The sequence below is a fragment of the Poecilia mexicana genome, unplaced genomic scaffold, assembly GCF_051168715.1.
Source record: "Poecilia mexicana isolate PSO_F unplaced genomic scaffold, ASM5116871v1 scaffold_12, whole genome shotgun sequence".
In the NCBI taxonomy this organism is placed as follows: domain Eukaryota; kingdom Metazoa; phylum Chordata; class Actinopteri; order Cyprinodontiformes; family Poeciliidae; genus Poecilia; species Poecilia mexicana.
This window is the reverse complement of record NW_028263381.1, coordinates 6471702-6614090: the sequence shown is the minus strand read 5'-3', so window position 1 is coordinate 6614090 and position 142389 is coordinate 6471702. Positions and strand designations below refer to the sequence as shown.

General features: G+C 39.9%; 8 protein-coding genes across 22 annotated transcripts in view; 4 read left to right on the top strand and 4 right to left on the bottom strand.

The window, feature by feature from the left end:
• Positions 1–53902, bottom strand: part of fnbp1b (formin binding protein 1b) — a 64158-nt gene extending 10256 nt beyond the window's left edge. Inside the window, exons 1-13 of one of the 9 annotated variants that reach the window (XM_088010837.1) lie at positions 33572–33770; positions 32401–32516; positions 26378–26434; positions 25493–25640; positions 19065–19127; positions 16826–16930; positions 12579–12707; positions 12354–12500; positions 9500–9691; positions 6508–6696; positions 3559–3651; positions 1156–1170; positions 824–859 (exon numbers count right to left, since the gene is read on the bottom strand). In XM_088010837.1, the coding sequence (XP_087866963.1) occupies positions 824–859; positions 1156–1170; positions 3559–3651; positions 6508–6696; positions 9500–9691; positions 12354–12500; positions 12579–12707; positions 16826–16930; positions 19065–19127; positions 25493–25640; positions 26378–26434; positions 32401–32516; positions 33572–33613 (1332 nt within the window). In that variant the 5' untranslated portion in view covers positions 33614–33770. Of the gene's footprint in view, positions 1–823; positions 860–1155; positions 1171–3558; positions 3652–6507; positions 6697–9499; positions 9692–12353; positions 12501–12578; positions 12708–16825; positions 16931–19064; positions 19128–25492; positions 25641–26377; positions 26435–32400; positions 32517–33571; positions 33771–47797; positions 48036–53281 lie in introns of those variants that run through there. The other 8 variants (XM_088010832.1, XM_088010829.1, XM_088010833.1 and 5 more) reach the window with 8 other exon arrangements.
• A 2669-nt stretch (positions 53903–56571) lies between these two features.
• agpat2 (1-acylglycerol-3-phosphate O-acyltransferase 2 (lysophosphatidic acid acyltransferase, beta)) lies at positions 56572–76088 on the top strand. Its single transcript, XM_014968488.2, has 6 exons — positions 56572–57690; positions 64868–65001; positions 70565–70740; positions 70862–70957; positions 72234–72306; positions 72673–76088. The coding sequence occupies exons 1-6, from the start codon at positions 57515–57517 to the stop codon at positions 72828–72830; spliced, it is 813 nt and encodes a 270-aa protein (XP_014823974.2). The 5' UTR covers positions 56572–57514; the 3' UTR covers positions 72831–76088.
• Positions 76089–77346: 1258 nt separating this feature from the next.
• On the bottom strand, positions 77347–92141 carry egfl7 (EGF-like-domain, multiple 7). 4 transcript variants are annotated; one of them, XR_015764831.1, is made up of 10 exons: positions 91677–92140; positions 85319–85497; positions 84724–84846; positions 83781–83893; positions 82688–82783; positions 82365–82559; positions 78874–78950; positions 78455–78617; positions 77680–77771; positions 77347–77579 (listed from the first exon to the last, which is right to left on the bottom strand). XR_015764831.1 is itself a non-coding variant. In XM_088010827.1 (9 exons), exons 2-9 carry the CDS (start codon positions 85396–85398, stop codon positions 77752–77754), a joined length of 867 nt encoding a protein of 288 aa, XP_087866953.1. In that variant the 5' UTR covers positions 85399–85493; positions 91677–92141; the 3' UTR covers positions 77347–77751. The 4 variants fall into 4 exon arrangements, 3 of the variants coding, with proteins under 3 accessions (XP_087866953.1, XP_014823971.1, XP_014823972.1); XM_088010827.1 differs by having other exon boundaries at positions 77347–77771; positions 85319–85493; positions 91677–92141; XM_014968485.2 differs by having other exon boundaries at positions 77347–77771; positions 91677–92139.
• A 24854-nt stretch (positions 92142–116995) lies between these two features.
• Positions 116996–121735, top strand: LOC106926652 (torsin-1A-like). Of its 2 annotated transcripts, none has more exons than XM_015001701.2 (5): positions 116996–117331; positions 118378–118643; positions 118722–118897; positions 119174–119301; positions 119381–121735. In XM_015001701.2, the coding sequence occupies exons 1-5, from the start codon at positions 117133–117135 to the stop codon at positions 119623–119625; spliced, it is 1014 nt and encodes a 337-aa protein (XP_014857187.2). In that variant the 5' UTR covers positions 116996–117132; the 3' UTR covers positions 119626–121735. The 2 variants fall into 2 exon arrangements, with proteins under 2 accessions (XP_014857187.2, XP_014857186.2); XM_015001700.2 differs by lacking the exon at positions 116996–117331 and adding an exon at positions 117366–117761.
• Positions 121736–123139: 1404 nt separating this feature from the next.
• On the top strand, positions 123140–125938 carry LOC148155963 (torsin-1A-like). Its single transcript, XM_088010650.1, has 5 exons — positions 123140–123344; positions 123937–124202; positions 124670–124845; positions 125488–125615; positions 125694–125938. Exons 1-5 carry the CDS (start codon positions 123140–123142, stop codon positions 125936–125938), a joined length of 1020 nt encoding a protein of 339 aa, XP_087866776.1.
• Positions 125939–127065: 1127 nt separating this feature from the next.
• Positions 127066–129747, bottom strand: nsa2 (NSA2 ribosome biogenesis homolog (S. cerevisiae)). Its single transcript, XM_014974199.2, has 6 exons — positions 129599–129747; positions 128773–128960; positions 128551–128701; positions 128274–128453; positions 127478–127670; positions 127066–127310 (listed from the first exon to the last, which is right to left on the bottom strand). Exons 1-6 carry the CDS (start codon positions 129599–129601, stop codon positions 127243–127245), a joined length of 783 nt encoding a protein of 260 aa, XP_014829685.1. The 5' UTR covers positions 129602–129747; the 3' UTR covers positions 127066–127242.
• Positions 129748–129817: 70 nt separating this feature from the next.
• gfm2 (GTP dependent ribosome recycling factor mitochondrial 2) lies at positions 129818–136503 on the top strand. Of its 2 annotated transcripts, none has more exons than XM_014974193.2 (20): positions 129818–130210; positions 130281–130365; positions 131183–131228; positions 131317–131414; positions 131494–131619; positions 131707–131795; positions 131890–131978; positions 132068–132128; positions 132278–132463; positions 132549–132629; positions 132723–132871; positions 133578–133718; positions 133793–133892; positions 133964–134156; positions 134785–134861; positions 134950–135088; positions 135156–135329; positions 135722–135837; positions 135920–136102; positions 136185–136503. In XM_014974193.2, exons 1-20 carry the CDS (start codon positions 130169–130171, stop codon positions 136311–136313), a joined length of 2304 nt encoding a protein of 767 aa, XP_014829679.2. In that variant the 5' UTR covers positions 129818–130168; the 3' UTR covers positions 136314–136503. The 2 variants fall into 2 exon arrangements, with proteins under 2 accessions (XP_014829679.2, XP_087866951.1); XM_088010825.1 differs by having other exon boundaries at positions 133575–133718.
• hexb (hexosaminidase B (beta polypeptide)) overlaps positions 136504–142389 on the bottom strand; it is a 7645-nt gene continuing 1759 nt past the window's right edge. The window contains exons 3-14 of one of the 2 annotated variants that reach the window (XM_014974196.2): positions 141209–141274; positions 140948–140994; positions 140755–140865; positions 140569–140670; positions 140349–140481; positions 140094–140274; positions 139932–140018; positions 139784–139856; positions 138229–138409; positions 137219–137309; positions 136898–137002; positions 136504–136815 (exon numbers count right to left, since the gene is read on the bottom strand). In XM_014974196.2, the coding sequence (XP_014829682.1) occupies positions 136752–136815; positions 136898–137002; positions 137219–137309; positions 138229–138409; positions 139784–139856; positions 139932–140018; positions 140094–140274; positions 140349–140481; positions 140569–140670; positions 140755–140865; positions 140948–140994; positions 141209–141274 (1241 nt within the window). In that variant the 3' untranslated portion in view covers positions 136504–136751. Of the gene's footprint in view, positions 136816–136897; positions 137003–137218; positions 137310–138228; positions 138410–138836; positions 139012–139783; positions 139857–139931; positions 140019–140093; positions 140275–140348; positions 140482–140568; positions 140671–140754; positions 140866–140947; positions 140995–141208; positions 141275–142389 lie in introns of both variants that reach the window. The other variant, XM_014974198.2, reaches the window with a different exon arrangement.

Sequence of the window (142389 nt, the reverse complement as noted above, 5' to 3'; positions counted from 1 at the left end):
ATCAAACAACCCAAAGCATTCACAGAAACTGGAGTCCCTTTTGAAGTCAGCCTAAAGGAAGAGGTCATATTTTTGGGGGAAATACATTTTCTTTTCAATAGTCTTGTTGTACAAAACACTCACAACTCCCCAGTGTCACATTTTAGCATACAGGTGTCCTGAATTTGAATGGAAGTCATTACATTAAAATGATAGCTATGACATCGGGTATAGTTCAAGTTTGCATAGCCATTGATTGCTTCCGCTTTTTGTCTTGTTACAACTGCATTGAGACCCACACAAAGTATTTCATCACTGAGAAGCGATACTCAAATATTTATGCTAACAAAAATCTGAAAAGTGTGGTTTGTCTGTTCGTCTCATTTTCAAATGGGAAGCATTGTCCCGAAGACGTTAAAAGTGACACTAAGGACAGTAGACAAAGCGTCATGATGAACATAAGCTGGGAATAAGATGGCAAAAGACTCAATTTCCTGTATGCTAAATATATGGATAGAACTGATTTCTTTCCTTTTTTTATTTAGAAATGAAAAAGTATTTCCCAAAACTGTTTTATTAGAAAACAGTTTTGAATAGAAAATAGCATCTCATTCACAGAAATATTATAATCAAGTTGATTTTCTTCGTAAGCATGCCCACCAGACGAGGTTTCTTGTGTTAGAAACGAAATACTACAAAAGTACCGGCATGCAGTGTGAGAACATGAGACGACACCTAATTTCAGTCGGATTAGTACTTGTTACGGAGATCTAACAATTTGCTCCAGACAGTGAGGATTACAGGGGCAGACTAACGGGTAAAAACACAGAGTAAATGTGATCACCTCAATGAGACTCCGGACGTGGGAATTGAGTGTGATCTGCACCACAGACACATTTCGGGAGAGACAGGACGAGAACACAACCACAACGTAAACGAAACAAAAAAAGCACAAAAACGACAAAAAAATAAAATAAAATGGCACACAGATGACATAAATTTCAGGTTCACTGTTATGTCGCTGCAAATTAATTTCACAATTAACTCATATTCAAAGCAAAAACAAACGGAGCACAACAAAAAGTAAATTATTAAATTGTTACAGGGCGGGGGAGGTGACATGCGTGCTTCGGTCATGCCTCTAACGGGATGTGCAGTTTATACGGTCATGCTTACCAGCTTGAGAGAAAGCTTCATGGGAAGGGACAGGGGAGAGAAAAAAAATGGCGAGGAGCAGGAAGGGAGAAAGAGACAACAGATAAACGTCAGCACCAAGTGAAACATCACAGCCATTTGTTCTCCCAAAACAAAGAAGAAATAAAAACACTTTACCTTTATTTCATAATAATGCTGTATTGTGTCAGACTGCACCACATGAGGGAAAGAGAGCACTGAACGATTTGACTTTACTGAAAACACAGCTGTGGCATAAATAAGCCCTGTCAGAAATTATTTGACTTATAAAGCCTGTCCTCTCTTTTCCAAAGTGGTGAAGTTTAACATTGATGTATTAATGGAACATGAGAGGTACAACAGCAGGAGGGGGGAGAAAAAAAAAAAGCCCACCTACAGCATGAAGCATGCACAATGAGATCAATTTAAAGTGATGACAGATGAATGCAAACGCAGAGACGAAAAGTAAACAGAGGTGAAGGGATTCGTTTTGGGGTTTTTTTTTTTCTTTTACTTGTCTATCACGACTGACTGTTGATGTAGTGACACAGAGGGGACAGCAGAGGGCGCCAAAAAGCCAGTGTTCACATTTTGCAGGTCTGCATGTTGACATGGAGGCAGCAAATGAACACAGACAGGCTGGAGACTTGGTCAAATTCACAGTTGTTGGGAAGAAAAATTAAATTACACATGAGAATAATTATGAACTGAAATTAACAGAAAAAAAAAGAAAAGATTTAACTCAAAGTTGTTTTTCTTTTATATGTATATATGATTGGCTGAGTGATTTTTGGAGCAGGTACTGTTGGGGTAACAACCATTGGCTGGTAGAGCTGGAGCAGATGACTTGTAATCCTGTTACAGGCTCGCGTACTGACAAGCTCTCATTAGTCCTCTAATCAAGTCATCCAGCTGGAATGGCTTGTTATGATCCTCACTGCAAAGCCCTGGAAGACTCACCTCACCTTCACACGCATTAATTGCTCTCACATACTCCAAGAGATTTCCGGATGTGGGTAAATCTACGTCGCATATGTCATTTACAGTTTAAAAACACCTGCTGTATTGGTGAAATGTTTCAATGTGGTCACCACTGGCACAAATATATTACTTTAAGGCCTTTAAAGGCGCATTTGAATTGCAAATGAAAAGATTCAGACACAGACTACATTTAAAACATTTGCATGCTCAGATTCAAATTTGTTAAGTCAAAACTGGTTTCCTCTAGGATTTTTTTCAGTCATGGCAGTGGGCTGACTGGGGAATTGGGTGATTAATATTATAATCAGGGAGCCTTCACAATACATCAGAAACATTACGCATGATGGTCAAACTAAATTAATTAACTGTGTTGCTGTCGTTCAAATGTAACGCACATTACATTTAAATTCCTGATTTAAGCTGCAATTTATGCCCATGATGCGCATGAAACTTCTCAGCGGCAATTGCTGCAACAGTATGAACAACTAGGTAAATTATGGCTTCAGTGGAAATGTAAAAGGGAAGTTGTTGACAGGTAATTTAAAAGTTGGATGGATTACATGGACAAAAAGTTGTGACATTTAGCTTTCAGAGTGCATCTGCCTTGCTTCACGTGTTCAATGACAACCTATTACATCCTGAAGCTTTACGGTAACTGATTATGTAATAAGTGCTGCAAATATTAGCAATCAATGTGCAACCTAGCATACAGTTTAATGTTTACTTTAAACTCCAGACAGACACATATATACAAGTATATCATGGCTTTTGCAGACAGACAGCATCGCTGTAGTATGGGACACCAGCACACAGAAAGCCCTGGAGGGGTGAATTCTTGGCACTGCGGGCTGAAGCCTGACCCAAAGTGTGACTAACACCTTGTCCAAACATGCATCTCCACAGGACGTTTATTTAGCACACAGTTGGTGAATCCTGAGCGGGATGGCGGTAGCCACACATCCCCACATCCACAATCTCCGCACATCCTCAGGTGCTTGCGACACTTTGTGAATTGACCCCTTTTTACAGATACGGAGCAGGGGGGAAGCCCTCCACCTCCAAGACAGCTGCAGGACACTGCAACACCCCAAGCTGATAACATGTGATGAGGGATGAGATCATCATCTTCTCCGATCATTCGTCTCAATCCCAACATGTGACACAGCCATGTGATGAACACGGAGCCAGACGCAGACACTAGCCTCCTTTGTGAGGTTGTTTTGCCTCATTAATCGGGACCAATGGTCTCCTCACATCACTTAAGAAAAAAAAAAAAAAAAAGAGGCTACTGCCTGCTTTTCGTGTGGCCTTACTCATCACACACACGCTCGCTCTCGATACTCATTCGCTCTCTCCGCAGACATGTATAAACGTGGTGGGATACTCACTGTCTCCTAACGTAAAACTCAAAACACGCACACTTACAACATATTGCCTTGCTTCGAAAGCATATGTGGGTTGACCCAGAGTCCTCTTCATGAGCTCTTTGTGATAAATGAGCGAGCGCGGGGACTGCTGCTGTAGTGGCAGTCAGAGAGAGTAGAGCTTAAAGTCAGGAAAACAAGACCTTAATGAGTGCTTGCCTTATGAGATGGCTCCTAAAGCACAAACCTGCTCTTTCTACTTCCGTAACAACAAACATGCAGTGACAACGGATGGATTAGATAGCTTAATATGCAGCACACAGAGGGCTCTCCTGCAGGGGGTGCACATCTTTCCACTGTGCACAACTAGCCCACCTCCACAGGCGCTTTAATCTCCAGTGTAACACTGTGTTCTCCTTGCAGGAAGCGGGCAGAGAAACAAAATCGTTCCTATTGACTTTCATATAAACACTGAATAATACTAGAATTGGGTGTTGAAGCTAGATCTGTCTTTGATCAATTTCTCCACAAAGGTTTCTTTATTATAAAGATGTTTCTAATGGCATTAAAGGCAAGTAAAGCAATATTTCTTATTTCATATAAACATTTAAATAAATGCGACATATACAAGGTAGCAGCCCACAAAAGTGATGAATGGATTGACAAATGACAACTGGCATCAGTGTTTCACTACGTTTTTGCCTGGATCTACACCGTCCCATCACATATGAAAAGCTATTATGTTCATAAAATTGTATTAGAAACATATTGTGCTTCACAGGGCTACATTTTGTTATTCTTAAATGAAATAATTAACAAAGAGCTTGCTGAACTACCCTTATCCAGCACCTTATAAAAGTGTTTATACTCCTTTAACTTTATTCCCTCATTTTGTCACCTTATACCACATACCTGATTTTGTTTTACATTCAATTATATGGGAAAGTTCCAAAAATTATAAAGTTTTTGTGGTTTGTTAAAAAAATAAATAAATAAAAATAGTGATTTTCAAAATGGAAAAAACAAGCTTTGATTTAGTAACAAGAAGTGTGTTCGCACCTGTAGCTATAAAGAAATGTTAGAACAGATTCTGCCACTGAGATTTGTACGGTGTCCTCCAGGGTTAGTTTACAAATTTCCTTAATAGCTAATTTTCTCCCAAACAGAAGGTCTTTAAATTACAAAAAAAAAAAAAAGTCTAAATTCAACACGTAGCTACATATTGAACCTCGCCACTAGACGAGAAAGTCTGAAAACTTTATTTCCTTTAACACCACTCCAAGCCTCCCCAGGAACCTTCAGCTTTCTAATTCGATCACTTGAAGATCCGAAAACAATGCCTGCAATTTATCTCTGATCTTTTTTTCTTTTAAAGTCTCTCTTCTTGAAAGTTGTTGTGGCACTTCCGCTTTCGGAAGAACGTGCACTTCCTGCTACATGCGCCCAGAGTCAGAAAAACTACACACTTCCCTCTTCTATGCGCTCCCTACCGTCATTTCCTCCTCAGTGATATCCACAACCCAGCCTGTTGTCCCACGCTTGTTCTTTTCCAGGTCATGTTTGCATTTAGGTTTTTACTGTGGGTACAAGCTGTCCTTTTAAGTCACGAACACATACAAAGAAAAAAAAGAAAAAATATGACAATTGTTTGCCCGGAAGGAACATTAAAAACGGCCGCCTTGTTCCTGAGGTCAGGGAGAGCTGGCTATGGGAGGGAGTGGTCGCATGACAGGAAAGTAGCTGTGACCTTCCCTAGTGACCGTCACCCAGTATCTCCACTGCAACTCCAGCTAGGACTGTAGAACAGGAACTGGTGGTGACATAAACCAGGACACCGGGTTGGTGCTGATAAAAACCACCCACCTAACAGCCTTTCTAAACCTCCTCTCCTGGCCCTTTTCCATCACTCCACTCTTATCATAAACTCACGTTCTTTGTGTTCTGTCTTTCATATCTTCTGCATCAAAGCAAAACTAAAACAATCTGACTCCAACATAGACTGCAGAGTGAGTCGCACAGAGGAGGTGGGGGGGAACCACTGCAGTCTCCATGCTACCGCCAGGAACGGCTCAGGCGTTTTGCATATTTCTGTCAAAGGAGGAGGGGGAGCGGGAGAGGGAAGGAGAGAGGGTCTGTCGCTGTGAGCGCAGTTAATATGAAATGTGAAGGGGACAAGATGAAGAGACTGTCGGTGAGTCAGATGAGTAACGAGGACTCGTGACGATGCACCACAGAAGCACGCAAGTGAAGCGGAGAAGCTGAGCACTGCATGAGAGAAGCTAATTACACGATTTAAGTTCTTGTCAGATAATTTCAAAATTTGTTTTCAAATAATACACATTCAGATTGCATTGTTTTCAAATTGGCATAATAAAACTACTGTGCTTTGCAAACATATCCAAACCCTTGTAATTTTTTACGCATGAAAAAAATTTGATGTTGTAACTTAAGGTAGGGCTTAACTGAAACAGTGCATAACATGGGAAAATGTTTTGTTACAAGTGAAATAATCCAGTGGAACTAGTACTTTTTAAAATAAATATTAAGGAATTAATTACTTGAAACAAGCTCCTATATCTTGCTGAAATGATGCATGTAAGTTTGTTTTGTGCTAAGATAATTACAATAGAAACTAGGCCAAAAATACTTGGTAAGAATTCGTGTTTTTGCAGTTTACTAAGTAGGTGATTTCTGATTGCACTTAATTTTATTTAGGGGTATTAGTATAAAAGAGGCTGAATACAAATTAAAAGCAGATTTAATTTCATGAGAAAAAAATTAGTGAAATCTTTGGAGCATTTTACATCAGAAATATCTATAACTTTTTTTTTTAAGTCTACTACAAAAAAAAAAGCTGTAATGCAACAAAATGGGGAAAAATTCATCGGGTTTGAAAAAGGTTTGCGTCGCTTCGCTCAAACAGTGCAGCAGGTGCAGAGCTCAGGTACAGGTGTGGACACACACGCACTCATATAAACACATGCACAAAGCTCGCTGGACACACACTTACCCCTCGCCTCAGGCTCCGGAGGCAGTGCATTTTGGGTTTGGAGGCCATGAAGTCGTTGAGGCGGTGGGAGAGGGGCTCCTTGTGCTGCTTGGGAGACTGGGGGTCGTTGGGAACAGCAGAGGGTGAGGGCAGGGATGAGGCTGGGGGGGCAGGTGGGGGCTGACGGGGGGACGTTAACAGGGACATAAGCTACCAGTGTGAGAGGGAGCCGTTTCGAAAAGGAGAAGGAAGAAAAACATGGAAGAAGAAGAAGAAGGGGGCGAGAATCCAACGAAAAAAAGACAAAGAAGGAAAAGGAGGGAACACAAAACGAAATAAATAAGCCTCCTACAAATATTAAAAAATAAACACACAACAAAAAAAAGCCAAACAGAACGTAAAAGACAACCAAAGGAATGCCAAACCCAGTGTATGAGTGCTTATGTTGTGGGAACAAAGTAACAGTTAAAACATATAAAACCAAGCAAAAGATAAACTGTTAAAAAGAACAAAACGATCAGCGTGAGTTCAGGGTGCAAAGCAAGCAGCTGCGACAAAGCAAAGAGTTTGAATCGAAGCGCATGCTGGATTCCATTTTAGAGATCCTTTATCTGCGTTTTTCTTTTTTTTTTTCTCTCTCTCTTCAATCAAAACGGAGCAAATTACTACATCCCAGAGGAAATTCATCACTGAATCTCAGGTCATCAAGAGACAGAGCTAATTGTGCCTTTTTCTGTCCTCAAACCTCAGACCAACTGGTTCAGATGTGAGACGATGAAGCAGTGACAAGTTTCTAGACACGATAATGCACATGCAGAGACAGATTACGTAGACGGAGTGCTTTTGTTTCTTTTCAATTAGAAGAAATTACTTGCAGCTCTTTTTGTGTCTGTTATGCCTGCATGCAGATATTTGTGGTGTTTAAATCAGAGATGCACAGAGAAATTGGTTTGTGATCAGAAACTACTGATTTCTAGCTTTACTCAACTTGTCAAACTCCAAAAGTCTATATTTTTTCAGTTGGTGAACGTGCCATCGCTAAGAGCTAATAGGCTAAAAACAATCCTGTTACTGAGTGAAGAACAATCGGCGCATTTTCAGCATTGTGAAGATTGTAACAAGCCATTTAATGAAGAATATTGTTTTTTTAATTAAGGTTGTGCTGAGCATTCACTCACGAGAAAGCAGGACTGTCAGCAAATAACAGGAAGACTGAGCTTGTTCCATAAGTATTTATGTTTGGTCTTTTTAACTTTCGATCTCTCCATGTATCATACTGACTATTAGATTTAGAAATTATGGTGTCTTGAGAAATTTTGTAATTAAGGTAACAATGAACATTGTCTAAGGCAGTGCTTCTCAATTCCGGCCCTCAGGCCCCCTGCTCTGCATGTTTTAGATGTGCCTCTGTACCAGAACAGCTGATTCAAATGATTACATGACCATCAAGTACTGCAGAAGTCTGTTAATCACCCGCAGATTCAATCCAGGTGTGTGGCAGAAGGGAAACACTTAAAACATGCAGGGCAGGGGGGCCTGAGGACCAGAATTGAGAAACACTGGTCTAAGGAATATACACAGTTCAGAGATATTGATCCTGATCACAAATATTCTTGTAAATGCAACTAAACTGTTCATTACTTTTTCAGGCCAATGGTGAGAAATCATCTCCGTTTCTATAAACAGTCAGTGCCTCCAGAAGAGCAAATGTCACTTTTTGTTTCTTGCCAAGTCTCAGCCTTTCTTGTTGAGATCAAGAAAGGCTGAGGAAGCAGGGTGGTAGAAGAAATGCTGTCACCTGCAGGAGGGAGTTTGCAGGTTTCTTTTGTTTTGTATTTACTGTTTGTACTTTTTTGTGTTTATTGATAAATTTGTTGTAGTTAGGCCATGTTTTTAGCAAGAGAAATTATCCATTATCCAGGGACGACAGATGAAAAATATCATTTTGGCTAATTCTGGCACATTTACAGAAATGTTAATTAATGTTTTAGTGCAATGTTTCCCCAGGATAAATTGCATTTCTAAATTAGTACCAATGTCTTTGATCATTTCTGCACAAAATTTCCAAATAGACTCACAGCTATGTACCGGCATGAAAAAACTCAGGTATCTGTTGCTTTTATATGAATTTCCACGATTGTGCAGTCTTGAAAAACTGGAGGGACTGAATAGTTAATGACCACTTGTATAGCTATATAAGAATCATGTCTCCCAAGTCAAAATCACCTAAAATAAACATAAACGGGTAAAAGCTTTACAAAAACCAGACATTGGCCACAAAAACTCAGACTGGTGCATCTCTAGTTTAAATACCTTTCCATAAGGTTACAGAGTAGATCACACTAGTGTCTATGATTTTTTTATTTTGGCCAAACACACTCACACTCATACACACGATTACTCAATTACCTTCTTGACTACTTTAATTATTAACAGTGCTACCAGCCCATTAGACAGCCAAAGGTCAGATTTAGAGTTTATAAGCCAGAACCAGAGGAAAACTTCATGAAACTGATGACCAGTGGAAACGAAGAGGGTAAAAAGGAGAGTGTTACTTCAGATTGGACAGTGGGTTATCATCTGCCAGTTGAGTCCGCCCATTGAGCAAAGATAGAAATCCATTAGTGTGTGTTATAAAAAAAATAAAATAAAAAAAAAGGGGTGGCCCCAACATCGGTGAGGGTGATTGCGTGGGAGGAGGAGACGGGTGGCAAATAATAACAACCAAAAATGGCAATAGTAACAAAGAACTAGAAAAGAAAATTCACGAGCTTAACACAGTGAACAAATATCGAAAAGCACTAAAGGAAAAAATGCAAGAAAATGATACACTGCAATTAGTGTATAAAGTCTAACTTGTACTAATTAATTTTCAGGTAATGAGAAAAAAAAAAAATCTGAGATGCCTCCAGCTTTTTGTTCCACTGTACGCTCCAAAAAGAGCAGGCTGACCTCCCGGAGAGAACAATGCATCGAAACGAGTGAGGCTTTTGAGTGTAGCTCCGTGCTTTACCTTGTTCTTGTTCTTAATGAAAGGCCACAGTTTGGGCTTGCTCTTGCCAGCGGGCTTCTCTTTGCCCTCTTTGGCGTTGGACAGGCTGTTCTCGGACACCGTCCTCTTCATGGCCTGACCGTAGTCCTCGAACTCCACGTCGCTCGGTGGCTCAAAGCCAGACTTGTAGGACTCCACCACCTGCTGGGAGTCCTGGAGGGAGACAACGGCCGCACTGGTCAATGAAAGTTGTGTTTTTATTTATTTATTTTTTTCTTCAGAAATTTCAGACGTCGCCATAATAACTACATTTTAAATCAAATATGAGCATACTCATTGCATTTTCTCTCACCGTCTTTTTTTTTAAGTCAAGCTAAACTTTAACGAGAGACTATTTTTGGATATTTGCCATGCTTCCTTGGAAATCACATGTTTGGATACATTTCCTAACTATTTGGTAGAATTATATAAATTGTAGGGTTTGGGTCAAATGTTTGCGGTTTCCTTCCTGAAACGTCTCACAGTAGTTTGCTTGAATTCTGGCCCATTCCTCCTGACAGAACTAGCATAACTGAGTCAGGTTTGTAGGTGACTATGACACACATTTTCATTAGTTAAATCCTATTTTTTTGATAATATTGTTGGATTTAAGCCACTTGGTAGCTAATTTGGCACTATTTTTAGTGTCGTTGTCCACTTGAAAGACCCATTTGTGCCAAAGCTTCCACTTTCTAGCTGATGTCTATGGATACTGCTTCAATATTTCCATATATTGTTCTTTCCTCATGAAGCCATCTAGAACTTGTTTTCAGTGGTGGACTTGTGGAGATCCACAGTTTTCTTTCTGTCTTGTCAGATTTGTTTTGATGCTTTTTCCAGGATGTCAGATGAAGCGGTGTGTTTGAAGTGTTGCTTTACACTACACAAACAGGCATGTTTGTGTAAAATGTGAATTAAACTTGCAAAGTCATAGCATCACCATCTGGGCTTTCCCAAATTTTCATGGCATAGTAACCACAGTAGATTTAAACCTCTAAATTTAAAGGAAGTAAAGATATCTCTTAAAGATTCCAACTCAAAAATATCTGAATTAAACTGTATTTTTCTTGCTTAAAACACACACACACACACACACACACACACACATCCTGAAAATTCAGTTTGTTGGTGAAAAAAAAAAAAAAAAAGACGGAAAACCTCCAGGAACACCATCACTGCGAACCACAAACACAGGAAGAAGCTTGTGAATCAGTTGCAACAGACAATGAACTATTGGAGCTGATAAGACAGTCTGTCTGGAGTTCAACAGGATCAAGGTTTGAAAATCTGCTATCTCCTTATACAGTATGACAGAAGAATAATACCAGAGTGGAGGAGAGACAGAGGAGGAAGCATGTGATATGTCATCCTCGGCCATTGTTTACTTCAGCAGAACAGTTTCAGGCCGGAGTCGTCTCCCTGGAGCTCACTCACGATGGGATCTCTGGGAATAGTCACCTTTTTTTTTTCCCCGTCATACACCAAGCACCTAGTATATGATGTCCTGATTTATGACATTTATTTTTTTTCAATATTCAAGTTCTAGAGACCACAAATTAGTGACAGAACTTCAGCCAACAAATACGCTCTGGCCTTAAAGAGATATTAGAGCTGAGACACTTTCCAACACGATATGGTGACCAGAAGACAACGATGGCCTTGAATTTGACACAGAGCAGATTTTACAAACTCAGCTGTAACATAACATCCATCAACTACAGACTCTGTTAAAAAGTTCATAAATCTAAAACATTTAAAAAATGTCCCTTTAAAAGTGCCATCTACTGCAGCTCGATACCGACTACTATTTTCATAGAATCCAACTTTCAAAGATCCAATGAGATGGACTTCTAGAAATAAAGTTGCATTTTAAATACTTTGGCAAAAAACAGTAACCACCGCATCTGATTCGGCTTCCAAAATAATCTAGATAGTTTGGAGCAGATCTGTTCCATAACTAGAATTATTTCAAAAGCCGATCAAAAATTATGTGAAAGTTTCTTAGTCTTAGCTTTGTAGCATTTAGTTTCATAAGACATCAATCCCTCCTCTAAACAACTAATGTGAATTTAGGGCTTTGTTAAAAATTCCCAATCTAAAAGCCAAACCCAAGATAATCCTTCTGACATCATACAGTCTTTTTTTTCAGTTCTTGGAAAGCTCTCCCCCTAAAGGCACAGAGGATGTTCCCACACGTCTTCTGCTACGATGTGGATGTCTCCTAATCACAAGTTCAGTGAACTTTTTCTGCATAATAACATGTGACCTTTTAGCTGAGACCACTGAGTGTAATCTTCAACATAGAGAATCAGGCGCATTCTCCATGTGCACTGCCAAAACACAAAATCTTAACATGTAGTTTTAACCTAGTTTCTAGTGCAAATGTCTTAGAACATGACATAAAACAAAACTAACTTATTTTTCAGCAAAAAATAGGAGTTTGTTTTAAGTCAATAATTCCTTAATATTGATGAAGTTACTTGTAAGTTAGTTTTGTCTTATTTCAAGTGTGCCAAGATATTTTCATTAGAAACTGGACCGAAAATACTTTGTAAGATTTGTGCATAATCTATTAAAGTTGTTAGTTTTCTTTTCATAAAAAGAAGAGTGTTTGCTCATCCACAATAACGCCTTAAAAAGTTCCAAAATCACCTTGTAATTCACATTTTATCTCATTCTAAAGCACCACCCAGAGTTCAATTCCACTTGCACACTTCTTGTTTTAGTGCCACCCTAACAGACAGTGTGTGGGTTGTAACCGGCAGCCTGGTTGAGCGAGTAATATGGCCCACATGGGGGCGTCTGTGTGCACAGACAGATGACGCCGTACACTCACAGTCTTGGGCTCGATGGACTCGGCGGCTGTAGTCATGCCGTCTAAACATTTCCCCACGATGGGCAGCACTTGGCGGTCCACCTCTGCGAACGCCTTCATGCACGCTCCTATTCTCTCGATCCTTTTCTCCTCCATGTCTTGAAGTTTCTGCAATTCAACGCAGGTGTGAGGCGACTTGCGCTTGCACGCGGATGCTAGTTTATGCAGCTGTCATGTCGTATTTACCTGAAATATGTTGGGAATTATTGTGTGGTAATGATCGTTCTGCTCCTGGTTGAACTTTTGCAGGTAGGACGAGTAATCGCCCTTGCTGTCAGAAGCCATCTGGTGCCTCATCTGAGCTTGCTGTCGTGCCTGCAGGATGGAGAAAAAAAAAACATAACACTCAGACGTGAATAGTGTGAATATCTCTTTGCTAATCCTGTGTGTTGATATGGATGTATGGGTTAAACACAACAACAAAAAAACTACATTTCTATTTGTGAGGCTGGGTCACTGACAAACACATAAACAGGAAGCACATGGACCCACAGAGACAGGTGGAAATCCATGTCAGGAAGTGGCTGCGGCCTTAACCGTATGTAGGCCAGAACAAATATATATATTTATATAAAAAAGATGGCAGAATTGGAGGATTTGGATTTGACTGCCTGCCCTATCTGGCCATGATGTTGATTATTTTAGGCTAGTTTAGAGTAAGGGAAGCAGGCCGACAGTCAGAAACTCAGCAGGAGCAGGCTATTACTGACCAATAGGGAGCAGATGGAGATGAGATAATCTCTGCTAGACTGTGTGGTGTGTGTGTGTGTGTGTGTGTGTGTGTGTGTGCGCGCGTGTACATGCTGCTAAGTACTCATATCTGTTTCCTCTTTCCGTCAGCTCTGGAGCCCATCCACAAATAAATAGTAGCTGGTAGTCCACAAGAAGACTTACCTTAGCAGCCTGTGATTATGTCTTAACCTCTCACAATAAGCAATTAATCGCATGATTAATTGAAGTTAGCTTGATAATTTACATCTGATGATTAATATTTTGTTATGGTTTTGATTTCAAGTGGTCTTTATCTCCATTTTATTTATAATTTTTGGTTGTTGTGTCGTATTTTTGGATAGCTAAAATATACTCCAGTTCTGGTGTGAAGTGATCTTCACAATTAAAGTTTATTATCGTCCAGCAAAATTTGTTATTGCGAAATACAAACGTATATTTATGAAAAAATAAAAAAAATTAAAAAAAATGCATAGGACAGCTGAGGATACTGATAGAGATTAATCTTTTCCAGATATCTATGAGGAAAAACTAGACATAAAAAACTGAAAGGAAAGGTTTTTAATTAGTTTTACTTATTTAGTTTGAAGCTTAGCTCAACTTCAGATACTTTGTGAAATACAATTCAAGACACTCAAGAGAAAACCTTTAAGTTAATTCATTTAAACATTTAACATCTCAAATTTGTCGATAAGGTGTGTCATTTTTCAGACAGCAGGAGGTGAAAGTTACAGTTACATCCACTTCAGAGGGATATGAATACCTAATTTCATTTCGTGGCCCACCCTTCTACCACGTTGTGCTGTGTATGCTTCAATTTTCTTTGTGTGCGTCTTTGTAAATGAACATAAAAGCATTAAAAACAGGAGGGGAACATATAACACTTAAGTGAAATCTACAGAATAGGATATGTGATTTAAAAAAAAAAAGCTGAGCTGATGTAGGTGCATGCAAACAGTGCAGATTGTGCTTAGCAACGATGCTGTCATCCCGGTAACAAGGCAGGTAGCATAACTCTGAAACCGGCTGCTGCAGCCGCATCACATCCTGTTGTCATGTTCCGGAAATGGCTCGCTTTGCTCTCGTCTGTGTGCAAGTAATGGTTGAAGCCTCCATCCATCCCGACAGTGTTACCCTTCACTACTGATTCGCTGTGACTTCATTTCTGTTTTGCACATATAAAAAGGCTTGCACGGAAACACGTTCAGCAGAGGACAGCGTTCAAAGCCACTGACAGGACAGGACAGACCTGGCTCAAGCTGTGTGGGCCACAAAGTCGAGACAGTGTGTTTGCGTGTCCGCCACAAACAGAAGCTCTCCGCACGCCGGACCTACCTTGTTCAAGCCTCGCTTCAAGGCGTGGCATAGAATAAATACACAAACACAAACAGAAGGATCGTTAGCCGTCTCCAGCTAAAACAAGATGTTGCCATAGATGCGCGTTCTGAACCACAAAGCTTGCCATCACTTTAAAGAGGAAGTTGATGTGCAGTCATAGCAACCGCTCACAGTAAATACTGGCTTTATTAAACACAGATATGGGCTTTTGGGGGCTCTTACTCATATGTAACAAGAAGTATAACATGCTTCTTTTCTTTTTAGTTAATAATTTGGGGTACTATGTCAGTGTGTGAGAGGCCCAGAGGTGGGCGTGGGGGGTGTGTTCCTAACGGACATGAGACAACCTTTTAAATTGTCTGCGCTGGAAAAGCAAACCCCAAATCGAGACATTTGCTTCCCAGAGGTTGGAAGAAAACAGCAAGAGCCTCTTTCTCCAGCTCTGAACAAAACCTCAAAAACCTCAACTCAACAAACAGCAGCTCTTTTGCACAGAAGAACCACATCGGATTTCAGAAAAAAAAAAAAAAAAAGCTACTTCTTCTGGAACATTAACCATCCATCTGTTTCCTGAACCTGCTATATCCTGTCATTTACCACGGGAACTATATATGTGTGCAAAATTACACATATTTTCTAATGACAAAAGATTTAGCAAAAAACCTTAAGTTTATAACTTCCATATTGGATTTAAATTGTACTTGCAGGACGACACAAAAATATTCATGCCCCTTGACATGGTTTTGCAGGTTTTACCAACTCAAATTAAGGCTTGTAAAGACCTAAGCGGCAAATTAAATGTAAGACCAGCATAAATACGCTAAAGAAAATAAAAAATTTTATTAGTATTGCCAGCCTCTTTTGACGCATGAAGCATCTAACGGGTTGACAATGGAAGTGAGTTGGTGGCAAAGACGAAAATCAGCCAGCCAGATTTACTTTAGACGCTTTGCCTGCTTTGTTTATTAATGTTCTTTATTACTTCCTTCCCGTTTGACAATTACTTCCTGTTTGTTGATCTACCTTATCAAATCCTAGCACATTAAATTGAGGATTGGGGTTGTAACATGAAGAAAATTGTGGTAACGGATCAAAAGCGCTACAAATATTTTCCCAAAATTAAGCAAAAGATGCAATTTTTACATATTCTGCTGCATAATACTGTTTCCTTCTTTGCCTCCTTGAAACAAATAGCTGTTCTTTTAACCACAGACATGCTCAAACACAGACTTTTTGGCAAACATCCAAACACAAACTAGTCGCACATTTTGACATGTATTCCCCCCAATGACTAGTAGCTCTCTAAAAAAATGAAAAAAAAAAAAAAAGTCTTTCAGAAGACAACACACAGATACTCATGATCTGTTCTTAATCAGTGTTAATAACAGTTAAGCTACTTGGCTTTCAGACTCTGCAGTTCTTGGAAGTGACGTCGATATTGTTTCGCATGGATGCAAAACTGTTTCAGGATTTCTTTTGGGCTGGGCCGAACAGCACTGAGAAATGTAGCACATAATAAAGGTGTTAGGCTAGGGCGGTAAATGGCAATTAAATTAAATGAAAATGAAAACCATATAACTGCAATTCTCTTGGAATCCAAAGCTACCAGGGACAGTGAAGACCAGCTTCTCGATGTGCTGCGCTGCATCTCTCCAGAAGAGTTCAGACTTCCCCTGCGTGTCCCGAGTGCAGAAAGCCTCTTTCTGCCCAGATATATTTGCATAATAATCACGTCCGAACCGTGTCGGCTCAGAGCCCGAGCCCTGTCTCAGCAGCTGATGGAAGCAGCAGGAGCACGCGCCGCTGACCCATGATGCCTTGCGGGCGTGGGAGCTGAGTGGGTTACGGGCAGAGATTCTTGAGGGCTCTTTTAATTGGTCATGACAACAGGAAATGACATCAGCTACAAACCCACGGGGGCCAAGGGAAAGGGACGAATCTGTGAAAACTGGATAGTGACGTTTCATAATATATCTGATGCCATCGAGCTGCACGTCGATTCAGTGTGACGAAAAAGCAACTGCACGGGAGGAATCAACAATTTACCTCGGAACCAACACACACACATACACAAGCGTGGCGTTAACACAGTTGTCTTTGTGACTAAGGCTCATGCAGCGCTGCAGAGTGTTTGGTTGCTTCTCTGCAATGATAATGAGCGCTGAGTTGTGCTACCAGCTTTGTTCAGCAGCAAATATCTGTGCCGCTAAGACAATGCCAGCTTTGACACAGCATCCCTGGCATCAAACACACAGTCACTCAATCTTTTCATTTTTGTCCTTCAGGCACCGTGGTATGACAAATTAGGGTTGGGAGGTTAAAATTGGCCAAAAAAAAAAATGAAGGGATGACTTGATGACACATACCTTTTCCACATCAGCTTTAGTCACGTTAATGTCAGCGTCCATCTTCTCAAAGTATTGCTGTGCTCTGTCTGCCTCTTTGCAGTCCCTCTCAAACCTTCTTTTACACTGAAATGAGAAGAAATTCAATCGAGTCCTCGTTAACACCTGCTATATTGACCTTTAAATGGGCATAAAACGGGCGTCATAACTTCTACGCGTACGTCATGTATGTTTTATGTACAGCATTGTGCATCGCAAAGGCTAACGTCCGCAGGCTGAAGAATAAACAAATATTCATGGTGGTCATTTGTGGAGAGAGAGAAAAAAAAAACACAAGCATTCATCCAACCCTCTGACCGAACAATCACTGTTTGTAGGGCCAGTGTGCACTCTGAACTGTGCCTCTCCGCCTAACACACAATGGTATCATTGAGCGCAGAGACAAGTTTGAGGAGGGCAAGGCAAGTTATGCATTTCTCTCGCGCTGTTCGTCTCCCTCGTCAAAGGGGCCAGGCGGAGATAAGAAGTGGTTTTCTGGGATTTTTCTCTTGTAAGTCCTTCACTTAGGCTAGAAGGAATAAAAAAAACAATCTTGATTTGTTTTTTTTTCTCTTAGACATTTGTGTTTTAAGGAGAATCTAAAACTCTTGCTGAAATAGTTACTGCTACAGTCCTCTTTGGTGATTTGTCTCTTTCCTCACTTACTACATGTTATTGATTTAATACAGTAAATTTAATTTTTAAAGTAAAATCAGATTGAGATCTCACTATGATAGGAAAAATACTGACATCAAATTGCATATCAGATTTTCTTCTCACTTCTTCCTAACTATTTTTGTCGCAGGTCTAGATTAAGTGTGTGAGGTGACATGTGTCATTGTTTTTGATTAGGAATGTCTGATCTGATCCCAGATATATAAAAAAAATCTCTTTAAACAATCAGTATTGGAGTCCTTGAAAAAAATTCAACTCCCTATGCATGTTTTTTGTGATTTTTCTTCAGCTGTACCCACAGCAAGCAATCTGGCTGATATATAGATTTTGTGTCTTTTCGCTCTTTACAAAGATGCTTACAATGAAAAAGAGACTGTAATGGCTGGTGCAGCAACCAGCAGGATAATGTGTTTGGGCTCCACTCTGTGCCAAGTATCCTCAGTTGTCCCTGGAGAGCTGCAGCTAAACCGCTTGTTAGCAAAATTTGCGCCATTCAAAGCAGGAGAGCAACCTTTACTGTAAGTTATATCTGCATGAAATAAACAGGAACCAAACTAAGATAAGTATTTTACAAACACTGAACATATTAACGTTAGCCTCGCACATTGGCAAACTGTTCTGGTTGAAAACGAGCAAAATATTGATTTGAATGTGTTGCTCTTGATGTTTGATATACATTTAGAAACAAATGATAGAGTTACGCTCACTTTAGCTGATATTTGTCAAAAGATTATAGTAACTTTATTAGCCAAGCTAACTCTGGCCTGTAAAATCTCCTGTTGAGACTAAGAAAAATGGATAATGCAGATAACCTCTGGAAAACTATTCATCAAGAGGGACACAATATTAGGCCATGTAATAATGATGAATCATAGCAAGTTTAGTTTTTTGGAAGTTTTTTTAGGATTATACATGGCACAAATTTTACTAACTTTACGTCGGGAAATGCCTAACCCTAAATGACTCAGCTAAAAAATTTAAAAAATCCCAATCAAGATCTCAGTAAAAATGTTTTAGTCAGAACCGACTGTGGATGTTTTTAATGTTAATAATTATAGCATGTTTTAAGGGTTACTGATTGTATCCAGGACTGATGTTCTTAGGTTTGTATGGTGGCACAAAGCAGTAGGCTCTCTTTGTGCCACTGTGATGCCACTCTGGTTCGTATCAAACTCTGGCTATGGACAGGATTAAGGTTTGTTCATAAAAGTAAAACAGACTTGAATCAATAAGACATTCAGCATAAATTTCAAATGCATGTTTCATCGTTTTTTTATACGTGGACATGCAGAAAGTCCCATGGGTTCCCTCTCTGCTTGTGGACCTCGCTTGATGTTGCATCACATTAAGGAATATCTAGTTTAAAGGGTGTGAGCGCTGTGTAGCCTACAGGGGGGTGTTAATTTAATTTTTCTTTTATTATCACATCAAGACATTAAGAAACACAACTTTAAGAGTTCAAATGGGTTACTTAAACCAGATGTTTTGAAGCAGGCTTTACATTTCCTATTGGAGATTTGACTTCTGTGTTTAGTGAGCCACTTACCGATTCCAGCTGCTTCCACGAGCTTTCAATGTACTGCTGTGCTTTGCGTCCATCATGGAAATGCTGTGGGGGGAAGAATTTAAAGAAATGATTAATGACATCATTCTAATCAGGCACTTTAGGGACTTTCAAAAAGCAGGTGAGTCTGACCTTGACATACTAAAGACTAGAAATAGGAAACTGTACAATACTGCTTTGAATATTATTCATGACAAATTCAACATTCCTTTACAGACTCTATATGACAAATTTAGGTCAGTTTAAAGCAATTAATGTTCTTTTAAAGTAGAAAACAGTAACCATTTCGGAGCTGAAATAATGACAGCAGGGAACCAATAATTTTAGGAGGAAAGAGAAAAGTAGTCAGTGATAATTACATTTTTAAAGCTTCAAAGTCATATGTTTGTACAATGCCTGAAGCAAGGATTTTGCTGCTGAATTGTTGTCTCTTCTCCCTGCCAGGAGGCCATGCATACTTCAAATTCACAATGATTATTATAAACCCAGTGAAAGGCATGCACACACTTTTTTCCCTTTCTTTGTATGATCAAAAAATGTATCCATGAATACTTTTAAAGGAGTTCTGCAGCAGTGTCCCAAATGTTGCTGCTCACTGTCAGACAGGCTGGCTAAAAAATGCTTTCTGGTCACAAAACACATGACAGTTCAAGATGTGAAAGTAAACTGAATGCAGTCCTGTTGCCAGGGTACTGCTGCTTCAAAAATAAAAGCTGAGAAGCTAAAAGACTGTCTGGAAAGTTGCTTTAAATCAAACCAATTAGATCATTTTTTTCCCTTGTCTGACATTTTGTTATTAATATCATGACATCATGAATCTACGGTAGTTTTATTCAGAGTTGCCATTAAAAAAGGCAACTTTTTTAAGTTTCACTTCTCGACTCATGCAATTTGATAAAGTCACCCAACGTATTTGTTTAGATCACAGTGAGGTTGACGTGATCACAAATGTCGAACATCGGAAGAGAAACCAGCAACAGACGTTTAAGTTTCCCCGTCTGAATTTATTTGAATAACGCTGGTGATTCCCCCAGAATTTTGGTGGGGAGTTTATCTGACCAAAATCAAGCAGAACAAAAAACTATTTCATTTTTTTTTTAAAAATCCTCTGCCTCTGTGAAAGCAGATAAGAAAGAATAATTTAAATATGTTGGTGTATATTTTTAGTACAGGTTATTTACAACTACAGTAGTCTGAGTTTTGTGTTTAACTTGCTTACGGTGCGGTTTAAGCAATAGGACAGTAGTGCTTCTTTATGAGATGTCAGAATGCTGAATAAATGAAATCAATAGTGGAGGAACCGGGTGGAGTAATGGCGGTGGACTCATGGTGGATCTTGGCACTGCTGAGTGTTGCCACACAGAAGCAGCTGCTGGCTTAAACTCCCACAGAACATATGCTGTGTTTCTTCACAAAGCCTCATTTGGCTTATCTCAGCCCTCCTGTCCCAAAGGCAAACCACAACTATCTCCAGCTTTCTGTGTTGACCACACGACTTTAGAAAAAAAAAAATATGGAAACACAGACCATCCAGATCCAAATCTCAAAGTACTTGCTTTCGGATCAGTTTGTGATTACTACTAAAGCATATAAATGTTTCCTTCTTGTCTTAAGTTTGGCAAAGAATTCAAAAGCCTACACAGGCTCTAGGCTGTCAATGGCGTGTCCCTTGGTTACACACGCTGCGGTCGCTGAGCTCAGTAGCTGAGCTGAATGTCGATGTCTCTATTCAATAACTTACTCCAAGCTTGTGGTTGGGCTTCAGAAGGAAGTTGGTAAGAAACATGAAATCAACAGTGAGGTGGTGGGGCGGTAGGAGTTTGGGTTCTCACCTGATAAATACTGGACATGAGACAGGTTTGTGAGTTATGGTTTACCTCTACTAGTCATACTTCTCATTTCCCAAAGATTTTAGGGAAGTTTTACAAAAATGGGAAGTGCTCCTGTGTTTCAGAGGAAGTTTGTGAAGGTCTACCAGAAACGAGACTTTTAGGCGTGATTGAAGTCGTGAAGTCTCCGACCTTCACCTTGAAATACCTGTTAGATAACGGTGGTGCTCTCGGTGCTTCGAATTGATGTCTTACGAACCGATGAGTAGATAAAGAGACGACGCAAAGACATTGCTGTTAATGTGGAGCATTTGTTTTTACTAAATATTTGTCTCCATAACATTGTCTATAACCTTCCACCATCTTATTTTGCTAAACTATGTAGAAGGTCAAACTACGATGACAAACAGCAGCATCAGATTTAAAAATGTTCACCACATGATGAGCAAACCAAACCGTAGATGATTGAGCTCACTTTCAATCCCATAAAACAGACCATCAACCATCTGGGCTGCAGGTGTTTTTTTTGCGACGGAAACACTCACTTATCTTCCAGATGTTGGCTCCCTACATTCATAGACTCTTGAGATAAATTTGTCCTAACCTCTTGTGGTGAGTCTTTCACTCATCTTGGTCTGAAACAGCACAGGACTGCCATCAGCCCTGCTGCTTTGAGCTGCCCAAAGTAGCTAAGTATCTCAGTAGCTGGAAACTATTCGGCAGCTTTGATCATCACAAAACCCTCAATAATACTGTCCTTGTAGGTAACTGAGGAAATAACCATGTTGAGCAAAAACAAAAAAAGGAAAAAATCTGATTATTTACTTTTTTAATATGTGATATGCGGCTTACCACCCAGGTACAACATAAAACATAAAAAAGTTGTCAGCTGGAAGTTTTCTACTGCTGATCTGCATGTATATTTTCATATAGATTTGACATAAACACTGAAAATATTGTTGCTTGTGATGCTGATTAATAGTTTTCATTTTTATCAAAAATAACAGGATATTTTGGTTATTTTTAAGGAGTATGGACTGCATTTGATTAAATTTAGTACAAAACCATAAATGTTTTCACTGATAAGGTCTAAACTGAATGGTTTTACACAAAGAATCTTTTTAATTTTATGTATTAAATCACAAAATTTGCACTGTTTTGGCATTTGGATAACCATGGAGATATAAAAGCATAATATATAAATATTATTCTGTCAAAAAACTTTGACAGAACAATTCCAGGTTGGGCGTAAGCGACAGAGTTATAGGTTGTTTTTTTTGTTTGTTTTTACTCTGTGTATCTGGGTGTGTGAGGGGCTCCAGAAGGCGGTGCTCGCTGCACCTATAAACTGTGGAATGCACTTTGATCAAAACAAAAATGGATGAGTTCAGTGACTTGTTCTGCAATCTTATGCATCTGAAGGTAAGGAATGCTTTCCTGTTGCACCATTTCTGGGTTCGCTTCTGTCGAGAGGTGACCATGTTAGTCAGTCATTAACCTGACTTGGTTCATGAGAAGTCGAGAACATCGAGCTGCCTCCAGTCATGTGAATGCAGAAACTGAACAACTATGTTTTTATCAACCTCAGTCTAAATTAAGGAGTGAAAGCAGACTCTATGTTAAGTTTCAGAACGTTCTAGTCATTTCAAATTAACCAAATGCTGGAACAAAATATTAAGGAGGACTTAGAAAAACTCTAGTTGGAGCAAAATATCAATGCAACTGTTGGAACAAAATAGAGAGGAGAACTGTGAATCAGCACATTCCAAGTCTTAAATGATTCAGGTCAGTATTGAGGGGGCCAAAAATCTTGAATGGTCATCATAAAATATCAGAACTAATGAGAAGTGTCCGACTGTTCAATGGTCTTTATATGTCCCTCCCTATTAGAGAAGACAACTAAGCCCCGGCCAGGACAGCAACATGCTGACCAAACACCTTATTATGATTCCTCAGCACAACACAGTCCAGTGGGACTTATGTTCTTCATCCCATATTAACCTCTGCAATAGTATTCATTCATTTATTAGCCAATGCATTCCAAACTGTTGTTATTGTTTAAAGCTCTTAATTTGCACTGTAAACCTGGCAAGCAACAGGCCAAGCTATAAAGATCACAAAAATGTTTCTCCGTCTCACCTCCACCCTGAGATTAGCAAGAGGTTAACTTTGCGAAACAATCAAAAGGAAGCGGGAGCAGTTACACAACAACCCTGCATGGCAAATTAAGAAGGTACTTTTTCTCCTTGTTTGCTTGAGGTGTAGATTCCACCTGACCAATAAGCAGCCTGTAGAGGCAGCAGTGGGCAGGCCAGACCCCCTGACTGTCTGGGGTCTGGGCTGCACAGCTGTGTCTGACATGTACACAGATGAAAATACCAGTAGGTGCTTCATCACACTTGAACATCAGTGGGAGGAGAAAAAGGAAACCAGTGAAATGAAGGGAAGCTGGCGATACAAAGCATGACTGTTTTACAGCAACCATTCAGGGTATCATTACCACTTTCTCTACAGTAGCATGAATGCACTTACTGTAAAAGCCAATGTTTTCTTTATGACTTTTAATCAAGCAAAGCCTTTTACTAATAACATGAACTTCCTATTCTAATAGACGTTTCTACATGATACCGTTCATTGGTGGTCTTTAAAATGCCGGGGCCTCTGTAAGGACCTTGTTCTGAGTATGACTGAGAAATTATGTGCTTAATGTCTCCAGATGGAACAACTCTGTATTCAGGGAAACACCGGCTAGCAGAATGGATACAGCTGAGACGAGACACATGACACTATCAACAGTATCAGCTGCGAGAAAACATGGTGTTCGAATTTTTAGGAAAACAGGAAGTAGGACTGGTTTTGAAATGTTATAGTTTCAAAACTGCAAGAATCTTCCATCATGCTATTCCAATTGTTCTCCTGTGTAAGGTCATTTCAAACAGATTCCTGAGAAAGTGACCAAAGTTTTTTCTGGCTACATGCTGCATAGAGTAACTCTGCTAACTCTGTTCCCCGTTACTCATGTTGCTGAGCACTGCCAGTCAGTTGTTAATAAAAAAATTTAAAATTGTATTCTCTACTGCTCGTAAGGTGGAAACCCATTACTTTTAATATGCTAAGCTATATGCTAACCAACCAATTGCAAGTTACCTTAGTTTATTGCCGTGTCAAGCTAACGATAGCTTGTTTAGCTACCAAAGAACAAAAGGGCATAATATTTTGCGAGATAAGCACTTAAAAAGTTTATTGAGAGTTTATTTAAGATTTAATTTCAGTCTTTGTATCAAAATAATATTTAAATGTCGGTGATTTCATTATTATGCGATTATAGCTAACAATAACACTTACTGAGACTGCAAGCTATTAGCCCTTTAAGCTAACCGCAGGCTCAGTACCAGGCAAATAGCCGACTTAACCATAAAATATTCAGCTAATACAGGTTTTTAATCCTAGCAGGCACAACTATACATAAATTTTAAATATATCTACAAGAACTTGGAAAGTCCTTGGTATAGCTGGTGTTTATTAATTTAAGTGGGCATATTAAAGTAAAAAAAAAAAAAGAAACAAAATAGGATAACATTATGATAACATGTTTTGTTGACTTAGCGACCACTGTCTTCCTAGTTAAACAAAAGCAATACGATAATGTTAAACTGTACTTTTCTTATGTGGGACTCTGAAACTATAATTAATAAAGTTATCATTTCCAGAGAATATCATATAGGTCAATGCCTAGCTAGCTAGCTAGTAAGAAGAGAAGATCCCAAAAAAAGAGTAAAATAAGATAAAAGAGCAGGAGAATCATCAACAGAGATGAGGAGGAAAATGCCCAATAAAGTGACATCCTGCAGCATGAGAGCATCAAAGCTCTATCAAAGGATTGTCTGTGACATGATATGAATGTGAACACAGTATCAGATCATAGATGTGCCAGGCTAATCTAAGCCAGGAGGATTCCCCTCCAAATGGGCTGGAAATCCCCTTTTGCCTTTGCACCAGCTGCATCTAAAATTAATTTAACAAAAAAAAAGGGGGGGTCTTTGTCATTTTTCAAATGAAGAAAGACCAACTGCACCAGCCTTGATGCAAATTAGTGTGTATACTAAAAAGAAACGTCCACATCACCATGCCTTTGAGCAACATTCAGGTTTTCCACTCCAATTCCCTGAACTGGTCCTCAAAGATAAAGAGCTTATGACAGATTGTTTTTAGTACTGACTTTTTCCACACGGCTGCCTCCCTCTCTTACATAGTTCCACTATTAATCCTGCTGTTTTTAGTGTTGACTGACCACCAAGTGTCCAATGTATCCAATGGAGAATAAAAGAAGAAACGCTTCTGTAAAAGCTGATTTAAAAAAGTAAAATGTGGCTATATTGTTAGATAGAAGCCTGGTTCTATAAGAAGGACTGTATCAGTCACGTTTCATGCTTCTGGTAAGCCTTTTGGGTGCATCTATATTTACACAGCAATGACCTCTGCTCACAGAGAAGTAAGCATTGAGGGGGAAGGGCTGTTTAATTTCTCATCCCTACAATGTCAACCTTCACGTCAAGAGAAACTAACTGCAAAAATACTCACCGTTTTCCTCTCAGCCTTGAGCTCCTGCAGGTAGCGCGTAAGCTCGACGAAGATTTGGGAGGTCAAGTTCTCCGCTATGACCTCGTGCTGACCTGCGTAGTCGTTCAACTCATTAAGGGTCGTGAAGAAGGCTCGACAGAAGGAGTACCTGGTGAGAAATAAGAAAGGATGTCAGAGGCAAAATGGTGGTCGAACACAGGAAAGTGGAGTACGAGTTTGGATTTCATCAGAAAGACATTTCTGCTTTGAAAAAAGGAACAGTTTGATGTTAACGGAAATGAGTTTAACTTTCTAGATGAGAACTCTACAGAGTAGTGAAATCAGGACTACAGTAAGAGTTTCCAAGTCAGAATCACGCTTTCACCATTCTAAATATCGCTCAGGAAACGGATACATTATTCTTATCTTTTCTCTTCATTTTACTAAACAGTGTTAACCAGCTGAGTGCTTTCATATCTCACAAAGGTTTGAGTTGGCATGTTATTCACAGCGCCTTGAAAAAGTATTCAAGTCTCTCATAGTTTGTGGCAAAGTTGTAGAAGAACATAATTTTATAGTGGGGAGTTTTTAAGGGTCTGAGGTTTGTAATATCTTTTGGATCGCTCTCATCTTCCCACACCTAGATATTGATTTTGCTCTTTCTTTGAATTATCTATACCTGGATACAGAATGCTTGTGAACCTAAGTCTAAATTTATGTTGATGTGTAGTCATATTTTCCCTCTAAGCATATCGCTTTACACTTAGGTCAAAGACTTCACATTTTGGCCTCATTTGACCAGAAAACCCTCTTCCAAAGTATCCACGACATGCATTGAGTCGGCACCGAGGGTGTCAATACTTCTCCGAGGTACAATGCTTTTTGTTCCACAATTCTTTGACTCACTTGCTCTCTTCTTCTTCCCTTGAGTTCTTCTTGGGTTGATATTTCTTTGAAAGATTCCTGCAAAGACAAACAGATCAGGCTTGTCAGATGTTTGCAGTGTGCAGACACCATTCCCAACGTGTTTCCCCGACACCGCCCTTATGGACCCGCCAGAGCATCCAGCGGTTCACCATTAAACCCTTCTGAGTGCTCTCCACTCCTTCCTCCTCATTTCGTTTTCTCTCTTCGCGTCATAAATCGTCACAGCCAACAGGGTGGATGGAGAGCAAGTCACCAGAAAACTAGCAGCTTGCTTCTCTTAAGCAGCCACTGCCCCTGTTTTGACTGTGGCTGCACGTTTGTAAAATGAGATGGGAGCAAGGAGGACGTACAAAATGAAATGTAGAGTAAGCCAGCTTGGGTACGGATTAAAGAAATATGGCACTGTGCCATAGTTGGTGAAACAAAGCTATCTGGATTAGTCTGTTGTCGTGGTGACGACTTTCAGTACCCTTTTTTTAACCTCCACAACACGTTGAAATCTAGGCTACATCATATTGTCACCCGCCTGATCTATCAGCAAAGCATAATACTGTATACTGTGTTCTGACAGATGAGGATATGAAGTCAAAATAACCCCCTCAGTTAGAACGCTGCTATCAAATACAAAATGCACAGATCTAAACAATGTTGCACCCTCTACATTCATTGACTCTAAAAAATAGGAAAAAAAACTCCACATTTATCTTTGGGAAACATTCATTCAGGGAAGAAAAACTCCATTCATCAGTTTCCTATGCCTTCTAATTTTGTCAGTGTACTTAGGTAAGGCAAGGACTACACCCTGGACAGGTCACCAGTTCATCATAGGACTCCAGTTTTTGTACATATTACTTCTAAAAGACCCAAAGATGACCTGTTTTCAGTTTTGTGCCTCATCTATATCTTAAAAATTTTTTCCCCAGTGACAGAATATACTCAAATCTAAGAGGGCTTTGTGCAGATCAAATCAAAGTTTTTCAATCACACTCCTCCTAACTTTGCACATCTACATGCATATTCACAGCATGCAGAGACCTGATAACATTCATTGCCGTCTCTGTACAGTAAGATTATTGCACCTTAATCAGTGATGAAATAAACACTTCTGCTTCGGTGTCCCCGAAAAGGACTCACAATTCCTACTTTAATAAAAGATGCATGCGCTGGGAACACTGCATGTTGTGCAGAGCGCTGCGTTCAGCATCCCCCCACGCTTTGACTCCCAGGTGGTGTTTGGACTGTTGCTAGGCAGATTTATCTCTGTGTCTTGCATGCTCTGTCCTTCTCCTGTATCTAATTATAGCGCCAGTTCCTATTCGCCCGCGTACGTCATATTAACACATGAACTCATATGTGGGTTAAACTGTAGCTCTCCGCTGACATCTTTTACACATTCAACAAATCTCTGAAAATGAAAACTGTACTGTTCTTGATTTTTACATGTTTTTTCAAGGATGGCGCAATATTACTTTGAAAAAAAAATTATATAAAATCTATGTGTAAACACTGGCTTATTGTTTGACAATGTAAGCAATCACTCCTTTTATCACACTTGCACAGCAGTTCCTTTGTTGGCAGGACTTTATTCCTGCTTTATTATGGATTATGCCAGACTAGCATTTGGGGGAGGAGGAGGCATAAATGCACTGACTAGACTGAAGCATTGTGCCTGTTTACACCGATGCAATGGAAGAGGATTAATCATGGATTAGAGGAGTATGTAGTTGGTATGGAAATGGCAAGGAGGGTGCGAAGTAGAGTAGTAGAGCCTTCACTGATGGGATTTTCCAACATGTTTTTAATTTGCAAAACATATTTGCAAAGTAGTACAGACCTCACTTAATAGAACTGCTGATCGATATTCAGTGCATCATAAGTGACCCAGCTCTGTTGGCCTTTTGCATTATTGATCAGTCAAATGTTTCCTCAGTGTCTCTTTTGCTTTATTTTTTTTTAATGATTTTTCTTCCTATTTTTCCTTTGCAACCAAACAAACACCACAGATTATTCAGTTTCTAGCTATTTGGTTGACTTTGTGAGTGAAAGCATCTGGAACTTTGCAGAAGTATGTCTAAATATTCATATAATACAAATATTATCTAGCTCAAATGGAGATATGCCAGAATGTCAGCTGTAGAAACAAAGTTCACCTCTGACGAGTCAAGGAAAATCTGCCCGATGACACAGCCCAGAGACAAAAGAATAACATCAAAGGCCCAGCTCCATTAGTTTATTAGATCTAAGAGCCCTGTGTTTCTTTTGGTGCGACTGTGGCCGATAGATTAAACAGGATCTCACGAGCTAAGTTGATTACAAGGGATGATTAGTTCTTAGGTATGGCGAAGCGGCGCCAGAAGACAAGAGACAATGTGTGGAGCGCACCTGGAAACTCTGTCTCAAGCTGTCCTATGTCTCCGTCCAAAACCTTCCTGGTGTTAGCCTCGTCCGATAGCGTGTGTTTATGCGAGAACGCGCCTAATAACAGACACGGTTAGGCAGCAGGCCTTTTTGTGTGAGCATGAAGGGGCGAAAACATCCGCTCCATTTGTGGAGCAAGTTTAATAAACCTACAATGGTGAAATGAGCTCAACATGCTGCAGGCACATGCTGACTGTTTGAATTATGTCCCATCTATGTTTGCTCAAACATGCAGCTGCTATCTGAACCGCAAACATGTGTGGTTTTGTTGTGACACGTAATGTTCATTTTTTGTTACCTTTTTCATATTACAGCCAAACAGTTGTGATTGTTAAGAATTTATTTCATAGGCCAACACAAAGCTGTAGGGATGCACCGATTCTGTTTTTTTCACTCCCGATACCGATGCAGATATCTGAGGTTTAGTATCGACCGATTCAGTGCGATACAGAAAAACAGTGCTGAATTGACGTAAAATGTTTCTATTTTAAAAAAATAAAGACATAAGTGTACTGAATTACAAATTTATTTGACTACTCTAGCAGTGCAGCACACTTGATACACCAATAGAGTCACAAACTTGGTCAAACATGTAAAAACAACTTTAATTTGTTAAGTCAGTGCAATAACAGCCAACGTGAAATAAATAATAAAGAAACTGAAATTGAAATGATTAAAAAAAATCATAATTCTAAATATAAAGTTAATAATAAAGCATGATGTTGCTCAGAGCACATAGTATAGAATTAAATTGAATAGATCTGCCCTGATGCTCACATTGTCATCGATACCCGATTTAGACTTTTTTCTATATATTGGGACCGATACAGATATTGATACTACAGTATCTCTACGTAGTACATAATAGAGTCAGGGAAATTACACAAATAAAGCTCCTGTTTCCGCCATGTGTCACTTGAAGACAAGCAAGACATGGAGGTGGAAGAGTCATGCTGTGGGGATTCTTTTCATGAGCATGGCTAGGGAAAGTTTGTCATAGTTTATAGCAGTGGTTCCCAAACTTTTTCTTCTGCGCCCCCCCAGTGGTTTCCAAACATTTTCTGCACCCCCCCTATGGATTACAAATGGCTGTCTGGTTGAAACGATGCGTGTGACGGGGGTGGGGGGGTACTTGTTAAGCTTAAGGTTCTGTATTGATATTAGCTAGTCATCTTTTAGCTAACATTACCTGCATCCAACAGCTTTACTCAACTCAGTCGGTTAGTTTGGAGGGAAAAACTGAAAAGTTCTTTGCGTTTTGCTGGTTTGCTGCCGTGATTCTAACACAAACCTACGTAGCTCCGCACAGCAGCAGCAGGTCTCCTTCACAGGTGTAAACCCAGCGCGAGCATCGTAGCGCTCATGTTGCGTTTAAAGGCGGCTCGGAAAAACAGGTTACAACATGTTAACAACGGATTAAACAGTTTTAACTGCTGATAAAAGTGACAGAGGACACAGATATGGGAAGTGAGGAAGCCTCTACTGTATCAAATTGACATAGGAATAACAGAGAGTTGGCCATTCTAAGGTAAAAACCCAGCGCATACAGTGTTCATGTTTTGTATTTTTTTTCATCCAGACGGCTTCCCGTCCCCTGCAATGACACGGCGCCCCCCCTAGGGGGTGCGCCCCACAGTTTGGGAACCTCTGGTTTATAGGAAAATGGAGGAAGCTAAATTAATTGTGATATTGCTAGGAAACCTGTCATAGGCTGCAGACTGAGGAGGAGATTCCCTTCCTGGATCACACTGACCCTAAACTTGCAGCCAGAGCTACAAGGATCACAATCAAAACATATTTAAGAATAATCCAGACAGAGAGAACCCAGTGGAGAGTCTGTGATCCTTTTGCAAAAGTTAATAAATAGAAAATGTGTTCTTTAGATGTGGAAAGCCATTAGACACATACCCCATATCACGTATACTTCTTGTTTCACTTCACAGTTACATACTACTTTGTACTGGCCTATCAGAAATATTGAGGTTGTGAGAATATGTGAAAAATAAGTGTGACTATTTTTGCAAGGAGCCCTATTCATATGAGAAACGTCATGGGAAAGGCTTTTTACTTTGAATCTGTATTAGAAATCAATAAATGCTCCTTAAAATGTAAATGTTCTAACAGAGTCACAGCAAAAACTAAATCCTGAAGACAACCAAATACTGAAATTCTATTAAAAGCAATCTAATTGCAGAAAGTCACAGAGGGATATGAGCTTAAACAATGTGTCTAAACACTGACAGCCTCATTACCTAAAGTTGGTCTTCTACAACCGTCTATTTTTTTACTGAAGCAATCTTTATATGAATCCTGTCATGGTATTAGTTATTTATTCTGAAACAGGATGGTTGCAGAATATTTAGGGCATTAGCCGTATTGACCATCCTCTTTGGAGGGTGAGGGGGACGAAGATGCGGATTTGGGGGAATATCTTCTTCTGTTGCTGACTGATGAGCGGCAGGAGGCCTGAGGAGATGGATCCTCTCTGCTCCAAAAACTGCCTTTGAAAATCAGCGACTGTATCACAACACAGTGTGTGTGTGAGGAGAAAGAGGAGAAAGAGGAGGAGGAGGAGCCAACACTTGTGGTTGGTGGAATAAAAAAAATAAAAAAAATCTGGGTCAGACCTGGGGTTGATAATGCTGATACCTTGTCATCACCATGGAAACACAGGTCCCGCCCCCATGACCCCTCACAACCTGACTTCCTTTCTGCCTGAAGCTCAGACCAGTGACAGAAACGCACAACTTCACATGCAAGGAGGAAAAAGGCAGACAGAGAAACAGCTAGACGGGGGGGAAAAAAGGATGGAGAGGGGAGTCGAGCAGACGTCCACTTTGACTTATTTCACTGGCTGAAACCAGACGTTGGGGTTGCATGGAAATATAAAAATGTGCTACGTTCTCATGCAGATGCACTTCAGACACGAATGAATTCAAGTACTTACATTTTTTTACAAATTGGAACACTTTTGAGTTTTAGTTTACTATCGAGGAAACAGACAACACCTTTTAATTTGAAAGGCTGACTAGCTTACTTAGTAGCCAAGTAGCTTACTTAGCAAAGCGACTGCTTTTATTAAAAATAAGATTGACTCATCAGATCTATTCTATGCCTGAATGATTTTATCTGCCAAGCAAGGCAGCCACTAAAATGTCCATTAACTTTTTCGAATGAAACTTAAACTTCCTGTGATGCTCACATTGCCTCTCATTAATGGGGAAAAGAAGCCGGCTGCAGGTCAACAAATTCAGAGGCATCTCATTAGACCTGATTCAAGGATAAACTTAGTCTGTTGACAAAGTCTGACGTGAATATGACAGGAAATGCTGCTGTTCCCTCTAAAGTAATCACATGTCATGTGGTAATGCAAGATAAAACTGCGGTGAAAAAGAAAAAAATACACCCTGCTTGATGCCATCCAGCCTTTTTTAAACTTTGACAATTTGAGCACAACAGAAATAACAAAACTGGATCAGAAGTGTGTTTTCAAAATGTGACAGATTCCCCACATAACATGAAGTGCACACACTTTTTTTTTCCACCGACTGCAACATCAAACACGGGTCAGATAAAGAACTCACCTAATTTGCTTTGCATAGTTGATTTCGATCTCCGATCGCTCCTTCACAAATTTGTTGTACTTCTCCACAAACTCGATCCCCCACTGCGTGTGCTTCTCCAAGTTATCAAACTGATCCTGTAGAGAACAAGAGGTGAAAATGATTAGGTTGCATGATTAGTGCAGAACATTTTACTGAGCGAAGAACAGAGATGCACCACAAAATCAGCTGTTGATTATTTTCAGCTGCACCGGTGTTACTGCGACGACAATCTTTTTCAGCCAAGTCATTGAACTCACAATGCTGTTTGTTGTGAGCAGTGTGCTGCTCTTATAGACTGAGAGCCTTATGTCAATTTCAGAGTTATTGACATTCTCGAGACGCATGGCGACCACAATTAGTAATGCAAGTTTCAAACATCATTTTGCCTTTAATTTAAAATAGTATAACCTTATTTTACAGCGAACACTGCACTTCTCTGTCTGTGACGTCCCCTCTTCCCTTAAAATAAATAGCGGCTACTCAAAAAAAAGGCGATGAAGAGCTATTATATGCTGCTTATGATAGAAATCACAAACAGCTAAAGCTAACCTTCCATCTTGACCGTCTTGACCTGTGGAGCTGTTCAAACTACTTTAATCATCTAACAGGTTACGTAGGGGCAAAGCTACACCTCCTTTAGATGGTCATGTTGAGTATATGTAAATACTATATTACTTTTAGAATGGATTTTGAGGTAAAACCCCCATGTGCATGGGGTGACCTTTTCGTTCACATCTGCGCAATGCATTCCCCAGCGAAAGGCGTCTCACCAGAAACACGACACTCGTCTCTCCATAAGCAGTTAATCAGCGCTACCAGTTTCACCAGAGGCTTCTCCTTCAGATCCAAATATGATTTAAAAAGTGTGGGATGTTCCAGAGCCTTATAGTAAATCCAGACCCCAGCAGTCTATAGCGTTGATAACCAAACGCAGCTGCTCAGACTGAAGTCATTATTCAAGACTCGCTCGTGACTTGTGGGGGAAAGTATGAGCCTTGACTTGGCTAAGGTCACGTCGGGAAAGTTGTCAGATCAGGAAAGAGAGCGAATAATTCATCTGGCAAATCAGCACACATACGTCACGTCTAAATCCAGACAATATTACCTAATCTAACCACACAAAGACAAAAAAAAAAACATAAAATGCGACCTTGGTGTGGCTCCAACAGTCTCCCATCCTCTCCTCCACCATGTCTTTAGTCTTCTCTACGTCCGACTAATAAGGGGAGAATCTTAGAAGGTGTCAGCACCAGAAAAAAAGAAAAACCTATGTGATTTTTAAGCGAACCGTGCAGAATGATACAGCAGTGCTTCAAGCATCCTGCACTGAAAGTAAAGTGATACAGGAAGTGGTTGTGGTGATGAAAAAGATGAAGAGGTGTGCTTCAGTCTGCAGCTCTGTGAAGCAATGTCAGGTTGTCGTAGAGGAAAGCCAAATGTCTTTTTAATATCACCTAGATTTGTGCAGAACTTCATCGCTTTACTGCAGTAAAATCTCATCACATGAGGCGTGATAAAATCACTTCAACACCCCTGAATGAAAACACTAAGGAACTGAACGACTCTCAATTGAAGCACTCAAAGAAAAGAATAGAATGAGGAAGGGTGGGGGGAGCCTCCCAGACTGCATTGTCAGCCAATTTCAATGAGAAACCCTTCAACACAGTCAGGGAAATCAATGGATAAAACCCAAACAATAAGACTTTCTCTGCTTTGGGTGAAGAATCTTCCTTTGGAATTCCTGTTTATGCTTCTTCTAAATCCCCAAATGCTTTCTTTGAAGTTTGTTCCAAGTGAAGTATCAAAACTTAATTTACTTCATCTCAAACACAAAGCGAGTATTCAGGACAAAATAAAAGACAACATACAGCCCACGTCAGAGCAGCTAAATCATGCACGATAAAAACCTCCTCTCCTCCTCCTCCACACGCATTTCTCGGATTACCCTTTTCTGCAGGGGCACCATCTTATCCGGCGGCTCTCAGCGTGGAAACATCCAAACTCTGGAAAATGCCCATTCAATTCACCGCCCTCTGAGTAAATGCGGTGAAAAGCTAAAGTTAGTTTGGAGGGGTCATCCGCGAGACCTTTGTCTGGGTATCCCAAGTGGGAGCAAGTGCAGATCAGCAGAAGCGTGCCGAGGTTGGGAACGAAGTCTCCTGACCCCCTCCCCACCTCGCAACCTTCCACACACACTAAAAAAGGAGCTGGTTCAAGTAATTCCTGATTTTCTGGAAGGAGTAAAAGGGGAAAAAAATGTGAGTGAAGGGAAAGATCCAAAGCCTGGCTGGTTCACTCAACAACCAAATAAATATGAGTCCCTGGCTGCCAGCAGCGTTCAGGCTTAATGCTCCATCAGGCGTAAGGTGGAATAAGTGGGATGAGAGAAGAGGACAGAGAGGGAGAGAGAGAGAGCAGCAAAACAAAGGGAGGGGGCTTGAAAGGACTAGGAATGACACAAGAGGCGGGATTACTCAAGAGGAGATTACATATGGTTGGGGGTTGGGAGCCACTTTAAGTTTGCAAACCTCTCCAAAGTGTGAAAATCGAATTAACTATACAGCAAACCAATAAAAAAAACAACAAAAGTGAAAAGCTTCTTGTTCAGGTGGTGATGAGTCACTGGGAGGTGATGCTCATGCCAGAGTAAAATGGAAAAGCCATCAGTGGCGCAATTTCCAAGCTACACTTGAAACATCGGATTAATAATTTATGATTCTCAGGCAGGGAACTGTTAAGAAAACATACATTATAAGAAGTGATTGTGGTGTATACTGTTACAGCCTTCCTCCTTATCACATCAAACTGCTGCCATTCCAGCCAGTAAAGTATTTAAACCCATCAAAGTCTATTGTCTCTCCATGACCAGATGGAGCAGATCTAATAACAAAAATCTATAAAAAATAATAAAAATATATAAAAAAGCAAAGGACAGCACAAGAGCATTAGGAAGTTTTCCTTCATTTTATGTATGTTTAAGCTTTGTTTTTGTCAGTATAATAAATTTCCGGGTCATAAGTTTACAAGACTATGAATAAAATAACCAGCCACACTTTAATCAGCAAGTAGTGATTTTTGTCTAGCCTGTTCTTTCTAATTTTCACCAGATTTTATTTTTTTATTTCAATTTATGTAGCGCAAGAAAAAGTTTGATTATCCTCATGTAAACCACAATACATATGTCTTTAACCGTGATAAGATCTTCATTAAAGTAAAAAAAAATTTGGACAAAACAGGATGGTGTGTTTTTTAAGCTATGAATGACTCCTAGTTCTCAGTTTTGATGCATTTAATTAATAGAGCCTCCAGATTAGCTGGAGGCTAAAGCTAATGGCTAGTCAGAGAAGGGTTAAAACCAAACTACCCCCTTCTCACAAAACTTAACAGCAGTTAGCACAAATGCAATTTTATGTCGTCGTGTTTGTATTGAACAATTATTTTTATTGAAACCACTGATTGATCACACAGGAAACTGAGTTGGGAGGTGGTGCATCACTAGTGATCTTCCTGAGTGAAACAAATACTTGTGCAACACGTAAAACGGTTCCAGTCAGAGTAATGGTCTGATATAAAAGCAAAGTGGTACGAAAATTAAAACTACATATGCACTTTTGAGTGAAGGCTGATCTATAGATTTTTACATGGACTTATTTTATTGTTGGGTAATTACTCTGAACTAATCATCTGGATCAGACTTAAATTATTCAACAACACTTTGTAACACAGCTGCACTACTTAGTAAAAATTATGTTATAAAAGACCCATTATTTGACAGTGTGTATTATTTTGAGAGCAGTCTTTTGTTTTCAAATGGGTTTGACTATGTTAAGTGATTTAAAGGCAAAAATGATTAGGAATTTGTATCTACTTTTTACTTAAAATATATATGTAATGTCATATTTTAGGTTTAATTCATCAATCCACAAGTTTTCCTAAAGGTCAGATATTAACTGCTTATAAACTTGCTCCAGGACCTCATGTCAAACATCGTTAACTATTACTTTAAATAATAGGTAACATTTCTGTTCTATTATTTTTAAACCTGCATCCCCGAGCTGGAAATGTAAATCACCACTGTCCTAATAAAGTGCACGGTTAAAAATATTTTGACTACACATGAAAAAAAGGAACACACTTCTCTTTTACTCAAAGTTCACTCATGGAGCATGTATGCAAATTACGCACTGTTAGCAACTCTGTCATGGTTGACTGCATTAGGGTCAAACCTGCATGCAGAAGTGAATTTTCTTCCTTCTCTCCTAATAAATCCCTGTCCTGACCTTTACCTGCTTCTGTTCTTTCATCTGCCAGCCTCTGATGCCTAACCTTGTTCCCAGATCAAGGAATATACAATGTAGGAGATCCCCTCCAGAACCACTCAGCTTGTTATTTCAGGCCACAGCTCCAACTCACTGTCTTTCGCATACTATTGTAGTAGAACATGAACTGAAAATAAATAGAACTCTGATGCTAACAAACACGTAGCAGCATGCAGGAAATTAGAAAAAAGGGTCAAAAATAGAAGATATTTTAGCACTTCCTAAATACATAGGTTCCCTATTGGTGGTAAGAAATGAAAACAAGTGCATGTTTGTTTCATAGGAATGGTCTTCTGACCCTGCAAAATCCCTCCTAAGTAGAAAGCCGGGGATTATGGTGCAGGTTAACATATCGGACTAGTGGTTAATCTAAACTAATGTACATTATTTAGCAACCTGTTCAGTCCAAATTATTCAATCAAAGACATAAGGAGATGCTTTATTAGTGTCCAGCACAGACAGAGAACTCATAAAGCAACAAACAGTGGGGAGTGCGTCTGTGTGTGAGTCTGCTCAGTGTATGGTTTGTTATGTGCACTTCATCCAAGGGTGGATATAAAGATAAGTCTTCATGCTTACTTCATTTATTAACAGGGAAAAAGTGATGTGTAATGTATAAAATAATCCCATAGTGGTTGTAATTCCCTTATCTAACACAGATGGAACTAGAGAGTAAAGTTGTCAAACAAAAACCCTCAAATTTAAATATTTACATAAGAGACCTCAAAAGATACTGACAACTTTTAAAGGAATTTCTGAGTCTCACAGAAAGTGGAGCATTTAAAAAAAATCCACATAAAAATGTAATCTAATATTATAGATGTTCCTTTTTTTAAATCCTAAAACAAAGCTGATAAAAAAATGGAAAGAAAAGAGGGGCAGTAAAGGCCCTCTTGTGCCACATCATAAAAGAGAATAGAGTGAATTTACAACATAATGGTAAAAGAAATGTACTGATTTTAAACTCCCTGAGCAAACATTTCTGGGGACATCTTTGCTTAATGGGTTATAGCCACCTCCACGTAGGGCGCCGTGCTGCTCTGGTGGTCACAGCTGAAATCAATACGGTATTAAAAAGACAAGAGGGGAAAACAGAGCCGCCTGTTGGCTAACAAAATGTAAAGAACGGACAACGCAAACAGGAAATTGCAAACTAGCAAATTGGAGAAGAGGCAAATGTACCAAAGCAGTATTTCATTATTTAGCAAGTTGGTCACAAATGCACTGTTGCAGTTTTCTGACCCCGAGCTGCACAAATTACACAGGGAAAGAAAAGTCCAAACAGACAGATCTGAGCCTAGAAGGGGCACATGGAGGACGTTTTAGATGAATATTATCAAGGAGAATGGTGGAGACTTCAGTACTTTTCCCTGCCTGTCAGTGGGCGAGAAGAGAAACACAACATGCGGGGATCAGCAGGGTTTGAGAAGACAGATGTTCAGCTGGATGGAGAACAATGAGAAAAGAAGCCTTTTTTTCTTTTTCATTTGTTCAGCATATTGACTGGGGAGTAAAGACTGGTAGGTGGGTTTGGGTTCGTCATGCTGAAAACAACCACTGACCCCCTAAACCTTTCCAGCAGAGGAGCCAACTTCTGTTTTAAGACAGTAACTTTTTATTCCAATTTTGTCACATCACAACCACAAATTTCAATAAGATTTTCTGCTACAGACCAGCAATAAGTAGAGTCATTTACTTTAGCCTGTTTTATTTTGATAACTCTAAATCTAGAGCTAGAAATTGCATTCAGATGTCATTGGAAAGCAGTCAATCCTCGCAGTGAAACATGGTGGCGGCAATCTAAAGCTGTGGGGATGCTTTTCAGTGAATCAGTAGTGAGAAGGGAAGAGTTGATGGGAAAGTGGATGGAGTTTTGTGCATCAGAAAATTATTAGAGGATGCAAAAGACTTGATACGGGGGCCAAGGTTCACGTGGCAGCAGGACCTTCGCTTACAGCCAGAATTATAATGTCTTGGTTTACAACAGAGAATTTTCTTTGAGTTATAATGGCTAAAATCTAAGTTAGAATCTGTGGCAATGCTTGACAGGTTATGTTTAAATGCAAAGTTTGACCAATCTGACTAAGCTGGAGCTATTTTGCAAGGGAAATATCCTGGAGGGTTTGGTTTTCTACAAACTATTGTTCAGGAGGGCTGAATACAAGTGTGCGTTACAGGGTTTCCCCAGGCTTCACTAACTCAAATTTCAGACTTTTTAAGACCACTATGAATGGAATTTAAGACTTTTATCTCCACAGAAATGTACAGACTTTGTCCAGTCAAATAATGAATAAATTTGCACTGACCCACGATAGATGCAAAAAAAGTTAGCAAGCTAGTCGGCTAGATAAGGTATGTTATCAGTGAGTTACTGGTAGCCTCAACTATCTCGAGTCGCAGAACGCAATGACAATGTCTGAGTGCGACCCAAACATTTGCCTGACAGAAAAGACCCGCAAGAAAGAAAATACACTCAATATGCAAGATTAAACAGTCCTAACAAGACCTGTGGTTACAATGTTAAAGGCCGACTTCCATTTTTAAATGAATTTAAGACACTTAATTTAAGACTTTTTAAGGATGCGCACGCAGACACCCTGTTCACACAGAACTATGAAAACTATAATTTTCATTCCCCTTCACAAATTTGTAAGTCTATCACAAAAAATACCAATACAAGTTTGAAATTGTAATGTGGTAAAGGATTTTTGGAAGGCCCTGTAGTCTAACTTACTTAAATACAAGAAGAGCTTGATGTCGAAACAAAAAAATACGAAAGGTTTAATTCTTTGTCAGGTAGTCTCATTAGCTGACAAATCCAAACCTGGAGAGATAATGAGAACAAACAGAAAGAAACAGCAGCCATCCAGATCTGTTCAGTGGGCTGTGAGAGTCCAACCAATTAAAATAACCAACAAACGACTGAATTGTTCCAGCAAAAGGCCTCCTGGCCTCGGTGGGGGAAAAAAAAGAAAAAGTACACAAAATGTTGGAAAATCTGGACTTGTCCTTTCATAATTATTCATAACCTCAAAGAACACAGAGGAACCAACAGAGCGGACCCAACCGCACACTTCACAGACTCAAAGCGAGGCTGTATCTGGTGGACCAGAACCTCCCGCCATACATGAGCCGACTGCTGCAGGCGGTACAGGGCTTCATGATGGTGGGCGTCCCGCAGCAAGAACAAATATTTAACGGAGATGCCAAGCCTCCTCTCGAACACATTGCGCTTTGTCCGAGAAATCGGCGTCTGAAACAAAGCATCTGTGGCCCTGTGCAGCTACAGTATCAGAGAGGATTCACAGGAAAACATGCAAACTTGCACAAATAAAAACAGATGATCATATGTGTGTCCACAGCAGATGTCATCTGATATTTTAGTTCTGGTTATCAGAGTGGTCATGAGCTGCCTGTGACCTCAGCAGAAATGAGGACTTTTTAATACGGAAATGCAAAGAAATCTGATCAGGCACAAACAAAACAGTCTTGGGTAACGTTTTCTCATCAGATTCATGAATATATTTGTAAAATTCTAATAATAAAGGGTATGAATGACTTTAATATTGCTAGTTAGAGGCTTTTAATGCATGCAATCTGCTGTTCTTATTATTTATGGTCAATCACTGACAGTCAGAAAAAGTTTTTCCATCTTAAAGATTTCTTCTATTTATGTGTTTTGTGTCATTAACATTGACTTTTTAAAATAAATATATTAATATATGTATTTGCCAGATTTGTAGAATATCAGTATTCTTGTTTAAAAACTCTCCAGTTAGACTGAGCCAAAAGTGAAAGAAAAGACTTTTACCCAGATATGAACACTTGATAATTGTTGCAACGGGTGGCAACAACACAAGGCCAAGTTGTTTAAAGCAGCTTTTCTTAATCATAATAAATGAAATCATTATTTAAAAGCTCTCTCTTATATCTTGCAAAGCTACATTTAGCTGTTTTACTAATTTAAACCATCTGGAGCGGCTGCATACAATTACATGTGGTACTTTGTTGCACTTAAATTCTGAATCTTTGAGTCCAAATAAAACTCCAAATGTGTTCCTAAACTTATGACAAAAAGAAACAAACAAGTAAGACGGCAAAAATGTATTTTTTTAGACTGCAATGCACTTTCTTTTGCAAAGTTTAATGAAAAATAGGACAAGATGACACACATTTGGAGGCAAATGATCACACATGACTGAGCAGCTGGTTTGTCTAAAGAGGACACCTCATGTTGGAACGCTATCAAGGTATTTATAGAAGCAACACCTCGCCTTGTCAGAAATGATAAGAGCAGCTTCCATTGGTACATGTAACACTTCCTGTATGTCTTTCAAACTTCCTACCTATGCGTGTTGGCAGCACTGAGAGGCGTGACGTCTGAGTCGGCGCCTTCCTGTGATTAGTAACCATGTTTACTCAAAAGAAGCTGAAGTGTTTCAGCTAAGTGGAATTAAAACTCTGCAGACGTCAGATTGATTCAGTTGGAAAACCACAGTAGTTTTGAGCGCAGTCTATATGTCTGAAATGAGAACTTCCCGACTCCTCTGCTCACTTACAGCACTGGTCGTCTTCAACTGGAGGAGCGTCTGCAGATACTCCTCAAAGGGGCTCGCTGTGGGCTCCTCTTCCTTTTGCTCCTCTTCTTTTTCCGCTTTCACAGAGAGAGCGTTGTCGATGAGCACAAAAAAGTGGCTTCTTCTTCGCAACATAGTGCGAGGTTTTCTTACAAAGGAGAGCGCAGAGATCGGACGTCCTGGACGAAGTTAATCCATCTCAAGCGAAAAGCAGGTTTTGGTTGAATTTAAAAATCTTGATTGGTTCGATTTCCATAAAACTGTAGTGTAATGTTAAAGTTAGTCAAGGTAAGGTATTAAATTAAGAATATTTTTATCTCACAAGGCTGAAAAGAACCTCACCATGCCGAGGCAAAAGAACAGTGAGAGAAAGAACCAGCAAAGAACTTGATTAAATGACCCTGTTATTAATCTGATTACTGAACCTCCCTGTACCTTTAACACCCATTAGGCTGCTCTGTGGATTAAGCCTACTAGGCCAGCCTGCACACATTAGCCATTGTTCCCCCTGAGCTGTTTTTGTTCCTTTTGGTGGGGATAAGGCTCTTTAATTCTTATAAAATATATTCCTAGGAATGAAGCAAACTTTGAACTTTAACATTAACCCAATATCAATGAATTGCAACAACACCTACAACCACAAACTACTTGAAATGTGTGTAGGTTTCCCAAGTTAACACTTTGCAGAACCACATACTTGCTGTGGTTAGAGCTGCTAGTCTTTTGGGGTATGTGTTGGCGTCCATTTTCCAAATTCTCATTTGGATCTTGATCTATACTTTGACTGGGCCACCTTAACACACTGATATGCTGTTATCTACATATTGCAGACTGTATATTTAGTGCTGACATCCTGCTTGATCTTTGCTCCTATCTCAAGTCTTTTGTAGGCTCTTTCCATCAACTCAGACTAGTTTACCTTTTTGTGCTGAAGAAAACCATCCCTACTGCATGATTCTACCTCTACCATATTTCATCACAAGTATGGTGTGTTACCCTGGATCTCCTGGCTTGGATTATTTTTAAATAAATGCATGTGATTTTTAAAGAACCACAGTAACACTTTTTAAACTAGAGGACAGATTTAGTTCCTTATTTCCATTCTTGAGGGTACAGCCAATCAGCATCAAGAAATATAATTTTCCTACTTTGATTAACTTCCTAAGTTGATTTTTTTATTGGAATATTTTAAATATGCTCAAGGAAAAAATTGTGAATTTTACACAAATTATTTAGTCACATTTCACAGAAAATTACTGAACCACGACTAGCCTGGGGTCCACTGTAGTTCGTTTTAGCCAAAGTTTTATTGTGGAGGGTCTAAAGAGCCACTTTCGACTCCGGAGCCAGAGGTTGCAGACCTAGCTTAGATGAACAGAAGCGCCACATGCTACTACACACTGCAACAGGCATCACAATGTCAGAGTTTGCAATATCGCAAAGGGCAACTTGAATGCAAACTTGGTCAGATCTTCTAATTCAAGTGCCATACATTAGTCCTCTCAATGTCATCCTTATATTTGGCCATTTGGAGTGCCTATTAGTGCCCTTGATTTTCACGGCAGATGTGTTTAGTGGACAAAATGCTAAAACTCAGATGTGGAGAAATTATAACAAAAGGGGACTTAATACAGCACACTAAACATTTCAGGAATTTATTTTAAAAGTTATTTTTTTTCCTTCACAATTTTGCTCTACTTTACTACGTAAAATCCCAATAAAACACAACTGACAGTGATGAACATTACTGTCATTTTTCTGCATCTTGCTCTTACTGTGTAACACTGTAGTTAAAGCCCGGAACATGAAATGAAACAAACTGGAGGCACAAAGGGAGGAGCTAAAACACAATTCAGCAGGTTGAACTTCCTACTTGCAGTACCGTTGCCTCATAGGTCTTAGGTGAAACTTCTTGTCAGAGCAGCCATGCTGTTGTGACATGTTTCACTTCTAGCTGCACTAAAAAAAACTTAGAATGGCATGTTTCTCTGCAGAGCCAAAATATACCCTTTATGATTAACAGTTGTTTTTAAATTAAACCGTGACTGCAGCAGAGATTTTGCAACTTGGAGAAAAAATAAACTCATAAAAAAAATAGTTATTCTAGATTATAATTAAGTCAGTTGGCAAACACTGTGGATGTAAATGAGAGACTTCATAAAACATGTTCCTTATGCACTTTACTCTAAGGCCTCACTCCGGGGCTTGTGCACAGTTTCAGTTCATAAATAGATCAGTCAAATACTTTTTCTGTCAGGTCAGACGCTGCTTACATGCAGGGGCTGTTTACCGACTTACTTTCTCGAGTCAGAACTGAGTCTGAGAAAATGTAGTCACAGTTCACAGTTTACAATTACTCAACCCAGTTCTTAGTAATGTATTTCAGTTTTTCCTTTCAGTCTTAACAGCTTTGTTGTTTAAAAGTTTCTAAGGTTACAAACTTTAAAACAACATTCACAAGAAACAAGGGACTACAATCAAACACACATATTGTCTTAACACCTCACCAGTCAGAAGACTGGTGAGGTGTTAAGACTATTTCTAAATATTACCTTAAAAAATAAAAGATAATTTGACTCATTTTTAGGGGAACACTACAGAAGGTTACTGAATTTTTAAATTATTAATATGCTCCAGCCTGTCTGTTATTTTATTTTTTTAAACTGTTGACTCATCAAACTCTGCACTAACCTTCCAGTGTGACTGGACTGAAGATTTCATGCCCTAATGGCAAAGAACCTTGAACTTAATATCTTGTTACACTGTGAAGATGCTTTGTCTGGACTGGTGAAGCATAACACCATGCCAAAAATTAACTTGCATTGTAGCACACTGTAAATTGTGCATCTTTTACCCCCAATACACACATAAGTGCTTAATTTCTTCATGTGGACCCATATAGAATTCATTTTTAGATACGTCAACATATGAAGCAAAATACTACGGCAATGCATTAGTGCCGAAATTTAGACTGTTGCACAAATTATATTGCTGTAAAGTTCATATAAATAACTAACATTAAATGTGTGGTATTTCTGGATCTGTTACCAGATCCAGAAATAAGTTCTCATAAAAAAAAAACTTTAATTGATGCATGGTAACTCTAGAAATACATGACATGGAACCATACACCACCATTTCTTCCTCAGTTTTTCAATAAGGTAAACAAAATTGAACTTTCCATTCGGGATGGGGGAATTAACTTGAGAAATGTATAATACATGGTTCCCTGCAACTAAATTAGCAAAATCTCTGCTGGAGTTTCCCAGGCTTTCTCTAAATTACGTGGCAGCCCTTTCACTCCACCCATGCATGCCTCGTTTCAGGATATGAGAAAAGATGGCACTTAATATAAGACTGCCTGACACAAGGAGGACTTTTTTTCTTCCTCCCATTATGTTTCACATGATGTTGTACATGATGCATCTCATGCTAGGCAGTGTACCGAGGGGAAAACACTGATTCAGAAACAGAATTTGATTATGAATGAAACAATAAGTGATTACAACAGTGGAATCAGATCATAATCTAATTATGTCTGTTGCTTAGCATAACTAATATTTTATACACCCAATGTACCACTTTTGTATAATTCAATTAAAAGCAGATTCACATCTGATTCACATGCACAAGAAGACAAAGACCATATCTGAACTCTACATAACAGATTAAGTAGAGTTTTAAAAGAAATTAGGAAAATTCCCAAAGTTGTGTCCATTAGGAGAATGACTCAGCTGGATGAGAGGAAAGGAAAGCAGAGGAGGCAACGTGAAGAGATTCAATGGGGGGTCAAGAGTGAGTGCTGGAATCATTTTCAGCAGTTTGACTGCTTTGAGGTAGCGAGAGACCACGGTGACATGCTTCAGTTTTCAACATGGCTTTGGGTCATTTCGGAAAAAAAAAAAAACTGTGGTAAAAGTGTTTGCACATGAACTGACCACATGTGGCACCTCCTGGAAACAGGGGGATTTTAAAGAAGCACGGTGACTCCGATTTGGCTACAGAAGCAACAAACTCACCGATGCGTGGCCTCAGACCGCAAATGTGCACAGATGGAGAACTGAGACCACAGCTCTTTGCTGTTGTGTTTGCCCACACTAAACTAGGAATTTAAAATGTATTAAGATGAATTCAACAGACATATTTGCTGCTGTATTTTCCTCCATCTTTCCTGGATGGTAACGAACCAATAGAAAAAAGAAATGAGCGATCTTGAGTCTGTTATAAGCTGTGGTTTCAAACTACACTGAAGATAGCATAAAATGGTGGGTAATTTTAGACTGGAGGTCAACAACCTGAGAAAGTTGTTTGTTCACAATCATCCACCTTGACTTACTATAAATAGCTAACAATGCTCTCTGCTGCCACTGCTGAGGAAACTTGACACAGTCACAACCTACAGATCAAATTACATCAACAATATGTAGAACAATATAGCAGTAATTAGCAGAACGCGGACGACTGCAAGGCTCAATCAGTGGCTTCAGGACAATGGCTGATTTACAGTATGACAGCAGTGCTTTGAGACTGACTGTGCAAACAATACGAAGGGAAAAAAAAGGCAGTGATGAAACATTAGAGGCTGCAACAAACGGTGCTGGGAAGGGACTGAGTCACTGTACTAAAGACAAGATGACCAATCGGTTCCAGCAACGGCTATCGTTCAGTTCTGAGGTGAGAAACCAGCTCCACTTACATAAGATATCCTTATGCAAACCAAGAGGAGCACCTGATTAATCGTTTTTCTATGAATAAACCTCCCCTATTATAACATTCATTCACCAGTTTTTGCTATAACATCTGCTTTTTACAACTTTTTTCATCATTTCACTTGTTTTATAATTCATTGTTCTACCAAAATTGAATGAGATGTCGTTGTAATTATGGGTGACATGGGCATTAGCTCAGGGTGACATTTGAAAGTGTGGACAAACAAGTATAATATAAAAACACAACTCATTTGTTTGTCTCTGAAAAGTTTTCTATTGCTTTTATACATGTGCACTCAGTAGGGAGTTGATGCCACCTGCTTGCTGGTGAAAACAGAGAGTTCAAGGTAAGGTTGCTGTCAATCATTGAGAATCTGTGGTGTGAGGCGCAAGTTAGTTTGTCGTTTCCGTTAGTAGAAGTGGTTGGGTGCAACACCTCCAACAATCAATTAACAATTTACACTCAAAACACAGGAAAATGTGTCCTCTTGAAGAGTTCAGCTTAAATAATGTCATATGAATACCTAAGAAGCTTGAATGTATCAAAAGCAATGGCATTAACTTTGCCCTTTGAACCTACACCATGACACTTTGAAGCACTGCTTCTGTTAAGATTTGAAGTTTTTTAGTAAAATTCTAATTATTTTAATGATTGTGCCCATTTTTACACTTAGCCATTGTTAGGATCTCTGCTTCATGTCAGGTGTTTCATCAAAATTTAATCAGTGTGATTCACACTGCTGTTTTGCAGGAAATGTAGTTTTTCTAGTTTTGCTGGTGCTGCTTTATAAAAAGCAGAGCAGCAAAAAGGTAAAATAAAATGTGCAACATTCAACTGAAAGCTACAGCTAAATTTAATAAGTGTTAAGTCTTTATTTTTGCCCAAGTCTAGTAAAAATAGATTTGAGCACCACAAAGAAAGACAACAGTAGGAGTTGAGTGATTAATTATGACACATTTTTATGAAAAACAGTGAATCAGTGGTGTATTTACTCAAGGTTATTATAAAGAATCTCATCAGTCTGTTCTTATTCCACACACACAGCTTACAAGTTGATAAAACAGTAGCTAAGACTTTAAATGAACAACTTAAAAGATGAAGTCCAAAATCGATGTTCAATAAACTTCCTTTAATAATAGCTTGGTTTAAATCTATTATTGCTACCTGTTTATCTGCATATCTAATTTTTCTAATTAAATCCTTCTTCATTCTACCCTCCTCTCTCAAGACTGCACTCAGATCAAATGTGGATGCGTTCATCATCATTTCACCATCACGTTTTTTCAAAGGGGCCTGAGGCAGTATCACAGTCAGCAGGTGTGTGGTGATGAGTGTAAGATTTAACGAGGAGCCCCGCTGTATCTGGCCAAGCTCTCAGGCTTTGATGGAAACAAGGTAGCTCATATTTCAAGTCCTGCAATGTCGAGCGAGCAGCAGGGGGGATGCAACTGAACCCAAAGCGGGGAGTTCAGGGTGACTCATGATGATATACAGGAGCAGAAGAGACTGAGGAAATCTCAGCCTAACAACAGGCTGCTTCAAAGTCTAACTAACACTTCAAGGAAATCAGCTGAGACATCTCAGAGCTGGGAATGCACAACCAAGCCAAGTCTAGGCCCCTTTGGCGAAGTGTATTGAATGTCCCTTGTCTTTCCAGACAATCCTTTGCACAAAATTTAATCGAGAATGACAAGCAAGCAAGAAAATGTGTCTCCGATGCTGGGAATTTCTAAACAACACAACCGAGCATCACTGCAGCGTTCGACTCACCTTAAGCTGCTGCTCTTTGATTAGAGTTTCAATCTTGTCCATGCTGCCGCATCAATATGTTGTGATCTGCCGAGAAATCGAGCTTTCATTCCACGCAGTTGGAAGACAACTGCATGCATCGGTATGAAAGGTAAGGTACATCTACTTCCCAAATGAATCACATGTGGGAAGTGAGTCGTTAAAGGTGCAGACGTGTGACAGCTGGACGGTTTTCCGCTTTACACTTTGTGCTGTCTTTGGTTGCAAAGCCCCTATGACACTGTTCCAGTTTTAGATCTGAGAAGTCTCTTGTCTTTTTGCAAAGCAGATCTAGCATGGTGTTGAAGGGTCACTTAATTAATTTAGCTGCAGAATACTCTTGCATTATTTCATGTTTGTTTTTTTGCTATGGTTTCAGTGCAAACTGGTCACATGCGCTACCAGATTTTACTTCCTTCTTCTTTGGTTGGATTTGTACATTATCCCTATTAAGGAAAAGTTGCATGCACGTGATTCATGTCAATTTCTCAATTCTCTCTGCTTGCATAAAACATTTTTTTAAAAACTGCCAACTGCCTGTGCATTTCAACTAGGAGTGTCAGCACAGCTCAGTTAGTGGGCTGAATTCTGTCGAAATTTCATCCTGCTAGCTAAAACCTAGATTACAACAATTCCTGCGCTATCTAGTTGGTAATTTTTCAAGGACAGGATGGTGATGACAACAAACACTCCCAGCCTGTGTTTATAAAGCTGGTGAACACTATAATCATTCCTGTGACGTTGCACTGAAGGCATTCAACGTTTTGGAGCTGAGTGACAGCTGTTTTACCTGAGGCGAGTCGCAAAAGCTGAAAACAAACGGCATCTGTCACAATCAGCTCTGCTTCCATTCTCTCAATTACACCAGCATCATAAGTGCTGATGCAATCGTCACAAAGTTTTTAAACCACTTCAGCTAAGATTTAGTCTTCTTCAACCTTATTGTGAGTAACATTTCATTTCGATGCAAAAGTTTTTAATCAAACGGCAAGCGGACGGCATATCACAGTCCGACGTGCATGCGCGCAGCCTCACCGCAGTCGTGATGGTGAGAGGTTAAGCAACCTTGCCCTAGTTTAACTTCACTTCCTATCACTTGCTTTCCTGTTCGCAGCACAGGAACAACAGGATGAGTGCATCGAAATGTGTCATGCATGTGATGAAGACAGAGCGCTTGATCGCCGTTTTAATAAATGCGAGAATTAGTTAATGCGAAGAGCTGCAGCTAGCTGAATGAGCAACTTTTACTTTTGGCCAAGCTGTTCAAATGTGATAAGCTTATTATCACATTAGCACGCTTCACTACAAACATCTATTTTATCTAAGAGAGTAAAAGGAACAGATAAAACTGATAAAAAGCTGGAGAGTACACCATGGATTTGAATTTAGTCCCCTTTAAAAAATCCAACATAATGCTTCCCAAAAGCCAAGTAGGGGACACAGTTTTGCTTGTCAGAGTGGCATAGTCAAAGTGCAGACATTACCCTAGTTTGTTTATGCGGATTTTCCATCCACTCTGACTCAGTTATTTTGCAAAATTGTAGTCTTTAATTGTGCAAAGCTAGTAGAAATATACACCCAAAGAACCAATGGTGCTACTCCAACTGTGCTGAACATAAATGCAAGCCACACTTTCAGATGCTTTTTTTTTTTTGTAAAAGATTTTCAAAACCTGTTCTCATTTTTCTTTCTCCTTCCAATTGCAGAGCTTTGTTAGTCTGTATAATCCTAAATTTGTAATTTGAGCATGACAAAATATGGGAAATTTCATCAAGTGTGATTCATTCTGCAAGGTACCGCACATTTAGAGTTGCTAAATGACCAAATAAGCAAAGCAATTCATCGTCTTATTGTGATATTCTTGTCTTGTATTACATATAAAATACAGACACTTATGAGGGAACCTGTTTACATGACAAGGTGCTTAGCTGTACCCCTGTGCATAATAACTAAGCTTCATTTTAGCCTTCGGTACTACAGACCAGTTCTGCTTTGCATATAAGCATGGCTGCTGCCAGAGACAGGAAGGTTGAATGTTTTGCTACTCTGACACAACATGTCAAGCTGTGAACACCTTCCAATGCAACGAGCCACCTGCGGATATGTACCGAGCGCTCTCTGTTTCCTTTCTGAACATATTGAGATTAAAGGAAAAAAAGTCTGGATTCCACTGAGTGCGCTGAGGAAACAAAGCTTTGGAAAAAAAAAAAAGAAGGAGAAAAAACCTCACCAACATTTTCTCAGCGTCAACTTGTACGTGTGTAAGCCTGCGAAGCACCTTTGGGCTATACTGGCTTTTCTGTGTGTGACTAAACAATAGTAGTGACTCTCACATTGTAAATGTGAGTTAATCCAAGAGCTCCATATCGTTCCCAAAAACAATGTACTATAACTTTATAAATTTCAATATCTTGAGTATTATTCTTCCTCATAAAAACTCCAAAAATAATAATAATACAACTAATAATAATACAACTCACTGATAGGCCTGGTATGGACCTATCAGTTTTATATAAAGTACAATGTTTGCAAAACAACAACAACAAAAAACAATAAATAAAATAAAAGTATTTGGGGTGCCCCCCAAAAATGCAGCCCTGGGCTATAGCCCTTGTAAATCATTTCTAGAGTCTGGCCCCTTCTTCACTGAACCTGTATCAGAAATCCCTTAGTGTAGTAGCAATGTTAATCATCAATAATGAGGAATCCTTATTATATGACTCCAATAAAAGTAATCCACCAGGAAGTTGCTCAAAGTTATTTTGGTTTGAAGGCTTACAATCTGTCATACTGGCCATCCGGCTGAAACGGTGCTCAGAAACTGAACACAACCTAGCTAGGGTGAAATATAAAATTTTTAGAATTTATGTGGTTAGATTATAATATAGATTTGAGCATTTTAATAATATTTGTCTTACTTATTACATTAAAAATACTTAACTAAGACACTGGTAAGACATGGCTTGTTTAGAGGTTTGAAATGGAAGTAGTAATTGGTTGAAGGGACCCAAAGTCGTTTCCCCTTTTGAGTAATTCATCTGCCAGATACAACAAGGACACAGCAACTCCAATATCTAGATGAGAGGCCACTTTATTCTTTGGTTACTCATTTTATTATGAACAAATGAATTTAAAGACAAGCTAATTATCACCACGATAGAGATTTACTATTTAGAAAAACTTTTATAACGTTGTCCTTTTTTAAGCAATTTTTGTACAACATTCTGCCAAAACAAGCCAGCGAAAGACAGTTTTCTTAATTAGCCCAGATAACAACTCTAACAGCTATTCAACCACATTTGGAAATCATCAGATATTGACAGGGGATTCAATTTAATCCACAGTACACATTTGGAAAAAGGCAAAGGCAACCTTTCTCCTTGTTTCTTTTGGGAGATTTTACCCTTTTGACTCTACCATTGTTGATAAAATTAACATTACTGCCAAATATTAAGCTTAAGTCACAACATAAAGTTCAGAGGTGCTTCATGCTTTTAGATCAGGTGTTTCAAGAAGACACATATCAAACCAAGTCTTATGAAGGTCTAGCACATGAAACCTCACCGTCATTTATTCAAAAATGAGTAAAGAATCGTGCCAAACGGCAGACTCTCGGCCAATAAAATTACATGAGCCGTAATATATTTAAAGAAATCCCAGACAAAAGGAATTCCACTCTCCAGAGCTGCTTATTATCACCTCGTAAAAACAGTCGTACATAGGGCTGTTTTCATCATTTTCTGTTTGTCTCTTCCCACCCCTTACATCTAAATACGGTGAAATACTGTAACAGCGACAGAGAGGCAGGCCTGATAAAGGCCTACCTGCCTCCTTGAAAGTCGATTTGAGAGGGACGAAACGTGACATCACAGCAGAGGAATGCATTGCAGTGAGGTCACCGGGGCTGCTGCTTTGTCTCCTCCTGCTGCTGTGCGCCGCACAAAGCTTAGGAAAAGTGATGAACCAACATAAACACGAGGAATATTAGATGCCAAGCAAGGTCAGCCTTGAGTTTGTAGACTCCAGAGGTGGATTTTGGTAATTTAGGCCAAAATATGGCCTAAATCCGAGCTTCGGATAAAGTGCTAAAAAGCTGAGACTAAAATAAAAAGTTTTAGATATCCTTCCTGATTGATGTTAAACAAACTAATTTGCCAAAGTATTTGCGTCTCTTCAACTTTTCCACGTTTTGTCACATTCACACCCCAAACTTCAATATATTTCATCAGGATTTTACATGACCAATCACTACTTAGTTGAATTTGTACATGACCCCCACAACGCCTTTTACTCTAACACACCTAAATAAAATCCAGCTTAACCAGAAGTCATCGAATAGGTAATCAGTAACCAAAGTTCAAATCTCTGTAATTTATACAGGTGTATTAATACACTTGTTCTGTAAAAGAGCCAAATAGGTTTGTTAGTGCTTGTGGTGGTGCTTTTTATTTTTCTTGACTTCGAGGAACAGGAATATGGATGGAGGGTAAATACTGGCCTGGTGACACCCAGGGCAGCATCACAGCAGGTTTAGAATGCAAAGCATACACGTGCATTTGTTGCAATGGCCTAATCAAAGTCTAGACCTACACCTAATCTGTCAGTCAACCTGACTGAGCTTGACCTATAAAGTTGATGCAAACATTTACATATTCACATCTGGAAAGCAGAGAAAGTTGTTTCCATTAACTCAAGTGGCCTGAATACACACTTTTCAGATCTGTTTTTGTAAAAGAAATGGAAGCCACATTAATCTTTTCTTTCGCTTTGCAGTAATGTGATTTGTGTATCACATGTAATCCCCTAAAATACATGGAAGCGGGTGATTATGAAGTGACAAAAAAATGTAAACATTATTTTGCTAAAGAGGCTAAAATTTAGCAGTATTACGTGCGGTAACCCAAAAGCAGCCTGCCACATTGCGTACTGATGAAAGGAAGAACCATGTGTACTTCCTCTAGTTACATACTTCCTGTGAAAGGCACGGTACATGTGCATTTAATATATACCTGCTTTGGTACATATCCATCACACTGTAACAACATACAAGCAGCGCGAGGAGACAAGCCTGTAACAACCGCCTCGCGTCCTTACACTGATCTGTTACATTGAAATTGTGAGGGGGTGTGTGCAAAGCGTGATTTGAAACGCACAAATGTGAACTAAAATGGATGGTGGGCTAGCGTTAGCTGCGGGCTTTTTTAGGGTTTTACTTCTGCCCGTACCTTCCTGCCGTTACTGTGACACATGGAGGGAGAAAACACATTAGCTCTGGTAAACAACGCGACAAATTAGCCTTAATGTCCCCGAGGCTGGACCTGCGCAGAGCGGCGCATGCTAATAAAAGCGTCGCTATAGCGGTAAAAGAAAAAAAAAATGGGGGCATGCTTATTTTTTTTTTATCTCCGAACCGTTACAGCCTCCCAGGCTGAATAACTAAAGAGTACAAGTGTGGCTGAGACTCACCCATAGCTCCGTCCCCCAGCTCATGGTTTCAGCGCGGTGTCCTCGGAATAATCCACAACTGCTACGGAGGTGTTTTTTTTTCCTCAACACACGCGCATACAGAGAGAACAGCGGCAGACAGACGGGGTTTTTTCTGTCTCTGATATATTCGCCTGTCACCCGCTCTTAGCAGTGGTAAACGTATCACCGCTCTCAGATTTTTTTCTTTTTTTCTTTTAGTGCCTCATCGTATCTGAATCACGCCGGAAGGTTAGAAGCTCCTGCATAATAATCTTCAAAGTGGATAGGCTCGCTATACGCAGCGCGCTACTCAATGACAGCTGTTCCTGCGCGTGCACTAGCAGCAGAGAGAGAGAGAGAGAGGGAAGCATGGCGGGGGGTGTCACTGCGGGGGCTGTCCAATAAAGCCTCAACCACCAATACTTTGCTCACTCACTATCTCCTGCGCAACCGAACAGGGGAGAGGCCCTGTTTAGAAATGCAGGAGCCTGAATGCGGGAGAGCCGGTGGGGGGTAGTGGGAGGCTCAGGGAGAGGTCACCACCCGTGGCAGATGTTTAATTGAATACTCCCAGTGGGTTACATGCTAACCTCTGCTGAGCAACCCCACTTTCTCTAGACTTTCTCTCGATAGCTGCTCAATAACCTTATGTAAATTTGCGTGGCATTCACCCTGCAGCAAGAGGCTTTAGAGTCCCAAACTGCACGCATACAGGATGTTGCATTCAAGTTGCACAATTTTCGACGACAGACTGGCGCAGAGTCAACAGTGATCATAATCTGCCCTCTCCATTGCCATGACTTTATTCAAAACTTCAGACCTCATGGTCTGTGGTTGTTTGCATATAGTCAGCTCTCTCTTTACACACATTTTGTCACGTTGTAACCACAAACCTCAGTGTATTTTATCGGGATATCATGAGATAGAGCAACACAAATAGTTGGGTGCATAATTAAACTGGGAAGTGAAAATAAATTCTACATAGTTTTCAAAGTCTTTTAAAAATAAAACCCTAAAAAGTGTGTATGCATTTCATGATTTCTCTCCTTGTAAGGCCCATTGGTCCAACAAATACTACATTGTGAAGACCAACTACTTCTAATGGGACTCGAAGCCCAGACCCCATAAGAAGAGGTGCTGTTTTGTGTTAGGGCCTAGGTTTAGGAATAGGGTGTGACTTGAGTTTAGACCAAACAGGGATAAAACTCACTAAAAAGTCTCAAGAAGTATTCATCTAGTTATTCCAAAACTAGTATAAAGTATAGTACAAAACAAATCTGTCAAGACATGACTGTCCATTATCTTGGCCATTATGAAAAAGTGGCTAGAGGAAAGGCATCCTGGTATGTTTTGACACCTGACACAGGCACTGAGAGTTCTGGTTCACTGATACCTTCCTAAAACCCTTCACATGCAAGCAAAGAAGTGTAGTATCCCTTGAAGAGATAAGGCATTAAAACATCCTCTTGTTTATCATAAAGAATCATCTTACTTCTCTGTAGATTGTTCTTTACTTTCCAGACTACTAACTGCCTCTTTAAGCAGCTTGTAGTCTGCTTAAAGAGGTGTAGCCCTTGTATCTGCAACAGCGCTGCCATCTAGTGGTGAAAAATAGAAACACACCAGTTTCTATCACGTTGCCCAAGACGCTATCAACGTAACTAATAAACTTATCCCGCATGTGACTGGAACTGCGTGTGGCTTATTAAATTATACAGGAAACAGAGTCTAGATTAATTTGTTTCACCAGGGGGTAATGAAGAAACGTCTGTAGTTCAATACTTGTATGATACACAAATGTTTTATTATATGAATTTGACTGTGCAATGTGGACAAATATTTACAACTGGATGTCTTTAAGCCTACTCCTTGTTTCATGTGAAAAAAAATAATTCGACCAATGAACATATATGCTACCTTGTGAAATCAAATACATGTTGAGCAAGTGTTCTTTCATTTAATTGTTTTGTCCAGCTTCATTATTATTATTAAGCATGTGCAGGCCTTTATGGATTATACTGTGATACAATAAGAGTATAGGTTTAAGTTTAAAGAATTATGCTTTTAGGAACTGTCTTATCATGTCTGCAGTACTATTGTACACCATCAGGGGGAGCTCAATGGCTTTTTATGTCAAACAAGTGGTATGTACTCTGGGTATTTGTGCATAACTCAAAGATGCACGAACCAAATGTGTGTTTATTTATTTATGTGGTCACTTTTTTAAAACTTGTTCTGGAAAATAATTGGTTGCTTTGTGGTTCGTGATTTTTTTATTTGTCGGTCAATAAAACCAAAATACATTTACAGCACAGAACACAATGTACCTTAGGAAAGCAGTAACATTTGTGTTAATTTTGGTGTTTTTCAGCATTCTATTTTATTTTGTTTTTGTTTTAATACTGCAGTTTTTGTGGAAGTACATTGATGGAAATAAGTGCTAGAACATTTAACTCATGGCCGCAGTTTGTTGACTCATAGTTCCTTTGCAAACATTAACACACCACACCAAGTCAACTCCACAGTTCTTGTTGACAGTGCGTATTTAGTGAAATTTGAAGAGTCTAACATTAACAACGGGGCTTACTCTTACACTAAGCCAGGTAAACGTATTCATTCCCATTGACCTTTTCACATTTTCTCATACTCTGACCACCAACTTCAGTGTATATTCCTGAGTTTCACTGCAAGTTACACACATGCGGGGATGTCTTTACTAATTCAGGGTGTTGCACTGGATTTAATTTAGCCAAATAAGAGAAAAGAAGGTGTGCACCAAAAACATCTGAAAGTCTGAAATTATTCAGTCTTGTTGATAAAAACATTTTAGAAAACCATCAATCTTGTGTTTTTTTTTTATTTCATAATTATAGACTACTTTGTGTAGATTGATCATCCCAAATCGCAAAGAAATACCTTAAAGTGTTTGATTTTAATGCAGCAAAGTATGGAGAAGTTTACTAAGTATGATTCAAAATAAAAAAAAATTAAATCTTAAGGATGTTTATTTTATTTTTTATGTCTGTTTAAGATGTATTTAAATGGAGGTCAGTAACACTAACACTGTCTCTACACACATTAGATTAGGATTATCTGCCACTTCATCATAATCCTCCAAATCATGTCAAGTAGAGCTCCTAGACGTAGCCGAAACGTCTTTGTCAGGGCGACTGGACAGTGTCAGATTATGGCCATGGATTGGATTATTACCACTAATCCAATTGAACATCTTCTTTAATCTGCAGTCAAACTAGTCTGATGCTGAGGGGTAACAGCGAACACCTAGAGATCATTACACTGGTAATTTTGGATGGTGAACCACATTGAAAGGTAATAAAGAATCCTCCAACAGGGCCAGCCAAAGCTGTGGATTTACTTTTTAGGGGCCCCTGGTGGCACCACAACAACTTGAATTTACAGACACTTTGATGAATGCAGTGCACCAGTTGCAGGAAAACCTCCATTGCTGAGAAGTCATACTTGCAGAGTTATAATGTAAGCTTATTGTTGGTATTGTATTGTAAGATGCACACATGAGGAAGCGATAATAGTTGCACATTGTGGCATTTGGTTTTAATAAGCAGATTAAATTGATGCATAAGGAGACATTTCAGAAGGATGGACAGCACCAGGGCCCTCCTTGTTAGCACTAATGTTACATTTGTGAAAGGTAAATCTAACATTATTTGGCTTTCATGAATATGTTACATTTGTATAAAAGGGAAGATTTATGGTGAACTTTAGTAGAAATGGGGCCCTTAAGTGACATTTTTCCAGGATCTTAAAAAAAAAAAAAATAATAATAATAATAAAAAACATTAAGCAGGTGCTCTGCTGCCTGCAGTTTTTGTGATTTCGAATAAACCAGCTGAAAGTTAAGAATTTGCTGACGGACGTTTGGGCTCTGTAAAACAGTAATTATGTAGCTCGTGACATCTGACCCGTCCACCGTGAACCAACCGGAAATAGAAAAGCAAGCAAAACCGATGACGATTTGACTCCACCTCATGATGCCATTTAGCAACAGATGAGCCGCGGTGCCTGTTCATTCCGTGCTGCCCACGGTCTCAGCATCGCTTTCACTCTCGCGCATTAAAGGGAACACTGTCCGGTTGTGTAATGTCCGTCGGGGTCGCGGTGCGCCCCTTCTCCCTTCTTGGACCGTAGCTGGCGGCTTCCTCATCCGACCTGCGAGCGCTTTCGGCTGGCCGCGAGTCTCTCCAGTGCATCGCTATGGATGTGGCGTGGATGCTGCTGCTGCTGCTGTTTCCACTCCTGATGTGGACCAGCAGCACGTTTGTGTTCTATTTCAAAAAGTTCTTCTACGTGGCCTGGATGATGTTCCTGGCCATAGTGGGGATTCCCATATGTTTACTTAAAAGCGGAGGGAGAGACGTGGAAAACATGAGGTGAGTTGGAAATGTCTGACAGTTAGCAGCCGTTAGCCTGCTAGCTGTTTAGCAGCAGCAGTTGTTGATATGAAACATTCAGATGAGGCTGGCGGCGCTCTTATTGTAGCCACAACTTTTGTGAAAATATAAAAATTAGCCAGCGTGTAGGACGAGGAGAGAGTCTAATATATTAAAATGTTCAACTTTTCTGTCGGAGAAGAAAACAAAAAAAAAAAAAGAAAAAAAAAACTAATTTTTAATCGTACACTATATTAGCCCCGTTCACACGTTGGCAGCAGGAATGTGTTACTGTTAGCAAACGTTGCTAACTCCGGTTGTTTGTTTGTTTTAGTATCAGGCAGGAATGATTATCCTGTTTATGCCGTCAACAACAATCTCAGTCAGTTGTGTGATATTTATAGCATTAGTTAAGAAAGCAAAGTTTGTTTTCCCAAAACAATAACCCCTAGCCTAGCCAAACCAATTATGAAAATGATACAACTCTTGTTTATATGTACTCAGTATCCTCCAGCATAATTAATTAAAATCTTTTTACTTAACATGCATACTTTTTCATTTAATTTTGAGTTTCAAAATAAGAGTATCGGGATTTAATTCCTAGAGAACCGCTGCATGGTTCTGATGAGTTCTTTAAAGCTGTACAATCCATCCAGTCGTGTGTAAAGCTGCATGATGAAGTGACTGATTGGATTCAATACTTGCGGGCTATTTTAGTTTGCAGTGTCAGCATGTATGATCTTGATGCTAATAATGTATGTTGCTTGTATTTAATTTCCAGAGCTGATATAGATTTCAGTGAATGAGAAGCTAAAAATCAGTGAAAGTGATGAACACTAGGCACTGATCATAATTTATCTGTTTTATTTTAAAGCTCTGACCATCCGATTCCGGTTTATTTTTAAGAATTCTGAATAAGTGTTTTAAGATATATTTTTTTCTAGCATTCCTGTTTATTATTGGGATGTGTGTGACGTCGCACAGAACGTGCACAAAAACTAGCTAAAATGGTTAGTATCAACTGTGAATAGCATAGACTGTGTGTATTTCCTAGAGGATTTAGACACTATTTCTAGGGATGCACTGATATCAAAATTTGGGCCGACATTAAAGTTGCTGTTATGGCTGACAACTGATACTTACTGATATCACATTTGTTATTCCATTATTTATACTAGACGTATTTCCTTATGCTTTTGACACAGTAAAACAACGACCACACCGCTGACGGTGCTTCCATGAAAAGCTCATGTCTATAAGTCATGGGGAAAATATCGGCAAGCATCGGCCAAACCTACAAAATGGTTGTCGACATCCCTGTGTATAAAATAGTTGTCTTGCATAGTTTTGCTTTTCCAGACTTTAACTTAAAACACTTTGCTCAAACAAAAAAATCACTAACTTTGAGTCTTTGTCCTGCAGTAACGGCTTCCAAAGCAACGCATTTTGTAGGGAGCAAAAGGGATGTGTTCACTGGTCAGAAAAATATTGGATTTTTTTTTTTAGTTTATGGATACTCGATCACTGGTCAGTTGAAAATTGACGAATTTCGTTCACCTTCTTGGTGAATCTCTTATGAGAACCTACTGGTGACTGAACGATGGGTAAAGATTGAAAAGAGTCATTGCAGTACCCCACAATAATCCGTCTTGTTTCTGCTGATATCTGCTTTGTATTTGAATTTTTCAAATCTTGACTTTGCATGTTTTCATCTAGATCTCATACATTCAGAAGTACACCTCAATCGACGGAAGGAAGGAATCGGTTATTTTAATTTTATCCAACAAAGTGTTTGGATCTACTGACCAGGGGTTTTTCTGATAGACTGCTTCACATATTCCAGTAATTACCTCGAAGAGACAGATGCCAGATGGCAAATTTTCCCTGATTAGGCTTGGCTCACTGAATAGTCATGAGGCAGATTGCCTTGCTAACCTCACCGGATCCTCACGTGCCGACTGCAGACCCCGAGAGTTGCCTTAATGCGCTAGGAATAACTGTTTCGCAGTCCGGTGGTGTCATGTAGCACCAGTGTACCGTGCTTGCCCGCTCAAAGGTTATCTGGACTTGTTGACTGTGACAAAGCAACTCAGTTGGGGACATACCTTGAACGGAGGGGTGAACAGAGTTTGGTGGGTGCACGTTTGGCGCTCGTGCGCAGAAACGGCCGAGCGATTCGACAGGAAAAATGGGGACTGTCAGACATTTTGCGTGTCACACAAACGCCTGAATTCTGGGCCTGACTAGGGACTCTGCAGCTGACTTGGAGCCCTGGAATGCATTCAGTCGACTCACTGGGCAAAACAGACTCACATCTGTTCAGTCTGTTCAGTGCACCCATAAAAGCTACATTTAATTTAGTTCTTGTGTTTTTGTTTGCGTGCTGTTCTCCAGGGAATCACCTTGAATTGCTGCCACATTCTGGGTACGAGTCCAGTATTCATTATCACGCCTGGATCTCATGATAACAATTAAAGATGGACATTTGTCTTTTTTTTTTTTTTTGTTGTTTTTTCCTCCTCACTCACCACTGCTTGAGCTCCGGTTACAGATTGTGCAATTGTACTACAGTCAGTGGGAGACGAGTCTTTGTCTTCATGGCTGTTGTATTTTCACTCAAACCGGAGGATTACAGAGGAAGTCGGTGGACACGATCAGACATGCATTGCCTTGTAGAGAAGTATTCAGTCTCTTGAACACTTCCATACTTTGGCATGCTGTGTGTGTTTTGGGGGATATTTTGTATTGGACCAACACAAAGTAGTGTGTGTATAATTAGAAACCTGCAGGAAAATGATGGATACATGTCATTTAGGTTTATGAATAAAATCTAAAAAAAAAAAAAAACATTTGAATTCAGCCTCCTCATGTGAGCTACCACACCAGTTACTGCTGCAAACATTTTGGGATATGTTTTCAGTTGGGTTGCATGATGTGCCCACATTAACATTGGTATTATTAACCAATATTAGTAATGTTTTTACATATTGGTGTCCGCTAAGTAAAACTGTACTGATTTTGTCAACCAATGTCTATTTTAATCTTGTTGCCCTTTGCATTTCTGAAATAGTAGGGGATTGGCCATGCGGTATTTGTTTGGTCATGTGACTGTGATAGTGATGCAGCGCAAAGCCTGTAGGATGTTGAATCGAAGATATGTGGTCTATTTTGTCACTGTCAAAAGGGTAGGGAGATGTATAATATCAGTTAACGGACAGAAAGCAAAAATAATATTAGATATCGGCCTAAATTTTCATATAAGTGCATTCCCAGTTTTCTCCAGCTTTGATCATGTACAGTTTGGCATCTTTGGCTTCTCTTCTTCAAAAAAACATTTTAACCTGGAGACCATCTTTGAACACCAACTTTCAAGTCTTGCTACAGATTCTCAATTAAATTCAGGACTGGACTTTTTTTAAGCCATCATAAAACATGAATATGCTTCGGTGTGAATCTCTCTGTTGTAGATATTTTGCTGGGTAAAGGAGAACATTCACCTCAGTCTCAAGTCCCAACAATCCTCTAATAGACTACTAGCTTTTAGATGTGGGCATACTTGAAGGTTGGTGACAATATTTCATTGTATTTATTATGATAACTTTAAAGGGGATGACGAAATCTATTTAATAACCCATTACGGTTTCTTTGTCTTCAATTTTTTGGTAGCCGATTGTTTTGGCAGGGAGAGCATGTCAAATCCTCACCAATGCAAATACTCCTCAAGAAACAACTTGTAGATAGCCAAATGTGCTACGTCAAGACACCAGATACATCTGTTAGCACAGTTTAACTAATTACAAATATTACAAATATTTATTGCTGCTCCAGTCAGGAAACGATGAAAACTAATAGTCTTAATCATACTTTTAGTTATTAGTTTGCAAACATTATCGTGTAGTTTATCATTGTTATAAAAAAAGAACAATAAAGATAAATGGTAGGATAATTGGCTGCTAAAGTGGGTGAGATCTGATCTGTAACCACACGATAAAAAAAAAAAAAAATTCATTTATTACCCAAATCCCAGTGAAACTGCTTTATCCATGTGAATTCATGCTTTTCTGATGAAGTAATCGTTTGTTCAGTCCCTCCTCTCTTATGATCACGGTCCTGCCCTAAGCAAGCTTGACCTTTAACTTGTAAAAAAAAGAAAAGAAAAAAGGCTGACTAAGTTGAGCTGTGGTATGAGGTTTGTCAATTCAGTAGTTTTGTGGATTGCAGGCCAGATTTACTCTTAGCTGTGGACTTTAGTTCTTGTCTAAACATGATCACGCCTGATAAGTTCAAAGGATCTGACTCTTGGGCTGATATTGAAATTTGCCCTAATGAAATCTGGTTGGGTAGGTTGTAAAACTCTGGACTGGTGTTACAGTCGTTGCAACAGCAAGTGATTGCGTGTCAGTGCCTTTTGTACTGGACTCAGCACTTTATCACCACTAGGTCTTGTAGAAAGGTTGCCTTTAAAGCCATAGTGTGACTTACCAAAGGGAAAAAGCGAGGTTTGATCCTCCCAGTACAGGCTGTTTGAAGTTTATCAGATGAGTGTGTGTAGTATTACTTTCATGCCCTGTCAAAAAGTCTATAAATGTTTATATTCTCAAGATGAGACCTATTATTCTTTCTATTCCACATTCCAGAACAAAAGACACTTTGGCTCCATATGGGCTTGTTGAGCGTGAGCTTTGTTTTGCTCTGTTGGTAGAGTTTGTTGTGCTTATTTACTTTTTTTTGTTGGCGACATCTGACTTCTGAAATACATTTTAATACATACCCGAAGGACTGCTGGAGTGGATGGATGGTAGAGATTACATTCAAACAAGAAAACATTTGGATCAAAAGACTTGATGTCGAGTGCCTATAGGTTGCCGATTACCAAATTGCAGTTCACTATAGGGGCGACGTGCTGTGTTGTTTTTTTTTTTTCTCGACATTCTGTTTTGCAGATTGGGCTTATACAAAAATCTGATTTGTCAAGTGCAGTAATAATACATTTCAGATGTCGATTAGAGCTGTGGATTCTGCAGCTCCTCCACAGTTCAGCCCAGATTTCCTTAATTTTGGGTGATCTGTGATGGGCGGATACGTGAAACCGATATTATCCACCAATCTTATCTAACGCCACAAAGGTCTGAAAATCACCAAAGGAACTCCCTCATGTACAGTCAGAATGTGTTTGTATAGAGCTGTCGCCTTGCAGCAAGAAGGTTCTGGGTTCGATTCCCGGCCCCGGTCTTTCTGCATGGAGTTTGCATGTTCTCCCTGTGCATGCGTGCGGGTTCTCCGGTTTCCTCCCACAGTCCAAAAACATGACTGTCAGGTTGATTGGCCTTTCCAAATTGCCCCTAGGTGTGAGTGTGTGTGTGCATGGTTGTTTGTCCTGTGGGTCTCTGTGTTGCCCTGCGACAGACTGGCGACCTGTCCAGGGTGTACCCCGCCTCTCACCCGGAACGTGAGCTGGAGATAGGCACCAGCACCCCTCCCGACCCCACTGAGGGACAAGGATGACGGAAAATGGATGGATGGATATATATATATATATAATTAGGAAAATTAAAGGTTTATTGTGACTTTGTAACATCTAACTGTTGGTTGTACATAGAAAGAAATCGGACAGATTTACATGCTAGTTACAATTAAATTGAAGAGATGTGTGGTTAAAATCGGGAACAAGGAAGTTTACATTTGGTTTGCATGCTTTTTATTTTAAGGTAATTCTCTTATTATCTGAAGACAAACTTGAGTTTCCAAGCTAGACAGGTCATGGATAACGATAAGTGAAAACCGCTACTATGAGATTCCCCATTGCTTGTTTGTAAACAGCCTTTTATGGGGCTTCCCTTCCTGGTCTTTTTACATCCTAAAATAAACACATTTTGACCTGAGGGTGGAAACATGAGTGACATCTGAGACCAGATAGAGCAAAAATAGAAACTGCACGCTGCGTCTTCTTTTAGAAAACACTTCCTCTGCTTTATTTGCAGCCTGGGGGCTTCTGTCAGTGCATCTGTGTAATAACAAAACCACAAAATGCAATCACAGCATTGGAGTAAAATGTGCCTTTTTGCACTGAAACCAGGATGAGTTCAGTCACAAGGAAAAAAACCAGAGGTCGAGCACCAAGGAATAAAAAAAATCAATGGAGTTTGATTTTGATACCCATGAAACAATACAAACACATTCTGACTGTACATGAGGGAGTTCCTTTGGTGCTTTTCAAACCCGGCATTCATGTAGCGTGAGGCTACAGAAAGTGATTACAGAGAAAGCAGAACCGCCAAATTCAGCAGTGAAAGTTAGAGACGGTGAAACGAAACTCCACAAACGATCAAAATTGTAATTCTTGCGTGCACAGATGGCTTCAAATATGATACTTTTTTTAATTGCAACATCAGCCTTTCAGTCTTATTGCATAAAGACTTCACAGGAGCTTGTTTCAGTTTGAAGGAAATTTAAAACCTTTGACATAAGTAGTCTTTTTCAGGAAGGAAGTTGTGTAGTCAAGCAATGAGAGAATGAAGATGATGATTTTCAGAGATTTGACTGACACTACAAATTGATTAATAAGCATGTATGATTCATGGGGATATCGTATCGGGTTAATATTGATATTGGCAAATACTCAAAGCTGCAATATCGGTATCGTATTGAAAGTGAAAACCGTATTAAGAGACTCTTACTGCCTACTGTGGAAGTTGTTAATAAGGGAAGCAAATTTAGCTAACTTAAGTTAAATTTAAACACAAGAAGCACAAGAAACTTCTAGAAACTAATCTGTACTTCTCACAGAAGCTTGTCAGCTGTTCCTAAAAGCGACATGCAAGACGAGGATTGTACAAAATTCGAACATGTGACTATGTTTTAGTCATTTTGAGGAGTGCGGTTGTTTATAGTGAGAGATGATACAAAGGAGTGATGGTGTGAGCCACAAAATGCAGAAGAGTGAGCTGACTGAGCAGCCACCTGAGTTATCATTTGTATTATTTTGGCTACGGTACAAGTTGTTTCATAACTTAACATGAATGTGCTGAGAATATCTGTGTATAAAGTGATTGCACTTGATAACATATCTGTCTGAGCACAGCATGATGGTACCTTAACTCTAAAACCTACACGTTTTCAGTACTGTCATAACTTTCTTTTCCCTCCCCCCCCCCACCCCCCAATTTTTCCTGTCCAGGATTATCCGTTCCATGGTCCGTCATGTCAAGTACTTGTTTGGGCTTCGAATTGAAGTGAGTGGCTGGGAGCACCTGCAGACAGAAGGGCCTTATGTCATCATCTCCAACCACCAGAGCTCCCTGGACGTTCTGGGTAGGCGTCGTGGTTCCTGTCATGTCACCTCTGATCCAGGTTTTGAGTTTATTGTCAACCAACACGATCATTTATTTTTCAGCACCGACTGAAAGATTCGAAGAGTCATCCAAGATGGTTGAGCAGATGGTCTTTTCTCCTTAGCTTTTTTAATAATAAGATCCGTTTTATGGTAGAAGCCAATGCTTGTGTTTTTTTTTTTGTCCATTAGCAACAGAACCCCAATTTGAACACATACTGACGCGCACGCACGCACGCACGCACGCACACACACACACACGCACACACACACACACACACACACACACACACACAGGGGCAGCAATTAGTCCCAGATGGAAGAATTGTGCCACTGAGCTTGTAAAGGGGGGTTCTAAATATAAATGTGCTGAATCCAATCTCTCTGGCAAACGTACAGAAAGAACCGTTCCTGCTTAATGGGAGCAATATAGATTTTTTTTTTAGTCACCCTCTGCTCTGCAAATGTATCAGTAAAAATGAGCAATCCAGAGTTTCATAGAAGGTAGAGGCCATGATTACGCTTTCAAACGAACAACTTTCTGAATTGCTACAATGTCTGGACCTCATCTCTTACTGATTGGTAGATTAATTTTATTCCTTCAAGTAGGGCTGTTGTAAACGAATATTTTAGTAATCGAGTAATCTATCGATTATTCTTACGATTAATCGAGTAATCGGATAAAAAAAATTATAAAATGAAATATTGGTAAATCTGGCATATACCGGTGTTACTATCAGATATCAATATCAGTCCAATTTTTCATATTTGAGCATCCCTAACAGTTGCTTTTTTGTAGTTTAGAAAACTAACCTGTAACAATAATAGCTCACTTTCTAAGTTAACCAGAAGAAAAGTTATAGAAAAATCTGAAATTATATTGAATTTAATAACAAAGAGGCAGGCTCACAAATATGCTTATAAAAATGTCTACAATCCAGCTTTTAGTTTATGTATTCATCTTCAGTGAGTTTAATAGATTAATTAAACTCACCTTGCCACCTAACCTGTCACGCTTTGGGTTTGAAAATACGGGAAATGCCGCCTGGAGTGGGAGGAGAGGGCGAATGAACGAACGTAAGATGGGGTGGAGGGGAGGAAATAGACCAGCGGACTGACGAACCGTTAGACCGGGGGACGAACACGGGGGGAAGCAATACGGGATATTTACGACACCTTCACTGGTCACACTCAGAAGCTCATCTACTAGCCATGTACGATGCGCTCCGCCACCCGTTTCTTCAGACCGGGATATGAAATTTATTGTGCGGTTCGTCGGTAAAGCTACATTTACACGGTAAGCATCAGCTACTCAGCCGCCCGCCCTGTTCAGTCTATCCGCTCACCTCAGCGCTCTTCCCGCCGTTCGCTTTCAACCAGCAGCCCCGGAGGAGAAATGCTGCCGTACTCCAGGCATTCCCCCAGTCATTTTAAGGATGCTTATTGGTTCCCCAAAAACGATAAAAAGTCGGGCATTATCATCAATCAATAAAATCCCCACGGGCCAATCTTGAAGATTGGACTTTATGCCGCTGAGACTTAGCTTTTGTCAACAACTCAGAGGCGGAAGTGAGAGCTCCGCGCAACGCAAATGAAGTCCCGGCCGGAACACGGTGCGCTAACTAATAAAACATAAATTAACGAAGCTTCGAGGCAGGTAAATTTTCCTCGAGGAATTTTAGTAATCGAGGTACTCGAATCATTCGAGGAATCGTTTCAGCCCTACCTTCAAGCCAACACTACACAGATATTTGGGTTCATATCTATCACATTATGATAACTTTATGTAAAGATGCCCCAGTTTTATGGTATTTAAATATGGATCGCAATGTAATTTCTATTATTTAAGTCAGAAAAGGAAAAATATAATAACAGCAGATGGACAATTTATGGTTTATTTGCCAGGACAGACCTCAGTGTTTGTCTCTCTAAAACGGGTCAGTCATTCGGGTCAACAGCTTCCCTGTAGTTTTTCTTGCTGCTGAAAACATTTGTGATCCGAGACACCGAGGCCGTCTGCTGTAGATCTGGAGTTCAACTCATCCTGATCCTGTGGAGGCCAGCCAGCCGTCACAGTCTGCTTTAAATATCTGACCAAACTGTATAAAAGTGCACTTTATAAGGTGGAGGACTGCTGGAGGCATCGGTTCCTATCGCCATCCGAGACTTAATACGTCTGTCAGTTCATTCAGAGAAACGCGGAGCAGACCATGACTTAATGAGTCCACCATTGAGGCCCGGCGCCAAGTATATTACTTTCAAACTTTAGACTAGGGCTGTTGTAAACGAATATTTTAGTAATCGAGTAATCTATCGATTATTCTTACGATTAATCGAGTAATCGGATTAAAAAAATTATAAAATGAAATATTGGTAAATCTGGCATAATACCGGTGTTACTATCAGATATCAATATCAGTCCAATTTTTCATATTTGAGCATCCCTAACAGTTGCTTTTTTGTAGTTTAGAAAACTAACCTGTAACAATAATAGCTCACTTTCTAAGTTAACCAGAAGAAAAGTTATAGAAAAATCTGAAATTATATTGAATTTAATAACAAAGAGGCAGGCTCACAAATATGCTTATAAAAAATGTCTACAATCCAGCTTTTAGTTTATGTATTCATCTTCAGTGAGTTTAATAGATTAATTAAACTCACCTTGCCACCTAACCTGTCACGCTTTGGGTTTGAAAATACGGGAAATGTGCCTGGAGTGGGAGGAGAGGGCGAATGAACGAACATGGGGTGGAGGGGAGGAAATAGACCAGCGGACTGACGAACCGTTAGACCGGGGGACGAACACGGGGGGAAGCAATACGGGATATTTACGACACCTTCACTGGTCACACTCAGAAGCTCATCTACTAGCCATGTACGATGCGCTCCGCCACCCGTTTCTTCAGACCGGGATATGAAATTTATTGTGCGGTTCGTCGGTAAAGCTACATTTACACGGTAAGCATCAGCTACTCAGCCGCCCGCCCTGTTCAGGCTATCCGCTCACCTCAGCGCTCTTCCCGCCGTTCGCTTTCAACCAGCAGCCCCGGAGGAGAAATGCTGCCGTACTCCAGGCATTCCCCCAGTCATTTTAAGGATGCTTATTGGTTCCCCAAAAACAATAAAAAGTCGGGCATTATCATCAATCAATAAAATCCCCACGGGCCAATCTTGAAGATTGGACTTTATGCCGCTGAGACTTAGCTTTTGTCAACAACTCAGGCGGAAGTGAGAGCTCCGCGCAACGCAAATGAAGTCCCGGCCGGAACACGGTGCGCTAACTATTAAAACATAAATTAACGAAGCTTCGAGGCAGGTAAATTTTCCTCGAGGAATTTTAGTAATCGAGGTACTCGAATCATTCGAGGAATCGTTTCAGCCCTACTTTAGACCTTTGCTTTTTTTTAGTAACAATTCCCCCCTTCCTCATTCTTCCTCTGAAGATGGATTTGTAGAGTCGGTTTTGCTAAAATTAGAACGAATAACAACCCAGCATTTCACTAGAACGCCTGGCGATGAATTTCATCACCATCTTTGGTTGAGTTCTTGGCCACTCTGCGGTGTTTGTCAGTTTTAGTGCCTTTTTTTTTTTCCTTTTTACTTTTCAGCTTAGTCCTAAATCTAGAGTGTGAAGTGACACTAATTTGGGTTAGGTGTGTTTACTTCCCATTATTGGCCCAGGAGGAGTGTTTCTCTGTGTCGGTGAGTGATGAGCGCAGGCTCCTAGCCAGCGTGGTGACAGCAGGAGGAGAGCCAGGCATCTCATTAGTGCAGGAAAAAAGCTCAGCGGGAGGCTGACTTGGCGTCCAAGTTGCCATGCCAACAGCTACACTCAGCCATTAATACCAGAGCTCTTCCTAGAGCAGATGTAATTTTCTCTCTGTGTTCAGTTTTCTGAACACTACGCTGGTAGTTTACTCACTCTTCTGTTTTCTGTCTTGATATTGTCTTCCTTTCTCTTGAGTTTTATGGCTCTGCCATATCACTCACTACACAGAGGTTGTTAAAGCAGGCAGGATAACTCCCATCAATAAAGATACGTGCTGTGTTTTCACATTCAGCATACATGATATCAGGGATTTAAACTTCAGTAAATCCGACTCCAAGCAGAAGAAGTCAAAGTTCGTTCCAGACTCCTAGATGTCGTTTCTTAATAGGAACTTTGTACTTGCTGTACTTGAATGGCACGTAATCTTTTATTAGGCAAGCACTGTGCAAAACGTATAGGAACTTCAACAGTTTATTTTTGTTTTTATTGAATGTTTGAATATTTTGTCTAGGATTCCAATCAAATTCCTTAAGTCTGGATGACCATCCGATACTTTCATGACAAACCAATTTTGTGCGTCAATCTTATAAACCAATGAAAAGCTCTAAAAATCCGTCGCTACCATCTTTTGCTATGACAAACCTGCCCACCAGGAGTGCGGTCAACAATTGTCACCCCACTATTGCCAACTTGGCGACTTTTCAGACAAAGAAAAAAATCGGTATCGGTCAATATCAGAATCGGGAGATTGGACTTTTTATAGGTCAGAAATCAGCCTGACAATGGTGCACCCATAATTTTATCACTTTACAACCAAATATTTTGGAGTATTTAACCGGTGTTTTATGGGATAGACTGGGGGCATCAGAGTTCAAAGGGAGTGAATGCTTTTGATGACGATGTATGTGACGCTAAAGGTCAAATTCTAAAGCGGTAAATGTAAAAATTAATGAACCACATGATTTGAAGGAATATGCTTGCCGAGGTAATGAAGTGTCCACTCATCCTAAAAAGTCTTATATTTATGTATCTAAAGTTAAGTTTTTTAAAATGTCTTAAATTCATTAGAAAAAATTGAATTTTGGTTGTAAATTAATCGCAGGTTGTAAATTTAGTTGTGGCAGGAATATTTAATCTTGTATATTCTATGCAGTGTATTTTTCTTGCGAGACATTTCTGTCAGGTGAAAGTTTAAGTTGCACACTGATGCACATCTTCGCTACGTTCTGTGACTCAAGGTGGTTGAGGCTACCACTTATTAGCTGCTAATAAACCCTTGCTACCTAGCTGGCTAGCTGTTTTGCGTCTGTTGTTGAGTGTAAATGATCCCCTGTTGGCTGGACGACGTTCATCTTCACCACTGGTTCACTCCTGTTGCAACTCATACAATCTTATTTTGTATAAACATAAGAACGGAACTACTACATAAAACATGAAACTTTCTTTTGTATATTTCCGTTGTAATACAAATCTTAAATTTTTTTCCTAATGGTCTTAACTTGGAGTTGGAGAGACATGCACAAACCCTAATAAATTAAGTTTTGATTTGAAGTTGCCCCCTGCTGGCTACGAAAGAGTTCAGATTTGAAACCCGTCCCAGTTGGCCTAACTCTACAGGTTGTGCTCATGCACACATATAAAGTTAAATGTTTGTTCGCAATCAGATCATTTCTTCTACTAACTAGGTTACATTTTGCACAGCGCCGAATGTAAATAAACCATTACATTTAGCGTTTCTGTCCTTTTAACACCGTAACAACTTGCGTGACTCTCAGGGATGATGGAGATCCTACCCGACCGCTGCACCACGATAGCCAAGAAGGAGCTGGTTTACGCCGGCACGGTCGGCCTCATCTGCTGGCTCGCCGGCATCGTTTTCATCAACCGCAAAAAGACGACCGACGCCAAGAGTGTCATGGCCGACGCTGCCAAAACCATGCTCGACGAGCAGGTAATCAAAGTGTTTAGGAAACACGGGGGCACGTCTATATCTTGAGGTTGTTTTTGGCAGAGATTTTGATTCTAAATCACCCTCCTTTTTTGTTCAACCCTCTATCCCCCCTCCTCTATAGGTTCGATTGTGGGTCTTCCCAGAGGGAACGCGCAACCAGAACGGCGACTTGCTGCCCTTTAAAAAAGGGGCTTTCCACCTGGCTGTGCAGGCACAAGTAAGTGTGTTTGACTTGTCGTCGTTTGGCTTCCCGTTTCCTTTTTTGCGCTGAGCCGTGTGTGTGTGTGTGTGCATGCGTGTGTGTGTTGTCTCACGCTGACTGGAGTCAGTCTGTTTGTGCTGCTGTTCACACCCTCATCCTGCTCGTTCCACCGACTTCGACTGAAGTGACTGAGACGGACTTGGCCGTATTCCAGAAAACTTCTCTCAAACTTTGGCTCACTGACACACGGGGGAGCCAGAAGTCTTACATGGAGCACAGCCAAGTTATAATGCAGCCTTACTGACTGCATAGATTACAGCATCTGCATCCTGAATGAATTTTAAAAAAAATCATTTTTGTAGCATGTTTGTTGAGGAATCCTAGCTTTGACCCTCATCCACATTGTTTTGCTATTGTTTTAGTGCCTCAGATGTTGAGAGCAAGGGTGAACGGAGCTTTCAGCACAAATCGACTGCTGTGTAATTCACAGCTCAGCTGCGCGCGCTTACGATCTTTGATCTCTGCATGCCTGCAGGTGGGAGGTCTCCGTTCTGTCGGTGGCGTTTCGTGGCGCACATGCAGGTGGAACGAATTAAAAAACATGTTGCTGAATAAATAGCATGTGGTCTGAAAGCACAGCTTTCTTCACCCTTGAAAACGATGTTAAGCTAATGGGTTCGTAACTTTCTGCTAAAGAGTCCTATCAGTTGACTTCACATGTACATCAGGACTGAGGCGTATATATGTCTATACAAGTACGGTACCTTAAATTTGTATATTTTCTCAACACCACAAACTTTTATTGAGATTTTATTTGATTATGTGTAAGCACAAAGTAACACATGACTGTGGATGGAGAAAGATGCATGGTTTTATTTTATTTATGTATTTTTGTTTTTACTAGTACAAATCTGAAATGCGGCACACATTTATAATCCTGCCTTGAGTGAAAACTGCAGTTACAGCTGGAAGACGTCTGATGATAAGTTAAACACCTGGAGGCTGAGAATTTTACTTTGCATAGTAGCTGAACCTCGTTTATTCTCTCTTCTAATCGGTATTTTCGAGTCCTGCAGACATTTTCTGTTGGATCTGGACTTTGACTAGGTCATTGTAACACAACTTTGCTTCGCTTTGAATCATTTCACTGTCTCCAGTCCCGTACATTTACACAGTACATTTGAAAACAATAAATGGTTGTAATAAAGGCATGGATGGTCTTTTCAATACCGGATATTTCTATTCTGATATTTTGACTTCTTTGTCTCCCTTTTTGTTTTGTTTTTTTTAGGTTCCCATAATACCTGTAGTCTTCTCCTCCTACAACAGTTTCTACCTTCGGAAAGAAAAGCAGTTCAACTCAGGTAACTCTGCTCTAAATGTTGCACAGTACTTATTTGGAATGTCCCGCAGCAACTTTTTCACTTCCGATATGATACCGATATCGCAGCTTTGAGCGCTGGCTAATACCAATATTGACCCGATACGACATCCGCACGAATCTTACATACTTTTATTACTTATTTTGTAGTGTGACTGTTAGAAAAGTATTGATCAAGTGATGTTAGAGAACAATAGTCAACACAAATAGGTATCAGAACAACTGAGCCATTTATCACACCGATTTCTGATATCTGTATCGGATTGGGACGTCCCCAGTACGTAGGCACAGGTTTTTGAAGAGTAAGATGATGTTTGACGGTTTTTATTGTTTGTTTTTTTGAACACAGGGGTCATCAGGTTGCGGATCCTTCCAAAGATTGAGACAAAAGGACTGACCTCAGACGACGTGTCATGTCTGTCCGACCAATCGCACAGCCTGATGCGTACCGCTTTCCTGGAAATCTCCGACTCTGTAGCCAAGAGCAACGGGCCCCTAAAGCACTGAAATATCGGCCAATAAAGCCTCTTGTTTATTCTTTTCCCAACCCGTGTCGGAGACCTCCCAGCCCCTCAGACCTCTCTGCTTTCTCCAGGCAGGCCCTGTGGCCTGACCGGGAGACGAGACGAGGACGTCTCTGTCCTCTGGCCCGATCGGAAGAGCTCAGTCAGTCCTGACCCTCAGCGGCGCTCGGCGCGGCGCGAGCGGAGTGACGGATGGCAAGCCGAACAGTACGGATGTGTGTTGTTCATGCATGCCTTCTGGATGACTCTGTCCACCTTCACTGTTGCTTTGTACTTTGGCTTTATTTCCCTGATCTTGAACTATTTTCTGCTTTTCTTTCGTCTTTCTCTCCACTCCCCCCACCCCTTTTTGTATTTTTTTTTTTTTTTTGTTGCCTTTTGTTTATCGGATAAACTTTGACAGGTTTTTTTCACATAACGTCTCTAGATATTTATGTGCTCCTCTCATATTGCCTTGAGTTTATTTTTTGGCTGTACAGATATCCCATCTTTGTCCTTCCTTTGCTTTTTAGTGTCTTCTGACTTTTCTGCATTCCAGACTCTTTGCTCAAACGGCCAGCGGAGCGGGATCTCCACCAGAGGTTGGAGGAAACGCTACGAATTCAACTCTTTTACGTTCACATTAGCTCAGTGGCGTGACATTGCTTAATGAGCTTAGTGAACTGATCGGTGTCCTGTGTGTTTGTGTTCTTTTTCCAAAGCAGCAGAAATAACCGTCGTGCAGCGATCAACAGCAAGTTTCCTCTCGCGGTCTTCTGTGTGTTTTTTTTTTTTGTTGTGTTTTTTTGCTCTATTTATTATTTCCACATAGGATTAGATTTGTTTTCCTGCTTTTTAAAAGCGAACCACATGTTCTAGCTCCTTAGGAACAACTCGGAGGACATATTTAAAATGTGTCAGAAGGCGACTGACTTTGTGTCTTGAAGTGATGCCGTTTTAGCATTACAGTTCCAAAGTGCAAGCTACCTGCTGTGCCATGACATTTCCTATAAAAACGTCTAAGGAATGCTGACTGATTTACCAATAATATGAAGCCGACCTAATGGCGTGTCACTAATTCTTGTCTCATTTGATTAGCAAACCTGTAAGTTAAAAATCTATTTTTGGGTGACTGAACTGAAGTTTTTTGTTGTTGTTCATCTTAAAAAAAAGAAAAAAAAAAAAAAAGTTTTGATTAAGTTAAGACTTCTTCTCTAGAGGAATTACTTCATTATTCAAAATAAGTAGTGAAGATTTTTGGCCTTATTTTTGGTTGGTTGTTGTTGGACTTTTACATTTTGGTATTTTGTTTTTCTTTATGTTGTGTCTTATGTTGTAGCATTAACTTCTAACCACATCAGATTGACTGACTTCCTGTTATTTTTGCCTCCAGGTTTTGCTCACTGCCTTTACACGGTCACCTGTTTTGCCCATCAAACACCGTTTCAGAATGTACTGCAGTGTTCAGGATCTTCTTTTTGTTCTTTACTTTCTTTATTTTATTATTATTTTTAGCTACAGCACCCTCCATTTATTGATAACCCTTAAAAAATTGGTTGAAAATCCTTAAAAATGTTTTTTTTTCTCCTAAGTAGCAGATTTCACACTGAAATGTCTGTGATAGTTTCAACCTACGCAAATTAGGAGAACTTGCATATTTTGTAGGCATGTTCTTTTGAAGAGTGGTAAAATAGAAATGTGTCGCATATTATTTATGTACCAGGGAAACAGAACAATGTTGATTGCTAATTAAAAGTTCCTCAGCAATCTGATCATCTTAAACAAGTTAATAAAAATAATTTAGTTATTCATACTTTATAGGAACTTCTCTAATGTTTTAAAAGGTTGAAGCATTCATAGCAAGGAAGCACACTTCTCAGAGAATCGTCTCTGGATTGACCAGAATCCTGTCCTTTCACAGATTTTCTGCTGGTTTTAGTTCTAGAGGGTGAAATGCAAGATGGTTGGTATTGTGTCTGAAGAGTTTGACCAAAATACCCTAGTTACCAATTTTTTTTTTTTTTTTTTTTTTTTTTTTTTTTTAATGCCGTTGTATTTCAAAAAGTGATTGATTCCATGGACCCTTTAAAGATGCTCTGGCTGGAAAATGTGCCCTCAGCATCACAGGTCCTCCACTATACTTCACATTAAGAGTGACTGGTGCCAAAAAAAAAATCAATTTAGGTTTAATTTGACCAAAGCACTTTAAACTCCCAGTAGAGTTTAACTAATAGTCCTTAAGTCAGAAAATGTTTTTTTCTCTCTCTTCTTTTGACTTCTAATCAACCATCGTCGTGTAAGTACTGTCAAAGTTTCATAAAGTGCTGATCAACCTTTTTTTGTTGTTGATTTAAAGAAAGCATAAAAATACATAAAACTAATAAATTTATATCATGTGCCTCTAGGGGTTAAAATAATAAAAGATACTCAAATTAAAAGTTGGGTATTTTTGTACGTCTCTCATGAAGGAGCCAGTAATTGCGGAGGCCGTACCTGTTCTGTTCTGTACAGCAGGTTTAAGCACCTAGAAGCTCTTTCTTTGAGCTGCATATTTTCTTCCAACTTGTTATAAACGCAGTCATTCATCTAGACGTACATATTCAGTCGGTACGCTGCTGTTCGTGCTCGGTAGTTTTAGGAATTCTCGCTTCTAATACACACGAGAGCCTGGATGGCATTTGTTGCTTAAGGTTAGTGAGGAATATACTTCAGTACTACTAATAACTAAGCGTTTTTTTTTTTTTTTAGTTTTGTTTTTTTTTTCTAGTTTAGATCAGATTGTTGCCTTTTTTTTTTTTTTAGGAAATATTTGAACTCTGCAGCAACTTCTCCAAATGTTTAAAAGCACTCTACCAAACTGGATTGTTCCAAAAATACGAAGTGTATCATATACATTCTGTTAATTTCCTGGTTGTCCTACTTTTTTTTTTTTTTTTTTTTTTTTGTATTATTATTTCTCTTGATGCATCCAGCTCCAGAGCAATCATTACTGTTAAGTTTTGGGCGCTCCTTTAATATGTAGGAAATAATTTAAGATATCCCAACTTAAAAGCACTTTTTATTTTGAATTTTGACATGAAAATGATCTGTTTTTCCCCCCCCTGTTTTTTAATTTTTTTTTAAGCCAAAGTGAAATTTAGATGCATAGGAGAAATGGAGCAGAGCCTTGTGTGAGTGATGTATGTATGTACATTCTGTTGCCCTATTCTTGGTGAAGGTGAATGCTTTGCATTGGAGGAAAATAAAAAAACATTATTCTTAAGTGGCCCTATGGAAGTTATTGCTTTGTATTAAATTTTCTAAACGAGACGGTAATATTACATTTACATGCACCTGTTAAAAACTGTTGGCACCGCATGCTATAAGACACATAAGAACAACATAATGTTCACATGTGTCAATTTCACTTTTCCCGTGTTTCTCCAAACGTGGTTTGTAAAATGAGATTTTGCCTCATCTGACCAGACCGTATCTGTCCTCCTACGTCCCTAGATTGTTCAAATCAAACACTAATTTTCTCAAAAGTGAAGTCTTGTGTAGTGATTGTGCATTTTAGATGCCATTGTGGCAGGTACAACTATCCCGCAACTCTTAAAAAAAAAAAAAAAAATTATCCTCTCAATTGTTTTACCGAATGCACCACTCTGTGTAATAGTTTAGTAATCAGATTTTATTTTTTATAGGTCACTGGTTAATATTCCACCAGCTGATATTGGTTTGTCTGTAGTAGCGTTGATAGTTATAAATTCAGAAAAAAAACAATTCTTGGATTTCTACGCCTTTTTGAACATGTTTTTTCTTTGATATAGTTCCCTGCTTCATTCCACTACTTTACCACGAGCGTTTACGGGCCGAGTGTAGAAACGGCTCCTACTTCATTCAGAAGCTGTTTCCACTTGTCTAAGAAGGAAAGAAATTGTAAAAGTAGCAGCCACGTCAAAAAGTCTTAAATTCACGATTCACTGACATTAACGTCCATCAGCACTCATTTCGAAGCAGATGGTTTGGCAGCTTGCTATTAATGAAAAAAAAAAAAATCAAGTTTTTTTTTTTGTGTGTTTTGTAATCGTAACATATTTCTGACATCAGATCAGGCACCGATTGCTTCAGGCTTTAATCTTTTTCTTATCTGACTTCTGACTCTCAAATGCAACCTTTTTTTTTTCTTTTTTTTTTTGAGCAAGGGTCACGGTTACCTTAACCAGCCACACTGTTATCATTGGAGCAACCGTACCCACTGCCATGAACCCATCTTACAAAACCCTGTAATATGACTTGAAGAGATCAATTAGAATAATAAAATTATTACACCCTAAAGCATCTCACAAGGATACCTGCTACTTCATAGTTCTGATCTTTATAGAAAGTCTTTAACAGTGTCGCTTCAGCAGGTTTTATATCCCTGGCTTGTCCTGTATTTAATTCCATCCTACAGCCTTTCATTGAAAACATACAAAAAATATATTTTTTGAAAAGCATTCATTTATGTGTTTGATACTGATTGAACACACATACACACGTTTTTTTTTTTTTTTTTATTCAGACTTTTATTACAAAAAAGAAAACGTTACAAAACTAAGAGCACTTAGGAATGCCTACAGGTGACCATAACTTAAATAGATAAATACAGATGTGTGCAAAAGGCCCCGGGACCAGGATGGAGCTCTGACACAGGAGAACACAGCTGCACTGATGTGAGTGGAGATACGTCGAGCTTCGACCGACGCAGGGCGGCGGCGAGGCCGACCCGCTGCTGCAGGTACCGTTGAAAAAAGAAAAAAAAAAAAAAACAGATTTCATTGAATTTTTCATTTTGGAATGGTGGAAAAATAACTAAAAAAAAATCTTCAAACATTTGTGCGGGTGCATGCGTCACAGCGTAATAAAAGCTCTGAGACGGCTCCTGACGACTTTCTTCTTGTCCGCTAATTCTCCTGACAAGAGCCTGGAGGAGAGAATGTGGAAAGAGTTACGACACCATGAACATGAACAGAAAGGAGCAGGAAAAAAAAAGATGTCAGATTTTTAACGTGCTGCTCAAGTTAAAACAGAATCTGGTGCCGTTCCAGAGCGACGATCCTTCCCGCCTCTGGAGGCGTTTTAACGAACGAGGAGCTTTGAAGGTTGGATTTATGTAGCACAAAACCATTGAAAACTATTATTTGGACAACCTCAGACCGATTGTTGGAAATAGCTGCGGCATTTATAATTAAATGCTAATTTTTTTTATTGTCTCCAGATGAGATTTCTTGGCCGGGAAACTCGTCTGGAGACACTTTACTCGACTCTTTCTTAATTAGATTATAATTTAAGAGCAAATATTTCACTTTGTTTGTGTTTTTTCTTTTATATTTAAGCTATCACTACACATTCAGGGACATTATGATGTTACACGCTCAAGATTTAATCATGTTATTTCATTTTATTATTAATAATAAATTTATTAACAATATTACATTATAATATAATCGTCTTATCTGCACTTTTAGCTGCTATCTGGAACCCTTCTTTCCTGGAAAATAACTTTTCCTATAACTTTGGACTAAATCCAGCTATTTAAAAAATAAATAAATAAATTCTTCTTCTGAGAGCAACAAGGAATCAAACACCGAGCGTTCGGCTGCTCACATGTGCCGAGGCGCTCCTCCAGGAAGCCGATCTGCTCGCTGAGGGAGTCGATGCGGTCCAGCTGCCGGAAGGAGTGGGACAGTAGGGTGGTCTTCTCCGGGAAGCTGTCGTCCAGCGGCAGCGGGAAGAAGCTGCTGAAGGGCGCCAACACCAGCTGCAGCTTCTGCGTGACGCGATAGGGGAAAAGGTGCAAAGGTTTAGCCACCTTGTAAAGCGAAATAATGATGTGTTGTTTCAGGGTAGGCTATTAGGAACAACAATAAGTCAGGTGGGGGGTGGGGGGTGTGTTTTGTTTTTTAACGCCAAGGAAAGATCAGAGAGGTTCCCGTGGAGCCAGACGGGGTGATGAGGGGGAGAGGCGTCATGAGCAGGAGGTTTCTATGCAACACCAACAGGAGTTCAGGACTTCGCTCACTCACCTTCTCCAGCAGCTCCACTCTGTTCCTCAGGCTCTGGACCTCCTCTGTGACGTTCTCCACCAGGCCCAGGCCTCCTCCTGGAAGGAGACACGCAGACAAACAGACACGCGTCACGATTTATAGGCGACTGCGCATTAGCAGCGGGTAACGAGTGACTGAAACACTTAAAAACCAAAATTTAGAATAAAACAAAACAAAACAAACAAAAAAAAAAACAGCGTCTGGACTGTGAAGCTGCAAGCAAATTGTGTGAATATAGGTCAAAGAAATCAAGAACAAATGTCAGCGTGTTTTGTTAGGATTTTATGTGTCAAATTAAAATCTAAAATCTGTACATTTTTATTTCACCTGGATATTTATCGACTGAATTTTTTTGGTGCTGTCAGAGATTCTCCATTGGTTTTTGGGTCACTTAGGCTATTCTGACACCTACAGGCTTCCATCCAAAGTTTCAGGTTTAAAGCACTTTTGGGTCACAAACGTGTTTTCTTTTATTTATCTTTTATTGATAACAATAAATGTGCTGCTTGCTTATGCAAGCCAAACATGTGGTTAATAAAAGTCAAACACTTAGGAGTTATATTTTCCAGTTTGAGAAGAACTTCTCTTGTTTGGGAGAACCAGCTCCGAAAAAACAAAAGTAAAAGAAAATTATTAAATCTGTACTGTGCTTGGATTATACTAAATCTTTCCAAGGGCCACAAATAGAAAATAAAATTACTAAAAAAAAGCAAGCAAACTTTTTTTATATACTAATTTCTAACAAACTACAGACTCCTTCATAGAACAACTTTATGTTGAATTTAAATTACAGACTTTTTTCCACTAATAAAGCAACTTCTGAATGGTCATTTGTTGCTCTGGGCTGCACTTAGTGATTTCAGAGTAAATAGGGTTCAATTCAAAGGTGACATTTTTATTTAAAATGATCATTTAAAATCACTTTTTTTTTCTCCCCTTCAACTTCACAATTATTCACAACTTTCTGTGACCAAGAAGTGAAAAAGTTCAAGCCATTCAGATGCTTCTTTTTTTTTTTTTTTTTGCAAGGCAGTGAAGCCATGGGAACAGCCAGGGGGTCAAAACGCTGCGATGCAACCAGAAATAGACGAGCAAACCCTCCTGTGAATCGGTAGCGTCTGTTCCTTCTAGAGACGGGGACTCTGACCAGGATGCAGATTTAGAAACAACCGCCCCCCAATTTACCCCCCCCCCTCACCCGGCCTCTCCTTCCACTTCTCTGGTTGCACCTCTGCAGACAGACGGGGAGATGTTCAATCTCTCCCAGATGTGGTCCACACTGGAGTGGAATAAGCTAAGGAGGAGGCGCAAAAGGGAAAAGATTGGTGGACGAGGGAGGCTGTGGGGGGACAAACTGGGGTGCGTGACCCCCAGCAGACAGAGTTGATGGAGCTGGAATGAGAACACAAGCCCCGGCCAAGAACAGAGTGGAAGGAAAAAAAAAAGTAAAAAGGCGGGAGGCTGAAAAGCCTAAATGCAATCCAATGGATCTTGGCAGAGCGAGAGTCAGCTCTCTCTGTTTACACTCGTGATCTCCATCAACATCCCTCCGATGTGTGTATATGAGCAGAGAAAGACGTCTCTCGAGCGAAACGGCTCGCAAGAAGCCCGTCTGCAGGCACACTCTAGCAAAAGAAAAAAAGAAAAAGAAAGAAAATCCCTAAATCCTCTGTCGTGTTTTCTGCTCTTCTGTGCGTTTCTCGCCGACTCAGCCGATCCATCACGTCGCCGTGGAGGTGAACCTTCGGAGCTTGTGGTCAGTTTCCAGAAGAAACTCTGATAGATGGAGGGGAGTTTGGAGGAAGAGGGAGAGGAGGAGGAGGAAGGCCTGGGAGATTTGGCAATCTCTCGTTTATGCACAGATATTTCTTTCACTCTGAGAGCTGGAGACAGCGTTCACCTCCCCCTCCCCCCTCCCCACTGTCCGTCCAAATCTCCCCCTTTTGATTTCACAGTTAGGTGACTCGCCAAAAAAAAAAAAAAAAAAGAAAAAAATCCCCCAGTTTGGAAAGAGTTGAAGAAATCAGGAAAGAACTATGTCTACTTCAATTTATTTATTTTTTTTATTTGTTGTTGTTGCACAATTTCCCAAAAGAGCAATAAGGCGGACTCGGAATGGGACTTAAAAGGAAAATCTTGGGGTCAAGAGCATTTGGAGACATAAAGCAGAGTCAGAGGTGGAGGCGGTTGTGTATTGTTTTGAGGCCACATTGCCTAGCAGAAAACTTGGATCTTTTTCACATTTTGTAACGATAAAAAACACTCAAACTTACATGTGTTATACTGAGATTTTAATGCGAGCCACCAACACAAACCGGAGCACAGCTGTGGCGTGGAAGTGTTTCCCAATTTCTGTTTCCAAAAAGAGTTTGTCTTTTAAAGTGTGACATTAAATCCCCTTGACTCAAATACCCAGGGCCGGATTTAGAAGGATGGGGGCCTCTGGGTTGAGCCAGGTTTGGTGCCCCATTCAAAATCAACAATTATTTTTACTGATGCAAATCATGGCACGTTTATAGGTAGATCTTTATACTCCACTTTGTTTTTAAAACGATGTACAATAATTTAATAATTTTCAAATACTTGACTAGTGTTTATGTTTAGAAAAATCCAAAAATATTAATACAGCTTACCTGATTCGGGCCAATCAGTTTTAACCAAAGCACATTTAAAAAAAAAAAAAAAAGATAAATATTTGGGGCCCGTGTAAGTTCTTTCTAAAGTCTTCCTAAATACCCCTAATAAAACTGCTGCACCTTTCCATTGTCTTTAGAAGTCACCTTGGTTAAGACTGAAGTATATTCATGTGTAAGACTGGTCCAGTCAAAGTCCAGACTTTAACCAAAATGATCTTAACAGAAGAAGACTTGCAGCTGTAACTGGAACTAAAGGTGATTCTGACTGACAAAAAAAAAAAAAAAAAATGACAGTATATTTTAGTTTTTTTTTGGTAAAGATTTTTGAAAACCACACACAATTTTCTTTCCACAACATAATTATGCTCCACTCTGTGTCGTTCTGTCACATAAAACCCCAACAAAACACTTCAGTTTGCGAAATTAACGTGAGGAACCGAAAGACAACGAGAAGAGTGCACAAACACTCAAAAGGCTTTTTTTCCAAGAGACAAAAGTCTAACATTTCTGAGGGAACTAATGGAGTGTGTAGGGTGAAAACATGTGTGTATTAGCTCGGGAGCCGGATTAAATGCAGATGTTTACTTCAGCGACGGGGCGAGCAGTCATTATCAAAGTCCAAACGATCCCAGTCTCACCGCATGGAGCCAGCCGCGCATAACATCAGTCTGGAGTCGGCACCAGTCGCAGTGCATTATTACTCACGGTACGAGTTGAGAGTGGCATAGCGCGTACCAAAAGTAATAATGGACCGCGAAGCTGGTCATGTTTTCTTCCTCTGTCCCGCTGCAGAACATGGAAATATGCAGTTCGCAGTTCGCGGCGCTCATTTACCCGCGTCGGCGTGGCCACCCACTGCTGCCCGACTGCCCTGGGTGGGTGTCGGAGACGGCGGCGGAGGTGGAAGCTGGTGGCAGGACCGTCCGTCTCCGGCGAGCGTGAAGCCGTCTCTGCAGGCGCATCTGTAGCTTCCAGCTGTGTTCATGCACAGCTGGGCGCACGGCTGCCGCCCGCCGCACTCGTCCACATCTGACAGCCGAAAAAAAGGGGTAAAAAGAGAAAAAAAAGAAGGAAAGAAAGAAAGAAAGCAAGTCGTGAGTATGCATATGAATTTACGTACAGCTCCTCAGGTGAATCTGAATGTGATTTCTGCGTACCCGTTTGGCACCGGTGTCCGGTCCAGCCGGGAGGGCACGCGCACTTATTGGGTTTCAAACAGGTGCCGCCGTTAGCACAGGGTTCTGCACACAGAGCTTTGGAACACATCCGAAAACATTAATTAAAAAAAAAAAAAAAAACACACAACTGATTCATGATTATTACTTTAAATCGACTCGGCAAACCATATTGTGGTGAAATGAACGTGTTTTCTTTCTGATATGAGCCAAATTGGTTGGCATAAAACTGGATCAGCCAGAGGGACACAAAGTGTGGCATCGCATGAAAATGGCAGGTTAAAGTAGAGAAATCTAATGCGGACCTGTTTACGTTTTTGTTTTCTTTCAGTAAACTGTGAATCAAGACAAAAAAAATCTCAGAGTTCTGCACAGCAAATTAAACCCCATTATATTTATTATAATATTGGAATCTTTATTTTTTGTGAATACTATTTTGTGAACCATTAAACCGTCCTCATGTTTGCATCATACACTGTATTTACACGAAAAAGATTGTTTTCATTTGGTAGAATAGAGACGGTGCACCACCAATTATCTTCCTGTGTCTAGAAAACACATGTTTCTGATTAAAGCAACCGCATAATAGAAAATAATAACAATAATAATAATAATGATAATATATAAAAATCTAAATCTAAAATAGTATTTTACTGCAGTGAACCAGCAGTATGTTCTGATGTTGGAGACCACAGCTGCCTGAGAAGAGCTAACATCTGCACAACAGATATATTTGTTCACACAACAAACATACTTTAATATGCATTAATACACAGAGTGGAAACCGTCTTAAATGTCCAATTATCAGAAGTGGTTTCACACAGGAAGATGTTCTCTATTTCCTGTGTAAACACTCATCAGGTTGTTGGTAAATAGCCTCCAATGCAAATCTAACAATATGTATAGTTTTGGTAATATTTTGTTTTTGAAATAGAAGTTGTTAAAAGTTCCTGCTGTCTTGGCCCGTTTCAGACTACTTGTCAGCTTTCCTTCAGGACTAGCTAATCTGGAGTTAGGTCAAATAAAGATGGCAGCACAGTTCAACCATTAAAATTATTTTAAAACTATCTTTTACCTTGGTTGCAGTTGTGTGAGTGAAATCTCCGCCAACCGGGGCAGCAGTCTGGGTAGAAATGTGAGGCCGACTCTATCCTGCTTACCTGCCGGTAAGCTAAAGAGTACGTTGTTCTGTGAAGACAAGCGAAACCACAGAGGTTACGGATCGTTTGAGGCACAGCAGAGCTTTCTCTGTGATGAGACTGCGTGACCATAGATGAGTGTTAGTAACTTGGTGGAACAGTCAAGCCATGGATTCAGAAGAGAAGAGGCTAGCAGTGATGTGAAGTCAGATCTATAATCAGCTGTTTTGGCTTCAGCCGGCTGAGAATGCGGTGTGTTTAGCTTGCCAGAGCAAGGGGGGAATTAAGAGCAATAAATTGAGGCTAAAACTAGAGACTGGAGACATGTTTGCATGAGGATCCAAGAAAACAGACCAAAAGCGAAAGTGAGCTTTGGTGAGAGAAAAGCTAACAGGGATTTAAAAAATGTGGAGAAGGTAAAGGGCTAGGAGAGCAACTGGGAGTGTGCTAGCGTGGAGTCCAAGATAAACAAAGCACTGGTCTCTGCGGGCAGGCAGCTCATTTCCTGTCGTTACACAAAGTGCTCGATATTTAGATTCCACTCAAAACTATGTGCCATCGTGACCCACTGCTGTGTGCATTTACGGTTTGTGAGCATGGGTGTCCTTTTGTGAAGGAAAGTGAAGATGTGTTGCTCCATCTCCATACTTAGCCATGTCTGATGTTATTTACGTGTGCAGATGCCTTGATTAAAACTCTGTTTTGACAGCGCTGTGACCGGGTAGAGATTTTTTTTTTTACATTTTTAAATTTTTACAGTGGTGCCCCTAAAGATGGACCAGGAGGGTCATGGCCCCCTCTTGAAAAATGTTGGCCATCCCACTGCCATTTTCAAGCTTTGTGTGAGTACTAAGAAAAAAAAAAGTGTGAGCGTCTTACTTGTATGTGCTGCAGAGGCGATGGCCTTGACACAGGGTGATGTAGGGCTTGTGCACCGGCTGGGCGTAGGACTCTGTTGCCAGGATGACATTGTGTCGGAGGTCGCTGCTGCACGCCCTCCTTCTGGAAAACAGAAAAAAGAAATGACATGTTAAAGCAAACTTTCTTGCCTGCTTTACCTTTCTCTTCAGCCAGCTTAGTGGCAGTGTGCAGCGACAGACGAGCGCTGTACGACAGTAGGAAAAACACTTCCTCAGGCATCTCATACGGGCTTAAAATCGATACTTTTGACATGTTTTCTTACCTCGATATCAGTACCAGATGCCTATTTAAAACCCCTGACTTGTACAATCGCTCCTGATTGTGCCCTGGTTAAAAGCTGACCTTTGACCTGTCTGTCTGCGCTCAACCCTTCATTTAGTTTATTTTTGTCCACCCCCACCCAAATCAGCTCTAAAAATGACAGCAAAACTATTCCCTTCCTAATCGCCTGAGCTTTGGCCCCTGGGAGACTGACCTCCTGAATGTTTGTCATTTGGGAACATCCCAAGTGACCGGCCACGATAAACGCAAACAGAGTTACGAGTGCCGTTACCCATGATGCCCGAAGAACTGGGGAGTGCCCATCACATGGAGGAAGAGGAGGGCGGAGGAGAGGAGCACCTCTTGGTACATCGTCTTCCTCTTTCCCACGTTTCCCTCGCCGGGGCTCTCACACTCTTTCTCGGAGGGAAGAGGAGGATGACGGAGGATGTCTGCGACGGCCCCAGCTACCTGTGTAAAAAGACAAAAAAAACCATTTAGATCACGGCATGTTAAACATGACATTTCCTTCTGCACAATCTGGATGGGAAAATTTGGAAAAAGTTCAGCGGAGAGAAAAATGGCTTCATTCCTGAGAAGCCACAGGTCATCTTTATCCGCAGACTCGAGGAGGGACAGGACTAAGCTCAGCGAGCGTCAGCTGCGTCGTGTCTCAGAGAGCCGAACCGGCTTCGGAGCAGAACATTAGCCTTTAAATCAGAGCAGACAGCAGTGGGAATCTGTGGAGGCTTGTCGTTTAGCATTGGAAAAGGAGGACGGGAGGGGAAAAAGAGGTGAGGAAGAGCAGCTTTTAGACGCTAAAACTCAAGAGCAGGAAGTCGTCAAGTGAGATCAAGTGAAGAGCAGACTGCAGAAGAGTTACTGATGTGTGTTGAGAACCAGTGGGAGAAGAAAAGCGTGTTTTAGTTGAGGATGTTTCTCTGTCGTGGTAGGTGGTAGGTTAAATAGGAGGTACGGAAGGCTTGCTGTGCCAAAAAAAAAAATAAAAAATTCAGGATGAAATTGTTTTAAAGAACAAAAAATATAGCAAAAAGTGATACAAATAATAGTAATAAATTACTACTAGTAAACAAATATATATACATTAGAACATTTTACAAAATGAATGAAGATACACCTAGTTTTTTCTTCTTAAGCGTTTCGCGATGCCTGTTTTACATTTTTTGTGTGTGAATTTCCATTTGTGCTGCTTTTCTGTGTTGTTTATGCTCTTCAGTTGAAAATTGTCAGCAACTTCATGTTTTTAGTGACAAAATCTAGTTTTGGATTTCATTGTCCAGGTAATTTTCTTCAATAAAATGCTCAAACGCTTTACTTTGTTCTGTTTTTGTAGTTATTTGTGTTCTTTATCTTTTTTTTTTTATTTTATAAACTTTTTTGTTTTTTCAGTGATAGCTCATAATTATTTTACAAATAGCAAGGAAAACTTTTGAGAGTTAAACATGCAAAGTATTAAATTAAAACCAATTTCTTTTTATAAATATACTTTTAACACAATATCAAATTTGGCAAATGATGTAGAATAAAGAATGCACACACAAAAAAAAACCCATCCAACATGGATACACAGGAAATGCTCTCAACTAAAGGTGCCCCCTCTACTGTAACCCTGTTTAGGACCTCATAAAAGTTTGGACCGGCCCTGCCCACACCTTCTCTGACTCTGAGATGACCAGGAAGGAGAGACAAACACCTCTCACACCGATTACTACATACTGCACAGGATTAAAAAAAAACAAAAAACAAGACCACCTGTGAAACCCAGCTGACCTGAGAGCAGCTTCTGCCAGCCTGTGGGTCGAGTTTTAACACAGATACTAAACCCCTGGGAAATCTCTCCCAGCATATTAAAGCCCTCTGAGTGCAATCGCAGGTTATAACATGGTGCAGCCTGTCGGGGAAGCGGAGTTATCCTGAAGACGATGGTAATCCTCGGATGACAGCGTGCATGTCTCTGTGATCCCTCCCCGCTGGCCACGGGCCCAGAGGTACATCGGAAAGCCTGTGTTCATTCATAAACCACAGTGGGCCAGCAGGGGGGCCAGCTTTGAAACGACTGCTGCATGTGAGTTTTGAGTGTGTCTGCACACAAGAAAGGAGAAATTTACAGCAGGAGGGCGAATGCAAAAAAAAAAGTGGAATAGTAAACGATTTTACATGTGCATTTCATTTAAAACGATTCATGATAAACATTTTTGATCACGTTTGAGACAAACACAGAATCGGAGCTAGCCCAAAGTTTTATGGGGCTCTAAGGAGAATTTGATGAGGGGATCCACTTCCAGTTAAGAGTCCACAAGCAACAAAACTCATTTACATCAGTCATGCTGGACAACCTGTTGTGGGGCTAACTAGTGAGCATATAAACGTCTTACATGAGCCATACATCAGTTTGGTTTTGTTTGACAACCACATAGTCATTTCATATTACTTACAGGTGCTGGTCATAAAATTAGAATATTGTGATAAAGTTCATTATTTTCCATAATGTCATGATAAAAATTAAATTGTCATATATTTTAGATTCATTGCACACCAACTGAAATATTTCAGGTCTTTTATTGTTTTAATTTTGATGATTTTGGCAAACAGCTCATGAAAACCCAAAATCCCTGTCTCAAAAAATTAGAATATTATGAAAAGGTTCTCTGAACGAGCAATAAAAATAATCATCTGAATCAACAAAGTAACTCTAAACACCTGAAAAAGATTCCTGAGGCCTTTAAAAACTCCCAGCCTGGTTCGTTACTCAAAACCGCAATCATGGGTCAGATTGCTGACCTGACTGCTGTCCAGAAGGCCATCACTGACATCCTCAAGCAAGAGGGTGAGAAACAGAAAGAAATTTCTGAACAAATCGGCTGTTTGCAGAGTGTTATATCAAGGCACCTCAGTGGGAAGTCAGTAGGAAGGAAAAAGTGTGGCAGAAAACGCAACACAACGAGAAGAGGTGACCGGACCCTGAGGAAGATTGTGGAGAAGGGCCGATTCCAGACCAAATTAAATTTTCATCTCCATAAAACTTTTCAGCAGATGGAAGCATGAAGTGCTCCAAAATCTTCTGATAGCTGCTGCATTGATCCTGCCCTTGATAAAACCCAGTGGACCAACACCAGCAGCTGACATGGCACCCAGACCATCACTGACTGTGGGTACTTGACACTGGACTTCTGGCATTTTGGCATTTCCTTCTCCCCAGTCTTCCTCCAGAGTCTGGCACTTTGATTTCCGAATGACATGCAAAGTTTGCTTTCATCCGAAAAAAGTACTTTGGACCACTGAACAACAGTGGTCCAAAGTGCTGCTTCTCTGTAGCCCAGGTCAGGCGCTTCTGCCGCTGTTTCTGGTTCAAAAGTGGCTTGACCTTTGACCTGGGGAATGCGGCACCTGTAGCCCATTTCCTGCACACGCCTGTGCACAGTGGCTCTGGATGTTTCTACTCCAGACTCAGTCCACTGCTTCCCCCAAGGTCTGGAATCGGCCCTTCTCCACAATCTTCCTCAGGGTCCGGTCACCTCTTCTCGTTGTGCAGCGTTTTCTGCCACACTTTTTCCTTCCTACTGACTTCCCACTGAGGTGCCTTGATATAACACTCTGCAAACAGCCGATTCGTTCAGAAATTTCTTTCTGTTTCTCACCCTCTTGCTTGAGGATGTCAGTGATGGCCTTCTGGACAGCAGTCAGGTCAGCAGTCTGACCCATGATTGCGGTTTTGAGTAACGAACCAGGCTGGGAGTTTTTAAAGGCCTCAGGAATCTTTTTCAGGTGTTTAGAGTTACTTTGTTGATTCAGATGATTATTTTTATTGCTCGTTCAGAGAACCTTTTCATAATATTCTAATTTTTTGAGACAGGGATTTTGGGTTTTCATGAGCTGTTTGCCAAAATCATCAAAATTAAAACAATAAAAGACCTGAAATATTTCAGTTGGTGTGCAATGAATCTAAAATATATGACAATTTAATTTTTATCATGACATTATGGAAAATAATGAACTTTATCACAATATTCTAATTTTATGACCAGCACCTGTATGTATAAAGCAGAACTTTGGTTTGATATAAATTTGTGAAATCTGTATCTGTTTGTTTTTCCAAAAATGTCACATTCAATAGTGAACGCCTCTGATCTGAAGATTTAATTTGAGAAACATTAGACACAGATGCCACAGTGCTAATTTATTTTTAGCAAATTTGTCAAACTGTGAATAAACAGAGTTGTTTCTCAAGTGGTGGGTTTTGATTACTGGGAAATATGGCTCTCTGCCCGGGACGCCCTTCCACCAGTGGGCGGCAAAAGAACCCAAGAGGAGAAAGGAAGAAAAAGGAAGTAAAAGTCATTGTGACCACATTTTTATTTGCTTATCTGCAGGACAGGTCAATACAACCCTTGTGGTGTGCAAAGTGTAAGCACTGTAACAAAGGTGTTTGGCAATAAACGAAAGGGATTTTTTTTTTTTGCTGCAATCTTTCATCTCTTTTGGTCAAATTTAAATAGGATAATTCTGTTCAAGAAAACTGCTTCCCCCCCTACATTTTTGTATCAAAATAGCCTTAGAAGCAGACAAGCGTGCAATGTCTGCTTCTAATTACTAGAAGCAGATGCAGACAATTTTTTTGACTTAGAATTACTAAGTCCAAAACAGTCTTAGTAATTCTAAACTGATTGATTATTCCCCAAAAGAACAAAATTAATATATGCATTAAAACCTAAACTCCAAGCGATTCGGTTGTATTGTTCACATCTGCCACCGGGTGGTGCTGTTTCACAACATCAATGTTAAGATACGAGCGCTAAGACCCACGTCCATCACTTCTACGCTTCTCCGTAACGTTAACCCACACCTTGAAGTGACGCTAAAGACTCTTAGAAATAAAACGGAACGGACAGAGAAAGGGAGTAAGTCCCTTTAGGCAAAACGCAGATGCTGCGGACGAACACGCACAGACTAAGGAGTCGGTACCGTCGGAGCGCGTGCACGAATAGGGAAACAAATCAACTACAAACCGTTCAGCAAAACAATCAGCCTTCCCACAGTCAGTCCAGTAAGAACACAGTCCTTCAGTGACGACGACTGAAAACCAACTAGCGTCTGTAAAACCGCTCTACTTGTTCAGGTAAAAGTCCAGGGATAACACTCCGCCAGCAGTCAGGTTTCTCCTGGAGCTCAGACTGTCAGACAGAGCGCATGGGGGGTGATGGAAGGACCTCCTCCCACTCCTCCAGCTGGGTGTCCCGCTGCGATTTGGAGGGGACCCGCGGTTACGTCACTCTACACGCTATGCTAACTTCCCCCCCCCCCCGCTTTCACTCTTTTCGTTCAGAACCCACCGATAAACTAAACAAGCTGACGCCCCGGTGACAGCAGCTGGTCGAACAAAGTTAGTAGAGAAGATTGAGTCCATTTCTTTTAGGCTAAGACTTAATTGACTGAGTGATGTAATATTGACCAAATGATCAAAGATCTTTTCATTTGTTTGTCTTAATAATAAAGTTATTTTTATTCATTGTTTGGTCTTTTTAACCTCCTAAAATAAATAATAAAAGAGATAAGCTAAATAAATTCATAAAAACAGACAATGGTAAGACAATTTTTTGATATGTGCATCTTAAAATACTTTTTACTGTTCTGTTCCCTTAGCTAGTTTAATAATTGGAATGCCACACCTAATACAAAATAAGCCCTTATAGTTTTTCAATTCATAATTTGTTATGTTTTAATCTCCCATATGTTTCCCTTGTATCATTATTTATTTCATCAAAATATCCCAGTGTCCTGTGTTATTTTAACTCTCAGCCTCACCCAGGAGTTAGTGGACATGGCCAACATTTTTAGGATCTCGTTGCAGAAATAATAAACTTTGAGTTATTTATTTATTTATTTTTATGTTTGATGCATTCAAGTTTAATTTAATTTAGGTATTTCATAAAGCCTCTGGCGGCTTGAAGTCTTGTTTATTTGTTAAGTACATTTTAAAAAATTTGTTCAAAATATTACATGTATGAATAGTTATTATTAACTATGCATTTACAAATGAATGTTTTTATCATCACCTTTTAGGACTAAGACACTTTTGGTGTTGGATGATATGTTTACATCTAAGACCATATATGTTATAAGACCATATAGAAGTTATAGTTTCTATCGAAGGAACTGCAAGATTATTTCCATTAATGCCTTTATCTGCTTTTTATTGAACTCAAAAAAGTGCATGAAAACACATGATGTTTGCAGATGCCTTTATAGGCTTTAAAATGCTTTATTTGTTTCAGCTTTGATGCAATCAATGAACGGGAAAAAATATCTGATTCTTTAGTATATGATTTGAATTATGACCAATTATTTGTTGCATTGCCACATTATAATCCCTACATATCCATTTATTATTTTAATACGCAATATTTTTTTTTGCATAGTTGCACTGCAGCCTGATGTATATACCTGGAGGTGGGAAAAAAAAGATGGCCAGATTATCCTAAATCTGACTTCTTTTTAGTGTAAAGCAGAGTTACTTTTAACATTGTGAAAACAAAACCCATGTAATACTTTTGAAAATGAACTTCCACGACAGACTGATGCAGAAAGAACGTTGTTAAAATGCAGATGTGTGAGCTGTGTGCTGATCTTACCCAGGCAGTATGCGTTCACCGGGTGTGTGTGCGCGCGCAGGCTGACTGGCGGCCCCGGGCGCGAGCCCCCGGACCCCTGGCTCAGAGGACCTCTCCATGCTCCCAGTTTCTTTTTAAGGCTTGACTTTCGTTGGGCTCTTGAAAATGCAGATAATTTTTTTTTTTTCTTAAACCCACCCCTGCGACCAATTTGAGGTGCTCCCTGCGAGCCGACTGGCGACAAATGAAATGTCTTTGGGCGTGTTTCAGTTGCTTTTTATGCTGAGCTTCCTGTGGAACGCAGGAATTGGACGGACAATCCCCAAACCGGACTTCCTGTGAGTGTTTGCCGCTGATAAAAGCCTTCTCCTGCACAAACACTGCTGGAATCTGATTTTGAAGCACTTTTCGGACTCCCATTGTGGAGCGCCGCAATCTTTAAGGGGGCAACGTGCCCTCAGCCTCCTCACCTCTTGCCCTTGCGCTGCCTTGGCAGCTCAGCAGAAAGTAGCCGTTGCTCGTAGCGATTTATTGAACCAGGTCACTCTGTGCAACCCCACCGAAGGCCGGGTAGCTCACATAGGCTCATGTTTACAACCATTTGAGATCAAATCTGGGAAATTGCAGCTTGAAGTCAAAGAGCGGCACGATAAGGAGTTTCTTTCCCCTTCCCTTCCATTCTGTGCTCCAGTGCAAACCTCGTTAATCCTTGGAGTCGCCCAAAGTTTGAAGAATAGCAAAAACATTCAAAGGTCGGTGCAACGCAAGCCGAAACGTTATGGTAGATGTTCAAGATTTCTCACATGTAGGAAAAACTGAATATTTGACGTAACAATTTAGAGTTCCAGAAGCGTTTTCGTGTAGATTTTAGCCCTCTGATAACTAGAAGCCTTGACGTGACTTGGATTTGTCGGTGTTTCATAAGGTACGGCCCAGAAAATAAAATTAAAGAAAAAAAAATTTCTAATTTGGTTCTCCGACTCGTCAGAACAAAAAGAAGGAAAACAAAAACGGCCCTCTGTTCCTCTAAGAAGCGGCCTCTCCCTGTATGAAGATTAAAATAACCGGTGCCCCCAACACAGCTGGATGAAGCCATATGGAGACTGCGAAAGACTTTCAGGAGCCCGTTTCCTCTGTTTGTGTTGCAATTAAGGAATGGAAGCTTGAGTAACGGTAAAGGCTGGGGTGAATTCAGGAAGACCAAGAGTTGTTTCAGGATTTCATGCAAGAAAAAGAAAAAAAAGTCAAATAAAGTAGTCCAGTCAGAGGTTTTGATTATCTGGTGCTCAAAGAATTATGGGAATTATATTCCCATAATTCTTAATGCTCAAAGAATTATGGGAACAAGCCGCTGTAGATGGATGATTTTAATTGAAATCACTATGACAAAAAAGAAAAAAAAAAGTATAGAGCTATTAGAGATTAGCATTTTTCTTTCTTCGTTTCTGGGGGTGGACTGATCGTGGTTGGAGCGTGAAAAAATATCCACAAATTCAGAAATCAGAACTACAAGTTTCTGCAAAATGGCTTAAAATGAAACCAAGACAATTTGTTAATATGCAAATAAAAAACGCCAAAAAGACAAAAAAAATAAATAATGTGTGAACAAGCATCCATTCTGTGACACCAGGTGAATTGTTTCCTTGAACTGGAGACAATCAAACACATTAATTAAACTTCGCGTCCCATTGAAAGAGTCTGTCAGAGTCGGTGTTTTCACATTTTGTCACTTTATGACACCAAACATCTACATGGTTTAATTAGTCTGGTTTAAATATGAAAGAAGATCAACACAAAGCAGCACAAACATTGTCGACTTGAAAGAAAACAATAGACGGTTCCTGCCTAAAATGATTTGATCTGAAAAATATTGTGTGCAGATGGCGACCCCTGTACTCTAATACCCCTAACTAAAAAGAAACATCGCAACCAAACACATTTAGATGTTTGGAATCCAGATGTGTGTGATTTATTTTCAGATGCTTTGTGGAGATCATGGATAGGGTTTGTTTAGGGAAGAGTAAGGTAAAAAAAAAATAATTAAATAATAATAATTTTAAACTGATTGTCCACACATAGAAACATGGCAAGGGCAGTATCATGCCGTTGGGAAGCCTTTCTTAAGAAAAGTTGAAATAAGTTTTGTAAAAACAAATGACCTTTAAAGGATTTAATGGAATCTGAAAGACAATTAGTACAGGATTCCTGGTTAGTTTTTGGAGGTGTTCTGTTTGTCTTATGCAGGCCTTCCTTGCAGTCCCAGAGCTGCATTCAGACAGGCCCTGTTTTGGGGTGCAGCTGTCAAAGTGTGTGAATAGAGACAAATGCCGCTCCTCCTCTGCCTTCACCCAGACTGAGAGATGTCAGACAACAAGGACGCGTTTGTCACTCTGACTGTGTGGCGAACTGATCTTGGTATGCGTGCTGAAACAACTTTTATAAGTATGGCATCATCCAGGACGCTTCGCAGCATCTGCAATCTGGCAACTATTTCTTTTCTTTTTTTTTTTTTTTTTTTTGTATTTTCCTTTTTTATTTTAGTTTTCCTGTATTTTTTTGTTTTCCTCATATATTTTGCCTTTAATTTCTTTTTTCAGTTTTTTTGTTATATTTCTCCATTCTTATATTTTTTTCTTTACATTTTCAGTTTTTACTTGTATTTTCTCTTTCTTCTTTTCTCCTACCTTTTAATTTTTCTGCATTTTTTCCTCATATTTTCCTTTTTTCTTGTACTTTTTAATTTTTTCTGTTATATTTCTCTATTCTTTTCTCTTTTTCTTCAGATCTTCAGGCTTTGTTTCTATATATTTTCTTCTTCTCTTCTGTCTTATTTTGTTACGTTGCTCTGCACACTGAGTTCCCCTTTTTGGGATAAATAAAGTTGCTTATTCAATAACTTGAACTGCCTCTTTACCTGGATTGTTGTTTATAAACGACTAAAATAATGACTCGTATATTTTTTTTGTTCTAAACTTAGTTTTACTGCTGACGGTTGGCCAGTGTTTGGTCTTTTATTAGTGGGCCTACCATGACTGAATGCTCGATCTGGCACTCGCTGCGCACAAAGAGCTATTTTCTGAGCAATAACAAAGAGCCTACGTGCTGAGGCACCATGGGAACTTTCTACTTCAGGGATGCAGGTGAGCACACACCTTCCAGGGTTACAGCTCAGATGGGACATGTTAGACTGGAGGATGTGAACCATCATGGGGGTTTTTCAGAGTACGCTCCTCTTTACATCCATTTTTTTTTTTTATGCAAAAGCTTGTGTAACAAAGACCAAAAGTGGGAAGGGTGTGTTTCTTTAAAGAACTCTTTTCATTCTTTGAAATCAAGACTTGGCCACGCAACAAGCTACGTTCTGCAGCTCCAAGCATTCCAGATTTGTCCCAGAGAAGATGCAGGATGGAAGCGAGCCGAAGCCGAGCGGCGCTTCCTCTTTTGGGGGAAACAGGAAAAGACTGGAGGAGCGAGATTTGGCAGGCTGCACCCTTGGAACAATAAAAATCTCACCCTGACAGGAAAAGGATCTGCGTCAGAGAGGACCTGACAGATTTTACTAAAGGGCAGTAGCTGTGACCCTGGTTGGGGCATGAACAGGAGGGCAAATGTAACCCCGCAATAAATCTGGGAAAAGGTAAAATATGCAAAATGTGCGGGACGGACAGATTACAGTGTGGCTCTGCTGCACTTCAAGGTGAAAATATGTGTTTGCTGACTGGCGATATCTTTATTTTTTAGTCTGATTGTGCTGCACAAAAGCAACATAGTTATCCAGTTCACCTCACTTAAGACGGAGAATGCAATTCTGGGCCTCATTTGCTAATTTAGATTTAGATTGGATTGCATATTTAGCATTGTTGTTATATTGCTGGAAGGTGAACATCCACGTCTCAAAGTCTTTTGGTTTCTTTAGAAAAACATCTCAGAGCATAGACCTGCCTCTGCCATATTTCGTTCAAGAATTGCTCTTATTTTTACGCTTGTTCTACGCGTCACTTCGTTCAGAGTCTGGAGCCTCAGCTTTGAGAAACCACTGCCTGATGGAGGAGGTGTAGATTCAGTTGAAAGTTTCACATTTAAAGCTTTTTAAAAGTTTAAAACTTCTCTTTCTGCTCGCTGATTGGCCGGGTTGAAGTTCTGCTGCAGAAATCGAAGTCTGCGGGAGAAATCCCAGACGGAGCTGTGAACAGAGATTAGAATCTCGAGGAAGGCAAAACCCAGGCTAATGGCAGACTACAAACAGGACTTGCTTTGAGGTTTATTCTCCAATATCTTCGTTCTTGCCTTTACCTGTTCTGTAAATCAGCGTGGCAACTGATGCAGAAATACATAATCTGTAATACCTTGCCAATAGTTACATTAATAGGGAATAAACTTTGAAGCTGCTAACAACTGGCTGCAGTTCATTTGGGAAGCACAACTCACTATCAGCAATGCTCTAATATTCTGCTTTACACTTTTCCTGTCATCACAAAAAGTTAATGTTTTGTTGAAGAACTCATGATCATCGGACCAGTTGAACATACTTATCTTAATTTGATATGAATTTCTATACGAACATCTTGAGTTTGTTGAATTAGAAGCTAAATGTGTTCAGCTATAAGCTACAGGGTTCTTTTTTCCCTCTCCTTGAGAGAATCAGAGATCCAGCCTGCGTCTCTGCTCCTTTTGTGAAGCTGAGCAGCCAAACAGGACATCCTGCCCTCCAGGCCCTGCCACCACCACCACCACCATGTCTTCCTCAAGCTGGAGCCGTGCACTCCTGCAGATCCATCCTGGACATAACCAGAGTGGTCCCGGCGCTTCCTGCGCTCCGGCAGCCAGGATGTGGCTGAAGAGACACAGGCTTAATCTTGTCGACTTGGAACCGATCTGAACATTCACTGGTACTTTTCACAGCACTCAAAAGTCCGTCCGTCATTAAAGATACGAACTCATGGAAAGCTCCGAGTGTCATTTTGTTGCATTTTCTTAATGAAATAAAAAATATATATATAAAAGAGCTCCACATTTCACGAATTCCTTGCAATCAAGTTCACATTTCTCTTTTATTTGTGTAGTTTTGTGTTTGTATGTGAAATTGACAGTGGCAGCTTTTGATATGGGCTCTTTGCCTAGGGTGGCATAGCCTTGGGGGTGCTCCAATAAAGTTTTCTGTCCTTCTGTAGATTTCCTATACTGTCTCCAAGTGTTAGGGACACTTGGAGACAGTAACATGTGCATAACATTATGCTGATGTTATGCATAAGCATAAGCATTTTCCATGGTTAGTTAAAGCTGGTATCTGATGTGCATCGTCTAATTTGGAGCTTCAATATAATTACTATCTCACAGTTTTTCTTAGGGAGTCATCTTTACCTCAATACCTGACTGACTGGTCAAACTTGAACTGAATTATTATAACAATTCATAGAGATTCTTCATCATTATCACAGTTTGTGACTTAGAAAAAAATCACACAAATCTTTGTGTGTTTTTTAGATGTGAAAACACACAAGGATGGATTTTTAATGCTTTAGCAGAACGTCGGGAACGCCTCAATCTGTTGTTGAGTTGTCCAGGGTGCCACTCAAACAAGAGCCTCCCCTGGCAGGGGGCTGGGGGAGGACATGCCTCCTCATTGTGTTTCTAAGACAACCCCGTAGAGCCTGTCTTTTGGAAGCGCTGCTAGAAAAAAACGTCTTGATGATCTCCTTTTGTCTGAAGCCTCAAAAAGAGGTCACTGCTCTTCAGTTTAGGCTTTGACCGGTCACTTCGGCGCACAAACAAAAACTCACCAGTTCACTTGACTTTCTGAATGACATTCTGTACCGTGATGATGTAAAAAAAAAGAGAGAGAAAATGCTAGGTTCTTCATGTCTTTCCTCAAGAAAGTTATTTCAGAATATTTAAAGAGATTTTCTCACAAACTTGCTAACAGGTTAGAGAGACAGCTTGACCTTATTCAGTTTGACAATAGTATAACTGTTATATATATTATATATTATAGCAAAATATATATTCTTAAATTATATTTTTTTATAGTGTTTCATCTTCATGTGACTTGAAATAATAAACTCTGTGCTAAATCCTGGGAAAATATGAATCAGCAAAATTCATTCTGTGTTTATTTTCTTAATTTGACGTTAGACAGTTAAATGATGGGCAGACTGAATTAAAAATTGTAATTTTATATGAACAAATGTTGGATTAATTGGAGTTTAAAACTAAACCATGCTTTAATATATACATCATCAGTTGCCCCACTTTTCCCTTTTAGTCCATTTTATTTTCTATTTCTATCATTATTATTGTACTTTATAGAATTGCACTTGTACTATATGCACTATATGATGACACCCAAATATAACCTAGTTGTTATGACTATAAATATTGCATTGAATTAAATCACTTAAAAACCCTCAGATGTCAAAATTAACTGCATTTACAGCAATAAACTGCAAACATATATATAAACACTGGCAGTGAAATACTTAACTGATGTTAAAAATGTTAAATGTGGTATGAACAAATGCAGTGATCTCACTGAAAAGGTCACGCATCATTTGTTAGCAACAAACGGCCACTCTGTTCAACAGATCACTTTAAAAAAAATCCATCTCCAACGTTACACAATTGGCCATATTGTGTAAAATTAATAAATGGAGCTCTTTGAACAGAAACACCCAACTGGACTGAACAAGTGTGAGTAAAATGAAGAATGACAGACAAGTGGAATTGCCTCAGTGATTAGCTGGAGATACCAATGAGACACGTTTAAAATAGAAGAAATCCATGAGGCAGATCGACTCAAAAAGCAAAAATGACTCTAATGCTAATATTTTGTCCAATATGGCCAAAGAGCAGCAGTGCTCCAACTTCAAAGCACTCTGGGACAAAAATGCTAAGCTGAAAGTACTCTGACATAAGGTTTTATTGATAAATGGGACATAATTTTATAGTAAATAGTTTGTTTTTTACTTTGATATTTTAATAAAACAAGCAGAAAAGAATAAATTATTGCATATCTGAAAAGGGGTGTTAGGTGTTTGCCTTCATAAAAGAAAGCCCTACAATCTCCTTACCTTTTGAGTCTTATATTTTGTTAGTCTACAAATAGTTTTTAGTTTATCTCCACCAACAAAAAGATAACTTTTTTTAGCCACATTTAATTAATGAGTGTGTTCAAGTCCATGTTTTACATAAAAAGCTGGTGAATCTTTGTAGACTTACTATCACACTGAAGTAAAATGACAAAAATATGGTCAGTAAATTAAAATACGTAGTGTTGTGGCTTTTATCTTCCAATTAAAAGTTCACAGATTCCTTATTAGAAATCACATCCTTCAAAATGTGCAAAAGGTGTGTGTGCTACATTCAACGGAGGGGAAAATTTGTTGCATTCGTGAACTGCTGACAGCACAAAATAATTCCAAGTGTCACAAACCCTCCGCTGGCCACCCTCTGAACACCCCTTGGTTTCAAGACAATGTGAGTGTGTTTGCACCTAGATTTTAAGAATTTTTGCTGTTGCATAATATCAAAAACAACCGAGGTAAAAGCCGACTCGCTTTCAGCCGCAAACGGCTGAATTTAGTCTCCACGTTCTCCACCAGACCACATGTATGCCTGGATCAGCGAAGCAATCCACTTCCTGGTCAGAGTGATGGATGAACTTTCCCGCTGTGTTTACGCTGACTTAAAACTACTTGAGCAGATGACCATGATACCTTCAGACGCCTAGGAACTGTACCAAGGATGCGCAGTTATGCATGAGGAGCGAAACTCTGCTACTGGGTGAACTAAAGATCTATTTTTTCATCCACATCCATTCAACTACAATGAAAAAAAATTTCCTTTGAACCATTTTTACTTCATAATTATTCAAATCAGAATAATAGAGTGAGCAAAAGTAATTTTTTAAAGTTGGTTGAATGAATTTTTTTCCCATTTTCATTTTAACTGAGTTTGTTGTGAAAATGCTAAATGCTCTTCGATTAAAGTGAATCTAACGTTTCTTGTCTAAGATATACAACCAAAGCATGCTAAATTAAAAGAATTATTATCAGCAACACTTTGTACATTTTGGTACTTTCTTGTACGGTATAATGCTATTTAATGAAAGGACAGATACAACCACATTATTTCTTCTTTTTTTTTCAGACAGACGAGACGTTGCCTGCAGATCCGGTCAGCTGCGCGAAAGGCCTGCATGATGAATGGTGATGACAGTCCATGTCTCAGCTGAAGGGCCGTACACAAGAATGATTTGTTTAAAGAAGAAAGGAAAGTTTGACTTTCGGTGTTCCCTGATGAAAACCGAGGGTGGCCCGACTCCGCGACCGGCGCCAACAATAGCGACGACTGGAGAGAGTTTAACTGAGTTGGATTTATGACTTCTTGACAAAATCTGACATATTTAGTTATTTATCAGGAGGAAATTAATTACGCTCACTGGTTGTGAGTTGTTTTTTTCTTTGTTTTTTATTGTGCAACATCGCTGTTAAAGTGTTTATCCCTGTGGATAATTCTGCTTTTAGTGTTATTTTGTCACAGTGAAATATTTCAGATCATTTAATACATTTTAACAACAGACATACAGTTCTGGAAAAAATTAAGAGACCACTTAAAATAATCAGCTTCTCTGATTTTACTTTTTATAGTGTTTTTATAGTGTCTGTTTGAGTCAAATGAACAATGTTCTGTTATTCAATGAACTATTGACAACATTTTTCCAAAGTTCCAATCCAAATTTTAGTATGTATTTGCATAAAATTAGAATAATCAGATCAAATCAGGGCTAGGAAGAGTTCAGACATCAATATTTGGTGGTGTAACCAGGAGGATTTCAATGGCTGTTCAGTTCAGTGGTCTCTTCATCATTTTTTCTAGAGCTGTATATAACATGAGTAAACACGTCCGTCTCTCTGGAAAGGGTTGCAAACTCGTTCCTCAGTCTTTCTGTTGCAGGGGAACCACAGTGAGAGTCATCATCCAAACTGGGGACGGTCGGAGGACATTCCAAGGAGTGGCCTTGAGCACATCGACGAGTCGTCCAACGAGGTCCCAAAGCAACCCACACAATTTGAGAAACCTTCGATTCATGATCTATAGCAAAACCAGAACTTTCCAGTCAAGTAAAGACAATTTGTGTTATCAGGCATTACTTTTGAATTAAAGGGAGCAGTCGTTCATAAAACATTTTAATTTGCACAGGACGACATTTTGCCTCCTCTAAGATTATGACTTCTTGTGTTTGGCTCGTCTGCAACACAGTGCCGCTCTTTCCGTCTGCTCGTAGCTTTACTGATGTTGATGTTAGTCGCACGGCTTGCCCAGCGAACGGCTTTATAATGAGCGCAGACCTGTTTCAATTTACAGGAGCTGGCAGAAAACCACAGGGAGAATACCAGCCTGGTGTCGTTACCTCCCGATGATGGGTTCATTAAAAAGGTATCGTGCTCCGTAACTAAGCACAGATGGCGTAGAGGCAGTGCGTTATATCAGATAAAGACTCTGGAGGGTATTTATGTCGAACCACGGCGGAACCCCGGGAACCCTCTGCAGCAGTCTCAACATTACAGCCATTTGATCTCGGGCCTGCGCGTCTTTGGTTTTTACATACCGTCCAGAGCGCCGCTGTCCATGCCGCCGGTTCAGCATGAGTGCAATCATTCACTCTAGCGGTGGAGAGCCAGTGGAGACAAATCCGAACCGGCGCTTCTTTACATTGTGCCTGTTGAGCTTTAGAGCACCATGTGGGACATCCATTAATGTCTCATATTAAACCTTCTCGTATTAAACGTGTAGAAGTAGAATCGCCTCTTGAACTCTGGAGCCCAGCATGCGCAGCAGAGAAATCCCTACCAAATCAAGACAAATAGGCTTCCCTTATGGCTTCTTTATGAGGCCTTTATGAAACGTTGCACTCTCATAACCCGCCTTAGACAGTGGCAAAGGGAGCAGAGGGAGCCCCCACAAAGTGTGAGTGAAAATCTCCAGTTGCGCAGTACTGATGGCAACGACGGCTTCTGGAGATAAAATGTCTTCCTCGCCACATGTTGAGTGTGGCCTATTTTGAGCATAGTCCTGTTCCCCCCCTCTATTATCTCTGCTCTACTGATGAAAACCGTCTCTGTCAAGAGAATGCACCACTTCTAAGTGTCACAAATACTCTTACAAGCTTTAACTGAAATATATGTCTGACTCTATAAAACCTATTAGTTATGTAGCTGTACAGACACACAGACAAACGGTCATCAAATAAGTCCGGTTTGCATCCATCCGATGATTTTCCTGATTGATTTTGGGAAATACAAACAAGCCAGTCTGTAGGTGATGGTGGGTGCAAACAGATGGCTTTCCAATGCTGATGAAGCACTGTGTAGAGTAGTTTAGCTACATGAAGACAATCTAGAGGGCTAACAAAGAGAAGAGACACGCTGCAAGCCGAATCTTCCATCATCTTAAGAACAATCCTTTAAAACAAATGGCAATTTTTAAGAATAAATTTGTTTGTTGTTGTTTGTACGGAGCTAAATTGGGGTCATGAAGTTTGTTCAAAATAATTTTTTTTTAACAAAAACAAAAACCTCGAGCTGAAAAGAATCTTGAATCTGAAAAGTAGTTGCAAATCTTTATTTTCAGTTTTATTTTTTATTTTTTTCAGTTTCAAAATGTGTCTTCAGTTTCAAATTTTCTTTTTCAGTTTCGACCTTTTTTGTTTGTTTGTCTTTTTTTGACAGTTTCATCTCAATCTGATCGGAATGAGCCGTTCAGATTCTTTTCTTGGGAACAAACTTTATGGCCCCAATTTACTGCCATATGCTTTTTACACATTTTCTGTACCCTTTTCTTGTTTTTTTTTTGTTTCTGGTATAACATGTTGATGTTATAAACAGACACCTTAAGAAGAAACACTTTTTTTAAAGTAAATTTTCCAAAAACGTTAAGGGAAACGTAGTGAAACAGCTCAAAACTGATTTGTGGAAAGCGTAAATATTCAAGGATTTTTCCTTAGAGCTCAACTAAAATATATATTTTTTTAAAACTACAGGTTTAGGAGTTGAAATACCAAGGCACAGTGCTATTTATCATGCTGTTTCCTGCCTTTTGCAAAACTATTTATCTTCATGGGTGTTACCGTACACGCAAGAGTGGGTTGAGAGCCTATGAACAATAGCCAAAGTTCACTTCTGGGGGTACAAAGAGGGACAATTCTAGCTAAAGTATATAAATATTTGAAACCCCCTCTAAAAATGCCTACCGCTGCATTTTTTAATAGTTCAAACACCAAACACACCATAATATGCACATTGGAAACCATCTTGGCACCACTGCTGAACCTAAACTCTACAGTCTTCCTGATTTCCAACCAGATAAATTAGTTTCTCCGCCTAGCAAAGCTGCTACTTCCCTCAGCAACATTTTTTTTTAGTGGTGTCATCTTAATTTACCAAATGACAGGCTGCTAAAGCTTTTAGCCATGCTGCGTGTTTCCACTGGACCAGGATACTGTAGCACTGCATGTTACCTGGAACGTGTGGAAACCAAATTTATCAACTCAGCTGCCAAATGTGAACTCACAATTTAGCGCAGAGCTAGCTGTCTTCTCACCTGACTCTTGCAGGGAGAACAAATGTCCAATACGTCAAACTATTCCCGTGATGATGGATGTGTGGAAGCAGACCCTCTTCCCCTGGGAATAAAAATATTACAATACTTTACTCTGGGGAATCTCTGCACTATTCCCCCTCTTTTACACTACTGTGATTGCCTCTCAAAGAGCCAGAGAGAGAAAACAAAAACTCCTCGACTCCCACTCTTTCGTTTCAAGCTGGCATACACAGTGGGGTTGACGATGGTAAGCACACACTGGTGCGTATCGAGGGGTTTTAATGTCCAAAAATAGTGGGAACTAATGCACCCATTCCTGCCAAACTGGATTTGGAAGGGGGGAAAAAAAAGAAAAGGATTTAGTGTATTTCAGTTGAAATCCCTCTGCTGCTGACTGCAGTTTCCTGGAGAGTCATTAGAGGGACTTCGGAGTGGAGATGGGGGGAAGTTCTGGAGAAAAGAGGTGGATTTCCGCTTGTCTGTGTTTGCAGAGCTGGGCATCGCTGACAGTTCCCGGGAGACAGATGCCCGTCAGCTAATAATAGCCTGCGGACCCGCTGTAGGTGAGGACAGCATGACTGATGGCCCAGCGTCACCATGACACAGTCAGATGGAGGTGCTGGAATGAGCCGATCGGCTGAACCGAAGGCGGTTTGTCGTTGGTTTGTCGTTGGTGCGAAAGAGTGTGTACAAGCAGGCAAATTTATGCCCACAAGTACACACACTTCCTTTTTAAGGACGAGGACTTATGTTGGAACGAGAGGGGTTTTGGTGCGTCTCTGGATGGCGGCCATGAGACACATCCACAAGGACAAACCTGCCACAGGATGTGAAACGGGCGTGGCACCCCTGTTTTCTCCGTCTCCCACAAACCCTTTGGTATACACACGCAAGATGCTCAACGGTGCTCTAGAAGTGGGTACTTCTGCTAATTAAAAAAAAACAAAACTACACATTTACTATGAATACATTTAGCCAGTGAATCTTGTACGTTTTAATAATTCGCACAAACGTATCCCAACAGGTTTCCCTCCCCGTCGCTCCTCTACGCAGAGGTTAATGGTGTTGTTTTGAATTCCTTCACCTCTTCAACAGGAACTACATTCCAAGCCTTGAAAATAGCGGCTCAAACAAAGACGGGAAGTGATGTGAGAGCACTTCCCATCGACTCCCTTCTGAATTTATCTCGGCGCTGCAGGCCCGTTCGCCCCACGCCTCCCGCTTGGCCCCACCCGAGAGAAAAGGACAAAAAAAAAAAAAAAGTGCACATCTGCACCTTCAACCTTTTATACGAATGCATCCGCTTGGTTGACCTCACCGTTTTTGACACAAAGCAAAGCGAAAACCTTGCGATTGTTGACTCGTCTTTGATGTTCTTGATCTGAGCCTTCGCTCTTTCCGTCAGTCAGAACCAGTTTGGGTTGCTGATTCTCGACCCGGACTTTACATTTCTCTATGTGACCCACCCCCGATGTAAATGTAGATGAATTGGCGGTGAAGAGTGCAGGTTACATTTGTACCGTGTTTCAGGGTGGATTTTTTTTTTTTTTCTGATGCAAACCTTCTGTGACCTTTGACTTCTGATTAATATGGCATTCTGCTGCAGGGAAAGCAAACATCCATAAGGGCTGGTAGAGTGTGTTTTACTTGTGTGTCCATCATAATTCATTCAGTGATGACAAATGTGAGCCACTTTTTTTAGGTAAACACGGGCATAAAACAACAAACACAAGATGGCATTGTGTTGTGTTGTGCTGCTTAAAGCTGCAGTATGTAACTTTAAAAAAAATTACTTTTGACAAATTTGTTTAAAATGTCATTATGTGGTGACAGTATGGTATGAAACAGATAATTTGAGAAAAAAAATCAAGCTTATCTGCCTTCCCCCAGTGCTAACTAGAAGCAACCAATCAGAGGGAGGAGGAGGGCCTTAGCGTTGCCAATCACCCTAACCCCCTCACTCTCTGCTGTGATACGGCTTCTTCCTGATGGAAGAGGCAAATAAATGACTTTTCTGTAACGGTAAGTTGTTTCTCCACTGTTAGCACATTAAGCAGTGCATACAAGAGCATGATTGGCAGCGTCAAGACCCTCCTCCTGGTTCTTATTGGTTGTTTTTCAGATGCCAATAGTAGCTCAGAGAGGAGGTGGAGCAGCTCAATCTTTTTACAGATTATCTGTCTCATACAGTATTATACCATCACGACAGTTTTAACAAATATGTAAAAAAAATTTTTTTTACAAAAGTTACATACCACAGGTTCAACTTAACACAATTTCTAATATGGAACATATGTATTACAATAGGACTTTGTTTATTGGAGATGGAGATAGGCTACTGTTTACAATGAGGTGGAAGCTAAGGGTCAAAAATGCAAGCGTGTTCAATAGGATGCAAAAATCACAGCGCCATATAGTGGCCTGGCATGACAACTACAGCTGTCATGTCATGGTGGTGTCGTCTAAACGTGGAACTTCTCCCCAGTCGACGTCTGAAAACATCTACAGTGTAGATGAACTAGTAAATCAAGAACTTAGCCTTATTTTTTTCTTTGGCTCAACTCTTTCTTGACCACAATAGAAATGCCTGGGTTGCTGCAGACAAAGCCATCATCCGGTGTTATGCTAGGTGTTACAAAAAATTTATGCTGCATATTACCTCTGGTATGGATTCCTCATGTTGAAACACAGTACCTCCATACTTTCGGGATGCTTTTCTTCAGCAGGGACAGTGAAGCTGGTCAGAGCTGATGGAAAAATACATGGAACTAAACATGGGGCGTCGCCTGGAAGAAAGAAAATGTCTAATCCATTGTATAAAATCCCTCCAAGATACATTTATGCTTGTGGTTGCTTTGCAAAATACTTTGTATTTACTGCAGATTAACAGCATACGCACAAAACGAACCACTAACCAGGTCTGGACAGTAGCATGAGACTTTTACTGTTGATGTAATAGTCCTGCAGGCAACATTAGAACAGGAAAAAAAAAAAGGGAGCGGGAGACAGGAAGCGTCATTTAGTCAGTAGTTCAATCTGCAGGAGCAGATCTTCCGGTCCACCGTTGCTTCCCTGTGTTAACACTACAATAATACATGAGTCACATTGCAGGCTGATAGATGAGGAGATGAACAGGAGGAAAGGGTGGACTGCGTGTGTGTGAGCGTGTGTGTGTGTGTGTGTGTGTGTGAGGGGGGGAGGGTGTCTAACAAAAGCAAAGCTGTGAAGGAAAAGTAGAGCTAGAAATCTATCATATGGAAGAGCAGGGTGGTCTGTTTAGGAAGAAACGCCGCCTGACGATGTCGCTGGTCAGCTTACAGTGAAGAAGTGTCCAATAGATAACTTTCTGTTTGAATCTCTGCAGGGTGAAGCTGTTGTACGTCGGATCGTGTATGCAGCCTGCGGCGCAGAGGCCTCAAGAAGAGGGGAGAAGTGATGAGCATGACACTTTGTATTTCACCAGAATATATGTGGACTGGCAACTGATTGATTGTCTTTCAAATAAATCGAGGAAAATAAACCCAGTCGGGTTTCCACTGTGTTCTATGTTTGGAGATTTAAAGACATGAAACAAGCCTGACGACCGATTCATGCCTGAACGCCAATAGAGATTTTCAAATGTAATGAAAACACAGCTAGCCATGATCAGCTATAGCAAGTTGTTCAGTGCTTGAAGCAGCATAGCAGTCCCACTCTATCACGCTACACCACGATGACTGACTGTAGATATAATGATATTTTCTCTGCAATGCTGTACGAGATGTAGCAGGAACATTAAGAACTTTCTAATTTAGCTTCTTCACTCCATCAAGTATTTCCTTGCTGTGGGGGTCATCTTGATATTTTTCAGCTAATGTGGGATAGGCCTTAGCGTTCTTTTTAGTCAACACTATGTTTTATCTTGGAACACTCCCATTTTGCCCTGGACGCAAATCTTGCATCTAAGACGCAAGGTTTGTTCTTGCTTCCTGGATGAGCCATCAGTGCTCTCTTGGAGTAATTTTGGTAGGGAAGCTATTTCTGGAAAGGTCAGTGTAGTAACTTGTCTTCAGTTGTGGATAAAATCCCCTTATCGTAGTTCAGTAGAGTCCCATTGCCTTAGATTTCATCAGTGTCTAAATTTGTGCTTTACCATGATCACGATCCCCGTCTTGGCAGAAATTCTTGTTTGAATTTGACAACTGGCTGGGATGGGGGGAGGTTAGCTAGGAGGACAAACATCCACACACACACACCTCCTTGCACAGATGGTGCGTGACCATTGATCACCAGAGTCACCGGCGGCTCTTATCAGCGTCCTGTTCCATCGGCTGTCCGCACTGATTCACTTTCGCAGTCTAATCGGCTCACAGTGTTTATCTCAAACTCGTGTTTACAAACTCAGAGTGTGAGTGGGCGAGTGCAGGAGAGAGGGAGGTCAAAGGGCAACAGCGGCAGAGTAAATGAGTAGCAAAGTAGAAAAGGCTACAGATGGCTTCAGCAACCTCTGGCTCTCCATCTTCGTCAGGAGACTGAGACACAGCTGAGGCGGTTTTTGTGTCAGCGTTATCTTTGTGTATGCATTTGTTTCTGCTGTTATCTTAATTAATCTTTTCATATTTCAGATTACCTTTTAAATTTTGTCTGAAAATGTTAAATTATACATTTATTCTCCATTCCTTATGTTAGAACTACTTGGGATTTTCCTTAATAATTAAAAAAAAATACTAATAATTTAAATGTATTAGTCTATGAGACAAACACCCAAAACTAGACTTAAGCCCTTCCTCTTTGATAAAACTCATACTTAAGAGTTGCACATAAAGGAAGATTTTCCTAACTCTGCTATATTCTGCTTCTACTCTCCAATTTTGCATTTTTTTTGCTGTTGTTTTAGTGTTTAACTTTAATAACAGGCTGAGAGTTTTCCAGTTTAGCTCTCTTCCAACGAATCTGTCTGTACAAATTCACATTTCTCCAGTCAAAACGTTTTCTGAGGTTCAACAACACGCTTGAAGAAAAAGGTAAGTCAAAAATCATCTACATTCTAAACTTAGAAGACTTACTTTAATGTTCTTAGCATATTACTGATTATTGATTTTATTTGCTGTAGATAATTCACATACCATAAATCTTAAAGAAAACTACCTAATACCTTTAAAAAGGACAGAGATGAAAGAGATCAAAGACAGGAAAATAAACTCTGCAGGTTTAAGTCAGAATGTCTGTGGAAGAACTGTCTTTGACTGATATCCTAACGTAAATATCAATACGTTGAATTTCTGTAGATATTTTTTCCAGAAGACAGAGTTTAGGATTACATCATGCTTTAGTTGGAAACCTGTTCTCACTAGCTAAAAACAGCTAGCAGTTGAAGACAAAGATTTGTCTTTAAATTTGTCCACATAAACAGCACATAGTTGGGACATTTCCATCTTTAAGGCAAATGTATTGAGACATAAATTACAATACTAATCAATACCTTGTTACATTTACTTAAAACATCAAAGCAAGTAAGCTAGACAGTGATACATGCCGTATCTGGATAGCAAAACAATAATTAAAAAATTAATATCAGTTTTGTTCATGTAAAGAAAAAAAAAAAGAGAGAGAGAGAGAGAGTTTTGGTGATTACTATTTTAAAAACGTATATGCAGTTTGGGGAAAACTTTTTGAGAGAGTTGAAATGTTGGGAACAATGATTGGTTCCAGTTTGCAGTTCTTTCTCTGAGGATGTGCAGAGCAGCTACCAGAATTTAAGTTTTGGGAAGGAAATCCAAAGTGCACGAGGACAAAGGTTGAGGTTTCACAATAAAAATAAAATTAAAAAACAGGCATCTCAGACCTCTCTTCTCAAAGTGCAAGACTCACACACATAAATAAAGTCTTAAAGTCAAACCTTGGTGACAACGTGCATGCTACCAAATTTATGAGCTCCGATTTTGAATATTTACATTTAAGTTTAAAAGTTTTTGAGCCACATCAAGATCACGAATGTCTTCGAATGCCTGGTTGTGGCAGGATTAATCGACAAAACTACCTATTAACGAACTATTAATATGTCATAGCTTCCTCTGCACGCCATTAAAATGAAATCATATTTCCATATTTTCACAATGATGTAAAACTGATTAATATTCAAACACACAACCGTTATCTTGAAGCTCTATTCATGTGGCCCTGTAGAGTCTTCAGGACTAGTTAAGGTGGACTTTTTGACGCACTTGGTCAAAAGCCAGTAGCTGGATTGTTGTTACTGCTCAATGAGAATAGGTTTATTGAAAAGAAGTCAGGGTTTTTGCTCTGGTCAAGAAACAAACAAACAAACAAACAAACAAACAAACAAATAAATAAATAAGAATCAGGTGAGTGAGTGTAATGTCACAGATTGAGCGTGAATGTGAGACAGACGGTGGTTTGACATCCTGATTATGTGGGAAGGAGGCGTTAAAACGGAGGGTGTTTCTCATCACTCTTCAGTCTGTGTTGAGTGCTATTCCAGTAGTTTTACACACCGACAATGACAGCTGTCAGTGGTGAAGGTAGGAGAAGTACTCCAGAAACACAGCTTGAGTTCTGTTAAAAAAAAGAAAGACTCCGGAGTTAAAAATTGCCTGGTCAATAAACAGGCAGTGGTTGACAGGAGGATTAGCCGTGGTCGAGAACCAGGGCATGATGGGTCGATGCCCAGACATGCAAATAGCAGGAGAAGCCCGTCGTCAAGGCGACAGCAATCCAGGAACACGAATTTGGTCGTCAAACGTGAGCAAGGAAAGTCAGCTGGACAAAGTTCGGTCACAAGGTTGTTGATACAGGAAGCATATAAAGTATTCACCCCGCTTGGATGTTTTACTTTATTATTGCTTTCATAAATCAATCATGGTCAACAAAGTTAGGCTTTTTTGACAAAAAACAGTTGCAAGAAAACCCCCAAAAAAACCTGATGTCAAATTGAAAACTGACTTATACAAAATTGAAATAATGACAATTAAATAAAAATGTATAAAATTTACCCTCTGAGCTGCACCTCTGTTATGTTGTCATATTTTTACAGGAAGTTGTGAATAACTAAAAACATTGTGATCCTCGGGGTGCTGTGGTGGCACAGCACAACCCACGTATTGAGGCCTTGGTCCTCATGCTGGTGGTCGAAGGTTTGATTCCCGGCCTGTTGACATTTGCCGCATGTCTTCCCCCTCTCTCATTACCCTCTTTCCTGTTGAACTACTTTCAAATAAAGGCCACTAGAAAACCTATTAAAAAAAGCCCCCACTGTGATCCACTTGGAAAAATAAAACATACATGTCATGGTTATTAAAAGTCGGTAAGATGCCAGACCTAATGTGTTATTTGTCTTGTGTAATTCAACTTAAAGCTAATTTTGAGTCCTCCGCATTCAGTCTTTGCACACTGAGTGTTGACAATCATTTTGACTTGATAATACTATGAGGAGAGTTCTGTCTTTTTGGTCCAATTTAATTCTGGACTTTGACTAGGCCACTCAAAAACTTAAGTTTTCTTCAGGACATTATTTTACTGATGTGAATAAAGTCTTATTGAAGATCCTGAAAAATAAAATCTCCCATCAGCTTCCTACCTGACGATTGAAGACATTGGCTCAGGAATGAACATAGTTATGTTACAACGTTATTGTAACTTTTTTTTCACATTTTGCAGGTCATACCAGACTTGTTTTATTTTATTTTATTTTTTGCTGAATTACACAGATTAAATATAATAAAGGTCTGAACATAAAAGTCTAAGTATCAGCCATTTCTCTTTGTCACTCTTAAAAATGGTAAATAAAAGAGAACATGGCATTCAAACAAGAAAGCTATCATGGCCTTATTTAGTTTTAACATCATAAAAAAAATGCATTTAAAGGGGCTTAGATTCCTTTACTCACTGATTCATACATTTTACTCTCAGTATTTACAGACTTGCCTTTTCTTGTCCAAGATCTCACCATTGACTCCACCGCCTACGAAGCTGTGCTGCTTTAATTGGCCTAAAGTCTTGATTTACACACTTTCACTCGCAGGACTTGAAGATTTCTTGTGCGCTCAGACAGTTAACCTTCAGTAGATAATATAAAACAGCTGCCAGAGCAGGTGGATGTAAAACTAGCCCCATGTTTGTTTGTTTCTCGCCCTAACCTGCTCATCCTACCCCCCCTCCCACCCAGTTTAGCCGCTTTCATTTATTCGGGGTTTCCTCCTTTCCGTCTCTCTGCTCTGTCTGTGGCAGGCTGTTCCCAAGCCCCCTCTCACAGCAGGGGTTCACACATGGTACAATAGTTGATGGCTGGATGATCTACTACTGTTTCTGACCTCGCCGCAGCCTTGCAAAATCCGACTCGGAGCTGTTACTTGTGACATTGTAACCACAGATTTTGGGGTTTCTGATGGCTGGATGGGCTGTGAAATTTTGTTTTATTGTGGTTTTTGTCATGAAGAAAAGCTGTCAGGACCTTGCTGGGATTCCTCCGAGACACCTGTGCGAAGAACTTGTGACCCCAATTAGGTTTGTGTTTATTTGGCTTCCAGACCAGAAGGACACTCAAATACTCCAACAACAACAATAAAAATAAAAAAACAAAACAAGTGAAGGTCAGCACAGATTGGTTTGATTGCCCTGTCCTTTAACTGTTGCTGCTCCTAAAAGCTGGTTTATCATCTGAACTGTCTCCCTGACTTCCTGTTTGCTCCGTAAACGCGGTCACATGACTTCACGCTTTTCGAAATCAGCTCAACTTTCATACACGAAAGGATCTGTTGCTGGTCGGTGTGTAAAGCTTCTGATTTAATGTTATTTTGGCAACACTCATACATGTCACTTAAATTTCCCAGACAGTTAAAATAATGTCACAGATGAAGCATCCATCCATTCATCCATGTATGATCTGGGATCAATCATGAGTGGGACCAATAACCAATCAGCCTTTCTTAAACCTAGCATACCCTTTTCCCTGAAGTGTGTCTAAGTTCAAAATGTACAGAAACATGTTTGCTTTATAAACCAAAATGATTCACAGACCGGTATTCCTCCACTCTCTCCAGTCAGCATGTTCCTCTGTGTGCGTTGCTGCATGTTACATGTGGATTTGCTTTAAACTGTACCGAAACGTGACCCTTAAAGCTTCCTCTCAGGTTTTATGAATGTCAGCCAAGTATGTCTGCCTTTTCGTCAAAGCGTCAGCTCGCTGCTTGTGCTCTCCAGCCTTGTTCCCCACCTGGCTCACTGTAAGCTGAGCTAAAGATAGACAGATCTCTGCATATTTATTGGCTTTAAGACACACCAGAATTTTCTCATAAACTAAGGGGAAAAAAACAATTTATTTATTTTTGCCACACAACCAGCCCTCTAAATTTCACAGTGACAATGTTATGATGTGATTTTTTCCATTTCAACTAATCATCCCAGAATTAAAATTAAATGGACAAACTTTTTTTTGAATATGCTATCATGAATATTTTATACTCTTTGTGGAAAACACAATTACGACCCATTTTCCGTTTTCCGATGGAATCCACCAGACATTTAACTAAAATCATCTGGTCTTTAAAGTCTGTAATACCATGTGACGTTTAGAGGAACAGACCCACAGCATCACAGATCCTCTGCCGTACTTCGCACTGTGAATAGGTGCCATTTTACAGTCATCAAATGTTTCCCATGAAATAAACGTTTCTTATGATTGTAAATACAAATATTCAGTTTTTACACACCATCAAGGAGCTTATTATTAGCGATGCATGTTTTCCTGTTTCACTTTGATATAAATTTGCTATTTTCCAAAAGTAAATAAAAAAACCTCCCGAGGTCACTGGAACTTCACACAATGGACAACAACAAAAACATGTAGATCACAACAAGATTAGGCAACCGAACAAAGTGACCCAAACAGAAATGTGTTCATAAATATGAATAAAACACCAGAAAGTGTTTGCTGCTTGTTGCATTCAGTGGCATCACAGTCTAACCTCTGCTTCCTTGACCCGGGAGGTCCGCTGCCAAGAATGCTCCCCACCTGAGAGAGGAAGAGTGCGGCGGACGCTGGACATGAAGTCACTTCCTGTGGGGAGTCTGAATATAGTTGCGTCTCGGCACAGAGAGAGGATGTTTACATTATGTACCGCTGCTCTGACACAATAGGGACGACTCGGGGAATGTTTGTGAAATGACTGCAGGCATTGTTGCCAAGGCGCGTTTTTCTCCTATTCACAAGCCCCTGTCGTTTTTTTTTGTTGCTTTGCATTGTCCTGGTGCATGATGGGATGTGAGACTTCCATCTCGTCGCTGCGTGGGGAACATTGTTGTCCGACACGGGAAAACCGTCCCAAGGATGAGGATTTTAACTGCTGCCACCGCAGCGACTGGCATGAAAAACAAAACTGTCTCGGCGGACATGTAAAAATCGGTTTTATTTACATGGAAACCAGCAGAAAACCCCCGTCATAATTCACTCCCTGCTGAGGCTTACACACATGTGGTGCATCCGTTTGGATCTGACAGCAGGTGTTGCAGATTATCCGTGGGAAGCCGAGCCCGGGATCATTCCGGTTTGAGCAAACCAGAACACAAACACAGTTGGTTCTGGTGTTTTGACTTATCTTTGTCATATTTTATAAGAGCTGAACTTCGGGTCCTTCGATGATCACAATCCATCACGGAGGAGATGCTTTCGAAACGTTTTCTTCCTCTCTTTGCTCTGTTTTTAATCCAGGTGGCAGCCAGTTATCAGAGTTGTTAGAAGTCCTGATTCATGTTTGATTTGTAAATTTACTGCAAAACAAATAAGACAGTAGTTTAAGATTATGTTTTATTGTCGAGTCCCTCCATCCACCCACATCTAGACTAGTGGTGGTACTTTAGTCTGTCAGTTATAGAGCAACATGTTTGTCCCAACAGGGAAAGAAGAAGCATCTTTTGCTGTAGAATTTTACTTTATAAAATATCCAAGAAATTATTTGAAGCACCAAATCTTAAAGTTGGTATTCCACGCAGAACTCTAAAACACCGCATGAAAATATCACCACCAAAATATATCAATAAAATTAAATTGCCTAAAGATGCACCAAGTAATTGCTTGATGGTCACAAATGGCTAATTTTCAAACTGATTGGTCCGACCTGGTGAGCGACCAGCTGGAAAATCACAAATTAAATCTTGTTTAGATCAGTTAACACAACACAATACAGAAAGAAGCACTACTGAGTTGTGTTGACGACAACGTTCTTCTCTAAATAGAAGTGAATTGCTTAATGCCTGAGGCAGAAGAAATAAAAAGATGTAAGAAGTCATTTAAGGGGAAAAATTTCAGCTCTTCGTTCAGGATGCTGACCAGTAGCGCTAAACTCAAGAGGGCGTCGGTCTCAAAACAGGAAGCTTAAACATACCCAACCTCACCTCTGTTTTTAAGGCCGCAGTAGTTTTGTCTTAAAAGGGTAAAACCGTGATTTACTGTGCCTGGTGGGACGACGTCTCTGCTCACGTTTATTGACTTGTCATGGAGAAAAAGCTGAACTGAGACATTTTGAAAGCTCTTTAGTAAACAAAGAAAAAGAAGAAAAAAGAATTCTGCATGACAAAACTGAAGATGAGAATTTACAAATATCTCATCTGTGCATCACTAAAAATAATTATTTCTTGCTGCAACAACACTCCATTAATTCACAAGAAGCGATTAGGTTTAGTTTTAGGAAATGAAACGTTGTATATTGTTGCCCACTATTGAGTTCAATATAGGTTTTGTTCTCCCTTCTTCTCATTATATCAATAATTTAGAATTTTTGACAGTCCCCTCCCCCCCCAACATTAGTCTTGTACGCCAGTTCTCACCAAGCAGGTCACTCTTTCTTTAGACCAGAGTAACTTTTGTACTGTTTTCATTAAACATTTCTGTCTTTATTTGCCATTTTCCATTCAATAAATATTGCAACCAGGGATTGTCAAATGTGAGCCTGAAAGCAGAACATGATGGGACTCCCTACAGATTCTACTGAAGCTTGGTATTACTAAAATGTCTCTGCGGCGCCACCATCAGGAAGAGCTTCAATCCCGCACAGATTGCCAGTTTTACAACAGATCAAAGAGAGGCAACAAAATATAGTTGTGCTGCCTGCTATGCAAAAATATGTGCTTCATTTTATGTCAATATTCGGAGAGCAATAATTTCAAAGTGATTTAATTTACAAAGGGGGGGAACATTAACATTAACATGACCAGTTTGGGGTAATTACTTTTTCCCAGTGAGACAAATTTTTTTAACCCAAATAAATTAAAGCCATTGTATGATATTTTTTATTTTATTTTTTTGTATTTAGTCAAGTTATCTTTGAAAAAATAATTAAAGTTAGATTGGGACAAATAACAGGAATTATACCCAGCTACACCTCATGCTCGCTGTTCGCACCACAACTGGAAAACACATCAGGCTGTCTTATCTTCAAGCATTATGTACATGCAGATCTTCAGATATGGCTCTCTGAGCCTCCTTTCTGTGGATCATTCCATTGTTCATGTCACGGGAATGTGCTTTGATTCTCTGAGAGACCGTTCTCCCGGGGGATCGGGATGAGGTGAACAGAGTGGGAGTGGGGAGGAGGGGGCGTTTAAGTGTGAGTGGTGGCACTGCTTTCTGTTTATAGAAGGATTAAAGGTTGACCTGCGCCCTCTGGTAGCCTTCTCCTAACTGCTGTGGGAATATGCGCTGGAGAAATGAAAGGAAAGAGCAAAGAGCTCCAATCATCCAGTAATCAGATCACATCCACACACTGCCTTTTCCCACTCGATGACGGCTGAAAGGGTGTCTGAATTTTTCTGGAGGAAGTCTTATTCCTTTATTTATTTATCTTTACTGAAAAGAATCTCCATTGTTTACATGTTGATCAATACCAACCTGGAGGAATGACTGTGATTTCAGATACAACAGTATCTCCATGGCAGCAGCAGTGATGTTTTATTTTGTCACAGTGTTCATTCAGTTTCTGTCTTATTGTCTGTATCCAAATGGAGGTGAGGTTGTTGTTTTTTTCTCTTTTATTTTTTTCTATGCTTTTATTAAAGTTTGGTTGAGTTGGGTTGGGTGTGTGTGTCCCGTTTTATTTCTGGTTCTGAATCCCTGCGACCTCTCTCAGCTGTGCTGTAGCGCCACCATGAGGCTGATAAGTCTCACTTAAATGTATTTGGTCAGGTGCTTTTTTTTTTTTTTTTTTTTTTTTTTTACATTGTGTACATAACGCAAGAAAAAAATTGCATTTGGTTGTTTGGGCATATTTTTGCTATCCGAAACCAGGCTCCACTTATTAAACAGATGACATCTTTTTAAAGCCTGTTTTGCTTTATCAAGAGCAAAACAAAATTATTTTAGCAGAAAAGTTAAGAATATATATATATATATATATATATATATATATATATATATATATAGTATTTGTATACAGTATTTGTATTTGTATATATATATATATATATATATTGTATTTGTATACAATATTTGTATTTGTATATATATTGTATTTGTAATGTGAAACACTCTATGACGTGTCTTACAGCCACGTTTTTGCTTGTCTAGGGTAATAATCCCTACTGTGAAATGATGGTCTTCATAAGATATCCAAAGAGTATATTTAGTCAATAATTTTGTAAAGCAATAAAAAGCAACAGTCATTAGTGAATTGTGAGAAAAACACGTCTTTACTTACAGAGTTCAGAGGCTGAAAGAGTTAGGGAAACTCAGCCATTAATGTGTAAACTGAACCCCTTTAAGAAGGAGAAGAAGAAGAACCTTTGGACCCTGACGTCACTAATTTAACAACAACAGCACTTCCCTTTCGAGACGCTTCGCCATCACAACGTGTTCCTCTCGGTTTTATCCCGGTTTGTCTTCGTAAAAGAAATGCAGCCGAGAAGGCAACACGTGCTGCTCCTCTGGTTGCTTTTCTACTCCAGCATGGCGGAGGCGCTGGAACCCATTAGCACCACTATCGCAGTAGGAATGGCTGCGGCTCTCACCGGAATTTTAGCGAGATACCAGAACATTTTCTACTACTTCCACGAGTGCTGCCGGCCCGAGTGGATATCATTCAATATAACAAGTAAGCAGACAATCCTTCAAAGACTTCGGTTTTTAGTGTTGCTTGGGGTTTCCCCCCCACTTTTTTCACTTTAATCCTTTTGAGTATCCAATTTAAACAATTTTTTTCAACCCTGACTTGAACGTAACTCAACACCACAATGACGTAGGCGGAAGCGCCCGTGCATGCTCTCCGTCGTTTTTTTTTCTCGTGCTGTCCTTCCCATTTTATTCCACAAAAACGTCTTATGCCGGAAATAATCCGAGTGGCTCGACAATGAAAGTTTCGCATATCTGTTTGTGGGTGACATTGACATTCAGCGGGCTGGTGAATGCGTTTGATCCGATCACAACAACGGTGGTAGTCGGTGTCGGGGCTGCGCTGGGGCGGACGATCTTCAATTACTTTAAGGAAACTTGCGATCCAAAATGGATAGCCTATAACGCAACAGGTGAGCTCGAATGCAGTGTTAATACTTGGGCCTGGTGTAAGATATCTACTTTGTTATTCATTTGCACTAACTAGCAGGGAGACGGTAAAATGGCGCTTGCGAGTTGGGGGTGGGGGCTAATGTAAACTGAAACCGAAAAATATTGCCCTTTTAGCTAATGGTTCTAGCAAATGTTGCAGAATTTCTGCATCTGTAGATCTCCACAGCAGTGTAGTACACATTAGAGGGCTCAAGATCTTTAAAAACAACAACCCCCCCCCCACCCCCCAATGCAAAGAGTGAAATGTCTTTAGGTTTGTAGAGTGCACTGCTCACTACGGACATAAATAGTTAATACAGCTTGAACAATGAGCTTGCTGTTCATTATCGTGGCATAGAGGTGTCGTTACCCCATTTCTCCTTCTGCAGCCAACAGTAGCAGTCATTTTCTGTTTTACCATATAGTTAGAAATTAAATTTTGATCAGTAGGAAAACATCTTGTTGCCACGGTTACTTATCATGACAACCGTTGGAAAGTGAAAAACCAAGTGCCAAAAAAAATAGAAAAACGAGGGAAAAGTCAGAATCGACCTAACAGCAACTAATCCTGATGCCTCTCTTGTCTAAATTCTCCAGGGCTCAAGACGGACCTGGACAACAAGCTGTTCGGACAGCACATTGCGTCCCGCATCATCTTAAAAGCCGTGAACGGCTTCATGAGCAACCCGAACCCGAAGAAGCCACTGGTGCTCTCTCTCCATGGGTGGACCGGCACCGGGAAGAACTTTGTGAGCCAGCTCATCGCCGAAAGCGTTTATGCCGAAGGAATGCACAGCCGCTTCGTCCACGTGTTCACGTCCACGCTTCACTTCCCGCACGCGGAGCACATGGCCACCTACAAGGTGAATTATAGTCCATGAAGAGTTTTACAACACATTTCAGCCGTCTGACCTGTTTTAATTGCTTGGTTTTCTCCTCAGTCTCAGTTGCAGCAGTGGGTCAGAGGCAATGTGACCAACTGTGAGCGCTCCATGTTCATCTTTGATGAGATGGACAAGATGCATCCAGGCTTGATTGACAGCATCAAGCCATACCTGGACTATTATGAGAAGCTGGACGGGGTTTCTTACCGGAAATCCATCTTTATCTTCCTCAGGTAAACGACTAAGACTTTGGAAGATTTGGCTTGTGTCAATGTAGTAAATGAAGAGAAACGAAGCATTTTTCTGAGAGTTTTATATATATATATATATATATATATATATATATATATATATATATATATATATATATATATATATATATAGTCAAACTAAGTGTACCCGACTAACAGGTGTGAAAACACTGATATTCTCTCAGGTTAAATCATACAAGTGAACTCCGTTTCCTAATTACGAGACTTTATTTATTGCTTCTGGTTTTCACCCCACAGCAACGCAGGAGGAGACGGCATCATCCAGACGGCTCTGGAGTTCTGGAAAGCGGGAAAAAATCGAGACGAGATCGAGCTCAAAGACCTGGAAACGACACTCTCGCTGTCCGTGTTCAACAACAACAAAAGTAAACCGAGATCACGTCGCCGTTTCTTTAATAAAAATAGTAAAGTTCTTGAAGTACTTTTCTGTTTCTCTTCTCTCAGGCGGCTTCTTTCATACAAGTTTGATCGACAAGAACCTGGTGGACTTCTTCGTTCCCTTCCTGCCTCTGGAGTACCAGCACGTGGTCCAGTGCGCCATGGCTGAGATGAAAGCCAGAAACCTCAAACCGAACCCCGACGTGGCGGACCAGGTGGCCAGGGATTTGGTCTACTTCCCCAAATCTGAGCGAGTGTTCTCCGTTAAAGGCTGCAAGACGATAGAGAGCAAACTGGACTTCTACACGTAGATGTGCTCATCTAAAGGACATAAAGACGAGTCACTAAGTGCACTTTTTTTTTAGAAAAAGAACTTTGCAGCCAAAATGACTAGAGACAGGAAGCCAGTCTGGCTGAAGAGAATTTAGTGAAGGTTTCTCTGTCTGACCTTGTGGCCATCAAGCCATCAGGAGGCCTTCTCACTTACACTCAGCGCCAGCTGGATGAAATATTCAAGCGGTCAGAGCGATTAGTCGCTTGCTAAAGAGCTTAATCTCTGCTTTTATGTCGCCAGTCTCGGACGGTTGTGTTTCCTTGGAAAAACTCTTAAGTATTGATGTCTTCCTGTCAGGGAATCCCGTTTCCCTTTGGAGCCGTTCTCCGACGTGGTCTTGACGTGAACGGACCGCCTTAAATCTTTGTCTCACAGTTTTTCGTTGAATTTTACACGTCAACAGCTGTTCATTTACCTCAATAAACGAGCAGTTGGTGGTGTAGGTGAGGTGAAAACAGGAAGTCTCCTTTTTTAAAACTTAAATCTAGTGTCCTGTATTCTGCACTGTTAAACCTCACTGCACTGCAAAGATTACACCAGTGAAATGGAGTGTTGTAACGTGATTTGTTTTTAAGAAACTCAGGATTGTCGTCTCATCATCAATTCTGTTCGTCTGAATGGAAACCGTTTGGGTTGGCGTTTCCCCAATCAAAGTGCTACATTGCGTGTAGCATAGGGTGATTTTCAAATGTCAGGTTTTTGCTATGAAAAGAAAACGAGACCATGACAAATCGCTTTAAAACATTTCCACATGTAATGTTGGGGGTAAATGTATCGCTATGAGAACATAAGGGAGTGTAATGATATTTTAGAAGCTAAAGGTTTTAGGGAATTAACTTAGACATTGACCTGAAGCCATTTTGTAATAAGTCCTAGCTAAGATGGACATTTATTTCATTTTTACAGCTCTTGGACGGATGATAATCTATGATTTTTGTTTTCAGGAAATCAAAAGCAGAAATACCTTAACACTTACATTTTTTTTTTGGAAGACTTAACTTGACTTAAACACATTATCACATATCGCATGTTCTCCTAATTTTGTACAACTCTTACAGATCAGCTGAAAAATAAATAAATCAGTTGGAAAGCACCAGCTTAGCTGCAGTAGCCTAGTTTTATAAACTTCAAACTTTATTAATTTAAGCATCTGAGCATCTATCATCCAGCATTTTGACTTGCAACAGTTCTCCAAGTCTATTTCATGAGGCGATTTTCTATTGATGTTTGTTCTGATCTTTAGCTTGGCCATGACAAAATATCATTGCAATATCAAAATTAGCGGTGCACCGATAAATTGGCCGGCCAACAAATCAGCCCTGACTCCCTTTGTTTTGGTTTGATTGGCAATCGGCCGATACGTACATAAATCCACTGATCTTATCTATCCCTGCAAAAGTCTGAAAATTAGGTTTGTAGGTGTGGGGTTATCAATCGTCATCTTATAGCTGCCAACTTGGTGACTTTGTTGCTGTATTTAGTCATTTTTAAGACAAAAATAAAAAAAGCCAAAATTGGAATCAGCAGGTCATTCATTTAAAAAATTGGTGGTCGGTAAAATAAAATTTGGGGTAAAAATTAATAGTGCTGGAATTTTCAGCAAGAGTGTCACAGTTATACATTTTCCTGCTGTTGTGCAAACCTAGTGTTTACTCAAGTAGACTGAATGATGAAATTGAGTCTACCACATTTTAGTTTGAGGTTCTTCATAATTATTAAACTGCATTTTTGCAAAAAAAAAAGGAAAAAAATCCTTTCCAACAGATTTTTTTTCTTTAGTTGACTTGTACATTATAAATGTTACATTAATGTTGGAAAAAGTTTAGATAATTTCTCATTGTTTCAGTGCCATACTAAGAGGGGCATCTATGCTTTTTTGGGGCTACTGTATTGACTTTCTAAGCAGTGGGAGGAAGTATATCTCTGTTGGTTGTACAAGTGTTAAGAAGAAAGCAAACCTTTTCAGTGTGACTGCTTCTGTTTACCTCTGAATGTGAATGTGAATTTCTGCTGTGCATAGAAAGCTCCTTGGCTGTAAATACCACCAAGCATTCAGATCACAGCTAATAATAAAACATGTTTTTGAATATCAGCGTTTCACTCGTTAATATAAAGGGAACACCGGATTCCAGCTCATTCAGTGGCCACTCTTTCACCACTTCAATAAACCCATCATGGGACTAGCTGGCGTTGATATGGGGAGAGTTGTGTAATCATCAACTTGCAGAGCATGACTGTGCAAAGTGCAACTTCAGGTGAAACAGTGGAATAAAAAGCCTAAAAACCGATGGAGCAGGAGGACCATAAACACTGTAAATCTCTCTCTCTCTCTCTCTCTCTCTCTCTATATATATATATATATATATATATATATATATATATATATATATATACTGCTCAAAAAAATAAAGGGAATATTTCACTTTAATTTTGTGTGTGGCTCCAAATCCAGGCCTCCATTGGTTAATAAATTTTATTTCCATTGATTATTTTTGTGTGATTTTGTTGTCAACACATTCAACTTTGTACAGAACAAAGTATTCAATGAGAATATTTCATTCATTCAGATCTAGGATGTGTTATTTGAGTGTTCCCTTTATTTTTTTGAGCAGTGTATTTGTTTTTTGTTTTTGTAGGAAAAATGTAGGAAAAAGTTTTTTTTCATACACATTAAGTACATTAAGACACAACCTCACTTCTATTTAGAATTAGCATTGTACATTCAGTGTGTATTATGCCATTATCAATATATTACTTGAAAATGGTCAACATTATAATTTATCCCAATAATTACTGGGGCAATTTATTGTCCAGTAAAATATATTGTCATGACAGGTTTGGCTAAAAACAGCATTAAGATTAAATAACAGTATTCCCAGATCTGAAAAGCTGTACCTGTTTTTGACCAGTGTCAGTTTCCAAGTTGTCTTGTGCTGCTATTTCTTCGGGGGGTTTTTTTCTTTTGTGAAAATATAATAGTTCTTGGAGGGAATGTTCAATGTTAATTACATTTGTAAGCTTTCTTGTCACTGTTCAGTTCTGAATCACGTGGTAATTCAGAAATATTTCCATTTTTCGTTTATAAGCAGAGCTGGAGTTTAACCATGTTAAATGTGTCCACTTTGTTCTAAACATTTACTCACATTGTAAAATTAAGTCCTAGCAGCTTACAGTAAATGAATCCGACTAATACATGTTGGTAGGTTTCTGAGTACTGTTTTATGACATAGTTTATAATTTGATTAGTAGATGGAAAGTTTAAGGAAGTTCCTTTCATTACAGACCCCCCATTTTAGATATGATTTATCTATCCTAAGTAAACGGACACATGCCACAAACTTTTAAGGTAAATAAAACAGAATATGGCACCTTTGGACCCGTACATGACCAATTTTACAACAATTTTACAACAACAGCACTTCCCCTTCAAGACGCTTGGCCACAATAATGTGTTATTTTCGGTTTTGTCCCAGTTTGTCTTGGTAATCGAAATGCAGCCGAAAAAGCAACATGTCCTGCTGCTCATCTGGCTGTTTCTCTGCTCCAGCACGGCGGTGGACCTGGAACTCGTTAGCACTACTACCGCTGTGGGAATGGCAATAGGCGTAGCTGGTGTCACTATTATTTTATCGAGTAACATTTTCTACTACTTCAAAGAGAGCTGCCGACCCGTTTGGATATCCTTCAATAGAACAAGTAAGCATCTGATTAAGCAGTACAGCTTCTGAGTGTTGTGCTTTTTTGTGTGTGTCAAACTTAATTCTATAAAAACGTATTATGTAAAAAAAAAAAAAAAAAAAAAAAAAAAAAAATTCTGAGTGGTTCGACATTTAAAGTTTCACATATCTGTTTGACGAACGAGTTTGTTCTATGAAAGCGAATCTGAAAACTGTCGCCTATTCAGAGTTTAGCTCCAGCACCTGTGGCAGCACTTCTATGATCATGATCACTATGATCATCCACAGTTTAGGACATTTTAAATTTGCTTTTGTTATTTATTTTATTTGTTTGAAATAAACTTATTCATATTCAATATTCAATCTGCCACCGAAGCCGTGGCAGCTGCCACAAAAACTAGAAAGCATTTATTCAATCTCAAGGGCTCAAATCTTTTGTGCCCAACTTGTATGAGGTATTCCCATGCATTCATTCTTATTAATTGACAAGACAACAGGGATTACTCCACAAATTCAGAAGAAAACGATGGCCTTCCTGCAAACCTTTCCTATATGACTCATGTGGTTCCAGCCACAAATCTCCTGATTAGCTTTTCGTCTAAATTCTCCAGGGCTCCAGACGGACCTAGACAACAAGATGTTCGGACAGCACATTGCGTCCAGCATCATTTTCAAAGCTGTGAACGGCTTCATGAGCAACACGAACTCGAACAAGCCCCTGGTGCTCTCTCTCCACGGATGGACCGGCACCGGGAAGAACTTAATGGGCAGGCTCATCGCCGAAAGCATTTACACCAACGGAATGAAAAGCCGCTTCGTCCACTTGTTTACAGCCACGCTTCACTTCCCGCATAGGCATATGATTGATACCTACAAGGTAAGGAATGGCCCACATCTCTAATCAAGTCAACGTTATTTGTGTCGCACATTTCGGCAATAAGGAAGTTCAAAATGCTTTACATTAAAAAAAAACATAATACTGAAACCAATTATATTGCGATCAGCAAGCAATGAACAATTATTACATTTTGTTAAATAGACACTGCTGCAATAATCAGTGCGGCTGAACCCCCCGCCCCCCACCACACACACACACACACACACATGAGCTGAGTTTCTCTAGATCTTCCTGGGACATTGGCCCGTTATGCCTGATCATCAGGTGATAGAAGGACAACTTTGTAACTGTATTTATGTGGCTCTGAAGGTTAAGGTCTTTGTCCATCACTACTCCCAGATTTCGGGCCTGATCACAAGTTTCCTAGATATAATAACTACACGTTTTAATAATTTAGCAATTTTATTATTTTTTGGCTTAGTCAGCTACCTTGCTTTTCTTCTCAGTCTCAGTTGCAGCAGTGGGTCAGAGGCTATGTGACCAACTGTGAGCTTTCCATGTTCATCTTTGATGAAATGGACAAGATGCACCCAGGCTTGATTGACAGCATTAAGCCATACCTGGACTACCATGACAATCTGGACGGGGTTTCTTATGGGAAGTCCATCTTCATCTTCCTCAGGTAAGACAACACAAGATTCTGGCTACATTTTAAGGAGGACAGCTATAGACTTTTATTAAGTAAGTGACAGTGAGGGTTTAAGTGACAGGAGGAAGCTGGAAACAAACCTACAACCTTCTGATCACAAGACGACTACTCTACCCACAGAGCCACAGTAACCTTATGAATATATTTTGACATATACTGCCATTGGAGCTCTGACTGTTACTGGAAGGTGAGCTTCCTCTACAGTGTGAACTCCTTTGCAACATCTTAGCAGGTTTTCCTCCAGGCTCCTCAAAAGTCACCGTGGTGCTCTTGACTGCTTTTGTGGTTAATGACCTCCATGCTCAGGTTAAGTTTAACTGGGTAGCTCTGCTATTGTGTGAAACATAGACTCTTGTCATTTCTCAGATGATGCATTGAACCCCAGCTGTGAGATGTGCAGCTTTTAAATAGTTTCACGTCTTTATCTCTAACCTGTCAGTTGTGTTCCTCAGTCTTCATGAGGTGGGTTTTTCTCTGATATTCCTTGAGACCTTCATAAAATGTTAAATTATACAAGTGAACTCAGTTTCGTAATTACGAGACTTCAAAAGGCGATTGGCTGCTCTGGATTTTCATTTTAAATTCAACGTATTGTTTCTGGTTTGTATCCGACAGCAACGCAGGAGGAGACATCATCACTAATACGGCTCTAGAGTTCAAGAAGGCGGGAAAATATCGAGAAGAGATCACGCTCAAAGACCTAGAAGAAACACTCTCCCTGTCTGTGTTCAATAACCAAAATGGTAAGCTGAGATCTCGACACCATTTCCTTAGAATCAAGTAAAAGTGCTCAGAGTCCTTTTCCGTTTCCCGTCCCACAGGGGGCTTCTTTCACACAGGTTTGATTGACAAGAACCTGGTGGACTTCTTTGTTCCCTTCCTGCCTCTGGAGTACAAGCATGTGGTCCAGTGTGCCATGGCTGAGATGAGAGCCAGAAACCTCAGACCGAACCGTGATATGGCGAACATGGTGGCCAGAGATATGGTCTATTCCCCTAAACCTGAGAGGCTGTTCTCTTCCACAGGGTGCAAAACAGTACAGCACAAACTAAACTTTTACAGATAGATGTGCACACCTGAAGAACATGAGGATGAATCACTAAGTGATGTGACGGATGTGAACGGACTACTGGAAGTAACTGCCTCACATCTTTTTCTGTTTTTATTGGAAGGAATTTTGCACTTCAGCAGCTCTTTATTTACCTCAATAAACGACCAGAGCTTTTAAATCTCATAGCACACTGCTAAAAATTGCACAAGTGAAATTAAATGTCATAAGATTTGCTTTTTTTTAAAGAAACTCAGGATTGTCTCATCAACTCTGATCGCCTAAATGGAAACAGTCTTTGTGTTGGGTTGATGATTCCCAATCGAAGTGCTACATTGTGTGAAATGTATAAGGTGATTCTCAAAAGCAGGTTTTTGTTAGGAAGCAAAATCAAGACCATGATAATTGCTTTATAACATGTTTTACTTATAATGTAAAGGGTAAATTTATTGTTATGGCAATGTACATAATGGAACACACTGTAATCATATTTTAGAAGGTAAAGATGGTAAAGCGTTAAGCTAGACATTGACCTGAAGCAACTTCTGTGATAAGACCTTGTCAAGATGAAAATTTAATTTTAAGCACACATTATCACGCATTTTCCTCATGTCATGCAACTCTAATACAGAAGTAAATAAATCATTGAAATTCCCATTTTTGAGTCTGTGGAAGTGAATGCGGCACAGATGTAAAGGATCTGGATTAAACTAAAATAATCAAGATCAGATCTTTCCAAATATTATAATTTTCACTTTAGGTTCATAATCAGCTTCAGAAATGTCATGTGTGGAGAAAAAAAGTGATAAACTAGACTGATGTTATTTGTATCCCAACAGCCTATAACATCACAGAAGTTGACATATATTCCAATAACCCAGAATCTAGAGAGGCAACTTGTTTTATTTTTATTGATAATTTTTAAACACACAATCGTCATAACATTTTTGTGATTTTAGATTATTTTTGCTTAATACAGCTTTAAGCTTGAGACAAGTCTCTTGTCAAAGAACATATCAGCTGACATGAAAAACATGAACAGCTTCAGCTTTGAGTTCTTAAGCAGATTTTGATATAATCTGAAGTTATTTCTCTTATTCTATTGTTACACAATTTACAAGGAAGATGCAAAAGTCAAGAGAATATCTGATGTCATTTCAAGTTTATTTATATCAAACGATTTCCTTTCAGAGTGTCCTTTTTGCTGCAGTAGATGTAGCCAATCACAGCTCCAGCCACCTTCCCAACAGTTTGGTGAATGTAGGTCCACTGTTAATCAATCCTCTTGGTGTAATCAGGAGTTATCAGGCAGGTAGAAAGTCTTATACCAGAAGAACTGCATTAATGCATCCATCGTTCTCTGGGTTATTTGTCACCTGGGCATATTTACCTGAGAAGGAAAAAATAAAACATTTCAACGTGAAGATCTGATGTTTTAAAAGAAGAGTTATTCCTACTTTTTGAAGAAATATGTAAGTAAAAAAGAGAAGCAGAAACAAAATTATACTTTAAGTTATCTTACATCCTACAAAAAATCCTTATTGAAGAAGAACTCACCCCAGATGACCTTTCCACCTTGTGTGACCAGGCCCAGCTCGCTGACATTGACCTCTATCACTGTTCCCTTGGTGATGACCCCCAGAGTGGTGTAGAGTGGTGACGAAGGGTTCTTCTTCACTCCCAGGATGGGAAGGCAGAACGTTGCTTTCAGTTCTGGGTGTGTGACGTGAGCCTTCTTAAAACGCAGACCCTAGAGAAGACACAGATAAGTGGGTGACCGAGCTCAAACCAAGGAGTAGAGTGGCACCGATCCGATATTAATCTGTATCGGTACCGATACTGGAAAATAATTTTAGATCGGTTATTGGTCACCATGTGACCAATCCATAATTCAGTCTAATTCTATGCCTTTTACTCTGTTGTCATGCTTCATTACTTATTTTACATTTTATTTAGAATTGCTAATTGCACTTTCTGAACCATTTTAAAGATGTTTGTTGCCATTTGTTTTTGTCAGCTTCAGTTTCTTTATTATTTATTTCACACTGACTGTTGCAATGACCAAACAAATGAAAGTTGTGCTGTTTTTGTTTGACCAAGCTTGTCAAGATTTTGCTGCATTTACGTAAACTGTACTGGTACAGAGATATATTGTACGTCAGTATATTTATGTCTGAGTTTTAAAAAAAAAAATCTTTCAAGCTAATTCAGCACTGTTTTTCTGTATCGCATCGGTACCGGCAGATACTAAACCTCATATATCTGTATTTGTATCAAAAGTGCAAAAAGTGAATCGGTGCATCAGTACCAAGGAGTAGAAAACATTTTAACTCAACCTGTACGGTTGGCTTACCATAGGTCTGATGAAGCGCTCGTACTTTGGAGGTTTCCTTGTGAAGCCGTCTCCAACAAAGCAGACTTTAGTGACCATCCTCTTCCAGGCTTTCTTCTGTCTCTTTCCTGTTCGGATGACTTTAAGAACTTCTGTCTCTCCTTGAGCGCGAACCTTTGGCAGGGGCACCTCCCACTTGCCCTACAAGCACAATCATGTTAATTTTATACAAATGTTTACAATTACAAAGAAGTAAATCGAAAAAAGATATATGTGCACGTCATAAAACATCACTTACAGCTTTCTCTTTCCTCTTCTGTTTGATCATGTTGGAGAGGACCTTTGCACGAGTCTGTCCCTCTCTGTCCAACAGGTAGGCCGGCACGGCTCCTTCAGGGGTCTTGTCATCGTCCTTCTGCTTGGTCTTCCTCTGTTCGTGCATTTTGATGCTGAAAACAACGAAAGAAAAAGTTACAAGGGTGAAAACAAAACAAGACAGGATATCCTCCTCCATACTCACGTCTTTTTCATCTGGATCTTCTCTGCATGTCTCTGTTTGTGATAGAGCTTGGCCTTCAATCCAATCATCTTTCTGGCTTTGTGGGACCGCTCGTGGGCCTCTCGGCTCTCCTTCTTCCGTTTCCTCTCATGGTGGTCCAGGCGGTAGCCGTGCCGCTTGCGGTGCAACTCGATGTGCTCGTTCTGAGGCTGAGAAACAAGACGGACACACACGTTCAAACATTGTAGTTGAGGCTGTACGGAAATCAACTTTTACAGATTTAATTATAAACTTTTGTAAGATACATTGTGGCAGAATGTATTTGTAAACTAAAAGCTCAGTTTATAGTTTATTTATGTCAGATATTTCTATAGTTGTCAGCCTTTAGCTATGTCACCTTTAAAAACAGACATTTTAAGGAAATAATTAAGGAAATAAGGTCGGATGGTTTCAAAAAACAAACACAAATGAATATTGATTTAAGGCATTGAGACTGAGAACAAAATCACAAGTTAAAATTATTTTCAAAGTTCAGTTTTCTTATACAAAAAAATATTTAATCACACTCGATATTTGTTCAGAATTTTTCAGCTACCTTCCATGACTGGTTACCTAAACTACTTCCGTGTGTAAAATATACCCTAGATATTGTAATGGCATCAGAGACCTGACAACAACACAATGAGGTGGATTTTGAGACAAACAGCTGAAATCCAGCTTCGTTCAGAGTAGCGCCTGCCCTCGCTGCCACATGCTGACGAAAGCTAAAGCTAACTCAAGAAAAGCTAGAGCGTGAAATTGTCTGATACCGGCCAATAAACAACATTTAGACGACCGAGTTTCTTACCATGTTGTTCTTCGGAAGTTACTTGTTTCAATAAAGACGTTGCTGGTGGTAACGGCTGATGAAAGCACGGTGTTTTTTGGTGTTTTTGCTTGAGGCTGGGGCTCTTCTGATGTTGTTTTCCCCGGAGCCGATACGTAGAGGAAGTACGTCACCACGCTAAAGAAACATATCCGTTTTTAAATTTTAATTTTAATTTTTTAGAATCGGCTTTGTTGTCAAACATTATAAAACGTATCCGTAGAAAAATGCTTTAATCTATTTGTTATGTACTCTAATACTTAAATTTACTTAACTGTAAAAAAAAGAAAAAAAAGTGAATTTATTTCTAAACGCGGAACCAAATGACAGCCTCAGGGATCCAGGGGATGTATTTTGGAGTCGTGCCTTAAACGAGACTTAGTAACAAAAATGATTGTGCTCTCAAGGGTACTTTAATACCTTTGCTTTTCTGTATTATTCATATAAATTATTTAAATTTCCTATGTAACGAATGAGGTGACAGCTCTTAGTCCTGCCTCATTGTCTTTAAAGCTGCGACAGAAAGGCAGTAAGGAGCTTTTATAACAAGAGATGTCTGTCAGAGCCTTACAGACGCTCAAGGGGATCATATGGGTAAAACATATATTTATTTTACATATATGCTACTATTAACTGATCCGATTAATAACAGTGTCTTTCATAGGGTCGATGCTTATTGAGAGCTGAATCACAGAGCTGCAGATGTAGACTGAGCTGGCATTTAAGAAGACATTATGTCTCTCTACCAGGTGTGATTTACAACTTAAAACAAATATTTTCATCACTACTAAAGGGCACTGTGGAGGTCTTCTTTTAAGCTTAAACGGGATTACTATAGCAGAATATATAACTACATTCCTTAAGTTTTTTTAAAAAAAGACTTTGGGAATTTTTTTAGCTTCATTGTTTAAAATGTTATAAAGTTTGTGTTGGATCTTTAAGGATTTACAAGAATATCCTAATCCATGCAGCTTGGAATTACGTTATATATACATTTTGTCACTTTACCACTTCAAATTAGGATCCATTTCTTCTTACTACTCTTTCATCAAGGCCATATTTGCTGAGTACAAAATGAATAATTGTCCTGTCAACAAATTTTATCTCCTAAGCTGTGGATCTCTGCTTCTCTAAAAATGCTTTTCCAGATTCATTAAACAATAATTTATTTAAGTAGATTTTATTCGAGGGTATTAGAGTAAAGTAGGTTAACACATTTGCACACTACACTTTTTAGATGCTTTTTCTGGTCAAATGTTTTGAAAATTCTTTATAGTTTTTCTTCTATTTAATTAAATACACCTTGTGTCTGTAATGATATAAAATGAAAAGTTCAAGAGTTGAAAATACATTTGCAAGGCATTCAAGGAATTTATGCAAATAAATCATATTTTTAAAACATTTTACAATTTTTTTCTTCCAGTAAGTTATGATGTACACAATAAGCAATTAACCTCCAATTATTATTAATGTGACAAAATTATAAATTTTCTTAAAAAAATACACCATTGATTAACTTGGATTTAGTCAAATACTCAGCATTTACCTTCTTGCTAACTATTACAGACGATATCAAATCACTGCGGGCGGTGCTCAACCCCGACATTTCCAAGTAAGGCGTTTTTATTCAGCAATCAATTTTTACAGGCCATTCGCTACACGTCCTATTAGATCGGTGTTAAGTTGTGCTGTTTCTGCAGGATCCGAAACATCGGCATCATGGCTCACATCGACGCAGGAAAGACGACCACAACAGAGAGGATGTTGTATTACTCCGGCTACACGAGGGCGTTAGGAGGTGTGTATCAGACACAGACAGCAGTGTGTGGATGCCTGTTTTCCATGGTTTGAACTGTTGGCTCGTTTGTTTCCGTCAGACGTGGACGACGGGGACACGGTCACGGATTTCATGGCTCAAGAGAGGGAACGCGGCATCACCATCCAGTCGGCAGCTGTCACGTTTGATTGGAAAAGCCATCGCATAAACCTCATAGATACCCCAGGTATATAAATAAATAAATAAAAAAACTTGTTAAACCTAAAATATTAAAATGAAAGTATAAATAAGCGTAGAGCTCGTGTGTTTGCAGGACACGTCGACTTCACTCTGGAGGTGGAACGGGCGCTTCGTGTTCTTGACGGGGCTGTTGCCGTGTTTGACTCGTCTGCTGGCGTCGAGGTTGGCAAAGGCAGATATATTTTTTCATTTTAGGTTTAATAACGATTTTCCTCGTGTAATTAGCAACTTCCGCTGCCTTTGAAAACCCCAACAGGCCCAGACTCTGACCGTGTGGAGGCAAGCAGAGAAGCACCATATACCCTGCGTTTGTTTCCTGAATAAGATGGACAAACCTACAGCTGAGTAAGTGACTCGGACATCTTGTCTTCTGCAAACTGTGGGTTTGCTTTGCATGGTATTAAAAATGAAGCTATATTTTATTTTTCTTACAGCCTAAATTTCTCACTTGAGAGCATAAGACTGAAACTGAAAGCAACTCCAGTCCTCCTGCAGGTACATCAACATTCTCTCTAAATTGTTAATTTTTACTGAATAAATCCCTTTTATTTCCAACTCTTGTCTTCAGCTGCAACATGAACATCTTTGTAAATAACAAATATGAGGTTTCATTGTGAGCTTCTCCTAAATCCATCCCTGTCTAGATACCAATCGGCAGCGGTAAGAACTTCACAGGTGTGGTGGACTTGTTGACCAATCAGAAGCTCATGTGGAACCTGACATCGACACAAGACAACGGACGAACATTTGAAGCCAAATCTCTCGGCAAATCCGAAGATCCAGAACTCCTGGAAGCAGCCGATGAGGCCAGGGCGGCACTCATTGAGCAGGTACACATCCTGAAATCTGCAGCAACAGCTAACTTTAAAAAAGAATAATGTTTGATGACGGTATTTTTTCTTCTCTGAATCCCAGGTGGCTGATCTGGACGATGAATTTGCTGAGCTGCTGCTGACGGATTTTAGTGACAATTTTGAGGCTGTTCCCGCAAAAAAAGCAAGTCTTCCATTGCACTGACCTAGAACAGGACTTTGTGTTGAGATGTGATGATACTTTACAAACTTACCTGTGTTTAATCTGATATTCCAGCTACAGGAAGCTGTGCGGCGGGTGACTCTGGCCCGGAAAGGCGTGCCGGTGCTGTGCGGGAGCTCTCTGAAAAACAAAGGCGTTCAGCCTCTTTTAGACGCCATCACTGCTTACCTGCCCGCTCCTAACGAACGGCACCATGACCTGGTGTGAGTGACCTCTGAAACCTGTTTCAGTAATTTTATCTATTAAACGGATGTCAAATTATGTGTAGAACCTTATATGCGTTATGTTGCCTTTGGTAAAGATATGGAAAATGATAAGGGAAGGAAATATTTTATTGGAAAAGTATTATCTCACACTGTAAATGCAACATTCAATTTTAGTTTATTGAAAATCAGGAAGAAATATCACGGTAAGAATAGTTCCTCTCCAAAATAAAAAAAAAAAGACAAGAAAACATCCAATTAAATGTGGTAGATAATATTCTGAATGTCTTTGTGGTGGGTTACAAGAAAATCATTTGTTTCTTTGCAAAACGTTAGGGTTACAATTCTTGTAGGAACATGCTTTTTAAATTAATTTCTAAGTAAAATACTAAGCATATTTTAAGGTTAATTTTTCATATCTTTGAATTATTTTTGTTGTATCAATGTAAATATTTAACAGATCTGAATAAGCTTTCTACTGTGGGTCATCATGAATAATTTAACTTTAAAAAACAACTCAAGTGATATTGGGCACATATTTATTTGGAGTGGCTCTGAAGTTTTTATTTTAAAGAATTGATTTACTTTATTTACTTGATCTAAAAGAGGGGGCTGAATTCTTATTTTATTATGGAAAGTGCAGACGTTCAAATAATGTGTTATTGTTTTTAATGAAAATTAGTTTAAGTGTGTGTTGGACCAGCAGGCGGTGGTACAAAGACGACCTGTGCGCCTTGGCCTTTAAGGTTCTCCACGACAAGCAGCGCGGTCCGCTGGTGTTCCTCAGGATCTACTCTGGAACGCTGAAAGCACAGACGGCCGTCCACAACATAAACCGGAACAACACGTATGTCGTTTCCATCCCGCCAGCCGCGGCGTCACTTATTACGATACGGAGTGATAGAAACGTTCTGTTTGCAGTGAGAGGATGAGCCGACTGCTGGTGCCGTTCGCTGACCAGCAGGTTGAAATCCCCTCCATGAGTGCGGGAAACATCGCCCTGACCGTAGGACTGAAGCAGGTGACCCGTTTATTCCCCACGCCTTTTTCGAATATTAAGAGCTTGCTCATGTTTTCGCGCTTTCACGTCAGACGGTCACGGGAGACACCATCGTTTCCTCCAAGGCGTCCGCGGCCGCCGCTGCTCGTCGAGCGCAGAGCGACGGCGGGATGGGGACGAAGCGTGGAGACCAAGCCGACATCGGCATCGTCCTGTCGGGAGTGGAAGTCCCTGATCCTGTCTTCTTCTGCACCATAGAACCCCCCACCATGGCCAAGCAGGCAGGTCGGTGCTAGGGTCAACAATCACACAATTATTTTTCTTTTTTCCCCTGAATTAAAAATGCAAAATGCCATTATCACAAATTCTCTCCATTTTGCCCACGCAACAATAAATCATTAAAATAACGCATTATTTTAATGAAAATTAAACATGAATACAAAGCATTAGTCTGATGTTTTCCGTAATGTTTGCTATTACTTAACTTTTTGGGAAAAAATTATTTTAAATTTTCTTGGTCTATGAAATGTTTTTAGTTTGTTCCCAGCAACAATTTTCTTTTAAAACCTTTGCTGTATTTAGCCAGTCAGTGGATGGTTTTGCCAAAGTTTGTTCTAGAGTGAAAAGTCGCTGGATGTTTGTGTCCCCGACCTGCTTTGACATAAAAATAAAGCAAAGCAAAAAGGCAAATAAAAGAAAAATGATTTGTGTTGCAACAAAAACTCTCATCCCATAGTTTTTTTTTCCTCCCGTCACAATTCTTGCATTGCTTTGTGTTGATCTCTCGGATGAAATCCCACCAAAAATACCTCAAAATTTATTCCCCTGAAGAGAAAAATTTTAGTATAGTGTTTATTTTCACTCCTGAACATTTTCCAGTCTTTCAAACATTTTATTCTTTCTTCACTAAAAGATCTGGAGAATGCGCTCAACTGCCTGCAGAGAGAAGACCCCAGCCTGAAAGTCAGAGTTGACCCCGATTCTGGTCAGGTAGTAGCAGTTTGTTTTGGATCAGCTAGAGCTTTGTTCTGAGCACAGCAGGTTAATTTTAAAGATCCCGTTTTCCTTCGGTGCCAAGACCATCCTGTGCGGGATGGGAGAGCTGCACATCGACATCATCCACGACCGAATCAGACGAGAATACGGCATCGAGACTCACCTCGGGCCGCTGCAGGTGGCCTACAGAGAAACTATCCTCCAGGAAGCCTCCACTGCAGGTGCGCCGCTTCAACATTCATTTCTGGAAGGCTGAAAATATCAGCTAATGAATCCGCCTTTGTTCAGACACACTGGACCGGACCATAGGGGACAGAAGGCATGCAGCGTCGGTCGATCTGACTGTCAGACCGGTGGACTTCGCCTCGTGTGAAGTAGCATTTACAGAAGAACTACAAGTGCAGATCCAGCCAGAAACAAAAGAGGCTGTGGAAAACGGAGTGCAAAGCTCATACCTGCAAGGTAAACGTAGCTTTAATAATTCTTTCTTATTCCTAAACATGAAACATCTTTATCGCAACAATGTGGCAAAGGGTAGTAGTAAAAATGTTCAACAAAATGACAAATCCAGATTAAGGATGTCAGTCTGGAAATGTGCTGAAAACTGGAACCTTTTTTCTTTCTTTCACTCAATAATAAATATAAATAGTTCATGTAACAACTAAAAAAATATGATGAATGATAAAGGAACAGGAAGAATGAAAAACTTGTAGCATATAAAGAAAAGATTAGCTATTTAACTCTGAAGACTAGAGTAGACATATTTCAAATACACACAAAAAAACAAAAGCAGCTTAATCAAAACCATATTGATTCATCATTAGGGTTCTCAAATATGATTCCCCCTCCCCCAGGGCCGTTGCTAGGTTACCCCGTCTGGGGCGTCTCCTGTCTGATCCACAGCGTTTCCGTGGAGCCGGGGACGTCTCCGGCCATGGTGTCGGCCTGCGTGTCCCGTTGCATGCTGAAGGTAGACCTAGAACGTTTGTTCACGTTAAAAAGCGCTGCACGGTAGACGGCATGGCCTTAACGGTGTCACTTCGGGAACCCAGGCTCTGAGGCTGGCAGGGGGACAGGTCCTGGAGCCCGTCATGTCCCTGGAGGTCACCGTCGGGGAGGAGCACCTCAGCTCGGTACTGGGGGACCTGGCCCAAAGACGGGGGACCGTCAGAGAAATCCAGAGTCGCCACGACAACAAGGTGCTGCTGGCAACGGTGCCGCTGGCTGAAATGATGGTGAGATTCGGCGTGATTTAAATGATATCTGCTTCTGCTCTCTGAAAATCATTTAATGATTTAATCTTCTGACACGTTAAAGGGCTATTCCACGGTCCTGCGAACTGTGACCTCTGGAAACGCCACTTTCTCACTGGAGCTGGACGCCTACGAAGCCATGAACCCCCATGACCAGAGCGCACTTCTTAAAAGAATGTCCGGTTTGACGTGATCACACATTTTTACAGTTTTCTTCACATTTTCTGGGGGAAAAAAAAGAAGAAAAAAGCTATTTATTATGGTAAATATTGAGATTACATTGAAAGAGGACAATGTCATACTCCTGTTGTGCTGCTAAATGAATCCGCAGCCGCTGTATTTCTGCATGGTTTTTGCTAATAAAAACAAAAACACAGAAGCAATTACAATTTCAAGATTTTATTGAAATCTTTAGAAACAGTCTCACCAACAAAAACAAAAGCATGTAGAAAAAAATAAATCATTCATATCGACATAGAACATAAGATTTGTGAATCGCATTCAATAAGTACAGTGACAGCTCTGAAGCAGAAGCTCCTCATTTGATTCCCCAGTTTTACAAACCAAGCATAAAGGTTGACTGTGAGTGCGTGTGCTTCCCTTTTCGGTTCCCACACCAGCACGTCAGCGCTCAGATGCCTTTGTATTCATGCAGGCAGAAGCTGGGAGTCAGCGGCTCAGCTGGTATCCCACGCCTTACAGAAAAGAAAAGAAAATATTCTTAATGTCTCTTGTAATAAGTAATAATATCCGTTACGTACTTATCTGGATACTTACTCTACCAAGCGACAGCGGTGAAGAGAAAGTCTGCTGAAGGCGTCGCCGGTGTCCGTGACCTCTTTAGCGCTCCACAGCCGCTCTGCTACAGCACTGGCTCGAGGCCTAAGACATAAAATAGCATTCTGGTATCATTTGTGATTACAGTCCTTTGGGGAAAAAAAAAAAAAAAAATCAACACTAGGAGTCGACAATATGGATTTAGAATTTTTGCATGATATCCCTTAACACAACAGAAATACACTAAAGAAGTTTGTACCTATAAACACGACGAAAAGTGGAAATAAATGTATTTAAATTAAGCTAAGAGACATATTTTACCAGAGTCTCGGTGTCAGATTCGTAGCGTCCACGTACTCTCCCCACATACAGGCCTCTCCACCAATCACAAGCTTCTTTTGTTCTTCAGTTCCTGTTTTTTTTTAAGCATATTTTCAGTAAATTCGGCTTCCTTTTCATAAGCACAAGCACATTTTCCTGCTCTTTATTCAACAGGCTTACAAAGGTTTGCACAGGAGTGACAACACTGGGACATGTCAGTTTTAGTTAAAGGATTTTGCTTCATTTTAGCCAAACGCCAGCTGAATAATAAAGCAGGGCACGCGTAGTAGTGCTGATCGTAATCAACACATTCCCTGCGTTTCATACAGAATAGTGACACAAATCCATGCAAATGTATATGTTTTAAACATTCATGGTTCTTGTGTTTTGGCTCCTATTGGAAGAAATTTGAGCCAGAATTTTCTCGCCAACTGGTTGAAACTCAGTCTTCAATCTAGTTTTTCTCAAAATGTCTGTACATAACACTGTTTACATTGTTAACACTGACTTTTTAAAAATTATTTTAACACTTGAGAAGGTAACATCTCAGTGCGAGAAAACATTTCTCTCTGAGTAATTTTCATTTTTACTTATCAAACTGGCAAGTTTACTCCATTTACCTTTGCCCAGCTCTATTTCAGGAGGACGGTGGCTGATTCATGAATCTTTCTGTAAACAAGCCTGATCCAGTAACCTTTGCATGCTGAGTCACGTTTGAGTCAGCATGCAGCGAAGAGACTCAAAGCTGGAAAAACCTTTCGACTTTTAGACATTTGCAGCAATAAAACATCTTATTTTACAGGACTGTTGAAACGCATGACTTGGTTACAGAGTAGCCTGTGGTCTTCAGTAAATAAAGTCCACAGGTCGCTAGCCAATCGCTGCTTTTCTAACTTCCTGCAGATGCTAGCTGTGTGGCAACGCTAGCGCTAGCTTCTAAGTGCAGGAACAAGGCAGTTGCAACCAGGTGAGGCGTAACCAGAATATATATACATCATGTAGACACAAACCCTGAAAATCTTGCGGGTCGGCTTTGTAAAAGCCCGGCCAGTCCTGGCCATAGGTGATATGGTTCAGGTACCAGGGAGCCGACAGTAGGGTCTTGAACCCTGCCGACGTAATTCTTGCCATCTCAGACTGGTATGCCGCCGGGGTTCCTTTCCAAATGTGGATTAGTGTGTCTGGTTTCAGCTACAGAGCACACACACACACAGAGGGAGACAGATTGAAATAACAGACCACAATGAGTTTTTCCATCTGCTGATGGTGGTCCCTCCAAAACATCCCTGAACCTGGAGAGGTTCTGAGCACCTTTCGTCTGATGACAGACGTCATCTTGTTTGATCTGATCATTGTGAAACCAAAGATTGAAGTCAACCAGTCGGGTGAAATACGCAAATAAAGAAGCAAAACCACCAACCGCACTGCCCCATGTTCACACACTGACTTGTTGTCACAACTGTGCAGTTTCTTTACATTAAAGTCTGTTGAACAAAAACAAGCTGAAAAGTGATCCCCCTCCCTCAATCATGAGATGATTGAGGGGGAGGGAGAAGTATTCATCATCTTTATCTTCATCATTATTATTATATTATTATTATTAACTACTAAAACTGACCGTTGAAGTTGAGCGGCTCAACCTTGTAGTAATTCAGCCAGTCCTGTCCAATGCTAATATAATCTAAGTACCATGGGGCGGAGAGGATGGTGGTGTATCCGGCTGCGGTCACTTTGCTCATCTCCGAGTTACTCCCACTGCCGATCCACACGTGCACTACCGTGTCGGGCTTCAGCTGCAATTGTTACAAGTCAAACCCATGTTTTTAACATACTGCAGACGTAGCTTATAAAGAAAGAAGGCAACCAGTTGGAGGGGGAAAAAAGAAAAACTGAAGATCAATCTGGAAATATTTAGGGAAAGACTCTTTTTGCTTTTATTTTATTTATATCAATGTATTCAAGTTGAGCTTAAGTCAACTTCAGATTTGTTCTTGACTTACTGTAAAGAAATTGTCAGTAGAGACTCTTGTTTTATCTGAGTCTAACCGCTTTTCAGCAGCTGCCTAGAAATTTGAATCGATACCCAAAAATTTCCAGAATGAACTGTAGCTGAGTTTAGTACAGATGTTACAAAGAAGCCACATATTTTGTCCAGCTTCCCAAAATGACAGAAAAACAGCAATAAGTACATTTTTGTACAAGAAACCAAACCAAAGCTGTCTTGAATTGACACATACTGCTTAAGCTGTAAAAAAAAAAAATTATATGCTCCCATTTACATCAGCAGCAGAAAAATGCTAGTACTAGCAGTTTTGATATGACTTGTTGATAATGCAACACAAAATTTCAACACGGCTCCTGATGATTGTAACAATGTTGCAAATAGTGGGACAGCATTAAAAGACAACTTAGAAACATCTTCAGAGTCCATATCATAACCGTTTCCTAAATTATTCAATAAAAGCAGAGTTAAAAACAACAGATTGCAGTTTAACAATCATTTTACACTATTTTAAGTAACAAATTTAGCATTCACTTTACAAAAATAAGAAAAATGGAGGATACCTTAACACCATTGTCAAAGACCTCCTGCCAGATGATGTAGCCTTTATTGGTAGCAGCGACAATGTCCAGAAGTCTATTGTATGAAAAAAATCATTCAATAAAAATATATGAATATTTTCTAAAAAAGGAACTAAAATAAGATGCGCACTTTTGGATGTAGAAGGACTCCAGTTTCCTGTAGTCCTTTCCAAAGCCTTGCTGCTCCATGAACTTCTGAATGTCTGGGTTGGACTGCCTGTAAAGACAATAAATAAGTAAATAACAGCCGCTAACATCTCTCTGGTCTATTAGACGGATCAGGGCTCCTCACCAGCACGCAAAGGACACCTCGTCACCTCCCAGGTGAATGTAGGCGTCGGGGAAAACTTCGCTGATCTCTTTGAAGAACTGCGTCATGAACTCGTAGGTGGAGTTGAGGATGGGGTTCACCGGTCCGAAGGTGCCAGACGGCTTGGAGCCAGAGTAGCAAGGCGTGAGCAGGTCAGTTTGACCTGAGACGGAAGCGGACATCAGGAGAACGTAGGAGCTGAAACCAAATGTGGACGGCAACAACTAGAGAACCCACCTTTACCCCAAGACTGCGTGTGTCCTGGGGTGTCAAACTCGGAGACGACCCTAATGCCTCTGAGGCGGGCGAACTCGATCACCATTTTCACATCTGCGGGTGTGTACACGTGGGTGTACGGGTGGTAAGCGCCCTGTTAACATTGTGATGGGATACATTTATGTCAATACAGGGGGATGAAACTTTTGGGTCGACGCAGATGATGAGGCTTTTCTGGAACCTTTTGGCTCAAGTTTGGGAACGTCCGGCTCAAGTAGGGAAAAGACGGATCATCGACGATGTGCCAGTGGAAGACGTTGAATTTATTCATCGCCATGATTTCCTGCAGGGTGAAGTAAAGTGGAATACATTTCTAAAAAGTTAAGATAAATTAACTACTTGGTACATAAACATGTGGTTTATGTACCAGATTTGTCAGGATGACTTTAACTGGAAGGAAATGCCGCGACGTGTCCAGCAAGATGCCTCGATGAGGAAATCTTGGGAAGTCACTGATAACCGTTGAATTGATGGTTTTCTGGAAAAAAGTTGCAAAAACAACATGAACCAGAAACGATTCACCAACAAGGAGAGAGACACGATTCATCTGTCTCACTTACGGTCCCATACTCGTCCTCATAGACCAACTGGCTGAAAGTCTCCAGACCTCAAAAAAGGAGAAGAAGAGATAAAATACACAATTCCAAGCAAGTTAAACCCCATTTAAAAATGTCCTGCACGTCTTATGTCACAGGACATAAGATCTAAATTTAATTTTATGTCCTGTGACCTCACAATAGAGAGAGAGAAAAAAAAAAAAGTTATGTACTTGTCATTTGATGAGGATTTAAAACCAGGCACATGGGCAAATAAACTCCTACCATGCAGGGCTCCCCAGACCTTCGGTGCTTTCAGGACAGCGATCGGCTGATCCACGGTCAGCTCATCTGCAGAAACAAACAGTCGTAGTAAGACCCGGTGAAGCTTTCCAGGAGGTTAAATCAGGACTGTAAGCCATGAAACATTTGGTCTGGGTTAATCCTTGAATTTGCTTTCCAGGTAATCTTTACCTCCTCCTTCCCATCACGAGTAGGATTGCCGTTCTTGGAAAATGTATTCACTAGCTGAAGCGCATCTTTTTTTGTCCAGTTCTTCACAAATTCCTCTTTAATCAAATGGAGCTAAATCGCTCACCGAAAAATGTGACTGCTTATTCATCAGATAAGATTATCTAAGTGTGTCAAGTTGACTGTAAACTTGTGAGATGGTAAACTCCCCTATGCTTCATTAGCCAAGTTTTTTTCACTACAGTGGGATCAACTCCAAGAAAATATTTTCATGATCCCACATTACTAAAAGGCAGCAGAGATCAAGCCTGTAGTAATGACTTTTTACATTTAAATATAGTGAATGAATGAATGAATGAAATTTATTCGAACATGATACAAATATAAAAATAAAATAGTGCACAATAGTAATAGTAATAAGACAAGATCATTTAACTAAATTTAAAACGGAGACTTCATCATAAGAACCATTTTTTAAAAATTGGAAATAAATGTACTTTTTAATGCAGAAGCATAATGTCAGGGTGAAATAAAATTAAGAAACCATTTAATTAAAGTATTCAATGGGATATGATTTATGTGGGGGGTTTTTTCTAATAACTTGGGTCACAATTTGTGGTTAGGTTTTTTTTTTTTTAATCCAATAAATGCAACTGAAACATTTTTTAAGCTGATGAGTTTTTAGGAACTTCTTTTTTAAAAATTTACCACTACTTCCCATTTCCAGTGTGCAGATACGATGTGCAACTTCATATAGCCACTCTTCAAAATGGGAAAGTTGTTTCGGGTAAAAGGTGAGCTTCTTAAAGACAGAGAGGCCAATTTCAAAGTACAGCTATGAAATGAAGTCATGTTTCTCTTAAGTTTTTTTTTATATATTCAACTTTTTCATAACAACTGTAGGTAACAGTCGCTAAATAGTGCTTTAAAGTGCCACTATGGGAAATGCATACAACCCCCAGGTTGACATAACCCATTTTTCCACAGCTAAACAA

Bases quoted from the DNA above. Each gene is read 5' to 3' on its own strand.
- agpat2 (XM_014968488.2), top strand. From the start codon at position 57,515: ATGGATGTGGCGTGGATGCTGCTGCTGCTGCTGTTTCCACTCCTGATG. The intron at 65,002-70,564 runs GTAGGCGTCGTG...CGTGACTCTCAG, and splicing joins GAGCTCCCTGGACGTTCTGG to GGATGATGGAGATCCTACCC. The intron at 70,741-70,861 runs GTAATCAAAGTG...CCTCCTCTATAG, and splicing joins AAACCATGCTCGACGAGCAG to GTTCGATTGTGGGTCTTCCC.
- egfl7 (XM_088010827.1), bottom strand. From the start codon at position 85,398: ATGTACCAAGAGGTGCTCCTCTCCTCCGCCCTCCTCTTCCTCCATGTG. The intron at 84,847-85,318 runs GTAACGGCACTC...TCTGTTTTCCAG, and splicing joins CAGTTCTTCGGGCATCATGG to AAGGAGGGCGTGCAGCAGCG. The intron at 78,618-78,873 runs GTGAGTGAGCGA...CGCGTCACGCAG, and splicing joins GAGTGGAGCTGCTGGAGAAG to AAGCTGCAGCTGGTGTTGGC.
- LOC106926652 (XM_015001701.2), top strand. From the start codon at position 117,133: ATGCAGCCGAGAAGGCAACACGTGCTGCTCCTCTGGTTGCTTTTCTAC. The intron at 118,644-118,721 runs GTGAATTATAGT...TTTTCTCCTCAG, and splicing joins AGCACATGGCCACCTACAAG to TCTCAGTTGCAGCAGTGGGT. The intron at 119,302-119,380 runs GTAAACCGAGAT...CTCTTCTCTCAG, and splicing joins CGTGTTCAACAACAACAAAA to GCGGCTTCTTTCATACAAGT.
- LOC148155963 (XM_088010650.1), top strand. From the start codon at position 123,140: ATGCAGCCGAAAAAGCAACATGTCCTGCTGCTCATCTGGCTGTTTCTC. The intron at 123,345-123,936 runs GTAAGCATCTGA...TAAATTCTCCAG, and splicing joins GATATCCTTCAATAGAACAA to GGCTCCAGACGGACCTAGAC. The intron at 125,616-125,693 runs GTAAGCTGAGAT...CCCGTCCCACAG, and splicing joins TGTGTTCAATAACCAAAATG to GGGGCTTCTTTCACACAGGT.
- nsa2 (XM_014974199.2), bottom strand. The intron at 128,702-128,772 runs GTGAGTATGGAG...CGTTGTTTTCAG, and splicing joins AAGATCCAGATGAAAAAGAC to CATCAAAATGCACGAACAGA. The intron at 127,311-127,477 runs GTGAGTTCTTCT...TTTCCTTCTCAG, and splicing joins AGGTGGAAAGGTCATCTGGG to GTAAATATGCCCAGGTGACA.
- gfm2 (XM_088010825.1), top strand. From the start codon at position 130,169: ATGTCTGTCAGAGCCTTACAGACGCTCAAGGGGATCATATGG. The intron at 131,415-131,493 runs GTGTGTATCAGA...TGTTTCCGTCAG, and splicing joins CTACACGAGGGCGTTAGGAG to ACGTGGACGACGGGGACACG. The intron at 132,872-133,574 runs GTGAGTGACCTC...GTGTTGGACCAG, and splicing joins GAACGGCACCATGACCTGGT to CAGGCGGTGGTACAAAGACG.